Source organism: Temnothorax nylanderi, unplaced genomic scaffold (assembly GCF_030848795.1).
Source record: "Temnothorax nylanderi isolate EJ_2023f unplaced genomic scaffold, tnyl_v1.0 TNYL_tig0111_pilon, whole genome shotgun sequence".
NCBI lineage: Eukaryota > Metazoa > Arthropoda > Insecta > Hymenoptera > Formicidae > Temnothorax > Temnothorax nylanderi.
The window spans coordinates 1-110,604 of NW_027249173.1; the positions used below are offsets into that span (position 1 = coordinate 1).

General features: G+C 40.5%; 7 protein-coding genes across 18 annotated transcripts; 3 read left to right on the forward strand and 4 right to left on the reverse strand.

The window, feature by feature from the left end:
- Nucleotides 1-1,905: 1,905 nt before the first annotated feature.
- LOC139776069 (uncharacterized) lies at nucleotides 1,906-4,832 on the forward strand. Of its 2 annotated transcripts, none has more exons than XM_071712525.1 (2): nucleotides 1,906-2,395; nucleotides 3,016-4,832. In XM_071712525.1, the coding sequence occupies exons 1-2, from the start codon at nucleotides 2,129-2,131 to the stop codon at nucleotides 4,033-4,035; spliced, it is 1,287 nt and encodes a 428-aa protein (XP_071568626.1). In that variant the 5' UTR covers nucleotides 1,906-2,128; the 3' UTR covers nucleotides 4,036-4,832. The 2 variants fall into 2 exon arrangements, with proteins under 2 accessions (XP_071568626.1, XP_071568627.1); XM_071712526.1 differs by having other exon boundaries at nucleotides 1,907-2,329.
- A 3,748-nt stretch (nucleotides 4,833-8,580) lies between these two features.
- Pic (DNA damage-binding protein pic) lies at nucleotides 8,581-13,722 on the forward strand. Its single transcript, XM_071712524.1, has 5 exons — nucleotides 8,581-8,828; nucleotides 8,906-9,054; nucleotides 9,479-12,204; nucleotides 12,486-12,882; nucleotides 13,223-13,722. The coding sequence occupies exons 1-5, from the start codon at nucleotides 8,759-8,761 to the stop codon at nucleotides 13,304-13,306; spliced, it is 3,426 nt and encodes a 1,141-aa protein (XP_071568625.1). The 5' UTR covers nucleotides 8,581-8,758; the 3' UTR covers nucleotides 13,307-13,722.
- LOC139776070 (ADP-ribosylation factor-like protein 16) lies at nucleotides 13,627-15,468 on the reverse strand. The gene is made up of 2 exons (XM_071712527.1): nucleotides 14,164-15,468; nucleotides 13,627-14,076 (listed from the first exon to the last, which is right to left on the reverse strand). Exons 1-2 carry the CDS (start codon nucleotides 14,368-14,370, stop codon nucleotides 13,756-13,758), a joined length of 528 nt encoding a protein of 175 aa, XP_071568628.1. The 5' UTR covers nucleotides 14,371-15,468; the 3' UTR covers nucleotides 13,627-13,755.
- Nucleotides 15,469-16,205: 737 nt separating this feature from the next.
- On the reverse strand, nucleotides 16,206-32,129 carry LOC139776066 (uncharacterized). Of its 2 annotated transcripts, XM_071712514.1 has the most exons (10): nucleotides 31,812-32,129; nucleotides 31,269-31,712; nucleotides 19,700-31,171; nucleotides 19,137-19,579; nucleotides 18,862-19,068; nucleotides 18,676-18,795; nucleotides 18,248-18,505; nucleotides 18,054-18,170; nucleotides 17,893-17,964; nucleotides 16,206-17,658 (listed from the first exon to the last, which is right to left on the reverse strand). In XM_071712514.1, the coding sequence occupies exons 3-10, from the start codon at nucleotides 30,792-30,794 to the stop codon at nucleotides 17,587-17,589; spliced, it is 12,384 nt and encodes a 4,127-aa protein (XP_071568615.1). In that variant the 5' UTR covers nucleotides 30,795-31,171; nucleotides 31,269-31,712; nucleotides 31,812-32,129; the 3' UTR covers nucleotides 16,206-17,586. The 2 variants fall into 2 exon arrangements, with proteins under 2 accessions (XP_071568615.1, XP_071568614.1); XM_071712513.1 differs by lacking the exon at nucleotides 31,812-32,129 and having other exon boundaries at nucleotides 19,137-31,171.
- Nucleotides 32,130-33,145: 1,016 nt separating this feature from the next.
- LOC139776067 (probable Rho GTPase-activating protein CG5521) lies at nucleotides 33,146-49,363 on the reverse strand. Of its 9 annotated transcripts, XR_011719004.1 has the most exons (30): nucleotides 49,009-49,363; nucleotides 47,361-47,471; nucleotides 47,115-47,132; nucleotides 46,732-46,903; nucleotides 46,302-46,659; nucleotides 45,920-46,197; nucleotides 45,556-45,850; nucleotides 45,110-45,477; nucleotides 44,804-45,026; nucleotides 44,521-44,728; nucleotides 44,310-44,441; nucleotides 43,688-43,924; nucleotides 42,979-43,169; nucleotides 42,762-42,860; nucleotides 42,414-42,698; nucleotides 42,210-42,335; nucleotides 41,965-42,132; nucleotides 41,554-41,610; nucleotides 41,128-41,238; nucleotides 40,895-41,053; nucleotides 40,635-40,814; nucleotides 40,195-40,558; nucleotides 39,937-40,085; nucleotides 39,662-39,837; nucleotides 39,099-39,558; nucleotides 38,746-39,032; nucleotides 38,537-38,673; nucleotides 37,206-37,384; nucleotides 36,831-36,851; nucleotides 36,424-36,511 (listed from the first exon to the last, which is right to left on the reverse strand). XR_011719004.1 is itself a non-coding variant. In XM_071712517.1 (29 exons), exons 1-29 carry the CDS (start codon nucleotides 49,112-49,114, stop codon nucleotides 36,351-36,353), a joined length of 5,724 nt encoding a protein of 1,907 aa, XP_071568618.1. In that variant the 5' UTR covers nucleotides 49,115-49,363; the 3' UTR covers nucleotides 33,146-36,350. The 9 variants fall into 9 exon arrangements, 8 of the variants coding, with proteins under 8 accessions (XP_071568618.1, XP_071568619.1, XP_071568616.1 ...); XM_071712517.1 differs by lacking the exon at nucleotides 36,831-36,851 and having other exon boundaries at nucleotides 33,146-36,511; nucleotides 37,259-37,384; nucleotides 43,688-43,906; XM_071712518.1 differs by lacking the exon at nucleotides 36,831-36,851 and having other exon boundaries at nucleotides 33,146-36,511; nucleotides 37,259-37,357.
- Nucleotides 49,364-50,189: 826 nt separating this feature from the next.
- LOC139776074 (uncharacterized) lies at nucleotides 50,190-51,460 on the forward strand. Its single transcript, XM_071712533.1, has 3 exons — nucleotides 50,190-50,322; nucleotides 51,046-51,226; nucleotides 51,289-51,460. The coding sequence occupies exons 1-3, from the start codon at nucleotides 50,190-50,192 to the stop codon at nucleotides 51,458-51,460; spliced, it is 486 nt and encodes a 161-aa protein (XP_071568634.1).
- Nucleotides 51,461-70,301: 18,841 nt separating this feature from the next.
- So (sine oculis) lies at nucleotides 70,302-107,284 on the reverse strand. 2 transcript variants are annotated; one of them, XM_071712529.1, is made up of 5 exons: nucleotides 104,645-107,284; nucleotides 98,280-98,541; nucleotides 96,744-96,978; nucleotides 76,365-76,824; nucleotides 70,302-74,870 (listed from the first exon to the last, which is right to left on the reverse strand). In XM_071712529.1, the coding sequence occupies exons 1-5, from the start codon at nucleotides 104,969-104,971 to the stop codon at nucleotides 74,586-74,588; spliced, it is 1,569 nt and encodes a 522-aa protein (XP_071568630.1). In that variant the 5' UTR covers nucleotides 104,972-107,284; the 3' UTR covers nucleotides 70,302-74,585. The 2 variants fall into 2 exon arrangements, with proteins under 2 accessions (XP_071568630.1, XP_071568629.1); XM_071712528.1 differs by having other exon boundaries at nucleotides 98,280-98,562.
- Between the last annotated feature and the right edge of the window lie 3,320 nt (nucleotides 107,285-110,604).

Genomic DNA, 110,604 nt, shown 5'->3' on the forward strand with positions numbered 1-110,604 from the left:
AGAGAGAGAGAGAGAGAGAGAGAGAGAGAGAGAGAGAGAGAGAGAGAGAGAGAGAGAGAGAGAGAGAGAGAGAGATGAAAACGTCTCGAGCACGGATTATTGTTTGGCGGTCTTATGTAACGGCGGCACGTAATTTTGTAAACGGCACATTTCCGCTTACACAATTATGGAAGAATGTTCGCTATGAGTATTTGAATCTTGTATCCCTCCTCCCTCCCTCCCTCTCTATCTATCTATCTATTTATCTATAATTCATCTATCTATTTATCTCCCTCCTCTTTTTCTTTCTTTCAATCGAAGTATTTAATCATTCTATCATACATATAAATCTATTATATAATTATACATATACATCATATAACATACATTATACATAAATTTATTATATAATTCGAATCTTAACTGTGAAACCTACGTTAAGTAATAATTGTATTGTAATATTAAATTACAAAGTTTTTATTTATTTAATTAGCCGTAAATAATTAATATAAATCTATTAAATAATCTTAGATTATATTTTTACTCTCTTGTTGATTTCTTCTATTATAGGAAACGATGGAATATTATCACAATAGTTTTCACAACGTCTGAATATGTATGTACATGTATCGTTAAAAAATGTAAAATATATAAGTGCAAACTGAAGGTAGACCAATTGTTTACGACAGTTTACGTCATACGCGAGGGAACTAATTTTCATGATCATGAATAACGATCGGAGATCATCGTCGAATAAAGATGATACACGCTTTCCGCGTTTGTGCGCGCAAGGACGACGAGGCGATGCGCACTTACACCTTTCTCGGTGTGCGCGGATGGTGCTGGGTACATAATAAGATTTCAGCAGGCTCGTGGAGATTGTGAAACCAAAACCAATTCGTCATGCCTGTTGTAAGGCATATTTTTATCTCTCTTTCAATTGAAACCGTTTTGCGGTTGTTCGTGGACGGTTGTCGATTGGATCTCGACGCTGGCAGATGACCCGGAGAAACGATGATAGCCGGATCTGTCAAAAGCAGACCTTGCAAAATCTCTGCCACCGAATTTCGTCGCTACGGAATTTTCATGCCAGCGTGAATGTAACGCAATTCGTTAACGGAATGCGATGATATAGCGTCTGGCTGTGCGGAAATCGAGTTAAATCTGCCGTGCCGTAACCGAAACGTTTAAATACAGTATGTGGTCGTTTAAATAAATGGCCATTACGAGGATGACGGACTCCGCTGGCTGAATCCGCTGTTTAGAGATCGCGTCGGCAGGTTTTGCTGGCGGAATATGCGATGAATGCGGACGCGGTTGATGCCGCAACATTTTATCCGAATCTACTAGCATACTGTTAACATTTTGCTCACTGGGGGGGGGGGGGATCTCTACTTTCGAGTATCTCCCATAATGCGATTTCTACTTTCATAACGACGAAAATACGACAGGCAAGACGCATATATATCATCCTCTCGGGGAAGAAGCGTGATAAATAAATCGCGATAAATCGAGTGTGACCGACACCCGACACGGGGAACTGAAGGATTCAGTTTCGCAGGCCCAATTAGCGGAAAAATACAATAGAACAATGAAATGATTTATGACACGGGGTCGCGAGGAGTCAGATCCTGCCGCGGGATCATCCGCCCTACGTTACTGTTCCTATTTTCGTTCCTACGATCGTCAGTAACCGCGATCGTTATTAATTACTAATTACGGAAGTAATTCGCGTATGCGAATTATATCAATTACATTTATGCGCAACGTCGCGTCGATTGCGGACTGCGCGCAGCGCTGCGCTACAGCGCGGCGCGGCGCGGCGCAGCGTAGCGCGATCCAGCAGAGATCGAAGCAACATGCGCGGCGCGAGAGAAGGCGCTGACGCGGATTCGGAGGAACGGAACGCGATGGCGCAAGAGTGGGCCGCGGTAGTCAGGGGTAGGGACCGTACGTCAGCGTGTCGCTGCCTCGCTATCGTACGTAAAATCACGGACGAATCAAACATGGCGAATCCGTCGCTGTTTACGGTACGAGCATACGGTTACTAGTGCCGCGACGGCTGGTGCCAGTACGCGAGAGTGACTCTACGGTGTAGGTGCGTGATCGTGCCATCGCGTATTAACGGATCCGGGTACGAATCGCGGATATGGAGCTGCACAGGGCGGTTACGGCGACGAAGAAAGCGTCGGGCGGTGGCGGCGGTGGCGGTGCCGATGGAGTACGCGACGCGAAGGGCGTAGAGGCTGGGCCAACGCCTGCGACGTCATCGCCTCCGGTCGCCAAGCGAGTGCCGCGATCTGTCGGCGAGAGCGCGGAGCGGGGCGACGATTGCCCTGACGGAGGCAATGTAAGCCCCAGTCGATCAATAAGTGACGATAATATTTTTAAAATCCCTGGTTTATTCGCTGACAAGGTACTGTTCAAAGATGGACAATTTTGTAGAAGTTTGTATGATTTGTTAAAATTTAAACGACTGAAAATTAGATAGATTTCAATCGGATCAGTTGAATTTAAATACTTAGTTATATATAATATAATATTAAGTTTATCACTTATTATCATCCCGACGTTTCAAATATACTTATATTTACGTTTCGATAATATTCGACTTTTATCTAATAAATTTACTTTCATTGTGCCTAATTATCTATCGGAATGATAATTATATTAGAAAAGTTAGAAAAAATGTAGTCTATATGATGTTATTGCGTTATAAATATACATGCACACACACATAATTATAAAACATCATGAATTTAATGCTGCCTTGTCAGCTAATTATTTAGATATTTCTGTCGGTGATAAATTTTAATTTAGACAGTCGATAATGTTGATCCTCTTCAATTACCTTCGGGCCCCGGGGCCCCATGATAGCTACAAAAATCTACCCATGTGGTTGATGATCCTAATTAATTTCGGTGGTTTTTCTACGCTTGTAAAATAGATTATAAAATTATAAACGTATATAAAATTGCAATTATTATGCAAACGTATATCGAATTTACTTAACAGCATGTTTTTGTTATTTTGCAGGACCTACGGAAGGCCTTTTTAAGCACCTTAGGAAGATTGGAAAGCGGTAGCGGCAGCGGCGATCAGGACGGCGGTCAGCATGAGGACGGAACCGACATCGCGGCGAAGAAGAGAAAAACTCGACGTGGTAAACCCAAGAAGAAATTGAAGCCGTACTCGAAGCAGCTGTCTTATCCGCAGCAATTGCGGAGCAGGTGCATCGGCAGGATGATCGCCAAGACTAGCAGGCAACCACCGGCCTTATATAACACCACGCAATTTCTTATGGCCGATCACAGCGATCTGCCCGATCTCGAGCAGAAGTTATCGGAAGCCGCGTCACTGGAAGTACCTGCTATGTTTCAAAAGCCACCGGCGCCATCGCGCACTCGCGACTCCAGCTTCAGCGTAGATTCCGACGAGGATTATTTTTACTCGTCCCCGGAGGACGAGGAGGAATTTTTAACGAAGGAATTCTCAACCGCGTATGAAGCTGTTCATGAGGAGCGATTGAGCACGCTGACGAAGACGGAATTGATACAAGAATATAGGCACTTAGAGGCCAAGATGGATTCGTTGACGAAAAGATTACGTAACAAGGGCATTCATCAAATAGAGGAAAGGGATTCGGAGAATAAAAATGTGTCCACTACGGATTCCGAGATGGCGAAGAAATTGAAGCTGTGCCAACAGCGAATCGACGATCTGCTGCAGCAGAATGAGCAGCTGAGGCGCGAGAACGAGGTGTTGCGTACCGAGAAGAGATTGCGAGCGAGCAGCTCCGAATCTAGTGTCGACAGTGAAAGCGACAGCGACAGTTCTAGTAATAGCAACCAAAGTGGATGTAGTTGCTCTCTCTCGAGTCCAGTAACATCTCCTAAGCATACTTATAAACCTAGATTAGATAATAATGTAAGAACAGATAACAAAAGCGATAGCTGCGATACTAGCCAAAGTGGAAGTCCCAGAACATCTATAACACCTACTAATTTCTCTAACGGTCACATAATTCTGAATGAAACCGGTAGTTTACCTACGTAGATTTCAAAATTGCTTCTCGGTACGTATCAGTATGATATTGCGTTCGATATTATAAAAAGTTCTCACGGTAAGGCAGGCTGCATTCATTCGATATATCGATGCAACGTTTAAATAAAGCAGATTCTTCAGTCAATTTTGTTGGGATCGAACAACATTTGACCTTTCTTCTAATATCTGCTAAATCTTGTTAGACTATCGTTTAATATCCCGTTACTATTTGCTGGTCCATTCTTCTTTCCCTTAAGACTGTATATATCCTTACAGTCATGTGGATACATAATAAATGTATAACAATATAAATATAGGATTAATGTTCCATAGGAGAACTGCTCGCATCTGTTTGTGCTATTTTGTTATCTGCTTGGCAAAATATTTACCATACCTATCATGTATTTGCTTCTATCTCCTGTTTACTCTTCTAGTACCGTATACAATGGAATTTGTGTTTTTCAGCTTGATTTCTTTTTTCTCCTTTCGCGTACTGCCAGTTATAAGAGTTTGTTTTTATGTTTGCAAATAAACGGTCTACAGACCATCAACTAACGCAGACCTACCTGTATATATATATATATATGCATGGGTGAAGTGCGATTTTTTTAGACCCATCAGAAGTATTATGTATAAAATGTAATATTATCAAATGTGATGACCTATATTGTAGGAGGTTGAAAATCTTTGTACAATTGTATAGTTTTAGTCAGTAAGACGAAATGTTAGTTTATGGTCTGAAAATGTAAGATACGCAAAAAGTGTTTTTCGCATTCCCAATTTTTAATAAATTTTATGTTTTGCTCCGACGTGTGTATGTTTTAATTATAAACAATGCGTTTACGACTAGTTTTTTTTATGATTTGTATATATATATATATATATGTCCATTTTTTCCCTGATTCCTAGAATTTTTCACGCGCGCGCGCGCGTACATAAGTTTTTACTTAGAACTTGAAATATATTTTCTTAACGAAAACAGAATTGATTTTTTTAAATCTTCAGATTTAGAAACTATTCTGATATTATCGGAATTGAGGTTCTTTTATTTCTCTTTTTTCTTTTATTGGATTTCCGTTCCTATGTAATTTAAAAAAATTACTTTTTACTTACAATTAAAACAAATATAACTTAAATACTATAGTTTAAAATCTTTGGTTTTGGAATCTTCAGTTCTCTCTCTGGAATCTTCATTCAATCTTGGCTTTCATCACAAAACAGGATCTATTAAAGACCGACAATCGTGTAGAAATTCGCGTGATGAAAAATTTTAGAAAAAAAATTAGGAAAAGAATTTAGTGACTTTGTGGTAATATATAATATTGCGTCGTATAGATATGTATTCCTATTTACAGAGTATCTGTATGAATCATGAATTTAAAATTGCGTGAAGAATTATTCAGATATTTATACTGATAGTCGATAATATTGAAATATTCTTCAATTATCTCTAGACCTCTAAAGGCCTGTGTCCACGAAGGTGTACTGTTGGGCCGAATTTCCACTATTTCCAGGTTCGGCCATGTTATCTACAACTCAATAAAGGCCATCGCACACAAAATGCATAGCTAGCATAAGCGTAGCATAAAGGTCTATCCAGACAAACTTGCATAGCGAATAAACATAAGCATAAGGAAATTGATTGGTCCATATACATGTGCATAAGGAAATAGACCAATCCATTTCTTTATGCATATGCTTATGCACCTATGCAAGTTTGTCTGGATTGACCTTTAAGGCCATCGCACACAAAATGCATAGCTTAGCATAAGCGTAGCATAAGACCGCTAAACCAATGAGCATCCAGCATAAAGTCGCCATATTGATTTACATAAGATGCTCATTGGTCCAGCGGTCTTATGCTATGCTTATGCAGCCTATGCAATTTTATGTGCGATGGCCTTAAAGGTCAATCCAGACAAACTTGCATAGCGCATAAACATAAGCATAAGGGAATTAATTGGCCCATATGCATGTGCATAAGGAAATAGACCAATCAGTTTCTTTATGCATATGGTTATGCACCTATGCAAGTTTGTCTGGATAAACCTTTATGCTACGTTTATGCTAAGCTATGCATTTTGTGTGCGATGGCCTGAAAGGCGGAATGTTGATTGGCCGCGTTCAGCAGAACAAACCGTTCAGTAGCAATCGAACGTGATTGGCTCTTACTTTTAAACCAGCGGCACACGGAGCATGTTTTCCTGCTGGATTGCTTGCGATCTAGTAAATTACAATAATTGCACCACTCAACACTCAGGATTTCTAGTAATTCGTATCTTATATATTTAAGTCCGTCTTAAGGGGATCCTGGAGTGACAGCGACAAGGCATAATCGGTCTAAGCAATATCTTTGAATTGGCTGAACAGAATGGAAAATCCTTTTACACGATTAAAGTACGCACAAAAATGTAGAGGGCTGTACATGATTTTTTCTGATAAACTAAAAAAAAAATTTATTTTTATAAATATTGTCTTCACCTGACGACAATATTTGCTTTATACAAAAATTCTGCAGTTTTTCTATAGAAAATAGTGATGCAGCCCTCTACAAAAAACTGTCAGGAATAATATCGTGCAATTAGAAGTAAGATTTGAAGCCTAAAAAAAAAGATATTACTTAGACCAGTGGAAGATGCAAGGTTAGGTGCTATCCTTGTCTATATCCTTGTCTATACAAGGACAGATATAGTCGGTGAGCACTTCTTTATCGACGCTGATCAAGTTCGCCTGCGGCTCCAGCATCCCCTTAAGGGGATCCTGGAGTGACAGCGACAAGGCATAATCGGTCTAAGCAATATCTTTGAATTGGCTGAACAGAATGGAAAATCCTTTTACACGATTAAAGTACGCACAAAAATGTAGAGGGCTGTACATAATTTATCTGATAAACTAAAAAAAATTTTATTTTTATAAATATTGTCTTCACCTGACGACAATATTTGCTTTATACAAAAATTCTGCAGTTTTTCTATAGAAAATATTGATGCAGCCCTCTAAAAAAAACTGTCAGGAATAATATCGTGCAATTAGAAGTAAGATTTGAAGCCTAAAAAAAAAGATATTACTTAGACCAGTGGAAGATGCAAGGTTAGGTGCTATCCTTGTCTATATCCTTGTCTATACAAGGACAGATATAGTCGGTGAGCACTTCTTTATCGACGCTGATCGAGTTCGCCTGCGGCTCCAGCATCCCCTTAAGGGGATCCTGCAGTGACAGGCGAACTTCCTCGATGTCGATAATGTCAGCCTTTCTAATTTTGTTTTCCCTATATCTGTCTTTGTCTAACGAAATGACATCTGTCCTTGTTTGATTGCTCGCCATCTCTTGCAAGATTCGGCAACTACTGTTGCTGCTCTTCTTGTCATTCTGCATCCGTATTTGCAGTACTAAAATAAAATTCACATTTTTCTTTTATTGTACGCATTGAATCTTACTTCTACTTGCACGATATTATTCCTACATGTTTTCCTAAGGATAGGAGACAAACATTATGTATGTATAAACTGCAGAATTTTTGTTTTAACCAAATATTGTCGTCAGGTGACAGCTGTATGTGCCCAAATAAGTAACATTTTTAATTTTTTGGTGTTTTTTATATAAAATCGCGTTTGCTAGCCTAGATTTTTGTGCGTACTTTAATTCTGTAAAAGATTTTTGCAATTCTATAAAGCCAATTAAAAGATTTATGTGAAAACGATAATGTCGGTAAATCATACGGCTGCAGGATCCCCTTAAATACTTTTAAAGCGCGTCACTAATCTATACGCCGAAAGAATATCATTTCGAATTATGTTACACTTCTGACTTACCAACCAAACAGTTGTCACGTGATCTGCTGCATGCGCGTGCGGCCACTGAGCATGCGCATATGGCTGCAGGGCATGTTCGTAGTTTCGTAGTCGCTACAGCTCGTCGGTATGACAGGAATCATAACCTGATTCCTGTCAACTTTTACGTTTAATATCTCGCTTCGCGGAGCAGAGCGACACTTTTTTCTGCCAGATTCGGTCGTTTTGTGCAAAAACGCGTCGATTAAGCTTAAGGGGATCCTAAAGCCGTCTGTAATCCCGACACTAGTTTTAACCTCAACTTGCGAAAACATTCGCTTTATACAAAAATTCTACAATGTATTGTTATAAAAAGACTGTGGCATGCCCTGCGGATTACATCCAAAAATACGATACCGTTGTCAGAATTAGGTTTAGACTCTAAACAAAAAAATTTACTGTGAAAAAGCATTATTGCAAACTTACACTTAAAGTCGTTCATCTTTCCTCTTTTTCTCTCCAACGTGAAGAAAAAAAGAGAAAAGATGGACGGTGCAACAAGTTCAGCTAAAAAGAACAGACCTAATGTTTAACGACGCGCGTAGAAGAACAACGCGTGCAATGAGTGTCGGGTTTAAGGCCCGGTCTACAATGGGTGTCGTAACTGTCGTAAGTCGTGAGTCGTAAGAAATTGACCAATCACAGACGATTTTGAGGAGAATAATCAACTAATGATTGGTCAATTTCTTACGACTCACGACTTACGACAGTTACACATCCATTGTAGACCGGCCCTAACGACGCCCTGTGCGTTGTAAAGGGACCTAACGATGTCTGAAGTGTGACCAACTTCATGGCGCGATAAATTGAAAAGCACGGGTAAGCGGAGCACTCCGGCCGAGGCCTGAGCCTGAGGATCCGTAGTTGTGTTGAAAAGTGTTTATCAGCTGCCAGGCAATATATTATGAAAGCAATGTCCCATCATTACGTGGTGACGGCACATAAACCAACGGCTGTCACTGCCTGCGTGACCGGTAAGTGATTAAATTCGCGAGATCGCACGGCGGAGCTGCGCCGCGGTATAATCGCTTTGTTGTTGCGCTTCTCCAAGGTAATTTCACCTCACCGACGGACTTGAATCTGATCTTGGCCAAGAATGTACGTCTGGAGATATACCTCGTGACGCCGGAGGGCCTGCGGCCCCTGAAGGAAGTCGGGATCTACGGCAAGATAGCCGTCATCAAATTCTTCAGACCGCCGGTAAGGTTATCTCCCTACTAAGGCCTGTTTCTTGAAAGAATCGTGTTTACACTCTCGTCAGTCTCGTCATGGCAGTCACTGACTGGCGGTTACGTTCACGTTTCGCCAATTAATTCTCAAAAAAAGCTCTGCAGTGCTCTAGTGACTTGCGTGAATTAAACTTTTGATACAAATATATATTTTTCGAACATTAGTATAATATACATGTAAGACAGACATTGTAAATAAACATTTCTTTAAGAGAAGCTATGCTAAAGTATCATTAGTAAAGATGCATAAAATCTATATAAAATATGTAAAATCTGTGAGAACTTATGTAAATATTGCAGGGCTGAGGCATGATATTAAGACGTTATGTCAAATATTGATTTAACTGAGATTTAAGTTGTGCAGTAATATTTACAAAATTTTTATTTTTCAACAGCATGAGAAGAAGGATCTTCTGTTTCTATTAACCACACGTTATAATGCGATGATCTTGGAATGTATCGGTGAGGGAGAGGATATAGAGATTATAACAAAAGCTCATGGGAATGTGGCGGATCGTATCGGGAAGGCTTCCGAGACTGGGATTAAAGCTGTCATTGACCCAAAAGCACGAGTAATCGGTCTCAGATTGTACGATGGCCTCTTCAAAATTATACCCTTAGACAAGGATAATCCAGAGTTAAAAGCGTCTTCAATCCGTATGGACGAGCAGCAAGTGCAAGATGTCAATTTTCTCCACGGATGTGCTAATCCTACCTTAATTCTCATTCATCAGGATATCAATGGTCGACACGTAAAAACGCACGAGATTAACTTGAGAGATAAAGAATTTGCCAAGATACCATGGAGGCAGGATAATGTGGAGCGAGAGGCTATGATGGTCATTCCCGTACCATCTCCCATTTGTGGCGCAATCATAATAGGACAGGAGAGTATTTTGTATCACGATGGTAGCACATACGTCGCGGTGGTACCGCCTATTATAAAGCAGAGCACCATTACTTGCTACGCCAAGGTAGATAATCAAGGACTGAGGTATCTATTAGGAGATATGGCTGGTCATTTATTTATGTTATTTTTGGAGCAAGAAAAGAAACCTGATGGAACGATGGTAGTGAAGGACTTGAAAGTCGAATTGTTGGGTGAAATCAGTATACCAGAATGTATAACTTATCTGGACAATGGCGTAATATATGTCGGTAGTCGCCTAGGTGATTCTCAATTGATCAAATTAATCACAAAGGCAGATGAGAATGGATCCTATTGCGTACCTATGGAGACATTCACGAATCTGGCGCCTATCGTCGACATGGCTGTGGTAGACTTGGAAAGACAGGGCCAAGGGCAGATGGTCACGTGCTCGGGTGCCTTCAAGGAAGGCTCTCTTAGAATCATCAGAAATGGTATAGGCATACAGGAACACGCGAGTATCGATCTACCAGGGATTAAAGGCATGTGGGCACTAAAGGTTGGCGGTTCACAATATGACAACACACTGGTACTGTCGTTTGTCGGACAGACTAGGATTTTAACTTTAAATGGCGAGGAAGTCGAGGAGACGGATATCCCGGGTTTCGTCTCGGATGAGCAAACGTTTCATACGGGCAACGTTACTGACGATTTGTTCATCCAAATAACTCCGAACTCTGTTAGATTGATCTCGTACGAGAGTAAAATGGTCGTCTCCGAGTGGGAGCCGCAAAACAAAAGAACCATCAGTGTGGTAGCTTGCAATGGCACGCAAGTCCTTTGCGCAACGGGAAATGATCTGTTCTACATAGAGATCTCATGCAATCAGATTGTATCCAAGGGATTCGTCACCCTGCAATACGAGGTGGCGTGCCTGGACATTTCCCCTCTGGACGGCGTCAACGAGGCCAAGATTGCAGCTGTTGGACTCTGGACGGACATATCTGTTCGCATCTTAACTCTGCCCAATCTAGAGCAGATCAATAAAGAGCTTCTTGGGGGCGAGATTATACCTAGGTCCATCTTAATGACCTGTTTCGAGGGTAACACATATTTACTTTGCGCACTAGGCGACGGCAGCATGTACTATTTTATCCTACAGCGACAAAGCGGGATACTCTCGGACAAAAAAAAGGTCACCTTAGGCACACAACCTACTGTTCTCAGGACCTTCCGATCGCTCTCCACGACGAATGTGTTCGCGTGCTCGGACAGGCCCACTGTTATTTATTCCTCGAATCACAAGCTTGTTTTCAGCAATGTCAATCTCAAAGAGGTGAACCACATGTGCTCCTTGAACGCGGAATCTTATAGCGACAGTTTGGCACTGGCGACCGACAGTACCGTTACCATCGGTACAATTGACGAGATCCAAAAGTTGCACATAAGAACGGTTCCGCTTGGGGAGTCTCCAAGGAGAATCGCCTATCAGGAAAGTTCACAGACCTTCGGCGTGATCACAATGCGGGTTGACGTACAGGAGAGCAGCGGGGTGAGCATCGTCAGGCATTCCGCGTCTACCCAGGCGGCGTCCACCTCCAGTAGCAGCCACGTCGCCTCGCATAACAAACCCAGCGGACACACGGCCAGTGAGATTGGCCAGGAGATCGAGGTGCACAATCTCCTCATCATCGATCAGCATACTTTCGAAGTTTTGCACGCGCATACGCTGATGGCCACCGAGTACGCGTTATCATTGATCTCGACAAGACTGGGCGAGGATCCGACCTCTTACTTCGTGGTTGGGACCGCGTTTATAAATCCCGACGAGACTGAGCCCAAGATGGGCAGGATACTGCTGTATCACTGGAGCGATGGCAAGTTCACGCAGGTCGCGGAAAAGGAGATCAAGGGCTCGTGTTATTCCTTGGTCGAATTTAACGGAAAGCTCCTGGCGAGCATCAACAGTACTGTGCGACTGTTCGAGTGGACCGCGGAGAAGGAGCTCAGATTGGAGTGCAGCCACTTTAACAACATTATAGCGCTGTATTTGAAAACCAAAGGCGACTTTGTTTTAGTGGGGGATCTAATGAGATCCCTCACGTTACTTCAATATAAGACTATGGAAGGCAGCTTTGAGGAAATAGCCAGAGACTACAATCCTAATTGGATGACTGCCATCGAGATATTAGACGACGATACTTTTTTGGGCGCCGAAAATTGCTTCAATCTCTTCGTATGTCAAAAGGACAGGTATGCTTTGCCGGTAGATTTATACAGATTTATAAATACGTTTTTTATATTGAAATATAGTTTCCCCGAACAAACTACCACTGTCACTTCATATTCTTTCGCATTCGCAACCATTAATTTTTTAATCAACCTCTTGTAAACCGAGGCATATATGGGATGAGAGTCAGGATCGAACTTGGGACCCGTCGACTGCGAGTCGACCGCTTTCACGCGGAACTACGCGTCATCCCTATTTGTATGTTTTTAATAAGGCAATTTTAAATAACAATAGTTCTTTCCAGCGCCGCGACGTCGGAAGATGAGAGGCAGCAAATGCAAGAAGTAGGCCAGTTTCATCTAGGCGACATGGTCAACGTTTTCCGGCACGGCTCGTTGGTGATGCAGAATTTGGGAGAATCAAGCACGCCGACCCAGGGTTGCGTATTATTCGGCACTGTGAGCGGCGCGATCGGTCTGGTGACGCAAATACCATTTACGTTTTACGAATTCCTGCGCAACATGGAGGACAAGCTGAACACCGTGATAAAGAGCGTGGGCAAAATAGAGCACAATTTTTGGAGAAGTTTTAATACAGAATTGAAGATTGAGCAGTGCGAGGGATTCGTAGACGGCGATCTGATAGAAAGTTTCCTCGATCTGAACAGCGAAAAGATGGCAGAAGTTGCAACGGGTCTTATGGTAATTCGATCGCGTATCTTCTTAATTTATATACAGGGTGAGGTGTCTAAATTGAGACATTTTTATATCTTGACAAGAAAGCATTAAAAAAATGTTCCAGACGAAAGTTATATTGTCTAAAAGGGAGTAACTAATGGTAAAATCAATGTTTTCAAAAATTTTTGAAAAAATTCATTTTACCATTAGTTACCCCCTTTCAGACGATATAATTTTCGTCTGGAACATTTTTTAAATGCTTTCTTGTCAAGATATTAAAATGTCCCAATTTAGACACCTCGCCCTGTATATAAGCATGAATTAATTTTTCCTAAATCTCTTAATGCGCTATATTTTTCCACAGATCGATGATGGCAGCGGCATGAAAAAGGAAGCGACGGTAGACGATCTTGTAAAAACGGTGGAGGATCTTACAAGGATACATTAAATGTTGTATAAGTAAACGATATTTTAAATTCATGGAATGTATCTATAAGAATATTAGAAGGTATATATAGAAGATTCAAGCGGTGATTTAAGCGGGAGCGCGAATGTTTATACAGTTACTTTCGTTAGTGCTGATACACGAAAGAGATGACGTAAATTTTTTCTTACCTTTCGGCTTCTTTCTATAAAATTGTTTTCTCTGCTTTATTTTTAACATTTCTGAGAATTGTGTGAGAATTTATTTCGTTAGCATCCGTTGCAGTATTTTTTAGAATCAACTGTATGACGTAGAAGTAATGTTACAACAACATTCGTTAATGATTGTTTTTCAAGGGATGCTCCAAGATTTGTAGAGTAATATCTTTATATCTTTGTAAGATCGAGTGTAAATAAAAAGGATGATGCATTTTGAGGTAACGTTCTCTCTCGTCGTGCGACGTCAATCGTCGCCTATTTATTAGCCTTCAGCGTGGCACGCAGCGTTTCCGGATCGAACAGCCAGCTGCGTAAGCTCTCTATCCCCTGGCCCGTCATACCACTGGTTTCCAACACGGTGATCTTCTGCGTCATCTCCTTTTGTAAACGCGCGTATTGCAGCATCAGCAGAGCTTCGTTTCTCATCTGACGATATGAAACATCCATTTTGTTCAAGATGAGCGCGACCTTCACGTTCCGTAATCGCGGCTCCACGAGGAAAGAATAAAGCAGCACGCCCGCGGCACTTATTTGGCAAAGATTACTGGTATCCACTACGTAGATTATTTTATGGATCTAACAACGAATGAACGAAAGAAATGCAATATGTGCTTTTAATTGTATCGTGCGTTTATTAAGTTGAGATTTTGTTTTACACAGTACCTTATCAAAATAATGCTTCCATATCGGTGCCATATTACCGCCTATCTCTTTAATCATCATATCGAATTCGCCAGTATCATTTTTTACAGTATATATATTTATTCCATTGGTAGGCACAGTATGAGTCGCATCGTCGATTTCGTCTCCTTGGAGACTTTTCATCAGGAGAGTTTTGCCCGATTTGAGTGGTCCAAGGCAGAGACACATTTTTTTCTGTACTCAAAATTCTATTAACTGTTGTTAACTTTATACTAAGACGCGTCTATGAATCGCTCAATTAATAGACGCGCGCGTCTGCAGTTCTCGGAGACTTATAGGGGACAACAGATGAATATTGATTTAACAGATTCGACGCCAGAACACAACTCTACGAATGATCGAAATAAAACGCGTAATTAAGGCATATAGTTGTAAAACTTGTTTATAGTTGCAAACTTTAATAATAAAAAGAAATAGTTTAATCACGATATTCTATTAAAACTTTCTATTTAAATAGCACTGGTCGAAAGTCAACTATAGTATCTTAAAATCTAATAATCTATATATTACTTATATCAACTTCAAACTTCAGTTATTTCTTTCTTATTTTATGAGTATAATCAATAACGCAATCAAACACCTTAATTGAAAATACAATTCTATCATAGCCTATGACTTCAGGAAAATATCGCGATATAAAAAAAATTCCTATATGCGTGTACGTATGTATGAGTGAATGAGTATGGACGTGTAAATTTATTATAAATTAATTATTTTTACATTTACACAATGTGTGGATATATATATATATATATATATATATATCATATACACTTTTCTAAATATGAAAAATATATTGCGATTGCTTTTAGGATTTTATGTTTTTATTGCAAGTTTTAACAAAATTAAAAATTTCTCTATTTACCTTAAGAAGAAAAGAAAACTATCAAATTTCTTTACACTGTCCTATTCGAGAACTTTGCAAAATCACTATTTAAGAGTATTGGCAGTATTCCTATAACAATGTACATTCATTAATTTTTGCAGACAAATAACACATCTACGATTTTTATAACTACATATAGTAATTGTTGCATACATAAATTTACATACAATTGTTACATATACGGGGTGGGAGAAAAGTATGGAAACCCTGAAAAATCTCGAAAACTATAAGTTTTACAGAAAAATGTTTCAGACAAAAGTTGTTTGGTTTCGAGGGGGCCATAAGATGGTATCATTGGTTTGACCTTGGATGGTCGTTTAAAGCTCACGTAAACGACACCTTTAATTTCTTAAATGGAAACCCCTATTTTTCAATGCATATTCTTGTAGCTAATCTCGAGAGCTTTTCAAAACACTATAATAAAGTATTTTTTCATTAAGAACTTTCGGAATTATGAGGCTTGAAAGTTCTAGTATTTTGACATAAAATACAAAATATCTTGTAAAACATTAAGTTTTCGGTAATGTTACCTTAATACTTTTATGCACAGAATAATGAGACGAATCAATTGGTATGAAAAAAAGGCACAGTTCCTTTAAGAAAAAATATGTAATTTGCAACACGCATCTGCATACTTTTTCTTAAAAGCAACTATGTCTTTTTTTCATACCAATTGATTCGTCTCATTATTCTGTGCATAAAAGTATTAAGGTAACATTACCGAAAACTTAATGTTTTACAAGATATTTTGTATTTTATGTCAAAATACTAGAACTTTCAAGCCTCATAATTCCAAAAGTTCTTAATGAAAAAATACTTTATTATAGTGTTTTCAAAAGCTCTCGAGATTAGCTACAAGAATATGCATTGAAAAATAAGGGTTTCCATTTAAGAAATTAAAGGTGTCGTTTACGTGAGTTTTAAACGACCATCCAAGGTCAAACCAATGGTACCATCTTATGGCCCGCTCGAAACCAAACAACTTTTGTCTGAAACATTTTTCTGTAAAACTTATAGTTTTCGAGATTTTTCAGGGTTTCCATACTTTTCTCCCACCCTGTATAATAATAAATATAATAATTGTATGTGTTTATAATAATAGTGAATTGTAAATGTATCAGCTTATTATAAGTTTAGAATTTATTAAATGTAACGTTTTCTTACTTGTCCCTTTTTTACATAACATAAAACATACATATTTTTTACATCATAAAACATACACATTGTCCATTCTTTGATTAATTTTATATTAATCTTCTGATAAGATTATAAATGGCTCGTTATACATTTTGGTATAAGTCATTATTTACATTTGCTAATGTCTATTACAATAAAATAGAAGTTAAAGGATGATAGAGTATATTTGTTTCCATTGAAAACACACGACAAAGCAAATATATAATAAAGCATGATATTGGCATCAATATAAACAAGATCTTTTCAAGGACATATAGCTTCCTAGGAACAGGCGATAAATCTTCGCTAAATACCAACAAGGAACAAGAGCATTGTTTAACAAAGAGTTCATATAAATCAGTGAATGCCATGTATTTTGCGTGATTCTCAACTATGTGTATACCAGTCTCAATTTTTAAATAGCTCAAATCAAAACGTTGACACGCGCTGACATAAAATTTACATTTATGGCTACATACATATATTAAATGTCCCAACATTTTCGGATGATTACAAAGTTATGAAAACTTTTCTAATCTGTTTGCGTGTGCAAAGCATACATAAAATAACTTTCATTATTGCATTAATTCAGTCTAAATTCTTTACAACTGTACACTTTACATATTACAGATATGTAAGCATATAATGATAACAAATAATTTTGGCGCCAGTACTTTCTCACTAAAAACGGTTCTTACCATCGTATAGTACGTAATTATAAATATATTGTCCTTCTTATAGCAAAGCCTGAATGTGCAAATTTTTACTTTTTAAGTAAAGAAGTGGGATAAATGTCTCTTTTTATTCTCAACTGTATGCCAAAACAATTGAAACAATGATCAATGATGAATGTATACATAAATTTCAATTTTAATTTAAAAAATCTCGAGTTACAATTATCGGTTAAAATTACAGAGTTAAAATAATAGATATTACATTTTACATTCAATTATAAATTTCCAAAAGTTATCGAATCGCTCATGATATTAGCATAAGAGGAACGATATATCATATAGTACTGTAATTATAAATATCTTATTTAGCATCTTGTGCTTTCCAGCATTTACTTACCAAACATATGATAGAAATAAAAGCGATTTGCGAAGAATGTAGTATTATAACGCTATTTATAGTGAGAAAATTCGAAAATGTTCGACATTTTAGTACAATTCCGATATATATTAAGTTATTAACTTCGGTGTCGTTAACTGCTTTACACATTTATATATCATAATATTATTCGATCGCTGAGTTGTTAGCTGATCGTTTCTCCAATTAATTATTTTTAAAGTAGAGAATTCTTGAACGTGCAACAACATTGTTTAAAGTAAGGCACGCACTTGAGTCGGCATTTCCCACGAATGCAAACGCTTGTCTTTACTTCCCGCTATAATCTGAAAGATAATAAAATTGAAAAGTTCGATCAGTATTTATTAGTATCAATATGTTATTTTATTTCACATTTTTAACTAAATACTCAAAAATAAATTAAGAAAATATTTATTGACATTTCATGAAAAAATATACTTTAAAGGAAAAAAAAAATACACAATACACAAATTTAAAGAAAGCTATTAGGGAAAAATTGTTAGGGGGAAAAAATAGAAATTTGCATATTGAATACGTACCTTATTATTTACAACCTCTATACTTAATAACATATTCCCTGGGCCATGTATGCTACATACTAATTTGTGATTCTGTAAAGAAATTTAATTGAATACGAATGATGCAAATATATTGTAATAAACTGATTATATGACTTCAGATACGAGGATGTAACACTCACGTTTATATTGAAAACATAAATATTGCCGTCGTAACAGCCTGCGAAGAGTAGATGCTTATAAAGACGCATACACACAATACCAACACCAGCATCATATTGAATTGCTTGTTCACCTGTCTGCAATTATATTTTAAGAATGATGATACAATTCAATTTCTATTTCGAAACAGTTTAGAAAAGCTATCGTTACTTGCCGTGAAATCGAAAACGTTTATGGATCTGCTGCTTGTACCACAATAGACCAAATTATTATGACGCAATAAACTGTAAACCGTGTGATTCTTCTGGCCGCTAATCGTACGGAGAAACAAGCCATTCAGTGCATCGCGTATAGCTATCGGTTGGTTTCGAGATGCTACAATAAGGATTTTTCGCGGGCCTTCATTTGTCGCTTTAAGCGCAAGTACAGACTTATCCGAAAATGAGATAGTACTTCCTTTAATGGCACCAGTCTGCAAATAAATTTGTATTTATGTGTATATAAATACAAATTATATAAATATTAGTTAAATATTTTTTTATATATGGATAAAGCTCAATCTTTTTTTCTCTCTTAATATAAATTACTATATCCATATTGGGAATATGTACATCAATGTAACTTAAACAAAAAAAAACTTACCTTGATTTGAAAACGCGAGACATGTCCAGATTTAGTTCCAACAAAGATTATTCCCCATGCTTGATCCATACACTGGATCGGACTGTTTATTTGCGCCGGATTCTTTATCAATTCGCCACTCTGCAAAGAGGCAGTTTTTTAATTAGTTTTTCAATAAAATTGCGCGTCTAAACCGCTAAATCTTACCGTTATATCGTAACAACGCAAGGTGCCATCCAAGGAACCAGAATACATAAGCTCTTTGTTAACTCCTGTGATATCTGACTTACAGATATACAGACATGTAACCGCGGATTTGTGACCTTTATAGATATTCAGTATCCCATTAGACGTCTGACTGTATCTGTATATTTTACTGTCTTCACTTGCTGCTAGGAAAGAATTCTCAAAAACCTAAAAACAATATATAAATTATATTTAGCTCGTTTTATACAGAGTATAATCGTCTATCGAATTGCTACCTTGATGTCTAAAATAGGCCCTTTGTGGACCGTGTACTGCGTTTTCGCTGATTCCTCGCCGTCGATCTCTGGTGCTTGTGAAACAGATTCTTGAGTGAGATCTTTGTCGCTACTCTCCTTGATCGGCTTCTCTTCTAAGATTTCGACCTCGGGTGTTGCTTTGTCGCAGGGCTTGTCCGGGAAAAAGAAACTTTTGCTAGAAGCTGCAATGGAAATTACTGTATTTTGATTGCTCGTGGTATGCTGCGTAGACGATGAGTCACTCGGTGCACAAGGATTGACGGCAATTATTCCAAGTCTGTCCAGAACCTCGGGTTTGACATATTTAAGGAGAGCGGGCTTACAGTCGACCAATCTCACTTTGCAGTTTTTTATTTGCTCCTCCGTGTGCTGTTTCCTCTTCTTCGCGTTTGCCACGGTGCTGTTATTCGAAGCTGTGGATTCTGTAATCATGTCGGAGTGTTTAGCCAGACTTACGATCTTCTTTTTAGACTTAGCTTCTCGGCTAATAACTTTTCGCCTAATAACATTTTGCACTTTCCGTGCAACGCGATTCTTCCTACCATTGCTTGTGGCTTTTTCATCGGGCATTGCCCACGTAGGAGATTTGCTTTCGCTTCGCGTTGTGAAATTTCCCTCGTGAAGAACGCTCGAATCTCGTTCGCTGCTGTTCGAATCAGCATCGACTTCCTTTACCCTGCTAGACCTGACAGTCTCACTGGAGTTTCTGGCACTCCTCCGAACCGGCGCTGAGTTGTCGTGCTTGCGACGAAGCTTCTTACTCGGTTCTCCGCTCTTCGCGGTTGCTTTATCGAACGAGATGGTAGAAGTCGACGTGTATTCCAGACTGGACTTTTGTTCGATGGACGCTTCGTTGGATTCTTCCGATCTTTCGCTCGTTAGATCAATTGGAACGGAACTGCCATTGCTTTGATCGTGATCCAGGATTTTCTCAAATGCTCGTGACTTGTTCTCGGGATTACTTTTCTCCTCTTCTTCGGCGGCTGCATTCTCCATGCTTTGAAAATTTTGTTTCAAAGCAATCGCGTCATTCGAAAGCTGCTCGGATTCAGCATCCGATTTTTTCTGCTTTGTATCTGTTTTTTCTCCGGTAGACTCTGAGACACTCGAGTCATGAGTATCTCTTGTTGCTATTTTATCGTTCCGGTTAGATGCGACGCTGTCACCTGATTCCTCGTTCTCAGAAATATCGGAGTATCCGGACTTCGCATTGCTCAATTGCGGTACAGATTGTGGTGCATTACTTACGCTGTCGACCGTCTCTTCTCTTTCATCAGCGTCCACTGCGGGTTTATCCTTCGTTTCGCCTTTCTCATCCTTCTTGTTTTCCTCCACGATCGACTTAACGGCTTGCAAGCTATCTCGTGAACTCTTATCCTTCTCCTCCGATCTCTCAGGGTTGGCCGAAAATATATTTGTTGTAGAATCAACCAGACCAGTGCCCACGACAGCGCCCTCCGTGTCTTTACATTTCTGCGACAGTTCCAGGCTGAAATCATCTTTTATTAAAATTTTAGGCACGGATACTTTAATGTCAAAGCTGCGCGACGTGATATTATTGGAATCTTTCGAACGGTCACGCTCGCAGTCTGAAGAATGGTTCTCTATTAGAGTTTCTTCAGGGGTGATGCTACTGTCCGGTTCCATCCTGTTACGTTCGTCGTGGAAAGGAATCTTGTCCTGGCTCACGGCTTTAAAAACGTGATTCGATCCGTCCGCACCAGGCACGTCGTTACTGTCCTGCCGCAACGCGACCTCCTCTACGTTTTCCTTCTCTCGACAGGGCCAATCCGAATTGGCGTTCGCTTCAGCATCGACGTAAAATTGATTATCGGACTGCAATACAGGGGAGACGTTGGACGTCGCTGGAATGTCCTCAGAAGCAGGCGCCTCCAATTGAGGCTCATAAAGACTTTCCTTGTTTTCCACCACAGCGTTTATCATCTCATCCATGCTCTTCAGTATGTTCGGATCGACGACGAGATCCGTGTCTTCCTTCCTCTGGCTGAGCGAGTCGAGCAAGTCTCGCTTTTGTCGCAGCTTCCTGATGTACAGCTTGGACAGAGGCAGCTCCTCCTCCTCCATCGTCAGGTTGTTAACCGTCCTCAGGAAGTTATCCAGCTGCTGCTTCTTCTTCTTGCGCACTTCCGCTTTCATCTTCCGCGACCTGGCCAGTTCCTTCTTGAGCGTCTCGTCCAGCAAAACGAGACCCGTCGCCTTCCTGTTCTCGTGTATCTCCGACGCGGTGTTCTGCACCAGAGAATCCCACGTGCTGTCGTCAGAATATATAGACAAACGCTCCGGCGTGCTGTGCACCTGCTTGCTCGGCGGTTGAGAATTCGCCTTCGCTGCTTCCGCCTTCGCCGGTTCGTCTGGTGGTGAAATAACGTTTCGTTTATCAATATCAAAATATTTTGCGCGCTCGGTCTCGTCTTTAGCAAGATCCTGCAAATCTGAACGATCGTCCGCATTTTTATCCGCTGTACTTTTATCTGAACAGATCGCACGCTTCAAATCGATATCACAAGCAGATTCCTCCTTGTCAGATTTCCCAGTGGTTTTCTCCTCTCGCGCCTCATGATCTACCGCAGCGTTCGATTCGGGTTTCTGAATGATATCTTCAGATGCGTCAATCGTACTATCCTCCACTTTTCTACTCACGGAAGTTGAAGTCTGCTGTTCTGTCACCTCGTCAAGGTCTTCCTCCTCCTTCTCCTCCTTCTCCTCGTCTTCTTTCCGTCGGATTGTCTGCTCCAGTCGCGGCTTTTTCTTCCACCGAATCACAGGCATTTTCGTCTTCTGGTGCACTGGCGTGTAACTGAAAAGCTCATCATCCTCCGAATTGCGAGATGAGATTCTCTTTCTCTCCTTAAGCGACGGTCTCGACGACGGTCTCGACGAAGGCGCGTTTTTGGTTTGTTTGGTACAACTTATTTCACTGTTCTGCGATATTAACGTTGATGGTACTTGAGGTTGGCCGGCAACAGTATCGTCTTCTCTCGTCCTCAGTATTACGCTGCTATTTGTCACAGAATCTTCAGTCGGCGAGATATCATTCCGTAATATCTCGTGCAACTTTAGCTTCTCATTCGCTAGCTTACGCATCTCGAGATCGATTTCTAGCATTCTAGCCAGAATAGCTTCCCTCGTGGTACCGGTGATCCTTCCGGATTGCCTCATCTTCTTGAGTCTCTTCACCAAGCTGGTTCTGTTCGACGTTTCTTTAGATCGACACTTCATCTGTCGTTTGTCTTTCAACTTGTGCAAAATTGTACCATTGTGTTTCTTCTGACTTTCGTAGGCTCTCTCATTTATTTTCTCAGAATTTTGCTGTCTTCTCTTTTCCAACAGTTTATCTAACTCCTTCATCTTTCTCAATTCCACAACCGGATTACGCAGCATACCGCTGTGAAGAAGTTTCTCGATGTTACCGGAAGGCGATGTTACGGGCTTACCGTCGTGGTTAACTTCGATATCTTTATGAACTGGCCGGTCATACGAGCCGTGTTGCGTCGACGATATCGTGTTTACGTTTACAAAATCCTGCGCGGTCGTGTCATTGAGAGTCACTAGCGCATGCGTTTTTATATTGTTTTGTCCGTCTATGTTCCAAGCCGATGTTTGGTAATTCAGACCCGCGTCGCTCATCTGTTGCGTCTTATCTATCTCAATCGCCACTTCTTTAGTTGCCGTCGGTACATTGTTCGGAGATTTCAAAAAAAGATTCGTCGCTTCCTTCAAGGCGGCTTTCGTCCGGATATTCAGCGTTCTCGATGTGTCGGTCGGCAATTGTTCCGCCGACGCCTCCGCGAGCGAATCATTGTACGACGACGATATATGCTTCAAGTCGAGTTTACAATCCTCCGGCTTCGATAAATCTGCGCAGGGCGTAATCTGCGTAATCATCGTCGTTTCCGGAGTGACCGCAGGCGTGATGTTGTACGGGGGGCTTTCTTCCTGAACGGGGAAGTGCACGCACTCGTCGTCCTTGTTGTCGAACGTTGCGGTGCCTTGTAAACGATCGTCCAAGTCCAGGAACATGTCGTTATCTAGATGCTCGTCGGAATCGAAGCCCGGCAATTTGTCGCAAGGCGCCTTTTCCGCGGATATATTTGCCTCTAAATATATGTGATTGTCGAGATGATCCACGCCATGGCTCTCCGGCAGTCTCAACGCGTCGTCCGAAATCGTCGTCTCTAACGCGTCGGATAAACTAGGATCGGTTGTCGTTTTGAGCTTACTTGCCAAATCTTTCGTTCGAGCTTCGCCCGGAATAATTTCTTCCTCGTTAATAAACATAGACTCTTTAATCACTAATCCCGCGCACGATGCGTATCCCTCTTTGCTCATTAACGGTCTGTCCGTCTCGCCGCCTTCATCGATATTGATATCGTTGTCCTCGTCGCGTAACGGGGCCGTGACTATCTCGCTCGAGGATTTTCTTACGCGTCCTTCTCCACTTTCATCCGTCGCCGCCAAGTCGGATTTATCTCTCTTCTCGCTCGTCGTGCATTCCTTATCTGCAGCAAGTAAAACGTTACCGAAAGTGATACCAAAATTCTCACTGGCATTGACATTCGCGTCGTTAGCGTAATCAGTACCGGTTTCCAGCGTTTCGTAATCCTGTCGCCCTTCGATCTTCACGTCTTTGCAACCGGCGGTACGCGTCGCGTAATTTATGTTACAATCATCGAGTAATATCTTGTCCTTATTGGCGTTGACCTCGTCCAATTGGTTGAATATGTTAGGCTGTTCAAAATCTATCATGGTTTCCTGAAGAAAGCCTTTGAACGGACTACCTACGCTGTCGAGAGAGGTAGTACCTTGCTGTTCCTGAAAGTTTTTATTTGAAGCTGATGGTCCAGCGATTTTCTTAACCAGATATTTGTCCTCAGTCGCACGCGCAGATTTGTACGTATCTGGTACATTAAATTCCATATTATCCTCTTTACTATCATTAGTTTTAATATTTACTAACAGCTGATTTTCCTTACTTCGTCTATCTTCCTTGTCGATGCTATCCGATCGAGACATCGCTTCCAGTTTGGAAATGCCGCTTGTATCACGATTAATTGTGCTCTCCGATAGATCTCGATCATTCGATTTTTTAATCTGACTTTGGTCCACATAATTCAACGAAAGCTCCGTATCTTTCGCTGCATCGGCTTCTTGAATCTTAGACGTAGAGGAATCCTTCTTGTTTATCTTTACAATTAAAGTTTTATTTTCGGGGGTTTCCAGGGCAATTTTCGAAGCTGTCGACACATCGAGTTCGGGAACGGCATTACAAATTTTTTTTGCGCTTCGATCTTTTTTATTTGCAATCTCAGTATTTGCTAAGTTCTTCGCACGTTTTACATATCGAGTTTCTTTATCTCGCGTCGTCTTAGAAGAATGTTTACGCGTATCAACGTTAATATTACTTACAGTTTTTTCAGCGTTTTCTCGTTTAACGACATTGAAGTTCGAGGAACGTTCTTTCGGTTTAATATCACGCGGTAATTCATCAGCATTGTTGTCAGTGTTCCCCGAGGAAATTGTTGACGGTTCCGTTTTTATGTTGCTATCATGTACCTTACTTTCGCGAGAATCTATCGATTGTATTCGTTCAGTTTTTATTTTGTTTATATTACCGGTATTATCGATCTTCTTTTCTTGAGCCACCTCTTCTGCCCTCGTCGTCTTTTCCAAAGGAAAATGTACTTTCGTTGAAACTAGACCAACAGACTTTGACGCTGCCGCAGACTTCTTTTTCGCCTTTTGTTCCATCGCCAATTCCTTTTTCAGCTTCAGCTCCTTGCTGCCTTCCGACCGAATATTCTTAAATCGTTTAGAATCAGACGAAACTTTGCTTTGTGATTTTTTATCTGCTACGCTCTCTTTAATCTCTGCGAGTTTCCTGGATCTTGGTGTTATAATTTTAGATGTTACTACAACGTTGGATATTACTTTGATATTGCTAGCAGCCGGCGATACTTTAGCTTTTGATTTATTCTGATTAATTTTTTTAACACTGCTATCGCCGTCGACGATATGATTTGAATTTATTTCTTCAGGACGTCTCGGTGCTAATTCTGCAATCGTAGATTCCTTCGTCATTGGTTTTTCTCTTTGCCGAATATTTTTTCCCGACGTTGATTGCACGCTGTCGTCTTTATTATTCGTTGCGCACGGAACAGCTAATCTTGAAACTAATCGCGGATCTAGAATGGGGCCGCTGTATGTTGATATGAACGTAGATTTGTTTACTGCAACTTCCGGCTCTGTGGCTTTCGGTGTAAGCGAATTTTTCCGCGTCGATATCGCGGGATTTTCTGCGGGCCTCTTCGGTTCTGATTTTTCATTCATGCGACGTTCTTTGGCGCGCTCGTAATATGTCTTTATGTCAATCTTTTTGCTGGCACCTTGCTTCTGGGTCACAGTACTCGCAGGCGAGACACCCGATACCGACGATGCTGACGTAGCGACCGTTGACACTCTTGATACATCGATATCACTAGCTAAGATTTCATTAGCGTCTTTTATTTTGGTAGACAATTCGGCAAAGGTGCATGGCGTCTCATCCAGTTGTGATATCGCACTTTTACTAGCTTCTTCGCATGATACGTGCACGGTATTATTGTTTTGACTTGTAAAACTGTCAGCGGTCGATAGAACAACTTTATCCTGATTACAATCGACGTCAGCTGTTCGAGCTCTATTTAAATCCTCCGTGCATTCCGAGAAATTCGCCAGAGCAAGCGTGCTCCAATCTTCCGGTATGCAAGTGAATACATTCAGGGGAACCTTGTTGTCATTCATATCGGATGTTTCTGGCATTTGCTTCAATTGCGCCTTGGTCTTCGGTTGCGTCGGGGAGGCTGTCGGCAGTCTGTCTTCCGCGTATAGTTGCGTGGGATTGACAATCGCCAGCGGAATTTCATGTGCCAAGGGAGATTCCAACTTGTTCTGCGACGCAGAGAGTAAATACGCCGCCTTATTTTCCATGACGAGACTCGAGGCACTTGCAAATTGAGCGTTCTCGATGCTCTCTTCTTGGCCGATGTCCAGTTCCTCTTTAACAATTACTTCTTGCGTGATCTGATTTTCTACGATCTCCTTCTTAATTTCGCTCTCCGTCAGCAATTTATCGGCCGCTTCCTCATTATCTTTTTCCGAGGAGGAATCGGAGGAGCTCGTCATTTTCTTGTTTTGCCTCTTCCTTCTCTTACGTGCTTTCCTCTGCTTTCGGTTTTTACGATTCTTCCGCGACTTTCGCGACTTCCGCTCCCGCTCAATCTCGGCATTCACCTCGTCTCTTATCGCTTCGTTCAACGACATTTTCTTGGCTACCTTCTCATTCTCTTTTATCACCCTCAATAGTTTTGCAACATTTGCGTTATCGGTGCTGCTACTGCTGTTGCTACTAGTGCTGCTACTGCTACTGCTGTTGCTGTTGCTGCTGTTACTGTTGGTATTGATAATATGTTCTAAATATCCTGTACTATGTCCTCTATCGTCGCTATGTCGTCTAGATTTTTTATGCCCATCCTTCTCCAAAGATCTGTGTCTTGTGTTTGACGGGTGCTTTGAAGATTCGGACGAATAACGACGTCGCGGGTAAAATTTCCTACCACGTAAATTTCCTCTACTTGATAATTGTTTGTTATTAACAGCGATTATTTTTGTGCAAAAAGAAGGTGTCGGGTTCATCTGCGTTTCGAGAAGCGTATCTTGCGTTTCGAGAAGCGTATCTCGCATTTCGAGAAGCGTATCTCGCGTTTCGAGAAGCATCGTTCCGCTTTCCGTTGTTCCGTATCTCGCTTCCCATTCTTCTTTGGTAAGATTTCTGTACGCGTGCGGGTCTTCCTGTTCCTTCCTCTTCCACCTATCGCACTTCTCGTCCCAGCGCGGGCAATTCTCCAGTCTGTATGCTGTATCATCTTCCAAGAGCGCTTCTCTCTCCACGCTTCTCTCCATCGCGCCGACATCGAATTTCTTTGCGTTTTGTTGCGCCATACTGAAACGCTTGCGTTCTTTTACTGCCGCAGGGATTTGATTTTTCTTCGTTACTTCTGAAAATATATCATCTAAATCATGTTGCAAAGTTAACAAGTTACTATTAATAGGATCATTATCTACGATAGTGTTACAAGTATCATCTTTCAAGTTAAGATCGTTACTCTTAACATTATGCACTTGTACACACGCGGTCATTAATCCCTTTTCATCCGACCGCGTGTGTACGTCCTTGTTATATGACATTTTTGTTGTATGGCCTTTGTTTCTTACACATTCCTGACTAACATCATTCGACGTTGTTGTTTTATTTGCGCACTCTGTAGCATGGGTAACAGAACTGAACACATAATTCGTATTTTCCGAGTGACATTGGCTACTCGAAGCTGTTGCGGACTCAGCGTGATTGTCTGGTTGCACATCCAATTGCAGCACTTCATTTAAATGATGAATAAACTCTGTAGGCAGATCCGTAACGGACACAATAGCGTCGGTATCCAACATCGCGTTCAACTGCTTCATAAATTCCTGCTGATCGTACATTTTCATCTTTTCATCCTCTGCTTGCCTCATCTCTAAGGATAACGTAGACTTTTTTTCCTTGACTAGACGCTTCATTATAATATTAAACTTTCGAAGACTAGTGTTATTCACCATGTTGTAGATATCGTTCGTACTCATCTTTAAAAATCGGCTGATGATCTTGTTCTTCCATGAAGTTTCCATATTAAAATTCTCGTTCTTCTCTATACAACTTCTTGATTTTTGCGCGTTGACCTTCGAATAAAGTGAAACGTTAGAAGATTGAGATTTTTCCGTGTGAATATCCTTTTGTGGCTTTTTAGGAGGCAATATAGCAGCCTGGTTTGCAATTGATTCGGATAATATTGTGCTTTTAGAATTATTTTCATTTCTCTTCAAATTCTTCTCCCCTTCTTTACTCTCTTTACTCTCTCTACGTCTTAATATATTCTTCTTCGTTACCGAAGGTACTGCACGAGTTTTTTCTGATTCCACAGAATGCGTCATCCCGTTTCTTTTCTCGTTATTTTCTTGGCGCGCTGTCTTAGTATTTATCATTTTCGTTTTATTATTCAAGTTAAATACTACTTTAGGACGATCTTGCTCCATCATTAGTTCGACGTCCTTAGATTTCGCATTTGCATCTTGTATCGTTTCTTCTGGTGATAGGTGGTCTGCTGTACTTTGCTCTTCAGGTACTATTTTCTTCTTGCTACATGTGTTATCTTCTTTTATCTTTTTCTTACTAGTTTTGGCTCTTGGCTTCCCTGGAGGCAGGGCTATAGACTCTACATCGCTAACAGGATTAACCGAGACACTGCTTTTGGAACTTGATTTGGAACTTTCATCTGTCTTTCCTGTTATATTTGTCATTTCTTTCGCAAATTTCATAGCTTCCTGCATGTCATCCAAAACATCGTCTTTGTTCACGCTGTAAGATAAATCAGGGGAGGAAGAGAGTTCTGGTAGGGAAGATGGAGATACATAAGTAGGCGTTGCATGCATTTGAGGTAATATTGGCGGAACATGCGTATTGATGCCAGATTGACTGTTCAACGGCATAGGAAATATTGGAGAAAAATTTACCGAATCAACGTGAGGCGGCAGAAAGACATTATTTTGGTTGGATATTTCTAACGGTAACTGTTGAAGCATAAATCCACCATGTGTATTTAAGCCCGTATGAACATCTATATTTTTATAAGCGGCAGGCATTGGATTTTGAGCGTTACTCCATGCAGGATTTGCGTCTTCATGAGGTATTGTTGATCCGAGTAAACATTTTATATTTGGCGGTGGGGCTGTAGGATCGAATAATGGTGGTAAATCGGGTGGTATTGAATATGGAGGCAAGATACGTGGTGGTTGGTCTTGTTTCAATAATATCGGTGGTGGAGTAGTAGGATCAAAATCAACGGGTAACTCCTGCTCGGTATGCGGAGACAGGTTTGGTGGACTATGGAAAGAATTTTCCTGCACTTTTGGCAATTGGTTATCTAATGCAACATTATTTGCTGACACATCAGCTAACGCTGGTTGTATCAACGCACTGTTACTACCGTTTGAATTTTCTGCATGAACGTGAGAATTTAAGACATTTTCTTGAACTTCTAAATTCGTAAAAAGCTCTTCGTTTTGCGGTCTCTCTTCGTTTTCCTTCAGCAAAATATTCTGATCTACTGAATCAATTGGAAATGACATAGCCGGTAAATTCAATGTTTCAGACTCTTCTTGTTCCTTCGTAGCATCCGTGGGATATTCTCCGATTTCTGTAACATCCGTGGGATATTCTCCGATTTCTGTAACATCCGTGGGATATTCTCCGATTTCTGTAGCATCCGTGGGATATTCTCTGATTTCTGTAGCATCCATGGGATATTCTCCGATTTCTGTAGCATCCGTGGGATATTCTCTGATTTCTGTAGCATCCGTGGGATATTCTCTGATTTCTGTAGCATCCGTGGGATATTCTCTGATTTCTGTAGCATCCGTGGGATATTCTCCGATTTCTGTAGCATCCTTGGGATATTCTTCGATTTCTGTAGCATCCGTGGGATATTCTCCGATTTCTGTAGCATCCATGGGATATTCTCTGATTTCTGTAGCATCCGTGGGATATTCTCCGATTTCTGTAACATTCGTGGGATATTCTCCGATTTCTTGCAAAGTATCCTGTTGCTGGTCGTCTTGATCTTGTGAAATAATAGCCGGAGGTACATCATATTGATACTGAATGTCCGATTGTAATAACTCAATATTGTTATCTCCATATAAATTCGATTGTTCCAAATTATTGGAATTATCAATTGGCTCGTGGAGCTCCCAATTATCAGTTTCCATACATGCATTATCATCTGGTACATTTTCCAGATTTGTCATTTGATCGCTAGGTATCACTAGATGAGATCCATTTTCATTTAATATTACATCATTATTTGTATTATTCGTAATATTAAATACATCCGTAGCATGCTGCGCGTTATCAAGATTAGCGTTATCAGGATTTATTTTTCCAATGTCCTTTAGATCATTGTACGTCAGTTTGAGCTCAGATGATTTGTACCCGACTACGACAGGGATACGATTTTCTATACAATCATCTTCGGCGGGACCAATCGGCACGTCTTCACTCCAATCATCTGTCGTCTTGCTGCTAAAAGAAAAGAGTTTCTGCTTCAATCGATCCGCCGTTTCGGTTATCTTCTGCTGCCGCTCCTCCTCGGAACCGAGCAGAGGCAGCTGTGGTGCAGTTCCATCTTGATCGGTCTCCATCTGCAGGCTATACGACGCCAGGTCGATGTCCTCGTCATAATCCAGAGGTACGGACAGTATATTGGGAGCGGGGAATCGAACGTCGAAGGTGCAGAACCTTCTTCTCCTACCGTCCGATCCCGATCTAAACGGCGGAGCGCCCCGCAACGGGTGGGACTGGAAAAACATGTTGTTCGGCTGCCAGGGCACGCCGAACTGCGCGGGATGTCCCGGCCTCGGTGGGCCCGCATGACGGAAGGGCGGTCGTGGGAATCGGGGCCTGCCGAAGCGACGCGCGGCACGCGCGCCCCGCGCGCCCCGCGGCGGCCTGAAGCCCCTTCCATTGCCGAAGTTGCTGTAACTCATTCCGCACTCTTTATCCTAACACCTCGGTATCGTCTCGACAAATCGCTCGCGCGAATACAGGCTAGCACCGTGCAATCTTTGGTAACTTAACATGCCGCAGCACCGTGCATCTCTCCGTCAGAAGCATGCACACTTATTGCACCGCTCCGCGATCGACGGCTCTCTTCCGTCTCTCTAGATTCACGAATCACGACTCGTCTCTCACGTGGACTCGCGCACCCGGGATGCCAAGGATCATCGTGTTTTCCCGTCAGCTAGCGCTCCAGCTCGCTCCAGTTGACGAGATGCTGCGCGACCGACATCCCGACCTAACCTCTCTCACGCCGCCAAGGGTCCGGCTGACGTTCGCCGGCGGGGCCGCGTTCGACTGCGAGGCACTGCAAAGAAACACGTGCGATTAGACAGCGGTGGGGAACGCCGCGAGGGCCGCGACAGCGTAGACGCGTGTCACTATCGCGCGACGACGAGACAAACCTCAGCGGCGGGGACTCCACGCGTCCGTGTCAAACGATCAGATGTTTCGCGCTCCTCGCGCCCTGTGTGCGTCTCCGCGATCCTTCTCTCTCTCTCTCACCTCTCCCTTTCCCTCTCCCTCGAAGCGCCACGACCTCTCTCTCCCCGGCGATGCTGTTATTTCCGTCGCGCGTTGGAACCCGCGCGCGCGAGACTCGGACGTCGTTTCCCTTGGCGTCGCAGTCCCTAGTCCCTCCTCCGGACGATCGCGGGTCTCGGCTTACCCCTCGCCGTTGCACGCACACGGAACACGGGCACCTGCGAAATGTCGTCGTCACCCGACGGAGATCGCACCGTCCAAGTCCAACATCGTCGTTGTTGACCGTCGTCGCCGTACACTGCGCGTACACAAAGTACACATGCGCGCCGCTAGCCGCTATCGCGGTCGACTCGCCGATAGGCTCGCTACGCAATTTGATTACGCATTCATGTACAGGAGCGGGGGGGGGGTGGGGGGGGGCAGAAGGGGGAAAGTAGAGAAAAAAGAGAAAATTAAACAGTCACCTTAGCTGTCTTCCGATAATGTCCGATATTCACTGTCAGTACTATGAAATCTATGGTACGTGACGTAAGTTATAGATTTTCAACGCTGGCGGTGAATATCGTGGAGCGCAGCCCTAATTTTAATGCGCGATTCGCCTTGCCGCTCGCGTACGCTGCGCGTGATTATGCAAATCGGCCGGGGCGGTGGTTTTTCGACGTTGCCCGAAATGCCTGAGGTTGTCCGATCGAGCGCGAAGCGCCTCGTATATTTGCGCTTCCACGAGTAGACGGCTTATCTATATGAAAAACAAAAAGATAGGAGCTCTTTTTCGCGTGTCTCCTTAGCTTGCGCGTGCTCTTCCTGTTTTTCCATGTTTGTGGGCAAACCCCTTATGAATATGAATGTGCGCAGTGCGCATATGCGATCAATTTCCTTCCACACATTTCGAGTCAGCTGTATTTCCTCCCTCCTCCCCGGCCCCGCTCGACACACGCGATTGACGCGATTGTCCCGTGACACGTGACCGCGAGAAGGAGCGAGAGAGCGGACGATCGGCGGAGAGATCGCGAAGCCTTTTAAATTTGCAAATCATGAATAGTGAGCGCGGCAGGAGGGGCAGGGTCGAGGGGGAAACCCTAAAATAAAGGAAAAGCTCGCGGGGTCTCTTGGCGGCTTTAAAATAGAGATAATCGCGACTGGGACTCTCGCTATCTCGCTACGAGATAGGTATGAGCGCGATTAGCGTCGGGATTATTTGGCTGATCCGTCCGTGATAAGCGTGTCGCAATAATCTGACCTTAATCCAATCCTTTCTTCTGCTGGTATTTCAGCGATTAAAAAATTACAGACGATGTGTGTGTGTGTGTGTGTGTGTGTGCGCGCATTTATTCATGCTCAAATGTTTGTGGTGTACCGGCTTAAGCTCGATGATACAATATGAATATAATTTATCAATTTGTTAGTTCGGCCCTGATGGAAAAATGTCTCAGAATTTTTTATACGAATTGGAACATTTTTCAGAAAAACTCAGATAAAATAATAATGAACTATTTCAGATTTTTCCCGTCAATACCTACATATCTTTGTAGAAATCTGAATAAATATGTGAGAAAATCCGCGCGACTTATCAGAAATTTTCATATATACAAATACCAAAATCCTCATCCAGTTATTTCTGAACGTATCTGAGAGAGAAGCTTGACATATTTTTTTCAGAATTTTTCATAAATCTAAAATATGAGAAATTCTTAGAAAATTTCAGAGAAATTTTTTTTACCAGGGGGTATTAAATTTTTCACTATTCTGATATTAGAAACAACGTAGGCAAGAATGGAAAAATGAAGATTACTCCCGCTGCAATTCATCACAATTTTATTGTGCAGTTAAATGTACATTCCATTACGGAGATGTGTACAATTAATATAATAGCAGAGATATCTTTGGACAACAAATTTCTGTGTGGCAGAAGAATAACATCTCTTGAACACCTTTGAATGCTGTACAGATATCGAAACAATGACTGCTGATTGCTGTACCGCATAAAATTGTTAAAGTTTGAAGAGTCGATGGGAGCGAATGGTGGAAAACTTGTGAAAATCATTGACATTAAAAGTGTTGAAAATTCCGTAATACTAAGGCTGAAGTCACATGGCATGTATTTTCCGCGTAACGCGTAACCGCGTAACCAATTAGAAGCGTTTCGCATTTTCGGTTACGCATATTCGCGCTTCTGATTGGTTACGCGATAAGTGATACGCGTTATGCGGAAAATATCAGTCCATGTGACCGCACCCTAACGCCGTACATAACTGAACGTACAGAATTAAAATTTCGCGGATTTCACATCTTTCACACATATTAATCTTTCATATACGAGAAATACCGAAATATACATAATCAATATAAAATACATAATTTCTCTTTAACGAACCAAGTTGGAGTTATTATACAATAAGGGGTTAATTACATAGAAAGATAATCGGATAAATATACATTTAGCTTTGCAGCTTTCTGTAGAAAACAATAAATATATATTAGTATGTATATATATATATATCGATTCTCTTTTTCTCTTTTTCGTTTTATATTAATATAGAATCGCTGCATTGTAAGATATTATATATATATGTATATATATATATATATATATATATATATATATATATATATATATAAATTATTTCCAAGAGTTAAGAAAAAAAAATATATATATGTCTTATTTTCTCTTAAGTCTTGGAAATAATTGATTCCTTTGTAAATCTGAAGAAATGCTATAAGACCCACTATACGTTATTCCGCGTAAGTTTACATATTAATATATGTAAACATTTACACACACAAAGATAGATATACGTACGACTTTATCCTTGTACAAAAACAACTCAATGTGATTAAGGGGTTCAGGTATTCTGATTTTTTTTAGGCTTATCTTATCCTATCGAATACTTCCCCTTTTTAAAATAAAAAAAAGAAAAACTTATTTCATCTCGTTCTTTCCTTGGCAAAGAAGTTGTTTCAACATTTTCTTATTATCCTTACGCATTCGTTAATCTGTCGCTCTGCCAATTAAACGCAACATAAGATGTTTCAGTGAAATTTTGATATTAAGAAAGATTTTTCTTTCAAAAAGTTAAATAACAGCACGATAGTGGTAGCGATATTAATGAAAATGTTTAATTAAGTACATTTAAATACAATCAGTAAAAGCATTTTTGCGTATAATAATATAATAAATGAACTTTATATATATACTATGTGTGTATATATATATATATATATATATATATATATAGTGTATATATTCAATTAGTATATCATATTAATAACGTAGCGATGTAACGTGATATATATTCAGAATAATCTTAAATGACTTCGGAACCATTTTATATGCTTAACAATTTATATACAATACATACACGGAGCTTCCCTGGTCTATCTTATTATAAATTAGTGGAAAAATAATGCTGCTTTGGCCATGATCTGCGCATCGGTAATTATGAACTACGTCTTCGTTGCTAATACCTACACTTTTGAATGTGTGTTTCATGGTAGTCTTCAAAATAGTCAAAAAATTCTAATTATACACAGAGTTTATCATCGCGAAGTGTATACCTCTAGAAAAATCTCATCTCGCATAATGCATCAATCGTTATACCATAATATAATCCTTTATTATAGTCTGCCATTCGTTAATAGTAATAGATAACATTAATACTTTGATTATTATCACTGTATGAGGATGATTCGTATAAAGCAAGCCATTGCTTTTTTCAATAAAAAATGGAATCAATTACTTTCAAATTTACTTTTTTTTCCGCGTCTGGTTTTTTTTTTACTAAATTTGTGGTGATTACTCGGCTTTGCATCATTATACGAAATATTTAATTTACTCATATTATAAAATATCAAGCATCTTCGACTTTAATACAGAAATAAAATGATTCCGCGTTTGCGATCTCTTCATATTACATCGAATAAAATGAAAGAGATTCTACATTGAGGGATATGTTATAAAGCATATAAAAAGTAGATGTGTCGGTCGAATTATGAATATAACGTTCGAATGGAATGGCTCGGTAATTCATATGCATATATGTTATGCACATATATGAACTGTAATATATAAATGTAAATTAAGAATATGCATATTATATGAATTATATTATAATGTGTAAATGTGAATGAAGAACAAGATGATACACGCGCATGGAATGTGTAACTTAAGTGGTTTTTTTTCCTCCGAAAATGGCTATTTATCACTTCGTTTAAATCGTAATAAACGTAGTTTTGCTTCAAATCAAGCTAACGCGATTATTAAATATACATCAGCTTTATATCTGGAATATGATTTCAATGTACAAGCTGACAAGCGTTATCGGGAACATTTACTCATAAATCCTCACGCATTTACATCTTGCCGATTAATAATAAAATAGTTATATCTATTATTCTATATATGTCGTGTGACAAATAAGATAATTACAAGGCCATATAGCAGTACCGCAGAGCATTCTGACAATGTTAGTATTTCTATGCTACTTTTTAATATGTTTTAAAGATAGAAATTTTAGTCCAGAATTATTATTCTAGCTATCGAAGTACTAGGATAAATTAATCTTAAGAAAGTGCTGTACAATGTAAATAGCTGTCTCTCGGCATCGGTAAGTCTATGTGAAGTATACCTAATTGTATACTTCGATAATTTAATAAATTTATCATATATTTACTTTCCAATAAATTAATATTCACGTTGCAACAAATAAACAACGATCTGTACATTCAATATAAAAATTAAACCTAAGGACGGAAAACAGAAAACGCTAATCAGATATTCAATCCCCACTGTGAATGACGTGTGTCGGTTGGCAAAAGTATCAAGTTGCCAGGCTGTTATTTTTAATTCACGCTATGCGCGAAATACTAACAGTGGAATACTCTATCGTATATAAATTACTCGTTACTCTAACTTTTATCCGAACAGTTCCTTTACAGTACAATTCGGTGAGCCCAATCGAGGGTTGTGCAGAGCATTTTACTGAATACAAGTAAAAAAAGACCTTTCATTTGTATCTCGGGCTGTCTGGCGGGGTCGGTTGCGTGTTAGCCCTCTGCTTTGGTCCAGTTTTAAAGGACATCTTTTTTACGGGTCTTGGTGAAATTCCGTGAAGCGCAGTACTCTCGGGGATATCATTGCTAAACCATACTCTGCTTCCGTCAGAAACTGGAAACAAATGCCGGAACGCCTCGTTTTTAAATTAAATCGTAACTTTACAGATTATCAATCAAGAAGCAACATAAAATTTTAGCCAGAAAATAAATGCTCATGTGAGAAAGGCGGGGATATTATTACAAAAAGTAAGCGTGCAGTTCGAACAAGAAGAGAGCATCGGCGTAAACACATCAATATTTTATGTATTGCATATATTATGTTCTCCTGCAAAGCAATATTTAACAAATATATGAGATACATATAAACTTAAAAAAAATTTAAAAAAAGTATTCAAACATGCTATCTTTTGCTCATAGATTGGAAAGATTACCTCTGAATATATTTTGCAAGACTGCCAAACAAAAAGTTAATTAAAAGACATAGAAATGTGTTAAAGAAAGAATTGGTATTTTTGACTTTATCACAATAATCGGCAGATTTAATCTTGCAATTATATTGTTATTAGATACACAACAGGTATATAACATTAGAGTTGGAAAATATTTACTTTTGTACATCAATCTGCAATACGTTGCAAATGTTCCACGAACATTACTGTCCATGGAATTCTGACTAGACAATTATAATACTGTATACTTAACAGTGATTATATATACTTAACAGATACAGATAGAGACATAGGATACAATGTCAGATAAAACGCTCGAAGAACAGCACGGAAATAATAAATAACTAATAATACTACCTTGTCCGGTGGTGTTACAAGGTGGGTGGGGGTTAGTGGACTGAATTAGTCACCTCTATTCGCACGGTTGTCACTGCTCGCTGTCGAACTGCTACGCAAACCGGAGCGTCCTTGGTGTGAATCTATAAGCGCTGCCGCGAGGTTTGACGACGCTGTGGATTGCACGCTTGTTGTAGATCCTGACAGTGCGATATTTGTAATAATAATAATAAACTTCTACAAACGATCGCGTATCGTAGTGAATAGTCATGTGCGAAGTTCTAAAGAGACATGTGTGTGTGTTTGTTTTTGTATAATATTATTTACATCTTTACACACACCACAGGTATAAAGATATAAATAAAATAAAATATTATATTACAAAATATGTAGGAGAGACCGGGGCGAAGTTGTCACTATTTTTTCGGTGCCGATTTTTAACGACAAAACAAGTAATTTTAGTAAAATGTGGTATACCGTTGTAAAGAGTGAACCCCTGATTACAAAATTTATAATGACATTTTTTGGTCTACGTCGCTTTGTTTAACTGGTATAGAGTGAAAACGACAAAAGTGCAAAAATTGAAATGTCAAAATTGCCGGGGCGGAGTCGTCACTCCATTCTCGAACTGAATTTTAAATAAAAATTTATAATTCCGATCATGAAAAATGATAGGATACATTTTATTAATTATGTTTTAATAGAAAAATAGAAACATTAATTAAAAACACGATGGCCGAAAATAATTACAAGAAAAGTGCACACACTTATGTGCCCTTTGCTCGCACGAAATGCACTGTTTCTCGTCAGCTCTATTCTGTCATCTCTGAGCACGCGCAACACATATTATCCAAGTCCTCGCCGGAATCCGACCACTGCTGCTTCTTTGACATTTATTTTCGTCCGAAGTCTCCATGATATGGCTTGACGACTTCGCCCCGGACATAGATTTTAAGTTTGATCGCTCATAAAATATTAGAAAGCAACGAAAATAAATGAACTTCACGGGATTCGTGTTCAGCATGCATACTCTTCAGAATCACTTATCTCGAGATTCGGTGAGAAAATAATATTTAAAATATTTAAAATTTTTGACGCGCAAAAAATTCTACTTTTGACCTCCGAAAACACGTTTGCCTTAATGAAAATCACATATAATCTCACTAAACTCCGTTGGTCACATGGGCACCATAAGTAGTGTTTACAATATTCATGGCGAGTTCACATAACATAGATTTCGAGATAATTGTAGTGACGATTCCGCCCCGGTCTCCCCTACGCTACTATGAATACTTTAATTGAAATTCACGTACGACACTACAAATGCTTTTACTTAATTGAAATTCACGTACCAGAGACAGACGAAGCTGCGCTAAACGGGCTTGGTGGTTGCACAGGTGAGTAAACATTGGCCGTAAACTCCTCGAATGTTGTAGCTTCCTTGTGATTTCTCATAACGGTGTCGATGGATCGCGCCCTCTCCTCATAACTGAAAATTTTATTTAAATGACATTTGATTCGACGATCTCGTAATATTGCACCTAATAAACAGACTACTTACTAATGTTGATATAACGTAAGCGTAGACCTTTTCGCTCTACTCGCGGCTAACGCGGTCGTCCTCACTAAACCTGGCAATACTTTATCCTCCACGATACACTCGTCATATAATGGACCGAAAAATGGAATCTCCGATTTACGCGAGATCTGTATTCGATACAGCTTGTTTTTCAGCGGATAAATGACTATGAGAACGTCGCAGAACTCCGTGGGTATGATGTCTCTGCGATAATCCCGCCAGTGCTCCGACCAGACTATGTGGATTTCATCGTTGCCAAGATGACGTGTCTGAAATCAGATATCACGTAAATATCTCGAGAGGGAAACATGTCGCAGAAGGCTATACCTAAATACCTTTTGCAGTAAACTCTCGGGGCTGTCCGACGGCATCCTTGTAGCAACGTGGAAGAGAACTTCGGTGAAAGACGTAGCATAGTACGGCGCGGTGACACCAGACGCCTTTCCAGGTACCAAACCGCCGAGAAAACCAGTGTGCGATTCCAACTCGACTTCCCAAGCGAGTCTCGCGATAAAGCTCTCGTACTCCTTACTGGCAGTGACGTTGCTTAGTATGGAGTTCTTGTCTTCCTGGCCCTGGCTGACGTAAATCACTGCTATTTTGTGTGTCTCCCGTGACCGCTGACCATCGAGGTTACGGAGTTCGCGTAAAAGCTTCTCATTTTTCGCCAGCAAATGCAGTTTCTTACGCAGCTCCCAGCCGGACAAACCGAGATGCGAAAACAGAAGGCGGCAGTGATGAAATGGCGCCGGAGGTGGGCGACATGACGGTGGACTGATTGCCGTTGCGTTCATACTAAAATTAAGATGTGTCAAATACAACGTAAAATCGTAACAGGGTTCCATTATGATCGACTGCAAATCAATAAAATACATTTAGATAATGAGAGACACACAACCTGATGTGTTGATTCCAATTGTTCATGTGTTCTTGCTCTGCGTTTCTCTGATTCAAAATCGTCGCAATAGTTTCGCTTTCGAGATAATGTCCCTGAGGTGGATTAGCGGGTGCATTGAGAGCGACTTCTGGGTTGGTCAAAACCTCCGGGCTGGTATGTCCTATATATTGAAGAAGCTGAAAAAACAATTACAATACAACTCTTTAGCAATTCACTACTTCATAAATTATCAAAAGTTACAATATGCCAATATAACTTTAACTTCGTTAACTCACATCGTCCAAGTTGTCCATGTCGCTTGCAGCATTCGCAAAAGTCGGCAATATGTGGGGCTCGCGATGCCGTATTGTATGTCTGGGTGTACAGTTGTGAGGTGTGATTACGCTGTTCAAATCGTCCGTATGTAATTTCACGCTCCAATCAACTGAAATAAATCACAGAAATTTATAGCGTCACAATTCGTCTTTTCTTTTAAATTATAAAAGCTAGAATAGCGACGCGCGGAAAAAAAAACGCCACACATGATTTATTACCAGGCTTCGCAAATGGCAGCGGTAGATCATCATCAACGAAGGGTTGGCTGTACAAAATCGAACTGTCCCAAGAAGCTTTTCCAGCGAGATCGCGCAACAAAACTCTAACCAGAGAAGGAGCCGTGGTCAAACCAGCTGTGACTCCTCCGCCGGGTGCATCCAATGCCGCTAATTCCACTAGTGACATTATGATCGAATTAGAGAGCATCAAGAGCTGTATGTTAGGCGCTTGAAAAACAGCGGAGGACAGCTCGTCCCCGTCGATTCCAGGAACGTCGTCCAACTCAACGACCAGTGATGAGAGACGCGCGGCTCCGATACCCATCGGAAAGTGTCCCAGATGATTGATTAAATGCATCAATACCTGTATTTGAGATCAAATATTTATGTAAATTATACATACTTATACGTATATAAATACGCATAACAAATCAGCTTACCATTTTTGCTGCCAATTGTACAGACTGAATATTTCCTTTGCGAGGTGATTTCGCGGAGGACTCGTCAATTAAATTATCCAACGTAATATTAGGATCAAAATCGTCATCATCGTCCTGATTATTCTTAGCGGTTTTCGAAAATTCCTTTCCAACTTTATTTTGCACTATATTGTTTAACACCTACATAATAAAATTAAATGCTATAGAAACCGACAAGATAAAAATTACGGTATATATAAAATATAAGAAAATGTACTAACTGTAAATAAGGTCATCAGGAGAGGTTTTCCTTGGAACACCTGTAGTAATACTGTTGGTCCTAAGTGCATGGCCCATTCGCCCAAGCAAAATAGCATCGACACTGTTAAAGGTCCACGCCTTTCACGCGTCGTCATCCGCCCAAGTGTATCCGACAAGATCTGAATATCGTAAGATAAAAATTATTATTATTATACTTTTCCTTACAATCATTAAATCAAATCTCATACTGTACCTGTATTATCTTAGATGGTACATTAGGATACAACTCTAGCAACACATCAGCCTTATCGCAGAGAAGTAACAGAGAATCACACGCGACCTGTGCAACTGTAGCGTGCGAAGACTGAAAACAAAAAATTGATATCATTAAACATTGATTAACTTCCGACAAGATTAATTTCTTTATATTTAAATAATTATCGACATTGAGTTAGTAACATATACAAAATTCGCTCATTAGCAAGTATATAGAATATCAGATAAAAGGAGATCATCGCAGACTGAAACAATTTATTATTTCGGACGCACATACAGCAGGCCATGCAGAGTCAACGATATCGTAGACTCGTAAGACACGCAGGTATCAGTCCAAAACTGTGAACGTCACACTGATAACGGCCGACACAGCTACATTAAGGCAGAAAAAAAGAAGGACTACCTGATCCATTAGGGGAAAACAGAAACCAGCTCTGCGACGCTCTGCTCCTTGCATCCGCTGTCAATGATACTCAATGAAAGAAATATTCGCCTTCATCTTACTACTATTGCAACACACCTGTTTTACTTAGTTTACATGTTGTTAAACGGACTCTCTTTCTTAGAAACTGTACATTCACGGAGCAGCAGTGCATCTCACGCGATATGTATCGTTTAACTTAAGGCAATATTCCAAATACAAACTATCAAGCAACTACAAATCGTAGAGAATAATTTTCTCATGCATTCTATGTTCAAAAGCTCTACGGGCTTCTGTTAAGATCAGTGCATGTAGCCGTCCTAGTGATCTTGTGTAATTGTTTTTCAAAGACATCTAAGAGATTTACAACTTAACATAGAACTTTCAACTTACTCTAAGTGCAAGGAGAAGAACTGTGACAGCTTCCGGAATTCTCGGATGTTGTGTTTTATAGGATAGTTCTTTATATGCAAACATTGCGATACTTGACAGGGCCAGGCATCTCGCGATACCCGTGGGTTCTCGTCGACAGCTCCGTAGAAGTATTGTTACAATATGCTCCTAAAAATGTAAAATTCAAAATGAACATAAAATTACAAGGAACAATTTGGGGTTACCAATTGTCTTATTAAAATTACTTTTGCTTCTGGACACGTCATAGTTGCAATATCAGGACCGTTCGGTTGTAACATCGGTAGCCTAGTCACTGCAACAGGTAAAGATAACAACGAGCCGATAATAGAAACCGCTTCCATCCTTGGTGCCTGAGAAAAGAATAATACAAGTGCTACATACATTCAGATGAATGTTACATTATTTAATTTACAGAGACAAATAGATACCTCAACATCTTGACTGCTAAGTATCACATTAGCAGCGTGTATGTAGTCCAAAATCAGAAGACTCGATCCAGGTAGATTCAGACTAAATAATCTGGGTCCTGTGTATTTCACAAGTACATGCAGTACTTTACTGTCATTACTAGCAATTCCATTGTGAACGGCGCGATAGAAGAGCGTGAGATGCTGTTTCGGTAGACTGATGTCCAATGGTTGCACTGTTAAGAGACATATAAGACGATACGCGGCTAATTTACCAATCTCGTATTGATCAGAAAGCTGGATCGCCTGCAAGGAATACAGTGGGTAAGCGCTTGAAAGATACAATTTTCGCATTATATGTATATATACCTTGAAACACCAAGGTGCAATGACTGTCAGAGGTGGAATTAGCTCTGGTGCTGGAGGTGTTGCTTGATTATCTCCGGACACTCCTTGGTTCAAACGTATCTACATAAATCGTGCAGAACAACATAAGAGTCAAGTAGACACATGCATATAAGTGCACATATATGTTCCATTTTTAATTTAATTTAACTTATTTAATTTTGAAGTTAATAATTCTTACCTTAATTAATGTCTGTGTGAGTTGCACGAGGTAATCCATGACTTGGCCGTGCAAAACAGGATCTTGAATATTATTAACGTCCCCTAATGCCGACAGCATACGTCGCCATAAAACGACAGCCACATCTGGCAACCATCCACGGACTCCTCCACCCGCCATAACTGATCTTCTCTCAGATGCGTCATTTGTATCTATAGAACAACAATCGCTAAATATATGCTAGTCTATTAATTTCAGAGATAAAATCCAAGTTTAAAATCAAATATATATTATTGAACATAGTTCATTGCGTTATTTATGGATTATATAAAATTGCCATATATAGTTAAGCTTTGTATCTTGTAATATTATGCGGTAAGAAAAAATGTTACAAGCTTAACACATGACTAATTCAGTAATAAATGTATAAAACTCCCAAAAAAGCAGAAGACCATCCGATAAGCATAGATTAAAGAGATACTTTGATTCAATATTTTTCGGATTCTTCTTTGTTGCCTTAAATGCTCGAACAATTATCAAAGCATGATGTATTGTTAATAGAAGAACATTATTCGACGAAATATGAGATGTTGTAAAGTGGTTATTAATGCGAGACAGATATAATAATTTTTCGGAAATATCGAAATGTTCACACACCGTGATAACAAACTTTCGTACATTGAAATATACGTTGTTATAGATATATTACACAATGACAGGCCATACATACCGATACTGCTACCGTCAATATTTTCTATCTGTATGGGGCTATCTTTGTTGCTGTCCACACCACTGCTGGGTGTCGGCGACGGGCAGCGTGGCGACGGTGGTTCGCTATCAACTATAACAATGCTATCCAAAGATTTGGCACGTCTGCTGGACAGCATCTTCCGACCGGTCGTTGACGACGAAGTCGAGCCGCTTGACAGTAACCGCGCCATATCTTGTTCTATCGATAGGGGTAGTACTGCACGTGTGGAAATTGTTTACACTTAATCAAGAAGTAGGACAAACACTGCGGAGATGTGTTCAATGACAAATCGTTTAGTTGAAATCGATCTTGTGAACATGCCGATTAAAAATTAGGATAAGCAACGATCAGCGCTGCGTTATAAATATGACAAATCTACGGCGGGGAGTGACACTACTACTGTCCGTCTGTACGGTATGGGAGAGAAGTTATTTTTAAACCGGTGTCGGCGCCAAAGCGAAAAAAAGAAGTAAGAGACACAGTTATAAATAAATTGCGCATACAGCAACACAAAGGCACTACCAAAAATCTCGCCATAGTTCCGAGAAGTAAAAACAAAATAAAAAAAGAACTATATGGCCAATTGCGCTTGTTCACTTACCGGGAATACCGCTGTGTATCGTATGTGTCCGCTGTCTGTGCAACTTTGCACGAGCCTTGACGTTGTATATAGTGTTGTCGCTCGCACTACGGGGCAATGGTCGCACCTTCCTCATATCGCGCAGCGGGTGATCTGATGAAAGTTGAGAAGTTCCTTCGTCAAACCAGTATCGCGACAAGAGAAAAAATAGCGATCTATAGGTTTTACATACCTACGACGCTTTCTTTCGGCGCGATGTTGTTCTCTTGATCAACGCTACCTTTCCGAGGCGGCTGTACGCTTCCGGTCGACGCCGCACGGCTCCCGACCCCACGGCGCTTTTTTGATTTCTGTTCGCTGAGTCTGTCCAAAGGTAGATCATTCAAATCCAAGTTATACACGTGTCTCGCCAGTACTCTCGTTAGCGTGTCCAGAGTTTTCTATATAAGCATATGTAAAAAAAATTTTATTCCATTGATGAGTCAGAACTAGGAAGACACTCGTCACACACTCACCGCCCACTCTCGAATTAATTCTTCCCATTGTGTTAACGACGTTAACACCTCTAGAAACTGGTCCCATAATTGGATAGAAATAACCACGTTTAAGTTAGCCTTAATCCATGTAACAATTAAAGTCTGGAATATGGCAGGCGCAAGTTTTCCGCCGATACTTTCCTGATGCTTGCGGCGAGAGGCTTTCTCGCTTAGTACGAGCGATGTGATTTGCAGTAACACTCTGACGGATTCAAGAAGAAGTTTAAATTAACCATTGTAAATGTTAATCGTACAGGAAAAAGATGGCAAACCATGAATAAATACCTAAGTAACTGTTCCCAAGTTGCTGGTTCCAGTCTGGAGTGCATAACAACATATCGATACACATTTAGGACTCTCTTACAACTGTCCGTTTGTTCCTCGAGTAACGTCAGAGACGCATTCGGTCCCGAATTCTCTAAGAAAAATACGTTTGACGCTTGCGTAATAAAAATTTGCAGAACATTTTGCAGGCCTGCCCTAATAAACAAATTTTCCCGGTGTATAGCGCCAAGATAAGAGTCGTTCCTTAATCTTGTCTGCCGATAACTATCAGATGGACTCTTTTCCATTTCACTCTCCTTTCTCTGACTCTCTTCTAAATCCCGATCTTTATGGCCATCCAGTGGTTCCAACATAAACGGCGGAATTTCCTGTAAAATATACGTATAACAGTTTACATAAATGCGTTTGTATATATAGCATATAATTTTCTAGTATTTAAGACTCACATTCATTTGAATCCAATCTTTATAAACAGCAATAGCTTTTCTTATGGCTCCCGCATGGTTGAAATCCAGAAGAAATGCCTGTCTGTACAATTCGTGTACAAAGTTTACATTATCCCTGTTTCCGTAGAAAACCTCTCTGACTAACATGGCCGAAACAGTACTATCTTCCTGATTTTGACTGTCCTGCTGGGACATGGCTGATTCGGGTGATAGTAAATTCGAATCCGCAGAATTTTGAGTATACACCGACACGCGGCGTAATTCTGATTCGGCATTTTCCTCATTTGGTGTTGTGCTGTAGCGTTCAATGATGTATCATAATTTAAATTACGACAGAAGCAAACAGATATCGTAAATAAATTACCTTTGCGAAAGATGTGCGAAAGGTCCATCTTTTCTAGCCACATGCGTGAAGCTTGCAACCCATTTGATTAAAGCGACTTTACAAAGTACATAGTTATTCTGATTTTGATTCGTCGGTTTACGCATTGTGGGTAATTCCAAATTAGGTTTGTAAAGCGAAAAGTTTTCATTGAATTCCGGACAGATGTGACGAAGGTACGCTACCTTAAAACGCTCTAATAAAAATTGGAAAGTTTTATGCTGCCGCGTAGATTTATCTCGCCATTCTACTTTTACCACCTAGATAACACAAACAAAAATGATTATAAATCATTTTTATCATGTTTCTAAAATCAGATAAATATCTATAAATATGCCTGTGTAGAGAAGTAAATTATATATACCTGAGTAACCATAAATTCAAGCAGTGCTTCCAAAAACCTAACAGTTTCATTGTCGAGCGGCTTTTCTCCACTTTGCGGTGGTAAGATAGGCCCGTTGTCAACTTGACTGATAGGACATTGATTTGATCCATTGTCATGAAAAGTACTCTGCCCGAGTTGCGTGTCATAAAATTCTCTCTTATCCTTCTCCTCAGAATTAGCTGCTTTTGCCAATTTTTCTTTCTTGCCCTCTGTCTTACGATCACATTTATAAGGCGACGCTTGATGCGGTGGAAATCCTGGCACCAAGCTGGCGAACATCTGGTGTATATGCTCGGGAGCATTTTCGCCAAGGGCTTGATACCATAAAATAAAATACCTAAAACATCAGTGATGTTATACATTGCATCGAATAACTACAACACATATATTCTGAGCTGTTGCTACATACCTTATAGCTTGTCTACGAAGTTTCCAACTATTACCAGGATGCAAGAGCTTCTGCAAAATCCGTGCTAAACTATGACACTGCCATCGTCTGTTAAGCAGCTCAGGAAGAAGAGTTAAAACTTTCTCCAGAAGCTGCAATACTTGTTCTAACTCCTCCCTGTGTGCTTTGTGCACTATAAAAAAAAAAACGTACAGATTAGTTTTTTCTCTATCATCATATTATATATGAGGAATATTTGTGGCAAATACTGTGATTGAACTTAACATGAAAGTAGTATTTACACAAATATTCATATAACTGTAGTCCGGTCACAAAACGTTTAGTAATGGAAAAGATAATCGAAGCAATATAATTAAGCTAGAGTAATATGATATGTGACTCACCAATATGGAAGGAAAGCTCTGGCAGCAGAATGGGAAGAAATGAAAGAGATGATAAAATAATAACGAGTGAATATATTATGGTTAATATAAAATTTATTACAATTTTGAAGGCAATGATATTATTGTCAAGTTATATACCATGTAATTATGCATTAAAGCATAGAAATCTTCAAAGTTATGCAGCATTAGGACAGTTAGCTTTATTTAGTACGTTATGCTTTAATATTAGTGTAGTTTGTAACTTACCGCGCTGCCGAAGATTCGCTTCGGCGGACACGAAACAATCGTACAGGATGAAGTATACATGGCTGAAGTTACCCTCAAAAAAGCCCTTCGCCTCGTCAGTGTCCACGTTTTCTTCAATATAAAAATATGCATGAATTAACATGTGTATTTCTTATTTAAAAAAACATATGCTATTCAAAGACATAATCAATTGACTAAATAGGGAAGAAATCTTTCTCTCGTAACACATATGCCTTACAGAGAGGAGTGATAGACATTCTATTACATCATGACCGGTTCAGGATATCTGTGCTTATATAGCAGAATTCCTTTTCTTTTTCCTTATATGTATATTACAAGAAACAGAAAAGGAAGGAGGGAAGAAAAGGAATGTGTAACATAATTACATATTATAATGTAAAATTACTTATTGTTAGCCTAGCAGGGAGTAAAGCAGACAAATGGAACAGTAATATTTTCTATGTGCGTACAAAGTATTTAAAGCTATAGATTTTTATTGGTGGTGCGTGTGCAAAGACACATGGAACAACAATGTAACTTTAGCTGGTGACGGAGGCCACAAGTTGGTCAATGTGGTCAGGCGGTTTGGTGATTAGATATTGACCACCTCTCTCTTATGACACTGTGAAACCACAATCTCGTTTGGATTTAAATCCTTTTCCCTTTTAACTAGGATATGCAACAGGTAAAAGACGTAACCGATATTTTTTCGTATTAAACAAACAAGGAACAAACTAACGTGAATAATACTTTCTCAAATCTTTTAATTTTTCAACAAAACCTATCTAAATAAAAAAAATATTTATTAGCTTCGGTTTTAAGTGATTTTAAGATCCATTGAGTATTATATAAAATGTATTTTGTATTCATAGAGGTGCACATGAAAGTCGTGCCTTCTAAAATCTAAGTATAACAGGTTTTAATTATTGCGATGGTATTTTTGTCTATTCTCGTTAAAAATATGCCATTAATATTACTTCAATCAAATTCCGACTGATTTAATTGATGATTAACTTGTCAAGCAATATCCATGTTGTTTTGTTAACATAAATAGAATAAGTAATCATTTGCTAATGCATAAAAAATAGATCAGATTAGGGACAATGAGTTATACGAATTGTACAGTTAGAAATTTTACAGCGAGCAATTCCACCAGTTGAATTAGTCAGAATTTGGTCCAAATTCACTCAACAGTAGTTATTTCAAGAGTTCTATTATTTAATAGCATCAACGTTCCTCAGTGTCATTTTCTATTTTTAAGGATGGTCAAACTAGTCGCATAGAGTGAACTATTCTCCAACGGGACAATGCAGAAAATAATGTATCTTCTCTGGATATTCAGACGAGGAGCAAATGCTGAAGTGGGACTCGTTAAAGAGCACGATACCGAGGCACGAAACTGCGGCATTTAAACGAACGAACGCTAGAATTTCCTCGCGCTGGAAACGTCGTCGCTCCAATTTGAGGCATCTCGGCCAGCGCGCGTGGGAGCGAGCGAATACCAGCGGTGACCGCCTCGGCGATTCTCGCGATTGCCCTTCCACGAAACACTGACTCAGCCCGCCGTCGGCCCGGATCCAACGTCGTCCGGACGCAACGTCGTCGTCGGTCGTCGTCGTCGTCGTCGTCGTCGATTATTTATCCTCACCTAGCACGATCTTGAGATGCTTGAACCGCGTCGCGCTGTCCTTCTTGACATCCTGGATCTTGAGCGTCGACTTCTTGACGTCTACATGGAGCTTCTTGCTGAACATGATTCGTGCCGCCGGCGGCCGCGGGGACAGGAATCAACCATCGGCGGCGACGCCCAGGACGGTCCGCGTCGTTGACCGGGCCCCGGTTACCTCCGCGCGATCACCATGCCAGCGCCGCGGGGTGCATGGCCTACCCTCGTCACGTCGGAACGGCGTTGAATTTTGCACACACACCTCCGATCAGATGTACGGAACGGCCATCTTGAGCGCCTCACTGGCCGCGCGCATCCAGCGCCAGCGCCGCTCCGGCGCTCCGGCGGCCCCTCGGGGCAATGACATCATCCGTCAACCAATTTCCAGAGAAACGTTATGACGTCCCGAGGTCCTCTTCGTCGTCTAAAGAAAACGTCTTAAAATTTCCAATGCGTCTCGCGGAATCGAAAAAATATCTGTGTGGTGTCTTTAGAATGCTTTACGTCTCGATTTATGACGTTTTTACGACATTTTTTAATGTCTTTAAAATGTCTTATTTGGCGTCGCTCTTGGACACGTCGTCGGTAATACAGTTTTAATTAGTAATTTAAATAGGAGCGATTTAAATTAGAAAGAAGAGCTAAGAAATTGCTTGATAAATCGAAGTGTCAATAATTTAATATACATATCGTTTTGGTAATGTCAATTTAATATCTATTTGTGGAAAATTTTATATAATTATAATATTGTTAATAGGCAAAAGATCTGTGTGTATATTTTGCATGTATTATACATTTTTGGCAGTCTTATGCATTTCTACTAATTTCTACCAATGTAGATTAACTTTAGCCTCTTGAATTAACTTATTTTTTTATCTTTTTATATAGTGTTCTAAGAATGAGAAAAAAATAAAAAGTAAGTTAAACCGAAATTAAAATTAATCTCTTGGTAGAAACGGACATTAAATCGTGTTTTAAAACGTGCGTTTTATTAACGATGATATTTTAGAGCATTTTATAGAGCAACGAAACCATTTTTATCAACCGAGTAGCGATTGTAACTAGACTCGCGATATTCGATTTTACTAGACGCGCGTGTCGGATTCAAAAGCGGAAGTGATGTCGGGGACTGGTTACACGCGCTTGCCGCGCGCGGTTTCAAAATGAGTTCGGAAGATGAGGATGAGATTCACATAGAGCTTGCGTTCGTCAGAGAGAATAGTATAAGTCAGCAGGAAAAGGTGAAGGCGTTTTGGAAGTTCTTGGACGCTCAGAATTGCTTGCGGCCGTACGAAGGTATCGCGTGACGAAAATATAAGTATATAATTAGGTTATCATACTACTGTTAAATATTAAAGGATAAAATTTAAACCAATACCTTGAATTAAATAACATTTTGTTATTTTTAACCACCATGTGTCGGGATTTATTATTTTAACACAAAACAGTATTATTTTTAACTCCATTGATTTAGTTAAATTAACATTGTTTTGGTTAAATTAACATATTGAGTAGGAGCAGTGGCGACCTATATTAGGAATGGTTAAAAACGATTCAAATTGAATATAATTTGACACTACGAATTTAACAATGTACTCGCTAAAAATATTTTTCGGTTACTTTAATTACTGCGAAATCTTACGTGTCTTATAAGACGCGTGTTTATTAAATTAATTAAATTATATGCTGTATTGTAACACAATGTGAGGGAAGTTTATTTTACAATTAATTATATTAAGCACAATATTGTAACGCAATGAAGGAAGATTAATTATTATATTTTGCAATTAATTGTGTTAATAAAATATCACACATACGCGTGTCGAGTCGCTCGATGTCCGTCACGTGTATAATTGTGTAAAAGATGATCCACCCTTATTTTATTTTCATTATACGTGAAATATTATATATTTTATTTTCATTACGTGGAATTATACGTGGAATTATATATAAAAGACATAAAAGTGGTATTGAGCGAGATTCCAAATTGATTGAGATATATAATATTTCGACGCGAAGGGATATCGGAGCGCGAGTCGCCGCCGGAAACGGAAGCGTCGGTATCGAGCGTGGAGGAGATTATAAAGGAGAAGGATATTTGGCGCAAGGGACTGAGAATCTTCCGGCGACTCGGCCTGGACAAGACCGCTCTCGCAGCCGATGACAGATGCAAGCTCTGCCTCGCGCACAAAACGACTCAGTACGATTAGCGAAACGATTCGGTAAAGCATTAGGATAAACCACTTTTTCCGATAATCGCAGATGCGAGGATCTGGCCGACACGGTGACGCAGCCGTACGAGGAACTGAACGCCGACATGGAGGCCTTCGAGGAACGCCAGAAGAGCCGCGACCATTCGAGCCAACGCGAAGCGCCTCACGCTGCCGATGAATCGAATCGGTGCAACTCCAATCGTGTAAAAACGAAAAAGTAATTGTCACTCGTATGGTCGACCGCGCCTCAGAGTGGTCTTTCTTCGACTCGCGTTTTGAGGAACGACGTTTCCGTCGAAATTCCAATTTTTTACTCAATTTCTAATAATTTAAATAGCGCTTCAATAATGTACCTGCTTTTATGAAAGTTATAGATACATTTTTTAGTATCTTCGTGGAAAAATCCTGTTATATAAAAAAAAAAATCAAAAAGAAGTTGTCTCAGAAGCGCTAAGAAACTTAAATTAACCTTAAGTTACAATTCTTATTTTTTTGTCTACTCTTTTTTTTTAAGTTTTACCGTTTTACCTCTTTTTTTTATAAATCGAAACATCAAAGGCTGCTCAAGTGAACTATCATAAATTTTATTTTGGGATTTATAGGATTATAGGAAGAAAGTTATAAAGGCTTAAAGCAAAGGAGAATTTTTATATAGCCAAAAAAAATCATGTTTTTGTTTGGATTTCAGACCTAACGGTTAGTAATAACCTAGGGTCTAAGGGTTAACAATACGCGTCGATGATATAACCAGTGAACTATATATACTAAAGCAACTCACCTTTTTCTTCTTGGTGATCGGGCGCTAGCATGGGAGTTCAGAGAGTTGACATTCGGTAGTTCACTGGATATAACGGACGTGTAATGCCTGTATCGCATTGTTAAATTAGCAGTGTCTAATTATACTCAATTTGAGTCATTTTTAATCATTTCTATAGGTCGCCATTGCTCCTACTCGATATGTCGTTAATTTAATTAAAACAATGTTAATTTAACTAAACTAATATTGTTTTGTGTAAAAATAAATTTCGACACACATGGTAGTTAAAAATAACAAAATATTATTAAGGTTTTGATTTATATCTTTTAATTAGTAACCTAGCTAGTGCAGGCTACGTGTTGAAGATCGAGGATTGCGAATTGAGAATTATTAGAATTCAACCAGTCAGAACAAAATGGATTAAAATTAAATTGATCCGACTAGTCAAATTCTAATCTTCGATTTGCAATCCTCAATCTTCCATGCGTAGTTCGATGTCCGATATAAGATACAAGCTCGAGGAATGCCTCGGTGACACACAGCGACCGCCATCGACCGCGCGCTCTCAAACTGCCCGAACTGCCGTCGAAGACAGCGTCGACAGCGATACCAATCGACGTAATCGATGGCAGGAGAATTACAGCGTTTACAATGCCAACGCACGGGGCCGGCTCTCGGCGGAGAGGTTGCCGGGTCGTTTAATGGAATTGGAACGGGCCGGAATATGGATGAGAGTAGGGTAGCGCACATCCCGCGAGGTACCGCGCGGCGGTGTATCGGATTTCCTTAGTCCAGGAGGTCGACGGTTGTTTCGAGCAAGGTGCGCCGCCACGGGAGCTAACCCATGAATGGACCGGCTCGGCGCGACGGATCCTGAATCCTTACGCGACATCTGGCCTCCTGGGCCGACGACATCGTCTTCTTATTGTCAGCCGTCCCGTGTGCAAGCCGGGATACTTTGCGCCAATCGAGAACATCGCTCGATTTCCTCCATGTATTCGAGGGCACGATTGAGGAGGCAGGCCGCGGCGATCCGCCTTCCGCAGGATTTTAAGGACATCGATTTAAATCGAATTTGCTCGATGAGCTCTCGAAGAAGTTGATCGGACCACTGTTGCGCTAGATCCTTTCACCGTCGCATCTCAGCGCCGTTTTTAAAAATAGTAATGCAGAAAAATCTAACGTGCGTATTGATATTTTAAAGTTATTTAATAAAATATAATACCTTTTCTGTTCTTGAAAAGTTGAGTCGCCGTTGAAAAACTCCGATAACGATGACCAGGTTGCAGCTGTATTAAAAGCGTGATATTCTGCTCTATTTTACTTTATTTTCCGTTATATAACTCGTACGCGTGCGTATACAATTATAATTGGCATCGTGGATAGACGAAAATTTCATGTATATGTTTTGTAAAAAAAGGAAGAAACAATATGTCATCATTTTGACACCGTATTTGGAAATTCGATCGGAGTCACGTTGTATCGGTTGGAGCAAAACGCAACCGGAAGTCCAGCTCGGACAAGCGCAGTTTTCGGCTCCGTCAGCATTATCTTCCATGGACAATAATCACGAGCGATCGTTTGTGCGTCGCGGGGGAGCACTTCCGCTTCGCTTCGGTCTTACGTTCTCCTTTTTTTTCTTCCTGCTCGTGTGCCATTACACGCGGACCATTTGTCTCCCGTGGACGAACGGTCCATTGTCTCGGTAAGTTTCTCGATCGGGGACCACGCCGGAAATCGGCCATCGAAACCGCGCCCGTACGCCTGCACGCACATATATGTATGTAAGTACATTGCGCACACACATCGTGCGACGTGTATCTGCAAAGGCGATCCGATAACTATTTCGGTCGGGCGATACCCCGAAATAGTCCTTATCACCAGAGTTCGCGTGTAAATAATACTCTTATAGGACATGATAGGATATAAATTATGAGGGAAAATTGGCACATCGTCGGTATCTGGAGTAATTATTTATGAGAGCTACTATATAGGACATGTGCTTAGCCAAGTTACATACTAAACGGGCGAATCTAATTCTCGATCATTCCTATACGTTATATTAAGTTATACGAGAGGTATCCAAATATAACGTCGAGAATCTTGCGGTAATTAAGTTTGAAGTTATTGGACCGCTACGCGTCAAAATTGCATGACTCGCAGACGATCTTAGCTACATATTACTTCATTTTTGAAGGGAAATGGGAAAACAAGAAACATGATAGGATATAAATAAAATAAGAAACATGATAGCATAAAATTACATTACGCAAACTGTGAAAAATAAATTATAATTAAAGGTACATAAAAGATGACAGGAATATGAAAAGAAGGGTAAACGTGCAAATAAAATGTATCTCTCAAATGAAGAAATTCTCTTGAGAAGTCTCCTTGTATCAATATAAAATTAATATAAAAGAGCTTCAAGGTTTATCATTTGCATGTTTGTTAGGAATACATTCATAACAACCGTTTTATGTGTAATAATTGATAAAGCGCGAGTGACAACGTCTATCGAGTGCTGTATTCAATTGATTAGATCATAACAGCTTCATAAGTGCTGAACATTTTTTTTTAAGCACTCTGTTTTAAATATTTAAAAAATCGCATGAATTCTTTTGTCTATCTGATGTTGCTCTTGCACTGTAAAATATTAAAGGATGAAATTTAAACCAATACCTTGAATTAAATAACATTTTGTTATTTTTAACTACTATGTGTGTCGAAATTTATTATTTTAACACAAAACAGTATTATTTGAACCCATTGGTTTAGTTAAATTAACATCGTTTCAGTTAAACGACATATCGAGTAGGAGCAGTGACGACCTAAAGAAATGATTCAAAATGACTCAAATTGAGTACAATGACACTACGATGAGTTTAACAGTGTACATCTCTGTATATACTTTTGCGTGTTCATCATACAGCTTAATCGCATAAATGGTATATCTCTACGTTCATATCTCTGATCCACATAGTCCTGACATATCACACGAGAGAGTCGTCGCTCGTTCTGGTTCCTCTCCCGCGAATGGAACCGCACCTGGAGCATAATGAACGCGCTGATGGAAGAAGAACAGGTAGAGCACGAAGGGGGCGAACGTACAGAGACAAAAGCACGAGAGGTAAGAGAGCGATCGAGAGGTAGTACAAAAGGAGCAGGAGGAACCAGGGCGAAAAGAGAGAGATAGATAGATAGACAGATGGAGAGAGAGAGAGAGGGGGGGGGGGAGGGGAGGGAGGAGAAGACAGAAGGAGAAGATGGGTGGAGAGAAGGGAAAGGAGGAAAGCGAAGAGTCCCGTTGACGGAGATTCGACGAAGCAGCGATGTTTAATCGGTGTTGGCCCGCATCAGGTTGATCGGGGACCCCCCAATCGGGTGTTCGAGGACGACGTGGACCCGTGACGACGACATAGGGAGGTCCGGAGCAGCGCAAGCGGAACCGGGGAGAGGCTGCGCCGTGCCGATCAGGCGAACAATGGAGGCGGGATGCTCATTTGTCTGCGGGCATTGTTGTTCACCCGGCCGGAAACACGAGCCTCGTACTCTCCTTTTCCCCTCTCTATCTACGCTACCTCTGTCTCCGTCTATCTATGTATCTCCCTCGTCCTCACTCTTTTCCTCCCTCTTTCTCCGTCTCTCTTTCTCTCCCTCTCTCCCTCTCCATCTTTCCCCCTCGCATTCGCCATCCGTGTATCCTCCTCGTCGACGTCCCCTCTCTCCCGCCGTAGCTTTTTCCAGTACGAAAGTACCGCGATGATTCCGCCAATCGTGTCGCTCGACGTTCGCAGGTCGATGGTGCAAAAATTCGGGATAACCGTTTCCACCATGTTCAACCGCGAGTCGACGCACAATGTTGAATGTGTCGGTCTCGTCCGCTGACTTATCGATCGGCGGAAGCTCGCATCGGGTCCCGCGATGCGTGATTTACGGAGAGATTCCTAAGAAGTGGAAAATCTTCCCGGCTGGAAGGAACAAAAGACGGGGCCAAAACCGCTTGTCGAGCATCTAATTTGCGTTGTTAGCACCTAATTTTTCCTCTAACTTGACAGGTAGATCTGTCTAAATCAACGGTTGGCCGAGGGTCGCCGAGGGTCGTTTATTACTTTTATTAGTGACCGGCTATGTGCTACCTAAGGACGCAGAATCTGCAAACACAACGAGTTCATTAATTTAAGCACGAGACGCCACTTTTTACCGTCGCTAAAAAGAACGATGATAAAATATTGAAAGATATTTGATTTAAAATTTAAATCTTAAAGGTATCCAATGATACTCGTACACGCGACATACAATGGAGCATCGATTCGGCGATAATACTTGCCAATTGATAATGCTTGCGGTATCGATGGCCAAAAGGCTGAATTTTACAAGAAGGTCGGTCAGCCGGTGAAATACGCGGAAACAAAAAGGCGAACGGGAGCGGTTGCGGGAGGATACGGCATAGAGGGGCAATTTCGCAGACTATATTCACCAGCGGTCATCGGAAGGGCCCTCGTTTTACGGCCGTTTCGGATCCCTTCGACCGACAGGAGCCGGCGCGAAGAGGAGCAGTCGAAGGATCGCCGGCGAGAGAAGGAAAAAAAAAGAGGAGAAAGAGAGAGGAAGAGAGAGAGGAGGCCTGGCAGCACCGGCGATTGAATGGCTCTGCCAAATTAACAATGATTTATGCCATTTTGGGGTCGGTGTACCCAATACACCATTCTATTAACATCGCATTATTCGATCGACAAATTACACACCGACGATCGCGCTTACGGGCTGGATTCGACACTTTTTATTTTACCGGTAACAAATGACCCCGCGCAATTACCCGGACGCGTGCATGACAAGCAGGGATCCGTTGTTGCTATCTTAAACAAGATCATGCATCCTGCAAATAAAAAAAATATTAATGTCCAGTAAATATAAATTCCTTTAAATGTAAATTGAATGTGCAACTTCGAAAAGGGCACATCCCTGAAAATTAAAATTTTTCAGGAATAAAAAAAACTGATTTAATTTTAAACTATTGTACCCGCAGTGATACAAAATTTAACTTTACAATTTGCATTTTAGGGTCAAATCGCAATAGAAGGGTGCTCTTTTCGCACAAAAAGATGTGTAATTACAGATTACAGTAGGTACATATTAGTGAAAAAGCCTATAAGCCAAAAAATGCGCCCTTTTCGAAATTGTACATTCAATTCATGTTATATGATCATATATCTCTTCATATGGATAGTATAAATACATGCATGTTTAAAAAACAAACAATAATGGCTCGAGAAGCGGCGGAAAACATATCGAATAATAAATTTTCTTCGTTTAGAAAACGATATTTTGTTGTGTATTTTTGTTGAAAAGTATTGTTGTTGCCCGCTCCCTTAATTGGCCGCATCCGCAGAGTTTTCATATTGCGTGTAAAAATTAATGCGCACGTACGTTTTATTAATGTTTTCTTCGTCGGTTATTAACGTGGCGCGGCCTCCGCATACATTTTCCGATAAGTACGGATAGCACGCGCGCGCGCGGGTCGAATACCATCCCACCGTTATATTTGCCATGTAAATTTTCAACGATAAATATCGTATCGGTTTATATGGAAAACTGATTTAATACAAATTACATCATTAATATTTATATTAGTATTGCGGCAACGTGCAGTTTATGCGTTTGTTCGATTCTCATTAATTGCAAAGCTTCTATAATTACATATAAATATATACGTGTCTGTCTACCGCACGTTTCAAAAGATCCCACGCGATCGACATGGCGAGAGACGCGCAATTTTTCCGTATTTCCCCTCAATTCCGCGCGTAATCGCGATCGGGGTCCCCCCGATGACCACCGATGCGGACGGTAGCCATTTTGATGCAAGGGGTCCAGTTTCGCGGCTTCTTCACCGTGACGTGGAACGACGTGGCGAACGGGCCCCAGCGGGGTCCCCGGGTGTGGAAGGGGGCGTATTACGGCTCATTGGGCAGGCGAACAAATTCGTCGCGACGTACTCGTGGATTACGTGAGGGAGGCCCTCGCGCGCGTTGGTCCCCAAATTTCGGCTCCACGAGAGCGCGCGGGCGAAGGAGAGGACCCCGTCGTCGTACCCCGCCTTATCTTCGACATCGGGGCCCCTCGAGCTTCCTTCTTAACGGGTGATCGAACACGAGCTACGCGTACACGCGATGTGTCCTGTACGACGACTTTGTGTGCACCGGGGGCTTTGTGCACGGCGTTTCATCCTCCTCTCTCTCTCTCTCTCTCTCTCTCTCTCTCTCTCTCTCTCTCTCTCTCTCTCTCTCTCTCTCTCTCTCTCTCTCTCTCTCTCTCTCTCTCTCTCTCTCTCTCTCTCTCTCTCTCTCTCTCCCTCTCTCTCTCTCTCTCTCTCTCTCTCTCAGCCAACACTTTTTGTTTACGGCGTGCGACGACAACCGGTAACCGAGCGATTTTTTCACTCGGCCGCGGTAATCTACGATGTGCTTCGTAAATTACGCGTATACCTGCAACTTAAACGTTCTAGTGGCGGCGAGGCCCTTAAAATTAACCGAGATTTATTTCATTTTCCATCCCAATTTCGCTCCTCTCTCTTTGCATCATTATATTTCAGATTATTTCACGTAAAGAAAAAGCAGGGCTTGGTAGAAACAATATTCTGCGCAGAATTCTCTGAATCACGTATACATTTGCAGAAATACAAAGTCGTTATATCGATCGTTAACTACGACATGAAATTGAAGTAACAACATCCATGCGATTTTCTGCGTTTCTCTTTAGTGATCGCCAATTTTGTGAGAGAATATTACCAGAGAATGCTTCGTATATACTACGAGGACGATCGAGAAGTTCCAGGAAAATTCAGGCCGAGCTCATAGATCTCATCCTCTTTCTCTCTCTCTCTCTCTCTCTCTCTCTCTCTCTCTCTCTCTCTCTCTCTCTCTCTCTCTCTCTCTTAATTTCTAATTTCATTACGGATTCTCGGACGGCCGCATAATGGTCTCGGCCCGTCCTATAGGCCATCTGGCACGATCTCCGGTAGGATCTATATCTGTATGCGTATATCGAAAGATCGATCAAGATCGATCAGGATGGAACGGACGTCTAGCTTCGGCGACCGACGGCGGCGAGTCCGGTTATAGTTTGCTAAGGCGTGTAATCATGTTACGATCGAATTTACATGGCAAATTGCGCTAACGTAGAAAAAACAATTTCCTTCTGGCGCGGATAGCGGATGGAAATTTTTCTGTCGGGACGAACGTGTCCGTTCTCCCCGGACCCACGCGATAGCTGCTTCCCTCGAAAATTCATATTTTGTTGACCGGGATGCACCTTCTGGCTGTGGTACTCTCGCGATGTAATCGTTTCGGTATATTATTGTCTATATCTGTAAATTCATTTGACGTCGCATTATTAAATACATTAATAATAATAAAGTATTATATACATATCGTTACGTTATTATATTACGAGCGATGGGATGCGCTAATACATAATCGCGGATTATTTATTAAATAATATATATAAATTATTAAAAAATACGATTAAAAGTCAAGAAATGCGAAACAAATTAGTCTATTGATCAAAGTCAAAGTTTTGAGACAACTGGGGCTTTTTATATGCATTTTTTTTATCGATATCTATTAATTTTTTTATATGTTGTAAAATTAATTATTGTTTTATTCTAATTATCACAAAATAATTCTACAGTAAACTGTACCAGAAACTCATAGAATGTAGAATAATATCTTTTTGTTTTTGGCGAAATTTACAATTTCCCGTAAAATATTTTATAACGCAAAGTATCTCTTTCTCGGATAGTGAAACAAGTTACTTGACGTTATGGATTATTCTCAGATAAAAAAATTACGTTTACCGTGAAAGGGAGCTGGAATTAACAGACGACGACGGCGATCTTACGCGATGCAATATAGTGACGCAGCCAGACGGAACGAATTATTCTAATTCACTCTGTATTCGGACTGGCGCGTCTCTAGGAAACAGCCATTATGCTTTTAGACGTGCCTAACCAGACCTAGACAATGGTTCTATTAGCGAGGTAGACTTATAACAAGAATAATCATTTAAATACTACCGCTTTGCGTTAAATCTCGAAATTTTCCACGTGCCTGCTAAGCGGTTCTCGCGTCTCTCCTCCTTTTATCATGCAGTACATTTTTACTGACATCTTTTATGTGGCTTAATTGTGGCTTTTGCAATAATTTTTGGCAATTTTAAAGATCTGATATAAAGATTTTCTAAAGAAGCACATCATTCTGAAGAATATAATAATTAAAACTATATATGGAGAACTGACGTGCAGTACGTTTCAATTATTGCTGTTCATCTGTAGTATCTTTTATCTGTAATAACGATTAACTATACGGTACCTACGACATCACGATATTTTTAGCGTTCGCCTTTACGAAGTCTCCATTCATATTTCTAAAGTAGGGCATTCGCTGAAAAAGGTTCGCGACGTTCGGCCAATTGGCGAATGCAGGGCAACATTGTCCACGTCAGTTACATAATGGGCCGCCTCTGACGCGTCTGTAATAGCGGGTAGCCCGGGTATTTAGATGAGTTGACTCCAATTGGCGTACGTACCGTGAGAATCCAGTATCTGGTGCGCGGACAGGCTGAAGCAGGAGAAAAAATGGGTGAACTAATCATGCAAATTGCTCGTCGAGTTGCATAACTCCTTCCCATCTTCGTACACTTCACTATTACTATATCTTCGTTATTTATCAGTTGTATATTTATAATTCGTGAATTATAATCGTAATAAAAACACGCGATGTCATTCGAGCTGTCGCATTAATTGCGATCGTTGGCCACAAAGAAACCACGAGTCAATTTAACGAAAAATACAAAATACAATATAATATATTACATATATATAAATTTTCAGTCGGATTGTATTTTTCATTAATTTGTATAAGTTGATTCGTGATCTCTTCTTGGTCAACAATCGCGATTAATGACACCTCGGGCGACATCGCGTGTTTTTATTATTATTATTATTATTAACTGATTTTGTTTCGTGCAGACTACGCATTATTGGCGAATATGATCGCAGTTATTAATCGATACTTTACACCCATAATTATCTAGTTATACGTCACGTAAGCCGGATAATGTTCATCATTGCTTTTTATTCATTATCGTCGCAAGTTAACACGTGCGCGCGAAAACATGCGGTAATATGACAAATAATGGATTTTGTTCTCATTTTGACAAAATTGGAGAGGATTGGATTCGACTCGAACGTATAGAATTTCGATGGAAGGCGAGTGTATATCGAGTTTGGCAGAAAACAGATCCATGCAAATCTACCTCAAAAAACAAGGATTTCGAAAATGTTTGAAAGCTGACCCAAAATATCGTTTCGTATTGTTTGCAAATTAGTAACTTATACGCGTGCGTGTGTATCGGGAGAAATTCGAAGAGAAATTACGAGACGATTAATTTTAGTGAATTAGGGATTTATATATGGTGTTTCCGATGTCGGCCACATGCCAGATGCGGATCTGGAAGTTCCGTCGACAGATTTCTACGGGCGACGGAAGAAGCCGCCGTGGACGATTATGCAGCTGCGACGAGGAGGAGGCACGCGGCACGCTGCGAGCAATGTGCGAGGCTTCGCGCGGCCGTCAATTACGATTAATTAGAGCGGAGACTGACAGCGGACGCAGCGACGGGCTACTTAATACTTTAACTTGTCGCCAACCCTCCGCGCGACTTCACTTCCTCCATCCGTCACCGTTTGCGTCGTTTGCGACGTGACCGAACTTCGTTGCCCGTCGTGCACGCGCACGCCGCGCCGTCGCAACCGCGTCACGAAATTATCGCCACTCGTATGTTCGCGCTAAAATTTGCCAGTTAATCTTGAACATTTCCTCCACGGCGATGATTCCCGATCCCGAACTCGCAATCCAGAAAAATGGTTTTTGAATAACAATCTTATGTCCATTTGTACCAATGTGGATTAACTTTATCTCGATTTAACTTACTTTTACCTTTTTCTAGTTCTAGGAATTAGGAAAAGATAAAATGTAAGTTAAACCGAGATTAAAGTTAATCTGCATTGATGGAAATGGACATTAGCCATCAATTTTGGAAGAAGTTATGTTGATTAACATACTTTCTTGCGAATAATTTATACGTGTTTCTATTTTAGAGTCTCCTTCCAAACCGTGAATGTAATAAGGAGCATTATAATATTCATATCATGCGTTTAGGGAGATTAAAATTCCTGTATAAAAATATTTATGCATGTGTATATAAGAGACGCCGAAGGAGCCCTCGGGCGGCATAATCTTTTGAATCAATAATTATTTTTTAAAGGATATTCAAGAGATAGAATACTTTATCATTCAATTATCAATTGATTATCTTAAGTTGAGTCAGTATTAATCGCGTTTGCCCCCCCCCCCCCCCACAAAGTGTAGCGGCTAATGGAACCTCGCATTATCGGCCCCGCAAATGAAAAGGATTTAACGAAAGCCGATCGGCCCATCCTCTTCAAAATGAATGTAAAACGATAGCTCCCTACACCCTACGAAAACAATTTGCGAATTGAAACGCTCGAATCGCACGCCGAAACGACACGCGGTTCTTGACAATGCAACGCCCGGCGCGGCGCGCGTCTCGCGCGCGACGCGAAACGGAGCTTCTACGTAATGATATGGTTTTCGGTTTCTGTATTGAAACACGATTCTCACTGGGGTAGGTCACGCCGCGTGAGTGTCGTGTGCGTGTGCAACACGCGTGTAATTCCTTGTAGGAGTACAACGTTCCTTGACTTCTGAATGAACCGTATACGTCACAACTGTTGGCTTCGATCTCTGTGACGAAGCGACTTTCGAGATTGGAAAAAAAATTCTCCGTTCTTTTCAAGTCCTTCGATCTAAAGTCCTCGCGAAGAATTCGATTCAGCAGGATTTGATAATTACAGGAATAGATAATTCCTCACGTTTTAATGTTGGAAAACAAGCTTGTCCCTAAATACTTCATATCGTTTCGTTATTAAAAAAAATTAATTAACATTTAGAAAAAAAATTTCACGTTTTTAAGAGGAAAAGAAGAAAAAAATATCTTTTAATGTTTCTTCACATCAACATAATAAAGATGTAATGCGATATTAAAGACATTATTATAATAGTAATTAAATATTACTATAATAGTAATTATCACATAATTGTTACATTTATTACATTCGTGCATCGAATAAAATTTAAGACATTTTCAAAATAAAAATTGATTATCCATCGCTTTGTTCTTCTGAAGTAACGATTCAATCCTTCACGCGATACTATCAATCCTTATCGGTGCATTCGTTTCTGCGAGAGCATCACAGAGAGATATAATAGCGACTGGTTCGCTACAACGAAAGAGGTAGATCCGGCCGAGAGCAGGAGAGATGCAGATGGGCCGCCAGCCTCTTTTCCGCAGAGGCCCGCAATAAATTCAACGTGGGGGGAAGCAGGGCCGATTCGATAAGCATCGAAGCATCGAGCGTCGTGGAAGTGCTAAGTAACTACCGATCGTATCGGAGATACGGGAACCGCTCCGCTGCGGGCCCTTTCGCGCATTATACCGCGCCGTACCGTGGAGATGGATGTATTTATTGTGTCCCGGGGGTGCGGAACGATCGACAGGTCGAGTCCCGAAATCGAGAGGCGACAATGGAGGTGCGAACAGCGTAAACAGTCGTGCTTGACGTTTATGAATCGAATTCCGACATCCCGTATGCGGCATTGTATATAGATCGCAGATAAGGACGAAAGTCCCCCTTATCGCCATAAGGCCAATTCACTTAGCAACCCCTAGAAAAAATGAGAGCATCGATGAGCATCGAAATACTCCCCGATACACTTCTCATTACTTTATCGGCTAGCTTCAATGTCAGATATTGGATTTTTCGGAATAATATCTATTATACAGAGCATCGAAAGCTTTCCGTTTGTTTTTGAACATAGGAATGTATCTGGCGCTCGTTATTTCACTCATTATTGTTTTAACTCGACCAACGTTTTGAAGTGATTATTTATTATACGCAATGTGCGCATTGATGAATTACTCTTAGTTTTTAAAAATAATTCAAAATTCATAGTACAATAGAGATGACGGTGCTGCGTGATGACATATAACATCGGTAGGAAAAAAAGGGGGGACGGAAAGAGGAATCTTGTTTAAATATTCTGTTTAATATTATTGCATGTAAATTAATTTCGCACGAATTGAATTAACAGTGGTAGAAAGATTTAGACAGTTTTCTAAGATTATATTGTATTAACTACCCAAATAATTCAATTTGAACAGCCCCATTGATCTTATTGACAATCAAAGAGTTTCGGGATCTCTGTCTTCCCCATGTTTGTGCGGGGTGTCGATTTTCGCGCACTCTGTAAGATCTTATTAGCCCATCCGACGTTGCAACTGGTTTCGGCGTTTATCCTACAGCAGGATCGCAATTTGTCGTAATGACGTTACGTTTGCGTCACCGCGTTGCCTAATCCCTAAGTCCTACCCCATAGATTTAGCTGTCAATCCCTGAGAGCTGTCTGCGGGTGAACTCGATTGGACGAATCGTCTGGCCAATCCCTGGGCACAGAAATCCGAGGTGTCATTGTACGGAGGGAGAGCCCCCCCGAGATGTTCGACATATGTTTGGTGGGCTGGCATTCATCCCGCTGCAAGAGAATAAGAGGGTGGAACTGGTTCTCGAATCGGCTGTCGATCGGGGATTGCGAAACCGGTACAACTTCCTTTTAAATAATTTCGAATAATATAAAAAAGACGGACTTTTTATATAGACTATATTTATTATCGCATTTTCTTAGATAGGAAAAAAAAGATTTCTATATTGATAGCATCGAAATCTGAGTTTAAAGAAACTATATCGTATTTGAAATTCTGGTTTACGTGGCGTTTGACACTTGAAGTTCCCTCTAGATCGATAGTAGAGTTATATTATTTATCGTCGACCTTCGCGATTGGGAGAAGGTCCAATTATTCGCGAGATTCGGTTACGGGGAGCAGTGCCAGGGCGCCAAGTCAGGACCCGATGCGAGGGCGGGAAAGGGTGTAAGGTGACACCCCTCCGGGACAGGTCTGGCTTCCCGTCATGAGCACGTCCGAGATAATCATATTCATAATTCGCGAGTTCGCAGAACCTGCGCCCGAATTGCACGAGAAAGAGAGAAAAAAGACCGCCGCAAGATGGCGGATTACCTCTTTTGTGATACAAAAACCTGAGATATTCGGACGATTGTTAGCGCTTCAACGGAGGAACAGAGTTCCGGTTAAGCGCGCAATAAATTATTCAGAACATATCGATATTAAGATAATTCATCTTCAGAGACTGGAGAATAGAACGTTTGCTTCATTTTGCTATTATCTTGGTATTTCGATTTCTACCTATAAATTACATGAAATAAATTTGAAAAGTTTTGAAAGAAATACTTCATATCTGTAATAATTCGTATTATATAGTCAATATCTTTAACTTTTCATAATGTGCTGATATATTTTACTACAATTACTTTTTTATTCTTTTATCGTAAGTCTATATAAGAAAATTATCGATTAATATCATAAAATTACAGTTGGTACTGTATTACTAATAGTAATTTTATCGCGAAATGAATCATAGTCAAAGAGTAAGAATAACTAAATAAAATTTCTGAATGAACCGGAATACACTTCAAAACTATTTTCTTCATCGCACAGAGTTAATATATATATAGATATATCGCGGACATAAAATATTAAATAATCAGATAATGATAATTTTCTCTGACAACTTTAATTCTCTTCCTACATCTTAATACAACTCGCAAATTTACGACTAAATCTTGTCGACACAATTGCAATTAGCGCACTCGAGATCTACATTTTAAATAAGAGAGCATCCGGCGCGAGGAAAAGTGCGAGAGAACAAGGAAAAGAGGAAGAAAGTGGAGAAAGTAGGGTCAATCTTTACGGAGAGGAAAAAAAAGCAAAGCGCGTACACGCACATGTATGCTTAAAGGGCCCGACACCGCGTGTGAGTCCTTACGCGGACGTGTGGATGTTCCAGACGGGGTCCGGGTCCCGGCGTAATCTGACACCAATGGCCCTCCCCCCCCCGTCTACCTAGTCAGGCCCCCTCGGCCCGTTCGTTCATTTGTTCGTTCGCATCCTCACGTCCCGAACTAAATCATAACCGTATTATGCGGCCCGACAATAGGGCCTGCTCTCGCTGTATAGCGAGAGAAGCTGCCTCTAATCCGCCACCGCTTAGACATCTTGCTCATTATCTTCCTATCTTCGTCTCCCTCTCTCTTTGTCTTCGTATCGCTCGGTTTCTCTCGTCGCGCCTCTGTGTTCTCAGAGAAAAACATTGTTTTATCAAGAATGCAGAAATATCTGCTATTTTGTAAGAATTATAGAAAAAATAAACTGTTTACGAATAAATTTCTTCACTTTTGTAAAGTGTATAATGAAAATTGTATACTTTAATCAACGAATGGCCATTATTGGCGAAATAAAAAGGTACGGCTATTTAAAGAATTATAGACATGTTTTTCTCCATCTTCGTATCGCTCGTTTTCTCTCGTTGCACTTTAAACCTCTGTTTTCGGAGAAAAACAGTATTTCTCTCCCCGAAATTCCTTTATCAACCGGATCCTAATCTCGTTGGGAATTATATTTGCGATATACACGTGCATCCACACATCTACGCCACCCGTGAAACGTCGCGACGCGAAGCACCTATCCACCTACGATTTTCCAGAAAGATCAGCCATGGACCGTCGTCCCCGGTGCGGGAGGAGGAGGAGAGGGGGGGCAGCCGCGATTTATCTCGCCCTCTTCTTTATCTCTCCCCCGCCTTCCCGCGGCACCAGCTCGCTTCGCCTCGCGGCAAAACGTCGGGGACGGAATTTAAATTTCACAAATTAGTCCGTCCATTACACCCTCGGCGTAATCGGGGCCGGCTGATCTCTCTCTCTCTCTCCTACTCTCTCTCCCGGGGACCTTTAACGTTCTCCCTTCCTCGCCGCGGACGCCACGCGGCGGACGGTTCCTGGAAAGCGTGGGTGCCCTCTCTGCTCCGCCAGCCAACCAGCCAGCCGGACAGGATCACGATCTGGACGCCCACAAATCATAACGCGGGTGCACCGCAGATCTCGCCGCGAGATCCTCGCCCCCGGGCCTCTTCCACGAGACAATCCCTCTTGTTTCAGCCGCGCTATACGCGGATCCTTCCTGGATCTCTCTCGCCCCGGTGATGGAAACGCGGCCGCGCGCCGTCGTGAGGATGCACACCACGTCGCGACGTCTCGCCACATAATACATATATATACCGAGAAACTTGATTTTGAAAAATCTCTGAAAGCCGACGCATCCGAAAATCGTGGATCTAAACATCTACTCATAGAAACTACAAGGATATAAATCTTAACGGCAAGGATATAAATACAGTTCCCTTCATCTCCAAGTTGCCCGTTACAAGACGATATAAAAAGACTATAAAAAATAACGAATTCTCCGTATAGATCGTACCGATAACGATAATTATGATAAAGGTATGGACAATAAAATAAAAGTTAAGACGGCGCACATATCGAGATAATGCAAATGCTTTCTGTTATCAACCAAAGATTGCAATCTATCGGAACGACATTAAGACGAAGATCTCTCACTTCCCTGTTCAGGTGGGGCTCTTCGTTTTCCGAGGCATCGGCCCGGCCGATCTCTCGGTGGAGTCGTGCTCGCGAAACACAACGGGGCTCGATCGGGCAACAGCTCGGAAGAGAGCTCGAAGAGGGATCGACGCGGCGCGGCGCGGCGGCCCTTCGTGCCCGTTTCTAATGGCCCGGGATTTCCTTGCACACAAAAGCCCGCGAGGAGAGTGAGTGATCGTCGCGAGTCCCGCGAATAAATTACGTGGCAGCCTATGCGGCTGCATAAATTAATTTCAGCCGGTCTGCCTATAAATATCCCCCCCCCCGCCTCCTCGAAATCGCTTCTCCGCGCTCGTCTAAGCTCGTCTATAAGCCTTACCAACGTCGTAATTTACATCGATCGCCCGTAAGTGGGGCGTTAATGGATTTATATACGCGTCTTATATCGATCTATCCGTGAATTCGCCGCGATCTCGATCGCGCTCGATCAAGATGCACCGCGTGAAAGAACGTCGTTGAGAAATCTTTATCTTTTACATAAGAGACTTGCATAGAAGAGGATTCATCTCCCTCAAGCAAGATTCGTGTTGTAAATATATCTTTGGTATATATATATATTGTTAGTATTTGTTAGTAGATCGTTTTAATTTTAATGTATAATAGAAATTGATTTTGAGTTCCTTCCAAGCGTTCATCTCCCACATAAACAATTTCATTGTTTTATTAAAACATGTGTTATATAATCAATATTATTTTACAATAGTACTTTATTGTACAATTAAGTATTAGTCTATCATATATTTTATTCTCTATGAGAGAATAAAAATATTCCTATCGTGTAACGACGGAATTAAAAAAAAAAAAAAAGATAGGTTGTTGCAGAAATATCTTTTTTTCGCGATTCAAACGTCGATTCTCGGGAGCGTTATTGCGTACCCCGAGACTCCGTGGGGTGGTGCATCGCGCGCCCATTGTTGTAGACCGGGCAGATGCGAGGGAAGGCCGGTGGTGCGTTGCAGTTCGCCTCGTGCCTGAATGCACCGTCATTACCGGCGTGTAATGATCGCATTGTAACGGTATCAAACTTATTATTCGCCACGTAACGGGGATGCGCCCCGGAAGGTGAAGAGAGGCTTGTGGATCGTAAGTTTCTCGCCCGAGCACTCGACAGTTATATAACGCGCAGCTTAAAAGCAGACGAGCCAAGTAGTTTGGAATACTTTTCACGGTTTCGAATTATCCCTCGAAAGAGGTTTGGTTTTTTTTTCTCATCGAGAAAAAGGATAAATCAAGCGCCGATGTCCGACACGACAATCTCTATCTTTTTACAACGGCATTTCGCGAGAAAAAAGGCGGCGAGAAGAGCGTCGTCCTTTGATCCGATTTATCCGGATGAACCCGGAAAGATCGGCGCTGGATACGAACTGGTAATTATTTCAAAACGACCGTCCTTCGGCACGCTATTAGGCCTATCATTAACGATCACGATGACGGATAAGATCTTCGACCTCCCCTTTGTTGCCGATATTTACCAGCGCAGTTCGAATAATATCCTCTACGATCCTGAAAAAGAGCATCTGGCTTCTCCACGTGACCGGAGGCTCCTTTGTACTCAATTCTATTCTTATCAACGTGATGATCGCAAACTAAATTCGATCGAACGTAACAGAGCGTGGCTGCGTTGGCGCTCCGTTTAAACTTTTTTACGAATTTAATTGTAGATTTAATTAATATTCTTAACTTTCGAATCGTAATAACGTTTTTTTATTGACGAAAGCAATAATCATCAGGATGCAAATATATTTACGAAATATATAATTCTTTAAAAAATTATTTTTTTAAAAAGATAAACACACAATACATACCGAAGAAAATAGTAATGTAAAAGAAAGCAAAGAAAAAATGTACCGTTTTATCAAAGTTCCAGAAATAAAGCGAGAGAAAAATTATAAGTAGATATATATAAATTATGTTAATTTCTTAACAACCTAAGTTATCGCCTAGGATGCTCGTAAATAAGACATCCATCAGAATGAGATTTTTCACGGTTTCCTTGCGTTGATTCCCGATTCTCTTTCCCTCGTGGTTTTTCTGAATCCGTCAGCGAGGCGGAATAAGAGCAGTCGACGCATGCTCATCGGCCTGTTATAATTTCGGTTCTATTAGTCGCGCGCGACGGGGCCCTGAGGGATTTTCGGAGATCGTAAAGTTAAGCACGGACCCCACAGAGCTGCGTGCGTGCGTGCATGAGCGCGCGCGCGCGCGCGTGTGTGTACGTGCGGCATACGCCCGGTTGCGCGGCGTGGTGGAACGGGGGCGAGTGGGCCCTGAAGAGGGTCCGTCGAGAGAGTATACTGTCAAGTAGCATCTTGACACGGGGCTCACAATGGCTACTTGTTAGCGCGCCAACAGCGAGGGGAAAAACGATCCAGACACTTGCCTTTTTCACATCGCGCTCTTCTGCGTATCGTTACGGCCGCCTAACTGCCTCGTCGATTTTGAAAAATAATCTCGAAAAAGATGTTCCGCTTAGCGTCAGCGCCGCACGCGCGATATTTTTGCACAGCTCTTCTTGTTGGGGACCGAAATCGGTGCGATCTTGATCCGAGTCCGGACCGCGAGAGGCGAACGCGAAGAAATATAGATTTAGCGAAATCATACAAGTTTAAATACAAACGTTTTATTCTCCGGAATTTTTACACATTTATTTTACAGTACGCGATTTCGTACTCAATAAAAAAAAACATCTATTGCCATTTCTGAAAAAGATAATGCAATTTATCTAGTCTTTTATTTATTAAGATAAAACTTATCGTTATGCAGTCAGTTATTTCTTCAAAAATATCGATGCGCGCTACTTACCAGCTTCGGTACTCAGCAGCATCTAAGGATGAAGACAAAAGACGCAGGATGCTGTAAAGTAAAAGGATGTGTGCGCGTGAAACGCAGATAACACTGGCATCTTGTTACTTTAAATAACATCAACTTTACTCGATTACAATTCGATCGTACATTATGATCTCTTACTTATATCTACTTGCGCATCATCGTCTCCCTTTCTATCCTCTTTCACGTGCACACATACACACACATACACACACATACGTACATATATACGCATACGCCCACACATACAGCTCGCTCGTTGATACACACATTCATGAATAATCGCACTCACGATCACTCTCGGCAATTCGTCTCAGTTAGTTGTGCAACGTTAGATTTGTCCGCTAAAATACACGAATGAGAACTGGAGAGGACCAGACGATGGTCATTAATTTTATCGTCCTTGCGGCGCGCGCTCGGCTCTCCTTTCATTCATTCGCTCCTTCGATTGCCCTTCTGCCCTCCTTTCTCGTATGCGCGAGTTGCGTGCGAGTGCGTAATTTGTGCAAGAGTCGATTACGATTAACATCCTATTCGCAAAAATTAATTCTTTAGCTTTGGTCGAATCGCAGCGTTCGTTTCGTAGAAAATTTATCGAGTTGTTGATCATGATTAAAGTTACACAAGTTTGAAAAGGATATCTCGGGAACGTACAATGACGGAATATATAAAAGAAGCAACTTCCGAAAAAAAAAAAAAAAAAAAAAAAAAAACAGAAAATGAAAGAAGATCGTGCGATTATTCGGAAGCTGCGTTTGTGCAACACAACTTGCGTCATGTAGACGCTCTTAAACAGCGCTTCAAATGCGAGACAGTAAAATGATAGTTATTCCTGTTAGTAATTAATAATTCCAGTTGTAGCGTTCATTAGCCGAAGCATTTTAAAATAGTTTACATAATTTTACAAATAAAAGAGTTTGATAAAAAAATTATGTTTATTACCTGCAAAAATTAATGTAAAACGCGGTTATAATTGTTGTATAGTATTCTGTGAACAAGACTGTAAAAGTATTTATGGTTCGTTAATTTATCAACAGAGTTTCGATCGATGCTTAATATTTATAACAATTTAATAAAACGTACGATCTAACACGAAATTGGCTTTAACCTTGAGCTTCCAAAGGCTGATTGGCGATACTGTTTTCATAAAAAAAAATAGAAAATTTTTTTATTACAAAAGTTTCGAAATAATTATAAAAAAAATGTAGAATGTAAAATTATCGCACTTAACTTTGTTGGATAGTAGAAAAAAGATATTGCGTCACGAAAATAGTATTATCGTTATATATATTCATCCGTTGTACCTTCGTTAATTGAGAAATACGTTATGTTCTATTGTTCAGTCGATTTCTTCTTTTATCAGCCGTTAATACTATTGTAACACGTAATGTGGCACTTATGAATTGTCGAATAAATATTTCAAGTAGTTTCGATTTATTTCTGTATGGATTAACAAATACACAGAATACGACGAATGCGTGAAAGATACAAAATGAAAATAACGCCGATCGGCTTTGCCGTATAGATCGAAGATATTATTATTTTCCACGTCGCTTCTCTCTTTCTCTCCACCTCGATCCTATTCTCTACCCTGTTTCGTCCCGAGGACTCTTTCATAAGGGAAATCCTTTTCCGACATCCTAGATAAGAATCTACAAGGCAATGTCTTAGCTAACGGAATATTTAGGACATCTGCGCGCGAGATGGCTCACGAATGGAAAGTCGACATTGGAGATGAATGTAAGTGCCCCTGAATCACTTGAAAAGCGACTTTATAAGCCTCGGTAAATAATCTTCCTTTCGCGCGTTCTTCGCGATAAAATTGAAAAAAAAAAAAAAAACAAAGTATTAAACACATCACAGAATTTTCAATTCTACTTTTTCGTCACAAAAGGATAAAAACTATCGTTAAAAAAATAAGAAAAATTATCGCGAGTAAACGAGATAATTTTGAGCTGTTCTTTGGTAAGAAAACGGTTTAAATATATATACTTATCTTGAATAACGAATCAAGAATTCATCTCGATATCTCGACTTTTCCGTCTTCCGTCACACTCTTGCGTATAACTCCTTTCTTCCTCTTCCTTCGCATTCCCTTTTTTCGCGCATATAACATAGGAGAAACTGGGGCAAACTTGACACTAGGCTTCTTTACAGTTATTTAGATGCATATAGCATCAAAAATTAAATCGAATCGATTTAATTAGGTGTAGGGGGGGATTTTACTACTCCAACCGGAGCTTTGTTTCAAGTCTGACAAATCTAGTCGGCACGGATAAAATTTGCTTGAAAATTTTAATTAATTGTTGAAAATTGCCTTTGAAAAAATCGTGTCGAGTTTGCCCCGGTCTCCCCTACTTTGTTTTCCCGTTCTCTTTCTCACTGTCTTTAGATATACTTATGTACAGACTGCGAACTGCGAATAAATGATAATTTACTCACTATCTTATCCTGCGATAACATTCACTGTCTACTGGGGGTACCCCTATAAAGCCTCGCTTCCATCCAGCTGATTTTAATCAATTAAATCATCACACGGTATCACATTTCTTAAATAATAATTGATGTGACATTTTTGTGATAACGGTTTTTCTTTAATGATAACTGCTTTTTGACACGCATAAACCATTTGTGGAATGTGAATTAATAATAAAGTATCTCATAAAATTTGGCCCGTTTCGGATCTATTATGTCCTGTCTCTTCCAGGAGTTTTATTACATCCTTTAAGGATATAATAAAGCTAAGAAAAACTAAAACGTATCAAAGCTTAAAATTTCAAATCATTGGCTGATCATGGAACCCAAATCGGCGATACGGGAACACCCGGTAGGCAGCGAACAAGAACGAGATTAACTTAATAATATGCCGAATGCCGTGTGTATTATACATATGTACATACAGGACAAACACAAAAGCGTATGGTGTGAAAGGAGCGTATAGTTAATTACAGTAAATTAATTAGCTGATCGAATCTATACGAAGTGAGGGAGGGGGGGGGGGTAAGGGGGTAAGTTGCATTCGCTCGTATTTCGCGTGCACCTCGCGTAAAACAAAGAAACAAAAAAAAAAGAAACGTTGCTTCATCGTGCAATTTATTCGGGCAAAAACCAGAAAAGTATGGCGCCAAGTACGATGATGGGACAGAAAAGCTGACGGGATTTTTCGTCCGTTGTTTACTTATGGAAATAGTGGTAAACACAAGCCGGTCTAGCCGGCTTGCCGCGAGAGTATACTGGGAAAGTAAAATGCTAATATGTCTTTTGCTATTTCGTTCGGAAACGTCATCGTCGCTTCGGCATCCTTTGATTTTTCACGGATATTCCTGGAGTAAGACTATTTTTCTGAGAAAATATTTGAAGAATTTTCACGGGTTAGATAAACAAGCAATCTTGGCTAGAAATTAATTGAATAACTTTACTTGTAAACGTATTTATCTCTTTTTCAAGTTTAGATTAGCATTATTCAATTGGAAAAATAACAAATTAATATTGAAGAACATAAAGTTATTTATGTAATCCGTATACTTCAAGTTGCTTTCTTGCATACTAATTAATTGTATATATATTCTTATCCTGGCAAAGTTTCATCAAAGAATAAAAAAACTGTTCTGAGTGCCGGAGCGGACAGGACGATTTGACAGACTATTTGACAGGCTATTTGACGCTCTTCATACGCTCTAAACATACACTGAGAAAAGCTCAAGGAGGATGCAACGATATATCCGCAGAAGGCTTTTCTCTCCTTACTTATCTGGACATTTTTGGATCGTCAAGAAAATATCGTCGCGATGAAAAAAATATTTCCGACGCGAATAAAATTCACGTTATTCATTAACTAAAAGTTACCGATAAATTTATATATCGCTCTGAGTGTTAACGATAACTTTTATTAATCAACGACGTCCCGTTAAATAAATTTCAGCGGTAATAATTCATTGGCGATCCAAATTTCGGCAAGCCACTCGAGTACCTTGATCGATCGGGAGTCTCGCGCCCCGCCGATGTGCATTAAGTCTTCTCTTGGCTCCTCTTGCTCTGAGTGCTTGGGGCCCAAGGTCACAACGAATGATACTCGCCCAGCACGAGGCCGCTGTGGTAACTCGCGTGCGACGTGGACATCCCCATGGAGCCCATGCCTTGATAAGCGCCCATGCCCATGCCGTTCATCGACATGGTGTTCATGGTGTTGACGCTCTGCATGGTGTTGGACAGCATCGTCGACGGGCCCATCGGGCTCAGCCCGCCCATGGAAGGGGCGATCGCCCCCATCTGCATCGACGTCGCCGTGTGCGGCAAGGACTTCTGCAGATCCGCGGAGGTCGGCGTGCCGATTAAATAGTCCTGCCACAGACAACGACAATTCTCATATTTTTCCGATCCATTTCCACATTATAGCTAACGCTCTGATGTAAAGCATATATTTATATATGTTATATATGTTATATACACAGATACTCTCATTTTCATGAGTTTTGAAGAAGCGTCTGGAATTATTTAAATCTTTAACTTTTTATATATTATTAGAATAATAATTTTCCATTTCTGTTGTTGCATGTGAAACAATGTCACATAATATTTTCCCCGTTCTCAAGAAAGACGCAAATTTGTTAAGCCTTGTGTTCACGATACTAGAAATCGCTCCGAGATCTGACAGAAAAAAATTGATTAATCACATTTAAACAATTCGGCAATTGACCAATGCGATTGGTTAATTCTTTCTCTGTCCAAGATCTCGGAGCGATTTCTAGCATCGTGGACACAAGGCTTTACTCATTGCCAAAAGAGAAAGATTGAACGATGTTTGTGTCGACTTGTGTCACTTGCTGGAAAGCTCCCATGCATTATATATATATATATATATTATGTACCATAATATAACACTTATAGGGTTCCTCGTAATCAGAATCTGGCTATACGGTAGCAACTTTTGATTGGTTTGCCATTTCTTAGCAAAAGCAAGAGAAACAGATAGAAAAGAGACAAAGAAAGAGATAGATAAAAAGAGAAAACGATAGTCAATGTATATCCTTCTCTCTCGTAGAATTTTGTCAGAACTGCAAGTTGGCCAGACTCTGATTAAAGGGACTCTAATATAACACTATATAATTTTTTGATATATAAGGTAAATGTACCAATGCCGAGACACTTAAAACCTATGTCTGGACACCTTTATCATTTTAATTTTTAAATAAATATAACGCGAATTTTAAAATCAAAGATAAAAATATAATACAAGAAAAATATTCTTATCTTTGATTCTTGGATTTTAATTCGCGTTATAACTTATTTAAGGACTAAAATGATAAAAATGTACAGACATATAGGTACGTGTCCAGGCACATTGGTACATTTATTACCTTAGTATATACTATAATTTTCAACTTATATATTATATAATAATTTCAATCAAGTGCCAGGCAATCTCCTCGCAGAAATTAAAAAAACCCGTTTGTAGATTCTTCCAGATAGGAGATAGATACTTCCAGAGGGATTCACTTTTTTTCAGAACAATTTGTGAAAGTGGTCGAACAAATTATGTTTTCGAAAATTAATATAAAAATCCTGAAAGTCAAAATATCGTCATGTAATGATTTTATGCCGAGTCACTGTACAGTCATTTTGGAGTCACAATAGTTCAGTGATCAAACTCTGACTTTTTTCTGTCATTTTGACGTCACAATAACATCATCTTGACTTTTTGTTCTCTTTGGGAAAAGATATTAAAGAAATAAAAAGAGTACATTTTTCCATCCCTCGTGGTTTCGCTTTACAAAAGGTTGAAGTAATGCATGCGAAATATAAAAATAAACATTCAAGATTATTTCGTAGTCCTACCTGCGGATAGTATTGCATGTAATCCAGCTGACTCTTCTGTTGAGCGCAGCTAGGCGGTGGCGGTGGCAAGGTGGCGGTGGGATGGACCAAACCATGGGCGCCATGGGTGCCGACCTGGAGATGATGCTGCAACTGATGATGGAGGTTCCTCTTGTCGTCGCCGCTCTCGCTGCTCGTGTCGTGGTGCTGCATGTGCGGGTGGCTCAAGGACGTGCCGTGGCCTTGGTGATACGAGTGCGGGCTGGAAACCGAGACGGAAGCTGGCGGCGGAAGCTGGTACATGCCGGAGGTTTGCTGATGGTCCACCATTTGTTGCTGCTGCTGCTGTTGCTGCTGAACCGCGCAGGAGGACGGCTGTTGCTGCTGTTGCTGCTGGCCGGACTGCCGCTTCGTCTCGTCGCCACTCTCGCTGCTGGAGTCCCCGAGACCCCCGCCGTGGGTCTTATCCTCCCTCTGGCCACTGAAACCGCAAAGTGGCGTTTGCCTTTCAAAAAGAGACAGCCGGGTCTTTCTTCGCGAAGATATACGTTTCGCGTAACGCATAAAAAAATTGCAAGTGAAAGACGGCGAATTGGACGCAACTCGGTTTAAACAAATTGTTATGTTAATTATATCGTTATTATACCCCATGTTTAAGAGTTGTTACACTAATTACACCATTATCAAATGTAATCTTTAATAATATGCATCTCTCTCTCTCATCATTCATTTCCTTTTTCTTTTATTCACATCCGTCTACATTTAAAAAATTATTAATCTTTTATTATAGGAATTAAAATGCCAATAATTAAGAGTGATATTATTAACTCTGTCCAGAAATTTGTAATTACTTTAAAAGAAATAAGTTTATGTATATCAATACTAATTGTAAGTCGCGTCATTAAAAATGATGTAGATTGCATAGTATTAATACACGTTTGTCACCGATCCCCATTAGAAACACGTTCTTCATCATTCTATTATAAAGACATCCCAGGGGTCCGATTTAATTGCATTCGCAGGCACGAGCGCCGCGCTTAATGCAATTCCTCGCGGATAAACCGGCGATGCCGATTCGGCGAGGCTGGGGAATCGAAATAATATCGCTTAAGATAACACCGATGCCGGTGCGTAAAGTACCGAGAAGAGGGTATATCCTGCCTCTTTCGAGTCTTTCGTACTTGTGAATTAAGGGCGGGCACTAAGCGCGTAGGGAGGCAGGATACGGTCTTAAAGAGGTACACAGCGGAAAGGGAGGAGAGATCGAAGGGGAAAAAAGGGTATGAGAGAAGAGAAGGCGAGAGAGACGCTCTCGGCGTCTCGTAAACTCAATTTAGCGGTTTGGACCTCCTCGAAGCACGTGGGACCTACGGGCCCGAGCGAACCCCCTTTCGCCTACCTTTCCTTCTTCCCCCCTCTCTTTTCTCTCTCTCTATCTCCACCAGGTACCAGCAATCGTTAAGCGCTTGTTTTACAAGTCGTTTAGACGTGAGACCGGTGATACCGCGCCGTTCAAGGCAAGTGCTGCGACACTTGTCTACGGGGTGTTTCCGAGAACCGGTCTTTGGTACGAGAGAGAAACTACCGAAGTGATAAGGGAGCACGGAAGGATACCTGAGCTCTCGACATCGTAGCCTCGAAGAGCGACGCTGATAAAAGATCCGTTTAGTTTGCGGTATATCGCCGTAAAATTTCTAGTGTACTTTAATTGAGTAAAATTATGATAAAGTAAAAAAATTCAGATATTATATAATACCTTTCAATATACGTATTTTGTTCTTAAATACAATATTTATTCTAATTTAATGCTAGAAACGCGATTGTCAAGATATAAAAGCGGAAGGGTTTAATCTGAGAAGTCCAAATATTTCGGTATGTGGATACAAAAGAATCATCTCTGTCTGCACTGAAGATGAGATAATTTGGTGTAAAGTTCATACAGCGTGGAAAACACACAGGAAGATTATATTAGAATCAATCTCTACATAAAGACATAATTCCTAACTAAAATGAAGTTTTTTTTAGTCATATATACGATATAAGGGCAAGATTTTACATAAATTGAGGCAATATATAACATATAGAATTGCGTTCATTATATCTATTTTTTTCATATTATCAATTAGTATAATCGTAACTACATCAATTTCTTAGTCTCTCTACGAGAGATATGATTTATAGTTAGACGGGTACGTCATTTCTGTATCGTCGCGGAAAAGAGAGGGTTAAGGGGTCTCGTAAAGACGAGATCTGGACGTATCGAGACAATGTGAGGGCCGAGTCTATCGTAAAGATCTTTTTCGTACCACCCGTTACATGGTGGAACCTATAACCGGACGGAGGTGTCCCCAGGTATGCCTTATCCGTCCGTAGATCGCGCAGTAAATTTATCCTCGTTGCACCGCGCGGCCACGAAAGAACGGAATCTTTCGGGTATTATTATTTTCATTAGGATTTGTGACTCATCGCGGGTAGGAGACATTTATTTCGAAGCCCCGTCGCCATGACACTTACTCCGCGTCTCCGGGATCGACGCTTCTCTCTTCTTTTCTTTTCTTTCTTCGACGACCACGTGGAATCGAGGAGAGGAAGAGGAAGAGAAAGAGAGAGAGAGAGAGAGAGAGAGATATTTCTTAAATGTTGGAAGCTTCAACGATTTAACCCCCCGATGGGAATAATTAATAATTATCTTCGTACAATTTGTCATCTTACTATCTTCGCGATAATCTCTTAAGTCACTTCTCACTTCTGTTATTTTTTTCAGTTTTTTATAACGGTAAGATGATAATATGCTAAATTCAATCAGGCATCTTTTTACCGTAAAAAGTAACAGATTGCAAGAGCATGGGTGAAATATCAGATAAAGAATGAGCATTGACCAGTTTCAATGATGCTCAGTTGAAAACATTGCATTTATATTACCTAATAAAATAATTAATGGAAATAATGTTATAACTCTAATGTTTATGCTACATATATATAAATTTTATTATTATATTATATGTACAGTATTGTATATATGAAATATGTATAATAAATATATTTTATAAAACATTTCACAGCCGCAATTCTCGCTCTTTAAAACATTATACATAACAACCATAAAAACAATAGACCGGGTTTTTTTATTTTGACCATTCTGTTCATGCTCGTGTCGTCCGTGTCGAGATCAACGTCAAGGATTATAAAAAATGCCAGGAATGCGAGGAGATTCTATCTGCGAATGGTCCTACGTGAGTCGCCGTTGTCTCACGAAAAATGGAGACGAATCGATCTCGGCAACCGCGCCACGGAATTTCGAAGTAAATCTTATTTACGGACCGGTCGATTAATAAAACTAGCCGCGCCTTCGCCGTTATCTTCCTCGCGTCGACCGGTGCCATAAAATTGAGATCAACGACTTCAGTTACTTCATTGAAAATACAAGCAATCGTTTTTTTAAGCAAATTTGAATTATCTAAATTAGATGACATTTATCACTATTATTTTATTTAAATTTTTAGTAGACGCAAACCATCATATGATTTATTACAACCAAGTTATTTTAATGTTGAGTTCAAGTTAAAAAAAAAAAAGAAATCGTTTTAAATCTATGTTCCGCATAAATTCTGAGAGCGGAATTCAAGGATCGCGCAACGTCGATCCGGCGAATTACGTTGCACGCCGTACGAGAGCAGTCTTACGAAAGGTGCCTTTTAATTGGATGGCGCAAATAACGCATATGTAAATAACCGGGGAAACGTGACGCCCGCCGCCGCCGCCGCTGCTCATTCATGGCGGTCGGACTTCGGTGAGGTGTCCCGTCTATATAGGGCGATGGGCGGTATTAGCATAATTCCTAATTTAATTTCTCGATAAATTCCCGATCGCACGCTCGCCTCGAAATGAGATGCTATCGCGGCACCACTAATTCGCGTCTAAGTTTATATCGCCTGGGACCTCGGCGCGCGGGGCCCGATAGCATCTCTCCCTCCCTCTTGTCTCCCTGTCTCACTCTTTCTTTCTCCGTGCCGGGGCCGCCTCGTAAAATCGGATTATATCGGCTCTGTCGCCCCTGCGATGTCGCGCACTTTATTCCGGTCTGCGTGCGATATCGTCTTCGGGAAACGAGTTTGCGGGGTTAGAGTGCGAAAATTCTTAACGAATTCTCCTTTTTCTTGCGTTTCCTTCCCTCCCTGCGCTTTTCCGCGCCGTTAAAAGCATTCTGGCAAATAGAAACATTTTAAGAGCTACATGTAAATGGGAAACCCGCGATATATGACGGATATCGCGAGTAGAGAAATTTTTTATGGCTAGCAACACAGCTCCTTCTAGGAAATCGCTCGAGTTTAAATAGCATTCCTCTATGTAACTGTTGAATTTATTTTTCGCATTCCAAAAATCCCACGCAACCGTCTCGCTCTCGAAAAGACCGCCACTTTTGCCTCCGGGATTACTTAACTCACTGAAGAAGGCAGAAAGGCAAACTCGGGGCCCGCAGAGCAAATTGAAAATCGGCCGACTCGTTTGTCGGCCCCGGGGGCCCCGAGGGAAAAAAAAACGGCGGATTTTCCTGAATCTCCGAGGCCTGTCCACTGCTCCCGGCAGGTGAGCCCGTCGAGGAAGTTACTGGCAGCTGATTCCATAAACAGATAGGAAAGGAGAGTTTCCACCGCCTAAAATAATGGGGGGCAGCGTACCGTGTACACATCGTACGAGTCTCTGTTTGTAAACTACGGCTCTCGCCTTCTTTACCTGCAGGATTCTCGGGGCCCTGTGAAACGTCCGGGCGAATTTCTCGCGCGCCCGCGTGCAACGGATACGGGATTATCCGCGGAAAATTCACCAGCGCGAGAGAATCCGTCAATCATACAGCCGATACAATTTTTGGCTGTTGCTCGGTTTTCGGTACTATAAACGCGTAAACGTGTTTTAAACTGTATTAAATGAGTCTCTATTGCGATTGTGTATACAAAAGTCAAGATCCTTTCTAGCAAAAATTGACTTCAGATTTGATAAAAAATAATCAAGATGTGTCGGTCTAAAATTTAGTTACGCTGACAGTAAAAAAACTCAACGTTCTTTTCGCGACAAATTGTTACGTCGGAAGATTACTGAATTACGTAAGACCTACAGAGAGTATCACCAATTCATAACAATTAATAATTATTTATAACTGCAATATAAACAAATAAAGATTCTTGACTCGTGCCTTTTGCGGTTTGTAATCATAAAGAGTAACAAAATGATTATCCTCAAAGTGGATATTCTCAAGTGAAAAGTAAATAGAGTATAACACGGAATATTATTATAGTGCACTTACTGACGCGCCGGTAATCATTTCGATAATGAATGGCGCGTCACGCCATTTTATTTGTCGCGATTTGACACAATTCGACAAATGCATTCGGTGGAATGCATATCAACGATGTGCCAGAGAATCTGCGATTTCATGCCAATTGTCGTACGCGGAGTCCTAAATCCGATTCAAGAAACACGCGTATCGAGAAACTGTGCCAGTTTTACATGAGAGCAGCAACACGACATATTTATCTTCTGGTAATAGATAACTCATAAATTCTGGTAAATGACGGCAATAAGCGCTTGATTCTGGCATCGACACCTGCTTGGTGAGCGAGGAATAATAACGCTTAACGATGTCCATAATTTATTTACTTACTGTTTTGATCGAAATAGAGAGACATTTCTTTTATATTGTATAGTAATTTATATCTATATGTGACAGAGAAAGAGCGTATTCGTTTAAATTGAATGGATATTAAGTAACAAAACAATAATAGCACAGGCCGACGAATTTCGACTTTTTTTTATCCTCAAATCTCAATAGTCGTTTCCGAAGGATTTTGGCGTGCTGAAACCAAATCCGCTGCCCAAATTGCTCTATCACGTCAGGTTTCGGAAATATCTGTATCTAAAAGTGCCAAAAAGGCCATTTTTCGGCTTTTTTAGGTTGAAATAATTATAAAACGATACGTGTTAGGCCCATTTTCTCGTCGAATTCGAGTTCTGCAGGAAAAAAAATAGAAACCATACGTTATACCTTGAAGATTGATAAAAAAATACTATCTACCTCTATGACGCTTCTTATACCTGTAGCGGGACAGTAACTCGCGCGCGGGTTAAAGTGTAGAGGGTAGATATAGTATTTCTAACCTAGAGGTAGATATAGTATTTTTTTATCAATCTATAATGTATGGTTTCTATAGATATTTTTTCCTGCAGAATTCGAATTCGTCGAAAAAATGGGCCTGACACGTATTGTTTTATTACTTCAACCTAAAATGGTCTTTTTGGTACTTTTAGGTACAGATATCTCCGAAACCTGACGTGATAGAGCAATTCGAGCAACGGATTCGGTTTCTGCACGCCAAAATACTTCGGAAACGATTGAAATCTGAGGATCGAAATTGATGTCGGTCTGTGTAATTCATTAACGCCTGAAATCGATTTTTCCTTAACGAAAATATCAAGAGAATCAATAATTTTTTCACAAGTGTTCTTAATTTTTTACATCAAATATTTCTCCAACTAATCTTTAAGTTAGAAAGTCTGCGAAGGTATTACATAAGGAATGAAGTTCCATCATCAATTTAATCTAACATTAGATATAAACAAAATTCACATATTCCTGTATTTATATTGCATACATTTCTTCAATTATAATATTAAATATGTGTAAAAATAATATAGTCACGCTCGTTACATGTAAAATATAAGAAAGTTAAAAGTCTAAATACGAGTAATAACATGCAGATATTACACTGCATCCAAGAGTGTTATTTTAGCTGAAACTCTTGATGCTCTTCTTACATGAACGTATTAACTTTTAATTTAATACGATTAAACGTGTTAAATGACGTAATTTAACATATGTATATGAAGAAACATGTAAAAAGAGCTTCAGCCAAAGGTGTCACGTTTAGAATAAAGTTTCTGGAATAAAGTTTTAAAATAACACACTTGGACTTACGGTGTACTGTTAAATTAATCTACATTGTGTAGAAGAAACACAATGTTTCTTCTACCATTGGACAATAAACTATATCTAAATTAATTTAACGATAACATCCTTTATTGCTCATATTTTAGCCTTCAACTTTCCTATATTGCATTAGAATATATATGTATATTATAAATTCACACATAACTCACAAATTACCATACAAATTCACGTGTTCGCGTTCGTGTTAGAAAGAACAATCTTCGCACGGTGTGAAGACCTCGATAAAAAATGAAAGCCCCGTGCAAACTGTTTCTTTTTCCCTATTTGGATACGCCACCGAGAAGCGATCGTGGTGGTCGTCTCGGTGGCCGGTCGAGCTCGCTGTTTTCCATAGATCTATCGGAGGCGCGTCGTTATTTACGGCGGATCGGCGAGATCCCCGCAGGTAGGAGAGGCATCCTCGCGCTCGGCGGTCGCGCGCCGCGGCGTTAAAACGCTTTCGATGTTTTGGGGATTCTTTAATCCGGATTACGCCGAGCCTGCCGGTAGTTTTCGGCATACCGCGGCCGTGTCACACGACCGAACGGATCCCGTCTGTCAGCGTTTCGTCAGTATGTCGCGCGCCGCGCGCGTCCCATTACCGGGACGAAAGGCGTGAAACGGATTTAATCCCGGAAGGAGTGCCAGAGGGACACCCAGCGTGAGTCCTTGATCTTCAAAGTATCCCCGTGAGGTTTGTAATGCGCGCGGAAGGAAAGGGCTTCTTGCCGGTATGCCTGTTTCGGGATACAATCAGCAATACTGAAGATTTTCGTAATGTGCTACTATAAAATGTAAGAGACGTAGAAATAAGATAAATAAATTTTTCCTTCGCGCAGGATTAATTGCATGATAAATAGCAGTTTGGAATCGTCAATTATTAAAACGTTCTGTCAAATTAAAACTAAAACATCAATCCATAACCATAGGTATCTTTCAGTTCTTAAGTGATTCACATATGATATGGACATTTTAGAGAAATTCTTAGACCAAAGAAGAAGGAAGAACAAAGCTTATAATTATCTAAATCCTTGATTTTTATACATGTACTTCAAATTGAATATGTATCTCAAATTAGCCGATTATATGGTCGGTATGTTCTTTTTACAGACGGAAAGACGCTCGCGCGTCGATCGAAGAGGATCAACGCCCAACCGCAAGCCGCCACAAAGGACTCGTCTGAGATTGAAAGGCGCCACTGAATGACTGAATGCGCAATGCTCTTTCGCCGCGATGAAAAAAAAAAGAAGAAGGGGGGAAAACACGCGAGAGTGGGAAAGAAAGAGACGGAGGAAAGGCGGGCACGGCCATGTTGGATCTTCTCAGCCATTTTTGGGGACGAAAAAAAGGCGGGATAGAGGGGCCCGCTTCGTGAAAACCGCTTTGAAGAAGACCACGTCAAATCTGACAGCTCGCGGGAAGGGTCCACATATGGGCACGCAAGGGCCGAAAGGGCCCGCCTCATTCCCCGCTGCCGTTGAAAAAGAACGAGCTGCTCAACTCCCCTCTCCGTACCACCCCGCGATCCCCCGTCCTTTTCCTCTTCTTGTTCGGAATCGTGGGGGACAGAGGGGCATTCATTCATGCACGCATTCCCAGAATGCAACGCGCGTGCGAGTGTGTCCAGTACACGCACGGGGCCCCTGGAGGGGACCCGCGCGAAGGGACATGGCGAGATAAAGCGAGTACCATCACGACGTGAATATCTTCTGGACCGGAAAAATGTCAAATTAAAAAATACGCGGAGTGTAACAATATATTAAAAATATATTACAGATGTAGCAGGAAATTTGTAAAAAATACCAGTTATATTATCATAAGATTTGTTCTTATAACAAACTTCTTTGTTTTTTATTCTGCAACTGAAGGAATTTTTGAAATGAAAAAAAAGAAGAATGTTGCAAGAAACTATAGAATGTGTTTTTAAAAATAAATAAATAAAACATCTATAGCTGTAGTTGAAGATAGTAGGTAATATATGAGCTATATAAGTAATAATATACAATCAAAGTATTTCTCCAGAACTTTTCTTTGTGAAGAAATAGATAGCAAACTTGCCAAAAATTTTGTCGCTAAAATTGAGAGATAAAGATAGTATAAGATAAAGATAAGATAAAGTACAAGAAAGTTCTTATTACAACTCGAAGAAAGTAAAAAAAAGACATAAATAAAGAATGTATAATGTATAGAAATAAGAAATTAAAAAACGTCAATCAGTTGGAGACTAAATTTAAAAATGTAGCGAATGTATATATATTTTTCTTTAGAATAGTGTTGACACACCTTCAGAAAAATAAATATGCTTTCGTGAAAATTGCATAAGAGTCGCTTCGGCCTTGACGAGGTTGAGCCGCGCCCAATTCCTGCGTGCGAGTGTGACACGGAAGTGACGCGCCGTCGGCGTCGCGGAAAATCGCTCGTCGAACGTCTGAGCGATTTCCTTGAGCCTGTCTGTCCCCCCCCTCTCTCTCTCTCTCTCTCTCTCTCTCCCTCTCGCGTAGCTTTTCGAGACGTTGTCTGGTTGCACAACGAGGCCGAACGCGCACTCAATGCAGAAATATAAACGAATGCAGGACTGCACATAGCAGTGGCGAATTTAGGCCGAGTAGCATCGACAATAATTGCGACTAGAAAATCTCAACGAAAGTATATGCAGAGATTTCGAGAATATCATCGAATATTGTCTTAACGACGCTAATATAATTAATAAAATAATTTTTTTTCTTCTATAGAAAATGTAGCAATTTTAAGCAAAATTTAAAAAATAAAAATCAAAAGTCTCTTTTTTTTCTCTGCGCTGCAAAATCCCAGGTGCGATTTACGGTAATCCATCGCCTAATTCATCGGTCTAATTGCGACACGACGCGGTGTTTAGCGTGCGTACATTGGATTAATTAATGTGAAAGATTTGACATTTAGAGTCCAGGACATGGAAGTGGATATGCGGCGGTAGCGGGTACAACACGTATACGCGGCGTTGAAGCGAGTTCTCTGGTTACAGACACGGGCAGCGCGCTGCCCAGACACCGTGCCCGCTGTAACCGTAAACCGGGGAATGGTACCAGTATTCGCGGCTATTTCGGGGCCACGTCGGCGCTTACGATTTGAACGAGTGTCTCCTCCTTCCGCTTGACCCGAAAGCATCTTTATTCGCACGCGAAAATTCGCGCGACGGCTCGCGCCGTTCGCGAGAAAGTTAAATATGCGGAGAACACGCATCTTCGGACACACGCATAGGTGTATCGTGCCATCAATCCGCCATCGGGATTTTCGCGAATAATTTATAACTTCGGGATTTAATAATAAAAATTACTTTCATCGAAATCGGTACGCGTGTTTGCCAACGATACGCGAACGAAAATGTTATCGAATGTAAATAAATTAAAAAGAAAAACGAACGAATTTTAATGCGAATTTAAATGGATTTTAATGTAAAATATATTTAACGCAGGTTAAATGTTTGAAATCCTACATCGCCTTAACGTAGCACAATTAGCGCGAAATAGAAAGGGTATTCACATTAAGATAATAAATCATGTATACCGTATTCAATATTACGTGCCTTATAAAATCTAATGAAGGATCGATTGTCTAAATTATATAACTCATGAATTTCAGAATAAGAACAAAAGCTTTAATTTAATTACGCATTATCTATTAATGCGGCGGAAAGCTTGTTACTTAACATAATCCGAGTTTGTTTTACTTTTCTTGAAGAAATATATGTACCGTTTGCTTGTCTGTTATATATACATTGACTTAGCCGATCTAAAACGAGAAATCTTTTGAAAGTATCTCGAGTGATTAACGGCGGCAGACAATTGTCGAAGTTAGCCAGTCGGACGCCATGTCGAAAGTACCTACGTAGGGCGTACCGGGTGTACGAAGAGCGAGGTAAAGTAGCGCCACCCTCCTTGTGTCACTGACGAGTCTCTGCTTTTTAGAAGGAGTCAATATTGGCGCAGCCACCCCTGTTTCTAACCCTTACCCGACCACCCCCGCGCGGCCGTTACCGCCCTCTCGACGCTGACTCCCCCATCTGTCTCATTCCACATCCGGCGAAAGTACACTGTCCCTTCCAGAAAACCCGCCACTTCGATTATTTTTAACCCCCCTTGTGTCCGCGAATCGATACTCGCGGTTAATCAACTGCCGAATAATCGATTAAGCGAAATTGTCCCGCTAAAATATAAAATATGAAAATGTAAGCGCAAACTTACTTTTCGTCTTAAAGATCGAGAACACAGATATGTATGTTATAAATATCGCATATTTAGCCAGAATACCTATATGCGACCACGAGTAATGCTCGAAAGTCATTTTAAAGTATTAATAGATGTTATCAAAGTGCGAGTAAGATGGATCAATCGAGATTAATAAATACAAAATTTTTTTTTATTAATTCTGTGCAATGTTGCACGAGTAATAAAATAATGATTAAAAATTTAATATTTAATATTCATAAAAGGTTTAATAAAAGGTACACGTATTGTTCAATCAGGTGAAAAATATGTTAGCAATATTAAACATAAAATCGTAATTGCATATCACGTTCCGTTTTTATTCCATATTACTGCGTAGCTTCGCAAAAAGTTCGACGTTATAGATATGTATTTTTACACCATTACGCAGTAAATGCATCGGAGTTATTGAAACTTAATCTTTTTCCCCCCAACTTTATGATTATTATCATTATAGTAACATAAAATGTTTTTAAAAGTTTTATGCTAAAAATATCTTTTACGCACAGAAATTTTTAATTTAATTTACTTTTTTATTCGTCTAACTTTTTACCGTGATAAAGTCGGTCTATTATATAGAATTTATCAAGATAATTGTAATCATAAATGTAAAATTTCAATATTTTTTCGAAGCTATAATCGTTAGTCATTACTTATTAGTCCTTCTCTGTTTTATATCCAAATATATTTGATATTGAGAAAAAATATATTTGTATTTTTATATACATATTTGTTTTATAATATACCAGAATTTTTATATTTCGATAGAAATATGATCGAAGATATTTCTGCATCAGAAGTGCTTCTGCAAAGAAGTGCTAAAAAAATAATGACTATTATTATATCTTCGTACACCCACACTCATACAATTTTATTTAGGAAAAAGAAACAATTGCAAAACCTGACATTTTATATCCATTTATATGGGGGAGAGTCAATTTTTATAAAAACATCCGAAAAAAGATAATAAAATTTCGTGTAATTAGATTTATTTAGAGTAATTAGATTTATTCAAATCTATTTCATTGTCAGCGCCAGATTTAGTATTCGCAATTATCCCGATTGGTCCTTTGTGCAGCTTTTGTACACGGCTTCGCAATAATTATCATTTCTGAAATATACGCAGCTTGATTCAATGTGCCGCTCTTCTTTGTTCACGCGTAGAATTTTACGACGGTGATACCGGCGGATCATCGAGTCCGGTTCGTAGAAAACGTCAGAAGAACCGCACACGTCGCCCGATAAAAACGTCGCCACAAACAAACGCGGTGAGCAGCCGTGCGCGCGTGTGTTTCGCTTATGCGGCGCGAATAAAACGTCCCTAATCTAATCTAATCTAAAGTGGACAATCTCTGACGGCCGACAAATGAGAGAGACGTTAATCCCGCTGCCAGTAGTTTCCGAGCGACGATCATGGAGCACGGAGCGTGTTTACAATTTAGTCATTAATGCGGAATAAATGTAAAGTCCGTATCTTTTCATGTAAACCATCTCCTAAGAATCTCCTGGCCAGACGACATATCGTTGTGTAAAATAAAATGCTCGAGGAATAGTTTTAAATTTAATAAATAGATATCTTATAATACGCGTAATAAAAAATACAAGTTATCGAGCAATGCCGGAATGAGAATATATACCTCTGTAGCTGAGAAGTTATTTTAATTTCTACGAACAATTGTACGAAATTAATTGCGACAATGTTAATTCCTCCGAGCAACGCACGTAGGAACGTATATCTAAAATTTCACGAAATTTCTATATTTTATAACGCGATCGACCGATCGAATCGAGGTCAACGCCGACGAGAGCCATCGATTAGATCGGTCTGGGAGAGACTTCTTAAATTTTAACAACAAATCGATCGCACGGGATAAGATTGTCGGCCGGCTGGAAATAACGTCCCTTCCATGTCCTCCCCCACCATTTTTCTCTCCGCGCTGTCGGATGAAAGGGGCGAGCGAGGACGAAGGCGAGGGCGAGGGTTCGAGGGTTGGTACATTAGCAATGTTTTGTTGACACTGGAGAACAACGGCGAAGCCATTACTGGCTTCTGCCACAGCGTGATATGGCCCTTCGATCCATCGTGAAAGCCGGCGGAACGGCAAACTCGCGCTGTAGAAGCGACTCTGCGTTGGTCTCTTTCTATCATAAAGACGTCGCTTGACATTGTTATCTCTGCATTCTTAATTTTCACATTTAGAGAGAGAGAGAGAGATCTGTATATCACATATTTCAAAACCCATGAAAAACCGCGGTATTGCCACGGATTACGATAATATAATGGCTCCAACAATTTATAATTCTCATTTCATAGAAATCAGAAATATATAAACGGAAATAAAGTTACTTTCAAAAATCCCGATTTCTCCCTCGATCGTTTCAATACCGATAAGATCCTCGGCTTAAAAATCATTCGGCCGAAGAATAATAAATTCGGAGTACGATAAGTCAGTTGGAGAGCGATTATGGGATGCCCGTACTTCGGTCTTTATTTATTTCCGGCGCCACGATGTTGCTCTCTTGGTTTATTGCTCGCGGAGCGGAGTCCCTTCGGGGATGACTGACTCTTTCTACTGCGGGCCTATAGCGCGACGATAATAAAGACGTTTTTAAGCGCCATATACAAGCGCGCGGCCGCTCTCGCACAGAGATAGTGAGAGCAAAACAAAAAAATATACAGCGCGACCAGCGCGTGCGGTCGGGAGTTTATTTTTGACTGCGAAGAATGAAGGCACAATGCACTCGCGGATGCACCGGCGTCCATATCCCCGTTTCTTTTCCTCCTGCTCTCTCTAACTGTATGTATTGTTTATTGTTTGTCATTCTGACCATGATCAAAATTGACGCGTTTTAAGTGTCATACATATACAACGGTATGTAGGACGAAAAAGGATCGCAGCGCGAAACATGCAGCATTTATTTTTCAAGCCGAACGATAGAATCGATACTCGAAAAAAAGGGCTGACTGACCGATGTTTTTCAAATCTTCGAGAGCAACACGGCGCGCTGCCGAAAACGTTGCAACTACGGCGCGTTTTTTTTTATGCTTGTCGTTACCGCCGCTGGCCGTTACCGTCGATCTCTCGTCGCTCGAGAGAGACTCGTGGAGTAATTTTCATTAAAGGAAGCGCGATATAATATTTGCACGTTAGAGCCTGCGCACAATAGAGCACATATTAGGAATAAGAATAAATATTAAATATTAGGATCTATAAATATAGAAACATTTCTGTAATAAACTTTAAATATTATAGGATATGTAAATGTAGAAATGTTCCTATATTATATCTTATATTTTATTCTTTTCCATTACGTTGCGTTACGTTTATTATTTCTGATTTCTAATATTTATTATTTATTTTTATTCCTAATATGTGCTCTATTGTACGGGTCTTGTCCATACCGTTTCTTAAATTACAGATCACAACCCGCGACTTTTCCTATTCGCGCGCCACACAACGCTCTCGCTGCCATATCGCTCTCCATTGTCAGATATTATTTATATTATTTTTAGCTTTAACGGCCGAAGCGATCCCATCCAGCGGACTAAAGTAGCGCCGCGGACTCTTCTCTCCCTCACGCTGCAACGCGACACCGCACGGTCCGCACGCACCGTCGGAAAATTTCGAGAAGCGGCCTGCGCGGCGGGGACGCGCGCGCGTGGAGCGAGGAGCGGATTATCCGGCGCGGCGCCGTCGCCGATCATCTTAATCAGCATCACCGCGCGTTATCTCGCGTTTGGGCGACACGCACGCTCCGTCGTCACCTGACACCGGGTACCGAGAACAGCGGTTCCGTTATCGTCGGCAACGATGCAACTGCAACGACGGGTCGCCGTTGACGCACCGCGTCATCATCGTTGTCGTCGTCGACGTCGTCGTGTCTTGTGCGTTTCTCAAAGTGCAGCGGAGGCACTTCGGCGCGGTTGAATGCTGACGACTTTGTATCTCCGCGCTCGCCGCGCATCAGCCGGCACAAATAATCTAGCGCTGATTACAGCCGGAGAAGTCTTTCTTCTCCCTTTGCCACCATCCCTCTTATCGGGGTCGGCCCCGATTTTTTCGGTATGCAAAACAGTCGTGGCATACCGCGCGGGGTTTTATCTCGATCGACGTCTCATTGTTTAAAGTTTGTTACGGCAGGAAGAAAAAGAGAGAGAGAGAGAGAGGGAGAGAGAGAGCGTCCTGCTCTTGAGGGTTGAGCGTGTACGGGTATTATGGGTGTTTCGAGAATCCATCGTGTTTAGATCGGCCTTATCTTTCGCGCGATTTGGAGCTTATATACTTCCGTTCGGATACGCGCTCTGTGTCGATAATTACGGTCGACTGATATCAATTATTCAAGAGCGCACGCAATCGTTATCTTTCTACATAAATTGCTACGCAGCCATCGTTGTGATCGCGCTTGTAAAAAAAAAAAGAGCGATAAGTCAGAGAAAACTGGATTATGATCTAATAGTATAATTCATTGTTATTATTGTAATGATCCCCATTGCAGACATCGTATATCATTATTGTTATATACAAATTATTATTCATCCTTTTAATTCCTATTACGTGGTAGAATTATCATCTAATGTGTTAACCATTTTCTATCAGCTATCGTTTGATAGTAAATAAGTTAAACACTGTACACTTAGAAAAAAAGCTGCTGCTTCAATTACAGTGCTATCACGGGGTGCCAAAAACATAAGTACAGTTAATTCAATTCTATTATTATTAGACCCAATATCTGGATTATTAAACCAATAATTTAATTAATTGGGTCTAATAATAATACAATTGAATAAACTACTTATGTTTTTGGCACCCCGTGATAGCACTTTAATTGAAGTAACAGTTTTTTTTCTCAGTGTACGTAAATAATCTTTTAAAATTCACTTAGCCCTTTTTTGGAGCGGTCTGTGTTTTATTGAGCGTGCGCGTTATATCGTATCAAAATGAGGTAGTTAAATCGCTCGATAACAGCTCCCGGGAGAGGACTATGGTCCCCGTATTTGACGTTTTTTGTCTGTTGCAGACGCCCACGAGACGCCCCTGTCCCGAGGGGCTCGTCAGGACGCCGCCCCTGCATACGCGAGATATTCATTTAATTTCCGCAGATTATGTATACGTTAAGCACTTAAATAATTATGGTCTTAATCCTCGCTTATTATTATTTTTTCGTTATTACAAACATTATTGTAAATAGAATTAAGTTCTTTTTATAATCTATTTACTGGAATCAAGTCCATATGCATTTAATCCAGTGTTACTCAGAAAATATGTAGCACGAACTAAGGTGAGACTTAAACCCTAGATAATCTAAGAGTTAAGTCGCATTAAGATACATTTTTTTTAAATATTTTAAATTATTACTTGGTCCTTGGACTTAAATTATACCAATAAAATTGGTATGATTCAAAATTATTACAAAATTGTTTATTATGACAAACAGTGTAGTTGTGAAAAAATAATATACATAGTACCTGAAGTTTTATTCATCTTATTGTTATATAGTAACGTCGGATTAAAGTGTAAAGATTTGAAATGTTAATAATTTCAAGGGACTGGCTTTTTATTCCCTGTTATATAATCTTATTTCGCAGTACCTAATTATATTAATTGAAAAAATAAATTAGTTGGTAAAATCTGTCTTCTACTAAATCTATTTATAAATACATTTTTCATCGCTTTAATATTTAACATATTAAACAATTTAAATATTGATTCCGGTGAAAGAGCCATATGTGCGAGACATTAAATGAGATACGCTGCGCGCGCGCGTTAATCCGGAACAAAATTTACTCTTCTATGTTTTCAACAGATAAAAAGGTCTGTCCGTTATTAAAGGCACTGTAAGGAGACATAAGAGGTGTAGCATAAGTGGGAGATGGCAACATCGCCGGTGAAATACCACTACTTTCATCGTTTCCTTACTTACTCGGTTAGGCGGAGTATTAAAGAGCTTCTCGACCTTATATTCTATCATCCAGAATAATTTTTAGCCGAGTAAAAACATTTTATTACGTTGAAAATCTATTGTTAAACGCGTTTTTCTTGAAACAATATTTTTCTGTAGTTTTACCATTATTTCTCTAGAAGGATAGAATAAATATTAGGATGTTTCTTTTTTAAATTTTGTAAATTGAATTCTCTACAAATTAAACCAAAATATTGTTAGAAAAAATTGTTTATTTCCTTAAACAATTGTAAAACAGAGTAAAAAATTTTTGTTTAATCGATAAAAATTTTACCGAGAAAAAAATTCTGTTTGTCACGTTTCAATATTTTGTCAAACTGTGATAAAACAAGAAAAGTCTCTTTTTATCATACTGTATTTTTAAATAAATAAACGCTCTTGCAATAATCGACATCACATTTTCTTCCTAAATGTATAAAAAAGCTATTATAAAAATAATTTCGATTATATTTATTGTATAATTTGCAAGCAATTTACCGCACCATAATTTTTTCGTGCTTACAGGTCTCACATCTCCTTAATGTTTCAAAAACTGCAATGTCGTTATCACTGTTCCCGGCTAACGTGGAAATAAAATCCATCCTTAAACAAAATATATTTTCTGCTGACTGCACATTAGTAGAAGTGTCAGCGAGGAGTGCCTTCATCGAAGGATATATGGATCCGGCCGATCCATGCGAATCGTGGTTACGGTGTTTTCTCGCGAGGGAGGAAGTGGGAAGCACCACCGTGGCAGGACCAGTACACACGTCATGCCACGGGGAACGTATCGAATTTCTTATGGCTTCTGTGTATTCCCATGGACAGCGGCAGGGGGTCAGAGATGCGTGCACGTTCTACGAAGTGTTCGCGAATTAACGCACCCGTCGTCCCAAAGCGTTCAAGAATCATGGCAGAATGATGAACCATCGGTACATAACGTTCGTCGAGTTCAATTTTAAATTTTAACGTTACAAGAAAATGTAAAATTCATCTTCGCATCTATGTATATCACCAAAACTTGAATTAAATGAAGATTCTATTAGTTTCAAACTCGAGTTCACACAAGAGACGTATTTTATTGAATCATTTTTGTTGAAAGCGAATGATTCGCGGAAATATAATTTATAAGAGAAACGTGTGTATGTGTAACTCGCGAAAAGTTGCGCAGATTGAATTGATCGTTCGAGACTGATACGAGAATGATTATTTCCAGAGTAAAGTTCGTATCCAAGAATTTATGGTCACCCTAGGCACACTCATGACGATGAGTCTTATACACTGAGAAAAAAATGTCGTTAATTTGACTAAACTCGTTTAGTTGTAGTGATTTGTTTAATGTAAATATTAATATATTTAAATCAAATATACGTGAGTAATATCAAGAAATATTTTATTTTATTTTATATAATATTTGTTGAATTAACAAATGTTAGCTTGACAGCCCGTGACCGCTGCATTTAGTTGAATCAAATAATATTTCTTTGAATCAACGATTTTTTTTTCTCAGTGTACAGACCTATCTGATGGCTTTCCGGATACGCACGTATGGCATCATATTTGCCGCATATTAATTACAGGAAATCCCGCAAAGCACCTTTGCTCCTGAATCACCCTAATATCGCACAAATATCCATTTAATTATTCCCATCCGCGTGATTTCGCGAACATTTACTCGTTAGAATTACTTTAAAAATCAATGTGTGTGTACTTTAAAAATCCATCTTTAGCTCAAAAGAATTTTTGGCAACTAATAATTGTTTTAATATTATACTTCAACTTAATTCATTACAATAATTATAATTTGTTTAGTTTACAATTTAATTTTAATTAGAACGGGAAGTGAACGCTAATAAACAAAGAAATTTTACATTTTGAGACAAGATTGAATGTATACACATGAGAGAATTTTTCGTTATATTTTACCGTTTAAATTCACTACAAACTTGGGACAACTTGGCAACCAAGGAATTATTAAAATATACAAAAGACAATTTACAAACAACGTAATAAAAATTACCAAGGAGATTGGTAATTTTTAAAAAATTATTGAAATTTTACTATATATTTTAGTAAAATTAATCAAACATTTTTTATTTTATTGTAATAGATATATTTTTTCTTATGGTAGATATTAATCAGAATAGCTCGCATAAAATTCTTCGTAATACATGTTGTCCCACAATTACCATGATTTTCAAGGTAAATTCTAAGAAAAAAGTGTCTCTGTGTAGTTCGACATACAATATTCAAGAGTTTCTCTTGCAATGAACTTATGTTCGATCCATACCGCTAATGAACCGATTGACAAGCATGGCACATACTTTCGATTATCGACGACCAGCCGTCAAAGTGCTAAATTTCGCGGAAGAATTCGCAGGAGATTGGCTCTGTCAGTGGCCCAGATGGCCCAGCTGGTACTTATTTATTTATTATTCGCTCGCTCGCTCGCTCGGCGAAGAAAAGGACGGCCGCGCGCACGAGCATGCATGCATGCATGCATGCGACACGATGCTCTCGCGGTGGAAGGCATCGCGTTACGTACATAGTTATGGGGCCTCCGCTCGTTTCTAAAATCGGATGTAGAGCAACGACCTTCCAAACAACACGGGACTCCTACGGGCCGCGCGCTTCTATCCGCGAGAGACGAAAATTCCACGCTAACGCGTCCGTCAATTGTACATCTGCGTACCGTCGCGGCGTCGGACGCGTAAAAATATATATTGCCGGATATCATTTACTTGACAAAGTATTTAATAAAACGATGGTTTGTTAAGCGATCTTCCAATCCGTCGTATTTATTAATATTTTACTAATTGCGTTATCGTCGCTTCGTGTCGCTACCTTGAGTCATTCCTGTTAATATCTCCTATTACATATGGGGCTTAACATATTTCTATTTGTGATCTGTTTAATAAGATACTTCAACAGTAACAATTTAATATTTTTTTAGTTTAAATAGAAAGAGAACTCGATCTTTTTCCCATTGACCCAATTTGACAGCCGCAATATTTCCTCTTAGAGTATTCGCGTTTTCTAGCGCATTACAATCCTTACTTTTCTTTATTTAGATAATTAGATTGTTGCATACTTGTGTCTATTCCAGAGAACATTTTTTAGAATAAAATGCATTTCCTTCCATCTTTCGGTTCTAGCAAGGGGCGTGATATCCCAATGACAATTCAATTTACGTAATTAACTAAGCGGAAAGAGACGCCTCCGGCGTCAAAAACTCACCTATGCTCGGCGGCACGGTCTCTCTGTCTCCTGTTTTTGAACCAATTACTGACTTGCGTGGTGGTAAGGCCGGTGCTCTCCGCCAATTCTCGCTTCTCGCGCGGCGACGGATACGGATTGGTGGCGTACCAATCCCTCAGGACGCTCCTGGACTTTTCCTTGAAGCAGTAAGACGTCTCCTCGCCGTCCCAGATCGTGCGCGGTAAGGGAAACTTACGGCGCACCCGGTACTTTCCTGCAAAGTGAAAGACGAATCCTTTTGTAAGTCAGGAGTATATACTATTCTCTCTTTCAGAGAAAACATTGAATAGAAGTGCAATTTTAAAAGCGTCGCTGGTACGCTATAAGTCTTAAGATTGCAGTGCCGTCAGAATACCGTCGCGCGAGTGTCTACCTGTATCTTTAAATATACACATTTTGAGACCTCCAAGATAAATATTCTTGGGTGAAGCCTGGCGAGTGAAATTCTCATCGCGAACGCGGATTCGCGACGCCGCGCGCCGGCCGCGCCGGGAAAAACGGAAGAGGAAGCGGCGGAGTGCGTTATGCACTCCGATTCTCTCAGCGTGCTCACAGAGGCACGCTTTGTTTCTAGCTTCTCTTTTTTGGGGGACGGATTTGGTTTCTGGGCCGAGTGCAACGACGTCGTCAGCTTCACGCGCGCGACGCGCGACGCGCGACGTTTGCGAATAGGATCGAGCGGGTAAAATAGGGCCAAGTCTATACCGCTCATTAGAGCTCGTACTTGGTGCGTACGATAATAACTTTGTTCGTTTTGTTCGTCCGTTTGGCTGTTAATGATGATGAAATCGTGCGGCGTGCATTCCGGCACGCAATGTCCTGGTAGGCGCGAAAATAAATGCGACGCGCACGCATCGTGTTATCCGCGGAATATTTTATGTCGAGAGGTTGAATAAACTGCTTATAAATTATCACACACAGCGTATTATTAAAAATTACAGAAATTTCTTTATGGGATATACCGATAATAAAATGTTAGCAGTATTTATACATTATATTAATTAATAGTAACATATTTCGAGAAATAATAAGAATAATTAAAAATCATTAATTTAACGAGAAATGTGACGTACATAGGTATTTTCTAATCTTTAACAGAAAAACTTAATCATTAATCGGCGTTACTAACATTTTTAACGATTTTTTACTCTATATATGTAAATGGTTATATGATTTATTTATTTATCTTCAGAAAATAACTATCGTGCTATTAAACATTATGTTCTACATTTTTCTCTGATGTGACTCTTCTCATCGATCAACGTTGATTAGTTTTCAAGTGAAGATTGGGCCACTGAAGTTATATTTTTTCAAGATCTACAAAGATATTTCGGGCTAAACCCAAATAATTGTTGATAAAAACGGGAAATACTTATTTAATAAAACGATCAAGATGAGAAATTAGCAATTAACAATTACTAGGAAAAATACATTGTCGAATTTGCTCGGAATAATTTTTACCGATCTTACTACCTATATACGCAAGAAAAAAATCGTTGAAAAATTCTTACTAACCAACTGCGCCGAGGGGCCTTCCGCGCAGCCTCTCGGCTTCGATGTAGTGGGCCTTGAGCCAGAGAGCCTGCAGCTTCGGATGATTGTTCGGGCTGAAGGTGTGGCTCTCCAGGATCCTGTAGAGCTCCTTGAATTGGCCCCGATGGAAAGCGACGATCGCCTTGGCCTTGAGTACGCTCTCGTGCCGGTGCAACCTGGTGCACGCCGGCAGAGACCATAGGAATCGGCTAAGCCTCTCCACGGAGCCCGCCTGCTGAAGAACCTGGACATTCGACACCATCGCCTTGAAGACGATAGACAGGGGGGGCACACTGTTAGTCGGCAAAACTCATCCCGGGTCTCCTCTTATTCTAGTGTATCTTGTATATGTCTCATATTCACCTCTTTCAACTGATCGTTTCGTTCAAGGAAGATGAGTCGGACAACTACCGGTGACTAACAGGTCAGTCGGGACAATTTCGTGTAAAGGGGAACGGTGAGAACTAGGATGAGAATGGAAGATTACAGCAATTGGCAATTGAAACGTTTATACATCTATTTTTTTTTAATCCCAGGAAAAATTAACCTTTAAACGAGAGAATTAAACTCAGATCAATCCTCTTATATCTAGAATTTTCAAGCCGAAAAAATTAATTTAAATTTAATTTCTTTAGTTTTTAACAAAGTAGTGTATACAAGTTATTGTTATATTTAATTTAATTATCCACCGTAATTACACAATACAAGTTAAAAAATTATAAAAACTGAGGCATAAATCGGAATACTATAACAAAATAATGTAAAATTACACAAAGACTCTAAAGCCTTTATAAATTTAAATAATAATTCGAATTAATCCTGATTAAATACAATTTGTAAATTGAAGTAAACGTCAACTTTAACAAAAACCAGTTTGAACGGGTACAAGAATATCTTGGTTAATTATTTTATTAAAACTCCTCTTTCTTTAAAAAGAAAAAACTGACATAGCTTCAGATGGAAGTGGTTTGTATATTTGGAATTTTTAATCTTTTCCTTGAAACAAAGATATTATAACGACTATTCAAATTATCTTAGGTATAGCTTCATGTATTGATATAGCACTTTTGACAAAAAAAACCTAGTTAGATCTGGAGATCCGGGATAGATTTGTTACATGCCCGATAATTTTTTTTCTCTCAACAAAACTAGTGTCTGTTTAAAATCATCGCATCAATAAAGAGGCTGAAAAATTGGTCTCGACTTGAAAGCACTTTCTTAAAGTAGTTATTAAATCTTCCTCATAAAGATCAATTTAGAAGAATTTTGGGATTATAAAATAAATTTTGTAAAAAATTGAATGAAATTCAATATAATATCGGGATAAGGTTTCAGAAGTTCGAGGAGAATTGAATCAGGATATCTACCTTCTATGCCGATATATTAACAGTTGATTTTCAATTAATAAAATTTTTGCGAGCAAGCAGAAATGAGTCCTCGTGTTTCGGAGCGATTAAAATAGTCTTAGATATTTTCGGAATATATGAAATATTTTCAGATAGTCGGTGGTTCCTTATGTCAAGATGTTCATAATCATAAGCGAAAATTCTGTATATTTAGTTCGTATATTAGAAATATAAATATATCACGCAATAATGCGAAGCTATAGAATGACGGGAACTTTAATAATAAAATTATGAAGTACGGAAAGCCATACAACTATAGTTTGAATAAAATAATATAATTTGACGGAGAGAAAATCTAATCATGTGTAAAATTACACCCGACATATCTTTGACGTTTAACATCAGTATAATTTCTCGAAACGACTATTAATGAACTTAAACGATCGCGTAACACGATCCTAAGTGGAACTATACATCAATTTTATTTCGTCGTATACTTCAGTTCGTTTTATCGGTACGAATCATGTTATCCCTTGCGCGTTCTCCCGTTGACATAATTAACCACCGAGGATTCCGTTTGAGAAATGAGCTATCTATTTGCCAGTATCCGCATATATGTCTGCTTTGCGTCACTGACGTTTATTTGATATCACGCGCGCACCATATATTACCAGTCTAGATATCACCGTATTACGTATCTTTAATTTACACAACTTTTTTATAAAAGCGCGATATTATCATAAAATCGATACGTTACTGGTACGTGTAAACTTTATTGCAATACAAAATCTATATGCACGTGTAAATAGTCGTTCGACTCTATAATTGGCTCTTTCAGTGACACGAACACAAAAATTTCACGTTGTATCCATTTATATATTTTTCCCTACATTTTCGAATAATCATATATTAACATCAAGTTTAATTTCATATATTAAATCAAATTAATAAATTTCTCACGCTTGAAGAAAATTAATATCGCGAGAATCTCGAGATTTCCTTCCAGCGCATGAAATTAATTTCTGAGAATCCGTCACGAAATTAAGACGTTATCGATCCTATGCAGACGAGTGTCTGATGATCGCTCAATTAGCAATATGAGCTCTATGTACACCTGTCATCTTTGTCTGCTCGCTGTCGTCGCCGGATGTCGCCGAATTTTCCACGATACGGCCGATTAATCTCACCGCGTGGCGCATAATGAGGAATGAGTATCACGTCACCCGAACGAAGAGAAATGTACGACATAGATCTTAAGATTGGATTAACTACTGTCAACGATGCTGATGCTGATTAGAGGGACCGCTGTTACGCGAGTTTATTCCCCCCCCCCCCTCTCTTTTAGAACTGGACAATGCAAACAATTGTGTAACGCATAACAATTTTTTATGTACTAGACATCACAGACGCGCGCTATTTAGCTTTAACCCTTCGTAGTCACACTTGGGTCAATATGACCCACACTCATTTGGATCTAAATATCAGCTAAATGCCTAGCTTAAAATGGGGCTTGGTCCACCATCTACAAGAGTTTGAAGTATTCTCTATAGGTAGAGACCGTTAATCATGTAGGTACTCGTTCGCGATTTTTTTTCAACATGTTGCCATTTGATTTCTCACAAAATCGCAGTTGTTTTATATTCTAAAATGTTCAAGGTATGTTCCAGAATTATTTGAAACCGATCGGACCGATACTATTAAAATAGCAACTATTAAAAATCGACTGGGTCAATACGACTCAGTGTGACTACCGCGGAATTCTATATAGAGAAGTGTCTACGAAGGATTAACATTATACTATTACTGTTACACTATTAACCCTTGATACATAAAACTGTCAAAATATGCGATGACAGATGCTCACGAAGTCAGCACAATGAGAAAATCAATCAGCATCGTGGAAAAATGTCAACAATAAAATTTCTTACACGGCTTTTTTATGAGCGGAATAATACATTGAAAATTGAATGTATAAAAAAGGGATAATCCGAAATAAAGAATCTTTCCGCTTTATTCATTTAATAGATGGACAAACATTTAAATCTTCTCGCTGAATTTTGGATATGATTGTACGCGCAATATACAAATAATTACACTAAGTAATTTTTATTCGATAATACTTGCTGCTATAATATAGACATTAAAATTATTGGGATCAAAAAAGATTGAATCTGAATTAGATATGATAATAATTCAATATATCGGACTAAGCTGCTAAACTGGGATTGAAAGTCGATGTTCTTAGAATAATTTAACCAGATTCAGAAGGGAATCATTCAGTCCTATCATTTCTCTTTTTCTCGTGTGCAAGATCGATTCCGTTGATATTCGACAAGAAATGGATCGGCCGACACCCGGTGAAACGTTTCAATTTCATTTATGCTTTGAAAAGGGAACTATCGAATGGGCACCTCGAATGATACAAGACAACTAGCGCCCACGTGTCACAGCGTATGGCAACAATCGCAATATTTTTGAACGAATCGATACGCGATAGCGACCCCAATATCGCGGGTCAGGATTCATGCACGGGCCCTCACGAAGGGCCCTCGCATTTCTCAAAAGTTCCAATCGCAGAATTTGAGCGCCATAATTATCTGTGCGACGTGGGCAAGGAGTTAAAGTCTAGCCGCATAATTACAGCGCTAGTACAGGGATATGCACGTGCAAGAACGCGTCGTGCAGCGATGCAATCTGCGGCCGATCACTTCCGCGTTTGGCAAATCCCATCTCTTCGCACGCTCGTTATCTCACGTGTGTGCTACGATCGCCGCACGTTTCAATCGTTCGTAAATATTTTCATGCATCTTCTATAGCGTCCAAAGAATAGAAATTAACTCTTAATATTCACGTGGCGAGTAGTACGCCTACGCAGTATAAGTAAAAAAATCGAAAATTAAATAGACGACGCAACAACACAAAAATCTAAAAGGTGCATGGCATCCAAGGGATATTCGAAAGATTAAGATACAATTGAAACACATGTGGGCGTTTATGTCGCTTGGATTAAAAAGCATATCGCAATAAATCTTTTGTTGCAATGTGACATTTTCATAATTATTTTATCTATTTTTTGTCATCTACAATCCAAACTTATATTTCTTTTGATTTGAAAAATTCAAATATTTAAGAGTTAATTTATTAGATTTATTTTAGTAAAAATTTGTGTGTATTTAAATTTTTAATTTTATTAATAAACATGATGATAAATCAAATAAATCGTTCGTTGTCTGCATCCCGATGTAGCTTGACGAGTGTGCAGTAAAGAATCGGTGAAAATTTTGCCAAGCGTGAAAGAAATCGCCTTTCTCTCTCTTTCTCTCTCTTTCCCCTCTATATTTCTCTCGAACAGGACGAGTTAACATGTGGGACGTTCGATATGAGAGACGTAAACGTCGCGCGCAAAACAATTTACGGTTACAGTAAAATCGTGCAGATTCCATTAAGCGTGTGACATGCAAGCGAATCTTGGCGCATAACGCTGCACATTGTCGGCGACGTAACGACCGCACCATCGCGGCGGCAATTTCATCATCGGGACGTAGATCCACGCCGTTTCCACACTTCAAAGCGGCAATCAACACGACGGCGGGATTTGCGTGTGCACTTAACATATCGAGGAGAAGCAATTCATTCCAATTTGCAACATTAAAAAACAACTTGCATACGCGAAATGGAGATTTTCATGACGTTTATCGCGATTAATGATGGAATTTAATGATGTCGCGTTTCAATAAAGCGAAAGGCCGGCAAATCGACCGGTATTATTCGCCGAGGAAAGTGCAGCGAATGCTAGCCAAACTCGCCATCAGCGGCTCATTGTCAGCTGTGCGTCGCGAGTACATATCGCGCGCAGATTTCTGGCAGTCCTTGTACGTTTTTGTTCGCACACACAATAACGTTAAGAGAGCAATAGTTGTTTTCTCTTTCTTGGAACGCGAAAGAGTTCGGTGCAAAACAATTATAAATTGTCGAGTCGCGTAAAGCCGGATCTACAATACGTCGCAAACGATGGCAACTGCTAGTTGAAAAGTGTTATTTCTCATTGCTGATTGCCGCGGTTACTGTCGCCAAAAAAGTTAAAAGTTCGCCAACTCTCTTTTGACAAGCGCAACATGCAAGCGCAACATGGAAATAACACTTTTCAACTAGCAGTTGCCATCGTTTGCGACGTATTGTAGAACCGGCTTAAGGATCAATTGTACCACATAATTATCTAGATGTAACATCAGCGTTCACCTCGCAACGTTATTGTGAAGGACGTTTATATCTATACTTTTAATTGGAATGTGAATAGGCTGCTTTCTATAAACGCGACGCACAGCATTGAGCAGCAGCAGGCGCGGGTTATGCAGCTAAAGATCCTCTAATAAGAGTCACGAAACAACGTCAAATTTAGATTGTATATCAAACAAGACGAATGACATTTGAATGATGCTTAGAAATCATCCTGATTTATCAGATGTTCTTTGATTCTTTGAATGTTTTTTTGAAGACCGATTCCTTCGCCAAATTAATTTGAATCTTAATGTGATCTAATTGTTACATAGGAACAAATAATTGAATTACAATTCGATCATTAAAGCACTTCTATCACCGAGATTTTTTTGCACAGCCTCAACTATAAATGCACTATATTTACAATGTATTTATATTTTAGATAGTTATAGAATATTGGCTGTATTTTTGACAATTTGGGAATTAACTATCTGAGTATTTGAGCAAAATTACGAGCATAAAAGATATAGGCGCTCACTTATAAATCTCAGTTCCTAAAGGGTTATCAATGTCGAAGGAATCGGCCCTTCGCTTCCTCCTCTCCACTTTTTCTCCTTTCAACTGTCCTCTCTTCTGTGTACTCATTTACTGAATTACCTTTCTCGTGGCAATCGTGGCATCTTCTAGCAGACCCGGACTTTCCGGACTTGCTCGGTGTTACTCGGTACATTTTCGTGTCTCTTGTCGGAGGAGCGCCACGAAACGGGCAATCACACGACTTACCTCGCAGACACACGCGACTTGCTCCTGCGTGAAGCCGAAACTCGGCAGCTGGCCGTTGCCGCTGCCCCCGGCGGAACTCGCCGGGCTGTCCTGCGGGCTGTAGCTGGCCGCCCCGGTCGCGCCGGGCGTGTAAGCGTTCTCCACCGTGCTGCCCGTCGTCGAGTGCCCGGTCAAGGGAGTGGGCGTGCTCTGAGGGCTGTAGTCGCCGGCGGCGGTACCCAGGACATCCGCGCCGCTGCCACCGCCGCTGCCACCGCCGCCGCCGCCGCCGCCGGCTGACGGGCCCATCGCGCCCCCGTTACCAGCGGTGCCCCCGTAGGCCATCATGGCTGCGTCATCTCCGGGGTCCACAACGACCCCTCGCACGGCACCGCCGCCCTCCACCGTTGTGACGCGATCGTCCTCCCCGCTTCGCGTTCGCGACCGCGACGGACCGCGTCGGGTTCGCCGCTCACGGGTTCCGCGATCCGACGCTACGCGAAAGGGAGCCCTCCCCTTCACTCGCCGCTCATCTTCCGCGGGGTGAACCCTTCGCGGGGATCACTGCGGGTCCTTGGGACGTCCGAACGAGGGCATCGCGCGACGAGCCGATCGACGATCCAAGATTTTTGACGGGAAACGTCTTGACTCGATGTGGATTATTACAAACTTAAATTGACTAAATCCTTTTTTTATTTAAAAAAAAAAAACGGTCTACAGCTACTGTCTAAAAAGACGCGGCGAGTCGTCACAACTCAGACTGGACCAGTTCAGGTTAGTCCTATTATAATAGCGATTTTTGTATAACGTGTTGAAAGATGGCGAGCAACGAAATCTGACAAATAATTAGAGCCGCTAATTGATCTAACAATTGATAGTGCTCCGATGGCACACTTGCGCTGCTCGTCAAAACTGATCACCAGTTTAACGCGCTGGCTTTTAATTACCGTTACCGCCTCAAATGTATCTTTTCTCTTTTATGTACACTCGATGTTCCTCAAACACTTGCGTAAGGTTACTTGTCATAATCATTGGTTAAACCATAATCAAACAATTGAACGTGTGAATTCATAGATGTTGCACTATGCTATGAAGCTCGAAGCAAGCACTGTGAAGTTCTTTTACATTCCGTTTGACGAACTGTCGATGGTCGTGCCGGGATGATCGTACGTCTCTCCAAGGCATCGGTATTCATCGGTCCACAACCGGTTGCGCTCGAATGTTCGCGCGACAGATCGATCTCGTTCGATCGAGGATTGTGTGAAAATTCGGACGATCAGCGAGCGATATTTTTGGATTGCCAGCTGACCGGCAAATGTCGCAGTCGAAAAAATTCTACGAAATAATGAGATCCTCTCCAGAATCAGTGTTGTGAGCAGGTTCGAGCCGGCGGTTAGCAGATTCACGGATTCTTACTTCTTTTTGGATCATGCTCGCTGATCCCTGCAATTTGGTGTATTCACGCTTCCAAAATCGGCAAAAAAAAAAAATGCGATTTCAACGTTGCTGGATGTCTTTCTCGATCGGGTTTTTCACTAGGACGTTGTTTGGCAAGTAAAAATATAATTTCAAGTGGAAAGTCAAATCAACCCCGGGCGATAATCCTCAATTCGCTTCCGTCGAGTCTCGCCTACCGTCTTGGCTCGCGTCCATTCCTGGAAATACTCGTGGAACTCGCACAGTCGTTAGATCATCATTCCCGTCGAGAACACTTCTGCCAAATTGATCCGCGATAGAGAGAGCCGTCCATCCATCCGCGCGAGCAGTCGTTCCCCGCGCACCGTTTCTTCCGACTCCGCCGCTCTTTCTTCCCGTCTCGTTCTCACTGCCGGCACACACAGGTTGCACCGTGAAATCCACGGGCTCGTATTTCCACGGGGCCGGCGATCGTATTTATAGACCGCTTGGTACACTCGCGAGCGCGCCGCTATTATTAGAGGCGCCTTAACGAGCGTCTCCCTCGCTCTCCTTGAACCCCATCGATGCCTCTCTCGTCGCGGATGCTCTCTCTTCACGAAAATGTCACCAAACCGCTTCCACCTTCGAACGCCACTTGACAATTTTAACGACGCCTATCTGTACGGATAATAAACGCGACGCCTCTCTTCACTCTTCTTAACGAAGTAATAGGGCAATAGAGATAATCCTCCTTGGTCGTTGCATTTTCACATTCTCATTCCAAACACTGTGCGTCCGAGAGAGATGACAATCGGCACTGATTCACTTAAATGATCGCTGGTGCAAGCTAAGAATCTGATCCTCGAGGAACGTTCGACGATCGTAGTCTTTCGGTGTCACGTCTTCGCGTAGAACGGGTGTGCTCGGAAAATTCCACCCGGGTGATCTTTCTGGTCAATTCACTCTGTTAACGTGTCGCCTTTCCGAGAGGCATACGTCCCCGATACTCATCACCGAAGAAACAACACCGACTGCGCTCGGGAGAGCCAGGGGCACCGCGACTCTCCGGCGCGGCGAGAGCTCGGGAACGAACGCGATCGCACGATCGCACTCGCACGCGTTCCGGATCCGGTCTCCCAGAGTGATTCCGATTCGGCGATCGTGATCTAGATCCACGGCTAGACGAGCGCGGGCCTCGCGAGGCGACGGATCAATGGGCCGTTCTGTCTCTCTCGCTGCCGCGCGAGAGAGATACACTCTCCTCACGCGCGCACCAGAAAAGACTGGCGACGCGGCGTGCGGCGTGTCGGCGAGGCGAGCCGAGTGCGTCATGCGCGACGCGGTGCGGATTGGCGAGGGGCGTGGCCGAGCTGACAGCTGCGTGACGCGCGGCGCTATTGGCCGCTGGGCATGGCCGCAGCCACCATACCGCCGCGCCATTGGTCGCGTGCGCGCCACCAAATGAGCCTCGTTACGAACGTCCGGCACGAGCGGAGAGAAACAGAAAGAGAGAAGGAGAGAAGAGAACGAGAGAGAGAGAGAGAGAGAGAGAGAGAAAGAGAGAAAAGAGATAGAGATGAGACACGCGAGCGAATTGCATCCAGACCGCGGATCCTTCCGAGGAGCTCGTTAAATTCCGGCCTTTTCTGGATGTCTGTTCTCTTAATGACGCACGCACAGCGGGGCGACGCGATTTTTACGTCGATGCATCGCGATGCATGGAACGTTTATCTGTATATAAATCTCGAAATCACGCATTTATAGAACAGTCCTTCGTCAATTATTTGCTTTTTTGTCAGACGGTTCTCGGACGGACTATAAAAAGGACGCTAAAAATGTACAGATTGAAGGACGAAAGAAGGATGAGACGACACATATTGCTGTTATCGCTCATGCAGGTTAACGGTTCTTCGCGTCGGGGTTGGAGATTATTATTACAGATTTGTCATAGAGTTGAGATTAAACGCGAAGCATCGTAGATGTAGAGTGGTAACATTTCGTAGACCAGCGACTTATTCTTAGAGGAAGGCAGAGCGAGAGTCCATCACGTTCAAAATTCAGATTCGCCGTTTGGCGAATTTACGCGATATCCGCTCGTGAGGTTAACAGCGTCGGGGCGCGATAAAGCAGTCGCTTGTGAGATTAGCGTCGCAACGCTATCGCGCTACCAGAAGCGCTATAGAATCGAACGAGCCACGAGCCACTGTGGCATTATATTATTCATTATGCGAGGGTGAGTTACGAGGAAAAGCGACGCGTAGGAAAATAAATGAAGGAAGCACTAAAGATCTCGTTATTAGCGTCGACTTATTAGCGGTGCTCGCGGGGTCGGTAAAGGTGGGCGAAAAGAGTGGGAGGGAGGGACGTGCGCGCGGAACGACGGCTTGTTCTTCCCCGGGGAAAAATCGATTTATAGTACTCGCGGGGTTTTATGAACGCCCCCGCGGAAGAAAGGTAACGTCGCTCAGAAGCTACTTACAACAGAAGTTGGATAAAGTTTCACGGATAGAGCGTTCGCCCGCGTTTTTTGCGCGCTTTCGTCGTCGCGCGTCACGCGCTCGGGCTATATAGAATAACACACGTCGCGCACGGTCTGCCGCTATAGCGAAATCCCCGACAGACCGTCCGATTTAACAGCGAAAGAAAGCAGCGATGGCGAAGTCGGCGGCGCGGTGAGTTGCTATATATGTTGAGCGTTCGCGATATCGCGAGGTCTTTTGAGAAGGAGCCAAAGAAAACGCGGAACGCGAGATGGACCACTATATGATAATTCCCGAATTTTCTAAAAAATAAACTGATTTGCCGAAATAAACTATACGAGAGTTTCTCTCGATTGAGGTATTCTTCATTTTCTGCATTATTTTTCTAACTTCAAAATACGTGTTTTATATTCCCTTGACACTATCTTTATTATTTCCTTTGTAAGAGAGAAAGGAAGAGATTGTGTGATATATGGCTTACAAAAATAAGCTTAAAAATAAGAAAATAGAAATAAATAAAAATAATTCCTAGAGAAATGTTAAGATAAATATTTTCTATAGAGTGGGATTTTACAACGAAATTTTCTGAAAGATCAAGGTACTCGGATTATATATTATTGATCTATATAGTAATCATGATGTATAAGGTATATAAAACTCCAAAGCTTGCAGCTTTTCTATTGAAAATAGAAAATTTCTGGGCAAATTATATGACACGAAGCACAAGCTCATATGCGCAAGTAGGAAAACATCGCAATTAGTTGTTTTCGTAAATATTCTTTTCAATGTGGGCGCTTTGTAAAAATGTGTCTAAAATAATACATGTACACGCACCGGCATAAATGGTATCCTGCGACGGCTAGGTATGCTTGTGCTTACATACACAACCTTGCCGCCAAGGGACACCATTTCTGCCGGTGTATACATATGCATCCCAATGGAGCATATGAGAGAAAGATGCCGTTATTCACATAGATTTGTTTGCGAATCTTGGCTCTAGTAATCGTGAAATATATCTAAAACTGCACAGGAAAATGGATAAAGTATCCTGATTTTGGCCGAGGCGATGGAACTTTTCTCATGAATGTTTTCTTATATATTTTTTGATGTGCTGTCAATCATTCATTGTCAAATATTTATTTTAAGCTGATCTAATGGGAAAATAGCGAAAATCGCATTCAAAGTAGTAGAAATAATCTTGTTGTAAAAATCTGAACAAAAACTTAAGAATATATATTTTCTTAACCTTTCTTTCTCTTCTTCCTACCTCTTACCTCACCCCCTCTACTTTTACACTTAGGGTGTGATCCACTAGACGCTTCAAAGCATTTTGTCCTTGTTTAACATTTGATAAACAACAAGGATGAAATGTTTCCAAGAGCGTTTGGAGCGCCAAGTGAATCGCACCCTTAATCTAATATATTATCCATTCTAAAAAAAAAACCCAACCTAACCTAACTCAACACAATCAAACCTACCCAAAACCCAAAACTGCCCCAAACTAATCTGCTCTCCTCCCTCTCTTACTTCCTTTCCCCTTCCTCTCCCCCTTTCCATCCTTTCTTTTTCCCTCTCTCTATTCATTATAGATTTCTACAAATCTGCTACTTTGAATGCGATTTTCGCTATTTTCCCATCAGATCAGCTTGAAATAAATGTTTGATAATGATTCACATAAAAAAATATAAGAAAACATGCATAAGAAAGGTTCCATCGGTTTGATCAAAATCAGGTTACTTTATCCCTCGTTCTTTATGTGTTCTTTTTCTATTGAAACTGTGAACCTGTGCACGGAAAAAAAGGATTAGAAGACTAGATTAGCTACTATATAGCAAATCTAGTCGTAAAATATGGATAACTAACATTTTTGCAGCAAGAGCTATAAATTAGCAATAATAGCAAATCCTTTTGTTAAAGTTTTGCTACTATTGTTAAATTATAGCTCTCGCTGCAAAAAATGTTAGTTATCCATATTCTACGACCTACGACTAGATTTGCTATAGTAGCTAATCCTTTTTTCCCGTGTGTAAATTACAATTAACATAATGTGCAAGCATGCGTGCACAAGCAGGAAAACGTTGCAACGCGTTGTTTTTTCAAATG

What these genes read in the sequence shown, in the direction of transcription:
- LOC139776067 (XM_071712515.1), bottom strand. Translation starts at nt 49,114, where the DNA reads ATGTTCAGCAAGAAGCTCCATGTAGACGTCAAGAAGTCGACGCTCAAG. An exon ending in TATTGACGGTAGCAGTATCG is followed by an intron (nt 43,170 to 43,687) that starts GTATGTATGGCC and finishes GTTGTTCTATAG; the next exon opens with ATACAAATGACGCATCTGAG. An exon ending in GCTGCCATTTGCGAAGCCTG is followed by an intron (nt 40,086 to 40,194) that starts GTAATAAATCAT and finishes GATTTATTTCAG; the next exon opens with TTGATTGGAGCGTGAAATTA.
- LOC139776070 (XM_071712527.1), bottom strand. Translation starts at nt 14,370, where the DNA reads ATGTGTCTCTGCCTTGGACCACTCAAATCGGGCAAAACTCTCCTGATG. An exon ending in GGAAGCATTATTTTGATAAG is followed by an intron (nt 14,077 to 14,163) that starts GTACTGTGTAAA and finishes ATTCGTTGTTAG; the next exon opens with ATCCATAAAATAATCTACGT.
- LOC139776069 (XM_071712525.1), top strand. Translation starts at nt 2,129, where the DNA reads ATGGAGCTGCACAGGGCGGTTACGGCGACGAAGAAAGCGTCGGGCGGT. An exon ending in CTGGTTTATTCGCTGACAAG is followed by an intron (nt 2,396 to 3,015) that starts GTACTGTTCAAA and finishes GTTATTTTGCAG; the next exon opens with GACCTACGGAAGGCCTTTTT.
- Pic (XM_071712524.1), top strand. Translation starts at nt 8,759, where the DNA reads ATGAAAGCAATGTCCCATCATTACGTGGTGACGGCACATAAACCAACG. An exon ending in TGTCACTGCCTGCGTGACCG is followed by an intron (nt 8,829 to 8,905) that starts GTAAGTGATTAA and finishes CGCTTCTCCAAG; the next exon opens with GTAATTTCACCTCACCGACG. An exon ending in TCAAATTCTTCAGACCGCCG is followed by an intron (nt 9,055 to 9,478) that starts GTAAGGTTATCT and finishes ATTTTTCAACAG; the next exon opens with CATGAGAAGAAGGATCTTCT.
- LOC139776066 (XM_071712513.1), bottom strand. Translation starts at nt 30,794, where the DNA reads ATGAGTTACAGCAACTTCGGCAATGGAAGGGGCTTCAGGCCGCCGCGG. An exon ending in GGCCTATTTTAGACATCAAG is followed by an intron (nt 19,069 to 19,136) that starts GTAGCAATTCGA and finishes TATTGTTTTTAG; the next exon opens with GTTTTTGAGAATTCTTTCCT. An exon ending in TTTATGTTTTCAATATAAAC is followed by an intron (nt 17,965 to 18,053) that starts GTGAGTGTTACA and finishes ATTTCTTTACAG; the next exon opens with AATCACAAATTAGTATGTAG.
- So (XM_071712528.1), bottom strand. Translation starts at nt 104,971, where the DNA reads ATGATGGCCTACGGGGGCACCGCTGGTAACGGGGGCGCGATGGGCCCG. An exon ending in AAGTCGCGTGTGTCTGCGAG is followed by an intron (nt 98,563 to 104,644) that starts GTAAGTCGTGTG and finishes ATCGTCTTCAAG; the next exon opens with GCGATGGTGTCGAATGTCCA. An exon ending in ACATGCAATACTATCCGCAG is followed by an intron (nt 74,871 to 76,364) that starts GTAGGACTACGA and finishes TGTCTGTGGCAG; the next exon opens with GACTATTTAATCGGCACGCC.
- LOC139776074 (XM_071712533.1), top strand. Translation starts at nt 50,190, where the DNA reads ATGAGTTCGGAAGATGAGGATGAGATTCACATAGAGCTTGCGTTCGTC. An exon ending in TTGCTTGCGGCCGTACGAAG is followed by an intron (nt 50,323 to 51,045) that starts GTATCGCGTGAC and finishes TTCGACGCGAAG; the next exon opens with GGATATCGGAGCGCGAGTCG. An exon ending in CTCGCGCACAAAACGACTCA is followed by an intron (nt 51,227 to 51,288) that starts GTACGATTAGCG and finishes CGATAATCGCAG; the next exon opens with ATGCGAGGATCTGGCCGACA.